The sequence below is a fragment of the Lepidothrix coronata genome, unplaced genomic scaffold (genome assembly GCF_001604755.1).
Source record: "Lepidothrix coronata isolate B3197 unplaced genomic scaffold, Lepidothrix_coronata-1.0 Scaffold26, whole genome shotgun sequence".
Lineage (NCBI taxonomy): Eukaryota > Metazoa > Chordata > Aves > Passeriformes > Pipridae > Lepidothrix > Lepidothrix coronata.
The window spans coordinates 5,560,922-5,690,015 of record NW_016690206.1 but is presented as its reverse complement, the minus strand read 5'-3'; the positions used below and the strand labels follow the sequence as shown (position 1 = coordinate 5,690,015).

The window sequence follows — 129,094 nt, the reverse complement described above, 5'->3', positions numbered from 1 at the left end:
GGGGGCTGGGAATCGAACCCGGGTCGCAGCGGTGAGAGTCCTGCACCCTAACCACTAGACCACCAGGGGCCCCTAATCTGCACTTACTGAACAAATAAAAAAAACCCAAAACATTTCCAACAAAGTAAATATTAAAAATCAATTTCTATATGCAACAATTAACACAGTAGTAGTCAGCAACCTCATAACCTGAAAACAATACTTAAGTCCCACATTCCCTAGACAGTTACAGCTCATATATATTCTATTATAATTTAAGCAGATTTCTTTTTTACTCTGAGATGAAATATATATGGAAGACTCTGTTCTACAGTTGAAAACTGTATTTAGTGAATACTGACAAGAGTGCTACTGTTGACCATTCTTGATACACCACAAGATTTTAATCTTACATATCAAATTAATTGCATTGTTCGTGTTCAGATTGAAGGGACTTCTATGGCGTGTTTCATATCACCTGGGTAGTTTAAGGGAAGCTATGCCTATGTCTCGTCAGTGACACATGGAAGTCGTGGCTCACCTGTATTCATTGAGGAGAAAAGAAGTGGATTGTGCCACTTCCTACAGCAGTTACAGGAAGAAAAGAAAGTATCATCTGACTAAATACGGGTAAAATTCAGAAATTAAAAAGACCAACAAATTTTGTAAAGAAAATAAATTACTTGTGCATAAGCGGGCTGAGAAGGAAGTCAGCAGTATAGGAAAGACAAAGCATTGGGAGGACCTAGACTGGACTAATAGTTATTAGATTATAGTAGAAAAGTAGGTATTACCTTGTATTTGCCCTTCCTCCTATGCATGTATGGAGTTATGCATGCTACCTTGTGAGTACCAGGACCCATATGATGGAATACATCTAAGAAAGACTATAAACTCTATTTCAAGTTTGTGATCCAGTATATGGCAAGGACAAGGTAACTGTTCTGTTAGTGGGATCCGAGTGCCCTTTCAAATCCCTGGATATGTGATAAGATTTGGAGGGCGTGTATTTCATATTTTACATGGAAAGTTATACAGAATACTTCTCACTTTCTGTGTAAATCAGACTCTGGAATTTCCAGAAAGTAACCTAAATATCACTGAAAAGAGGAAATGCAGACTTAAAGTGTTTGTCATCCTGTGAATTATGGGTAAAAAAGTCAGACGGTTCCCCACACAAGAAAACTTTCTTACCTCTTTACTGCCACGACTGACTCAACAGAGCAGGAAATAAGGGGTATCAGGTATTTCAGAGTGTACATGCTCCTTTCTTTCACTTTTCCCTTCATCTTCCCTCCTGCAGTCCTCTCAGATTCTTTTTTTTTTTCTATCATAAGCACAGCTCTGTCAATCTGTTGCAACTAATCCCCGGATCAGTTCAATACAGCTGTATCTAACAAGGTGTTTACCTCTGGAGCATTTGCAGATAATTCCCATTGGCTATGGACTGCTCCAGGGAAGGCAGAAATTGTGTATTTCCTGGCTTTCAGAAATCAGCACCCTGAAAAGTCAGAAAATACACCAGAAAACCGTCCATCTGCTTAACTTTTTGGCTTTTTGTCATTGAATATATAAGATGAATAAACAGGCTTAACATAGAATCAAGTTAAAATACTAACATCAAACACAGAAGAGGTGATCATGTGTCCAGATGGGCAAAAGAAGCACCAGAAGGTTTGTACAGAGCCAATAGTAACTGCACTGTCTAGCAGAGATAGGCAATCAGAACAGCAAAAACAACGCCAGCTCAACTGTTTGGAAATTTTTTTCCTCTCCACAAATAAAATAGGAGCATGACAATATTTTTTCGTGTTTATTACAGGAATACTAAAAGGTTCTGAGTGAAATGAGAACTATACCATGTTTCCTTTTATATCTGTTTAGCCCAATTAGACAAGAAATGGGTAATTATTCTCATTTTACAGATGCAAAACTGAAGTTCAGTGACAAAATCCCTTGATTTTTCTGAAAGTCTGCAGCAAAGATAAGGCAAAGAACTGAGATACCTTGAATCCCAGAAGTTAATGCATTGCTATTTTCCTCTGCTCTCACAGAAAAAGGAGTAGGCGATCCAATTTGGTGTTTCATCCTTCTGTTTCTTCATACAATACAATTGATTCCCATGATGAATTTCTATGTTGATACTCCTACTCAAGGTTTGATACAACTTCAGTTTAATCATTTTTCCTCTATGTGTTTTACTTACTGAAAGTGCTTGTGAAATCTCATCTTATTTTCTTGTGTAAGATGAAATGTGTTCAGGAATCAAAGATCACCCCTTTGTTTTTTCTTCACCTTTGTGTTATCAATAAACTTCAGGATAGCATTTGAACATTGATGCTGTGATTAATTTTCATTGCATGATGAAGAGGTAAGTTTTCTAAAATGTTAAGTGACTCCTTACTGAGGGCCAGATACCATAAATCTTTTACTGTGTTATGAAAACACATCCTCCTTTGACAGAGAGATTTGTTTAATATACATAAAAGCTCATAGAAACCTGAAGATTTGAATTCTTATAGCCATACATGTTATTAAGCAGGCTTTGTGCAATGATAAGTAAAAGTATTTGTAAGATGCAAACTTTTTCAGTAATATGCAGAACAGATACTCTGATGCTTTTCATTACCTTTATGCACTGATGGAAAATCAAAGAATAAAGTTCAATGAGATTAAAGTACATGGATTTTCCTCTTTCTCAAAGGCAGAAGATCTGTAGTCCTGGAGCTATTCATCCCCTGGATCAACTTTCCCTGTACACCCTCCACAGACACCAGGATTAGATCATCTGTCATGAAGATGGTCCACTTATATCCAGGTTGCTTTGTAGAGCATGAAAAGAATTAGCTTATTTAGGGCAAATCTAGAATAATTCCACTGAAACCAATGTGATTTCTCTGATTTTTTTTTCCCAATATGAATGAGAACAGTATATATCTCAGTTAAGAAAATTCTGATATCCCTGCATTTTAAGTCTAAGAGGAGCTGAAATGCAAAATTTAAAGGCGAGACACCTAATGAATCCATGTCTAATGGTCTGTACTACAAATGTGCTGTGAGCGCATGTTCTCATAGTTATTTGTATTCATCTTATGCTTTTTTTCTTTTTAAATTTCTATCACTCATTATGATTTAACTCACTCAAAAGCAGCTGAGCTGAAATCTGAGTGACAACAAAATTATTTGAAGCAGAGCACTCTTTTGCTCCAGAAAGAGAAGTCCACTGTTTTTCCACACTGGAGTATGTTAGTACATCTTAGGGATAGACATGACTCACCAGTTGATATTGCAAAGCAGGGCTAGGAAAGAAATCACAGCAAGATTGAGTTTTGCAACCTTTATGTGGGAGAGCACTTACAGAAGTAATTCCATTTATTTCACTGTGCTGCTGTACATAATATGTCAGCTTCTTAAAATGGGTAGGTTGGGTATTGGCATTAATCAGCTCAGCTGTATTGCTTTGTATCTGGACAGAAAAGCCCAGATCCAAATTTTATGAAGATTGTATAGCATTTATGTCATAAAGTGTGCATATTTCTGACAGGGGCACTTTCCTCTCCAAAATGCAAATGTATATGACTAGGATAGGATCTGACTTGTAGCCTGGTTCATCTGCAGAAAAATAACTGTTTTCTCTAACCCAGAAATAAAGATCATAAATGAGCTACTCTCAGTTCTTCTAGGAATATTACCATAGTACATGATAGATTTTTTTTTTCAATTTTCTCTATAAGCTGTTTTTTTTTCCTATGGTTGAAATTCTGGGATTCTGAAAACAAATGTCTCATGTTCACATGGCAAAGGAGCATCCCACTCCTGCAAACCCTTCATCATTCAAATAATCCACAGATATTAATAGTCACCTTGATTTCGATGGGATGATGAACATCAGCAAGGTAAAAAAACCTCTTCACCTGCACCTGGCTGCAACCAAATTCTTGCTGAGCTATACTTTAACCCATAAATAGTCCCACTGAAGTGAAGAGGAATAATTATTGTGTAAAGAACTCCCAGTATGCATAAGTATCAGAGGTGGTCTTACCCAAATAAGTCCCAGCCCTTTAATGAATTTTGTGCAATTGGTATCCAAGAACCACATACAACCCCATTAGCTTCAACCAGGGACTCATTGCAAGACTAGATCTTAAAGGCAGGCTGCCAAGAATGAACAGCTTAACTTAAGGGATGATGTTAAAATGATTTAGATTGACAGTTAAATTAAGTGAAACTACCTGTGTAGACACACACCAGTTTAGTGTGACCCTGTAATTTGCAGTTTAAAACCCCAGGAGCACCCACACACCACCTCACATGGGCTTAATACCGCAACATAACAGACTTTGTTTGCTAACAACACTCAAGAGAGATGTGCTACCTAGCAATTTCTCCCTGCTTTGTGAATCAAGAAGTCAGCGCATAACCTATGCCTAATGATGAGTTTCTTTTCTTCATCAGGATGCTGCACCCATCTGTCCCGTCCTGTCTGCCCCTGCACTCCCCAATGACCTTGGACAGCTGTGCAAGGAGTAGGCTGTTCGTTTCTGACTATGTTTATTCTTTTCATCATCCCATTTGATCCTTAAGAAATCAGTGAGCCTGTGAATTCTGGTTTTTGAAATCTCATCAGAGGTATTTCTAACAGAATATAGACTTTTTAAATCTTACATAAATTAAAAAAAAGATCCTTTCCTGGCCTCTCAGTCTTGTACTGCATTCAGTGAACTGCCTTGCATCTCTTGATACAGTATAATCTGAAAACTACATGAAGAGACCAGTGCTGACTTCAAGCCCTGTGCCAGTGATTTTACTAAGCTGTGGAATAAGACCCAAAGGCAAATAATTTGTTGTGGATATAACACAATGAAATGTTTTTCAAGTATCCCCGTTCTCTGTATTTCTCTTCTGGATTTGGCAAAAAATTCCTGGCCCTTGATCTTGCAGTCCTTTATCTGTCACAAGTCTGTGCCAGCTACACACAATATCTGTATATCCAGACTATGGTCTGGTAGGTAGCTCTGTAATATCTGTAACTCATAGATAACCTAACCTGGGTTGGTTTTTTTGGTTTTGTTTTGTTGTTTTTTTTTTCTCGATGTAGAAAAGGTTGGGCACTTCTGTGTTATGTTCTTGATTGAATAGGAAAAAATGGCTTGAGCTAGACAAGGGATTTTGTTTGCTTTCTTTTTCTTAACCTCTCCTTACCCCCCCCAAAACCCCCTACAGACATTTTATGACATATTTCATGTTGATTATAATAAATATAGAGAAATATTTCAAAGTGTGAAGATAGGACATAAAAATTCAGTGGCTTATACTGAACTCTCTTCCTCTCCTTCAGTGGTGTGTATCTAAACCATTTAGTTTCATAGTAAGTGTTCAAACTAACTAGAAGTGTCAATGAAAAGGGGTTTTTTTTACAAAAAATTTCAAAACCTCTAAACATAGAGAAATAGAAGGATATGCTTTTCTTTGAATACGGATATATAAGGCCAGGTTGGATGGGGCTTTGGGCAACCTGGTCTAATGGGAGGTGTCCCTACCCATGGCAGGTGGGTTGGAGCTAGATGCTCTTTAAGGTCCCTTTCAACCCAAATCATTCTATAATTCTATGATATGATTCTTTCAATCATTTTAATCTCTTCTCCTTTCTTTTGTTTTCTCTGATCTGCATTTCCACATGTGTATTATCTCCCCTTTTTGCTCTGGCATAGCACAGAAATTCTGAGGCAAACTCTGTTCTATGCAGAATGTTATACAATGTCCATTACCTCCAAATTGCACACATCCTCCCAGGGAAAATTGGATCCTGAAATAAAGGCTGGAACCTGTGGCCAAAGGTAAGTTGAGGCTTTCCTAGAACTAGAGTAAGAAAGTGCAATTTGTTTCAGAATTACAATTGACCCTAACATATGCATAATGGAAGAACATGAGTAAGCTAGATGAAAACTGTGTTAATTAAATTGTATTAATATTCAACAATTTTTCATCCATTTGTTTCTCTTACTTATAGAAACCTATGATCTTCACATTTGCCATAAACACTTTTTAGTTTTGTTCTCTCTAGCTGACCTTAAAAACCTCAACTCAAGAGACTATCTACAGGTCCTCTGAACTATAATAGCAGGCTTAGTTTCTACAATCTGGTATAAAATTAAGCACATATTTAAGAACTTCCCTGAAACAGAGCCAAAAATCCTGAAGCTGGAAACAGTTTTCAAGTCAACAGTAATTTAACACTATGAACTCCATGAAGTTAATGAAAAAATACATGTAACAGAAAAAGAAAAACCATATATAATATGAAGAAGAAACCATACATAGAAGAAAAAAAAAGGTATACACACATGTAAAATCTTCTATTATCCTTATAGGAGAGGAGTCATTTGAGGGTATGAAATTCTGTGCGACCAAGAAAAGAAAGATTATAATCTACATGCTTTATGCAGTTTTCGTATTTATTGAACCAGCCTAAAAAAGCCCAGCAGATAATGCATGGTGTATAATTTATAGTTAGGTATCAAAAATCTTATGTTCTAAGCTTGTTTAATTTCAAACTTTTATTGACAGCAAAGGTACAAAAAGTTTATAGTGCTATATTCTTTCAGGAAAAAAAAAGAATAATCTCTTTAACCCACTCATGTCTCATCTCATCAGTTGTAACCTGCATGAATAATAATAGATTCTCAAAGCTCTCTAGTTCTCTGTGACAGTTCTAATAATGCAGCAACAGATGTTTAAAACTTTTGCAATACCCTGAGGTTGCAATGCAGTGACCTCCGTGATCTCCCATTCAATGAAAGTTGTTGATAAATCTAAACATAGTTACAGTGTAATCCATTTATAGTAGACATGATTGTAATATAGCAAATAAAAGCCCTTACAAAACTAAATATTTTAAATTAAATGTATTGTTTTCTGGTTATGATAGACACTCTCTGGGTGTCTACTATTAATGCCTCTTCAGAAGAGAACAGTGAAGGAGCTTTGAGCATGTTTAAGCAATGGAAGAACACCAAGGAATATAACCTTTGTGCTTTCGTTCCCACAAGCTGTGTAAACCACTGAGTAAAAGCAAAATTTTTTTTTTTTTTTGCTAAGCCTCTGCAACAGCACATTGGGCATGTTCTTACTGTCCAGAGTCCTTGACAGATAACTGGAAGAGCAGCATTTCCCTTATCACATTTCACCAGCAAACTTGCTGTAATAATACTATATTCTCGCTTTCAGAATTAATTTAGCAAGCATGCAGAATTAACATAGAGCCTTTTTTCAAGAACCAAAGTCTGACCCAAACCAAAGGAAAATAATTCCCTTTATTCTTGATGTTAAAAATTCCTGCTAAATAAAAAACATAGAGCATGCATTGGCCTGTGTAAGTGGATGTTAAGTATGCAAGTATGTAAGTATTTTAAGATATGAGAGTTGCACAGCTGGCACCAGTGAAATGATGACATGACAGCTGGCTGTTGCAAACTGTACAAACAGTACAGTTTGTAAGGACCATCAGATTACTGTAGTTAACTGTTCTGTCCATGAAAGTAGTAAACACTACAACTATTGCTGTCACATCGTTGTTATTATTAGGTTATTAAAAGATATTACAGAGTGGAACTGAAGAGACATTCTTTTGGTTCAATACTCATTGCACAGAAAAGCAAATGCCAGTGTATGTTATGATGGTGTTTCGGCCACCTCTACAGCCTGACCACAGAAGAGTGGAGGGGCACCTCAGAGGAGGCGATGCAGTGATGTAAAATTGAGGAAACTGGTAGATTAGTGGTCAGGGTAGGTGTTCCCTAAACTGATTCTTCTTATCCTCCCTTTTCCCTTTATGCTTCATGAAATTTCTACGAAACTACCAGTTGCAGTGCTTTCTCAGAGCAATTCAGCAGATTATTAGCTGTTCCCACCCAGCCTGCCCTCTTCCCTGTGGAACTTAAGGGGTTAATTTGATCTAGTGAAGTTTCTCTTACATTCTAGTGGCAAAGTTCCCATGAGCACACTTCTAAAATGTTGCCCTTTCCTTTTTCAAGGGCCCTTATTGCCTTTCACTGTGGTATTTTCCTTTCAGTCCCAACCAAGGACAGTTTTCAGACCTTTTTCTTCCTCCCTAATTTATATTCCTAATACCATGACTCTGAGGGACTCTGGAGAACACTCTGCCACCTCCACTGTCTACCTTATTGCACAAAGCAATCATTGCTGACCCGGTAACCTCTATCTTTTCGACCATGATGGGCTCTCACTGATCTGCCTTCCCTACTTTGCCATCTTCTCTCATTTACAGCCAAACCAGCCCAAGCGAGGTCTCAGAGCTGCCTTCACACACACATTGGTGTGGCTAAGAGGAGTATTTTGCCTCTTTCTGCTGTTCAGGGGCATCTGAAGTGCCTATCATATTGCACGCAGAAACAGTGACTCATCTTTTCTCACTATGAAGTAATTTGATATCGGGGTACTTCTTGGGGCATCAGTTTGTGCTATTTTCACCAAGAAATCTAGCTTTTGTTGAGCTTCCTCACCACAGAAGGAAATTAAAATTCCATTCTGTAGAAATTTTCCAAACAGTAAAAAGTACTTCATGCTCCTCCACCATTCCCTCTAGGATCAGGGCCTCATTGATCAGGTTTTCCTGTTTCCAGATGTGGCTATAATAATTTTGTCATGGATAGCTGCCCACTTGGGTTCAGGGACAAGTTCACAAATTCATCAAGAAAACCCGATCTCTCATGGAGAGACAGACAAATTTTCAGATACTTGTTGTGCTGATAAGATACTGTGAACATAATATGTGGATCACTCTAAAGCCAAATAACTTTTACTTTGTAGAGTTACAGTCATGCTGTCATAGATATGGGGCTATACAATATGAAATAGAGTGTTGTTTTTACATCACTGAACTATTTTGGAAAGCTAAAGTTTGAGGAAAAAATGTGTTTGGTTTTTTTGTTGTTGTTGCTGTTGTTTTTTTCAAATACATCAATAATCTTCCATTTAATTTATATACCCACAGCTGACAGCTACCTCCAAATCCTCTTAGTGCAATGATATGGAAACATTTTTACTAAAAACTTCTCAGGAATACCTCAGAGAGTTCACATTCATATCTATTTAAGTGAGCAGAAGAATAGAATCTACCTAACCTAATTGGGGTAGAGGAAAAAAATCAATAAGCAAGCTTTCTTCTTATCAACTCGTATCCTATTTCTTGTTGGTTATCGCTTGCTCTGTAGATTATTTGGAGGAAACCTTTGTTTGGAGTTTAATTCATTCTGCTCATTCCATAGTCACATCCCTTGGATATAAGGTTCTCTCTCTATATATATTTAATAACTAAGAAGTAGTATATGGAAATAAAACACTATGAAAGACATTTGTTGATGTAGTACATCCACCTAGCAAACAGCTTCATGAAGTGTTTTGTTATAATGGGAAAAATGTTAATTCTTCTGTTTAGTTAATTAAAGCACATCAGAGGAAATTCAACCTAATGTCATACAATAGTTGTTTGTTTTGGTTCTTTTTTTCAATATTGCCACTAAATATGTTTGTCTTTTTCTTATAAGATCCTGCCTAGCGCATGATATCTACCAATTGACATTCATAAAGTCAATGAAGACCCTCACAAGCAAATGGGATGCATTATTCCTGGAGGCCATATTTTCCATAAGGATACATAAGAGGAGGAATTGTCTTAGCCTTAGTTTTGGAAAAAATTGGTTCTCTGTGTTATAAAGTTTCTCGAATAATTCCACCAGATATGTTACCTAGCCCTGTACTAAAAGACAGGGATTCACTCCTGTGAAGTTGAAGTTTCCATTGGATCTGAAGACTATCAGCTTCTCTGCTATCACCTGGCTTCTCTAGCTCTCTCCTGGCAGTGTTTTTCTGGCTACTGTGCAAATCATGCTGCTGCAGCATCTTCTTTTGAGGCATTTCATTTATGAGTCTTCCTGAATGAAGGTAAAAGTCATATAAATGGCAGTATTGACTCTGTATGAAATATCCTACTTTTGAGTTATCCTACCACAGCTTTGAGTATGCAACAACTAGCTCATCAGCTTCTACTACAGCAAAGGAAAGGAATACACTGCACTTGAAACTGCAGATCAAATTCTAGGATAATGACAGACAAAGTAGAAAAAGCAGTATTCATCATGCCGTGCTTCCCCAAACCAGATCCATGATTCTGGGGGAAAAAAAGGAAGAAAAAAAAGAAACAAATCAGGGGGCTCAAAGAACCTGATATAATCTTTGATTATCACAGTCACAGGTGTTGCAATGTGGAATGCAATATAATGCTGTATAGAGAAATTTCTTCAAGGAAATACCTGTTAGGCTCATGAAGTAGTCCCTTCTGTCTAAGGGATGACAGAAAACGTGTCTTGCTTGTTATTTTGAACTAGACTTCAAGGAGCAGGATGGTATTCCAAGACTGGTGATATGCTTGCTGTTGTAGATACCAACTCCCAAATAAACATGGACTGTCACAGTGGATGAAACACAGCAGATCATTCCCTAAATGCTCCCAGTTCCCTCTCTTGCAGTAGAGTGCATAAGATTTAGTGCACTTTTGTTGCCTGGGAAAATAAAATAAAATAATGTAGAAAAAAAAAATAAAATAATGTAGAAAAAAAAAAAAGGAAATACAAAACATCTCTCCTTGTGCATTGTTGAGGGAGAAAACTTGGCTAAATGACTTTAGATTGTGTTGCCATCAATTTTATGAATGAAGTTGAACAATCCTTTTTCATAAACCTATGTAACACATTTAATTACAAAGATGTTCATTTGTATGTGTTTTTTCTTCTTCAAAAAAGAGAGTATTACATCCATTTAAAGGTTTAAAATAAAATAAAAAAGCCATAAAATTGATATAATGATAATTCTTTGTGTTCCTATTAGGGGAAAGTATGATGAATAATGGTGCCTACTTTATGTCCTGATGTGTTGCCATGATACAACTGTCCTTATCTCCATGTATTTTAACTTTCAATGCATAAGCAATTCTCTGGAATGAGTTACAGTTTAGTTCCTGCAATGATATTTTCCTACTTGGAGAAATTACTCACTCTGCCTGATTTCTATATGATTTTTTTCTATCACTTGTTTCTAGGCAAAATCCCATAGGCACTTTGGAGAACAAATCATAGAATAAAATAACCAGCACTGCAAATCTTACAGACTTCTTCCCTAATATAGAAAATGGGGTATATTACAAACTGTACTGTATTTCTATGCCTATTTTTAAGAAAGCTGCTTGTAAGCTTATCATAATATCTAGCAGAGTGTAGTTAAAAGGACCTAAGGAGATTTGGTAACGTGAGATTTCTGATAGATCTCCATTGTGAATTCACATTACTTAGAAGTTATCTGAAATGATCTATTTTTATAGCAATTTAATTGTTTTTATGCTGGTCTGAATTCTGCATCAAAAACAGGCTTCATGGCACTGTTAGCACTGCTAATTCTTCTAAAGATTTGGCTGTTTAAAGTTACTTGTTCATGCTATCTGTATAATGAATTGTCCTTTTCAAGGTGATAAATTATGTATTAGTCTAATGAACAAATCAATCAGTAGAGCTGGATAACTGGAACACACAGCTTTTGGCAAAGTAAGGTCTGAATGTTTACATTTATCACAGAAAAGCCTTGACTTTGATGCAGACCTTTCAGAGGGGTTTATTAATCATGATCTCATTACAGTTTTGGTAGACTAATAGCTTTTTATTTGTCAGAATTGTTTCTGATGATGTAGTGCTGTTGTCCTAAAAATACAGATCTATTTACACTATTTAACCTTCTGTAAAACTTCAAAGGTAGCTTACTTCTAACACTGTGCTTTATAATAAAACAAATCAAGATTAATACCTTAAGTCAGAGTGATTTCAGAGCTGGTGTCTGTGAAATGTTGTGGCTCTCAGGTACCAAAGTCGAAGCACCTCATGGATTAGCTGCAGAATATGATAGTGATTCACTGCAGAATTGAAAGTATTACTTGGGAACAGGTTCAGTACTTTTAGAATATGGCAGGGAGCCTCTAACTGCAGAAAGATACATATTGGGTACATTAAGCATATTTTAGTGTTTATTAGTGAGAGATTTGGGATTTAGACTAGAATGTGTTCTGTAAGTAGTCTAAATACACATCTTCTGAAGGGTGAAATGACATGTACTGTAACTCATGAAAATAATGAGTGTGAATTTGTTCCTGAACCACAACTCTACAACTTATTCACATCGGATTTGGCAGGAACTTGTTAAAAGGGCGTACAATGAAAGGAGTTAATTCAGATCTATGTAAGAATTGCCACTAAATCAAGTGTCGTCTGATGAAAAACCTTTTAACTGTTTTGGAACTTTGCAACCAATGAGTTCTTTATGTTTCCTTTTGTTTGTTTATTTGGTTTTGAAGAAAAAAATTACTGGAAATGCCATTTTGTATTGCTATGGCAGAAGATGATAAGGAAAATGAAATACTTTGGGAGGGAATCTTCTGAAGTCAACCTTTTAATCTGGCTTATATCAAATAGTCAGTGTAAAGCAGTTGTACCATGACATTAAATTTGCAGACTGGTTAACTATGAGGTCATATATTAGACATGTGAAACTAGTCATGTTAATGGGTACAACTTTTCTGATGTCCGTGTTTAGCAGTAAAATTACTTGCTTTAGCAAAGTTGCCTTAGTAAATAAACTAAGATACACTTAACTGTACATGCAATTAATTGCAAACATACCAAGAGATTAGAAATTGCAGCCCTCAGCATCAATTCATTTTGGTGGCACATATTATTGATGATGAAATGCTGTTGATATATACCTAGCTTTGACTTGTATTTAGGTGAATATATGGAACAATCTCTTTCCTTCAAGACATCTTACTGCTGGAGTTGAAATCAAATTGAAGTTTTAAGCTGGAATCAGGACATCTAATGAGAGTTCATGGGCAAAGCTCTATCAAAATGAGAAATGTGGGCATAAAGCATTGATCAATGAACTGTTCCCTCTTGAAAAACTAAATGCTTTAATCCTGAGGCAGAATATGCACTTTGTGTTGGTCTCATGCATATAAATAGCCACTTTTGAGTCCCAGTTTAATCTGAGAGAAAACGTCTCCACATAACTCTGAATGTGAAAGTTTCCCTCTGCTCCCTTCCCCACTTTAGCGTGATCAATTGGGAATTGACTTGAGTGGAAGAAGGGTCTGACCTAAAAATTCAATTAAGCAAATTCCTGGTTGATTGGTATCGCACGCAAGACACCATTTTTTATGTTGTTTTATTTTAAGCCAGTGGTCTAAGTGAACATGTAAACACATTTCTACAACCTTGAAACACTAAAGTAAAAGAGGACTAAATCTGTACATCCATTTGTAATTTAGGGATAAGGTATAAGCAAACTTTTACCTTTCCTGATACTTCTGGCTAAATGTATATCCTTGTCTGACTTCTAATAAATGCTTCATTTTGGTGCAACTTCCCTTAGAATTTTGAAGTATACAACACTTATTATCACTACTGTGTTATAAGTGCTGGTAAAGCAAATAATGAGTTGTGGTCTTCCTTGACTGATGTGTAAAGGTCTTTTAAAATAAAATCAAGAACTCATTTATAGCACTTGGAATGAATACATAAAATAGTCTTGGATTGGCAGAGCTCACATTCATGTGGACAAATAGTGGAACAGACACAGCAGAGGAAAGTATTTGTGTGTGTGGTTTTTTGTTTGTTTGGTTTGGTTTGGTTTGTTTTTTGGGGGGGTTGTTTTTTTCTTTGTTTCTTTTAACAGGGAATCTGTGTTAAATTGCATGACTCACATAGAGAGTTTGTAGCAGATATTACACAGTAAACACCTTTACTTGACTGTCTGTCCTTTTATTTTTAAATTACATGGTTTTGTGTCATTTGTTTTTTCAGCTACGTGTAGTTTCCACTCACTGTACCTGAAATTAGTTGAAGTGGCAATGTCTTCTGAGAACCCAACACCCCCAAAAATCAGGTTGACACTGTAGAGCTGTAGACTGCAGCATTAGCATTTTATTTTCCAATACTTGTGAACCATAGTCTCACATACTCATTTTAGATAGTGGCAGTCCCTTTGAAATCCTCATACAAGGCACCATGCTGCATTTTAGCCTTTTATTATCTCATGCTGCAGTCACTTTATCCAATTAACATCCCTCTTCTTTGCAGACTACTTGATGATCCCTGTGGGTCCCTTCCAACTCAGGATATTCTATGATTCTATGGGTACAAGAAGAATTAAATAAGAGGATACAGGATAGGAGGGAAAAGAACCAGCCATATTCTCATGCCATCTGAATTCTGGGCTTCACAATTCTTGCTCCCAAATACTATAGATATAACAAATTCTAGTTCTCTTATTAGATAAACATTTGCTGATATTTATTCTGGTTTATTTTTTCCTTTCTACATTTTCATTAAAACACTGTGATTTACATGATGCTCTGGCTCTCAATCTGCTTTTACAGGAGAACTGAATAAAATGGACTTTAAATTATTTGCTTTCCACCTCTCAGCCTTCACCATCTTTGCAGTATCAGCGTGGGTTTTTTCCTGAGTAATGAGTAGTTTCTTTTTCTCTGGTAGTGAAAACTCTCTTAGTAGTTCTCTCTTGATTGTACTCTATGCCTACAGAAACACATCCCTCTGTTATTTTCCTGAAGTGTCTCAGAATATCAAATATTACTTGATCAGAAGTAGTAGAATAGCTACTGAAGTATAACTTATTACTTAGCAAGGATGGACATATTAGTAGCTGACAGGGAAAGGCATGTTATTGTGTTACTGCTTTTCAGAGCTGTAAGGGGAAAGGAAAGGAGAGTGTAGGAAAAAACAGGTCTTTTTTGTGATTCTACTGTATTAGTTGGTTGCAATGTTGCTTAGAAATCCTGATACATAGAGGTAGGTTCATGACACCAATGAAAATGTGTATGAGGTGCCTATAATTAAATCAGACATCTGTTAAGCAATGGTATTGAACTACACATAAGCCAATGTATGCACTGCCATCATTCTGCTTAAGTACTGTCCTGCTGAAAATACTTGGCAATTAAGAAACTACTAACTTCAGACTGAAAAAAAAAAAAGAAGCATGTTTTTTGTAAGGTTATTATTAAAGTGATAAACTGGAAGACTACAAATTATACAAGTGCATAAATATTTGCAGGCTCAAGTTTTAGTACTTAATGATTAAGATATAATACTCTATGTTACAATGGAATATACCAGATGTTTACATCCATGTACATATTATTATAATCAATATTTTGCTAAAATTTCATACTGCTAGGATAATCAGAATGAAGGCCTTTATGTTTCAAATTAACCCTACACAAAAAAAATGTATCAAAGAAATGTAAGATTCTGGCTCACTTGGGTGAGATACCAGTTACTCAAAAACATACATCTGTCTGTAGCCTTTAGTTAGACATACAAACACATGCAAACATACAGGTTGGAAGAACCACTAGAGATTTTCTGGTCCAATCCCCACTATTCAGATAAGGTCCAGTCAGAGGAGTCATGTTTAGTGAAGTTTTATTATCTTCAAATATAGAAATACCACTGCCTCTCTGGGCACCTCTTGCAGTGTCTAACCACTATCGCAGTCTAAAATATTTTTCTTGCACTTATTCAAAATTTACCATGTCTCAGCCTGTGCCTGTTGCCTCTCATCCTTCTATTGTGTACCTCTGAGAAGATTCCATCTTGGTTTCACTACACTCTCCCCTATGTAGTAGAAGCCAGCAATAAGATCCTCTACAGCTTTTTCTACCTCAGATTCTCCTCATGTGTCATGTGCTTCAGCCTGTCTCCTGACTGTCTTTGTGGTCATTGTCTAGTTATGTCCATATCTCTTTTCTACTGGGTAGCCAAGAAATGGACGTAACACTCCAGAAGTGTCTCACCAGAGCCGAGCAGAGTGGAAGGATCTGAAGCAGATCAGAACGCTGTTGGTCTGCTTTGCTGCAACTGTCTATTGATGGCTCATAGACAATGTAGGTTTATGGACATTTTCTACAAAGCTTCTTTTCCAGCTACTTGGTCCATAGTCTCTGCTGGTACACAGGGTTGTTCCTTCCCAAGTGGAGATCTTGGCAATTCCATTTGATATTCCTGAGGTTCCTATCAGGCTATTTTTCCACCTTACTTACATCCTCATTCCAGCTCTGCTCTCTGATGATTAGACAGTTTGGTATTGGCTGGAAATGTGTGGAGTGTAATGTATTCCATCATCCAGTCATTAACTAAAAAAACCATTAAACAGAAGTGCCCTCAGTATCTACCGGAGAGAGTAACAATAAATAACCAGATGTCTGTCAAATTTTCCATGGTTGATCACCACAGTTTGAGCACAGGGATACAGTGAGTTTTCAACCCATCTTATATCTCACAAACTTGACTCTAAGTACATGGTGAAAGGCTATGTTAAAACCATTTCTTAAGCAAGTTATACAGGCAGGGAACCAGCTCCAGCCCCAAATCCAATGAGTAAGATAGAAATGTGAGAAACCGTTGGGCACTGCAAACCCAAAAAAATGGGAAAGGGGTTTGTGTACCACAATTTGAAGCTAAACAAATAAGAATGAATGTGAGAAATTACAATACATTATGAATGGTGAAAAAGAATACCAGCTTTAGATTAAATATTAGGAAGAAATTCCTTACTGTGAAGGCGGCAAGGTACTGACGCAGGTTACCTAGGGAAGTTGTGGATATCCCATCTCTGGAAATGTTAAAGGCCAGGTTGAATGGGGCTTTAAGCTACCCGATCTAGCTGAAGGTACCCCTGTTCATGGCAGCAGGGTTGTAACTAGCTGATCTTTAAAATCCCCAAACATTCTATGACTCTATGACTCCTTCTGGGTGGAAGATGTCAAAAGACAGGGAAGCTCAGGTTTACCGGGGTCAATGTCTAAGACCAAAATTACCATATAAGGTTGAAAAACCTGCAAAACCATTTAAGCAAAGAAAGAGTAAAAAGGACGGGTTGTTTGTTTAGAAAAAGGAAAAAAACCCAGAGAATATTGAAAAGCCCCATTTGCTTGGGCTGTCTTAGAGTGATGTTAAAGAGAAGCAAGGATAGTTCTGTTGCAGATAGGAAGGAGAACTGGGAGTTGAGACAAAGGCAGTCTCACAGAACCTCAACAAGAATAGCAAAGCAGAACTAGGGATGATAACCAGCCAAGTGTCCAGATATGTCCATGGTGACAAGCCAGATCTGAGATCAAGCTGGAAAGTCAGGACTGTGGGTCAGGATCAAGATGAACAGGGTACATGATCAGGCACAGATATATTGACAATACAGCTTGGGCAAGAAACCCTCAATGCTGCTCCAAACAATGGGAGGCAAAAACCTTGCTTCTTTCAAAGTTGTCATCCAGATCTTTCCCAGCAATCTGATCCAAGATTCCACAGCTGCATTAAATCAGAGTTGGCCTTGAGCACTGGCAGCCAAAGCCTTGAGAGGAGAGATGAAGGAAAACATTGCAGATCCCATTGCACTCAAGACCCTGATGAACCATTGAAGAGCCCTGCACCTTATCGGTGTGACCAGCAGTAGGGCAGCAAACCTATACTGACTGTACCCCATGTGCGCAATTTGATTCCCTGGTTGTTGGACCCAGTGCAGTGCCAAAAGGGACAGACTAGGTGCCCTAACACAAGATAAACAGTAGCCACTGCTTTCCTTGTGTACACAGTCAGTCATCTCATATACTGAAAAAGAACTTCTTCAGAAGCAATATGTCTAAAAGCTTCCCCTCATCAAATAATGCTTGTTTTCCCCTTGCATTCTTCCTGCCTTCCAATAGTCTCATACATATCCAAAGACTTCTCCCTCTTTTGCAAGAGGCTTGGTATCTCCAATTATTTGCAGGTGTGTAAAGATACCTGTTATCCAAGGACTTGCTTTCACGTAGTGCTTTTTTGAAGGTTAGGTTTTATATCTTTTTTTTTGTTGTTGTTTTTGAGGGTTTATGTATAAAAAGTATGCTAATTTTATTCTTAACTCACAAGAAGTGTATTATAATTTTAGTATATTGACCTGAGAATGTCAGTGTTGGGAATGTCAATACTACAGATAAGCTGTGAGTCTTTGATAATATTTGCATGATAACCTAATCAGAAAAGATAATGATATTAGAAGAGCACAGAAAGTCTTTTTCTTCACATCAATCCAGTCTACCCAGCAGTTTTAGGTATAAATGCTCTATAAGTGAGCTCTACAACATGTCCTTCACACCTGCTGGTCTACAAAAAAGGGGTGTATGTGTTCTGAGGATGTCATCAACAGACTTCCTGAGGAGACTGCTGAATCTGAACTGTGATTTACTTTTTCTCTTCATTTAATGTGAAAAAAATCATGGTTGCTGAACTTCAGTGTCCATATTCTCCAAAAATACAATTCCTAGCACCAGCTCAAATTCATATAGCCTTCCTAAGTGTACAAGTGACTGGCTCAGATTCACCATTCCCCAACAAAAAAATCAGTTGTTGATGAATCGTACAAAGAACTAAATGCAGTATTTTTTACCTAACTTCTCATTTATGGGATTTTGTGTAGTACAAGCACCTTCCTTGAATTTATACCATCAATATATATGCCAATATCTATGTAGGTTAGTGTATATATAAGTATATATATTTGATACTGTCATTTCTTACAGTTGAATGGTGCATCTGTTATACAGGTCAATACAGAATGATAGTACTTCCAAACTCTGCTATTGCAAACTTTACCCCACCTGTCACCCCTACTCTTACTACAACAAAAATATCTACTAACACCAACCTTTGAGATACAAAGTGTCCACAGCAACTCAGCTGAGGATAGTCTTTCATTGCAGCAGAGGAGGGGGTAAGTATGGGATATGCACTGCCCTATTGACATTGTTTTTCCAGAAAACCCCAGAGAAATCGTAAAGTAGTAGGTCTGTATGTTGGGTGCCTAGTCTCTTTGGCAGTAAGGTTTGTTAGAGCTGCATAGTTACTTCCATACTTCAAGCTATCATTTGAATGGTTATACATAAGATTTTCTGTAAGGTCACAGGCCTGGTCTAGTTTGGACAGGTTGGTTGGTCTCTCTTCACCTAATTTTTGGAGGGATTAAGTACTATATTCCATGCAAATGACAGGATAGTCTCATTTAAGCTTACTGTTGCACAGGTCCTGAGCTGCACAAATCAGAATCACAGAATCAGAATGGTTTTGCTCGGAAGGGACCTTAAAGCTCATCTAGTTCCAACCCCTCCTCTGAGTACAGGGACACCTCTCACTAGACCAGCTTGCTCAAAGCCCCATAAACCTGGCCTTGAACACTCCCACGGATGAGGCATCCACAACTTTTCCAGGTAAGCTGTGCTAGTGTTCTATCACCCTCATAGCTCTGCCTCACACCTAGGCTGTAGAGATGAGTAAACAGTGCTGCAAAGAACACTTCTATGCTGACTGAGACGGAATTTCTTGTGGATAAGGAAGACAAAGAGTGTAGAAGGAAGAAACAGGGAGGTGAATAACAGTGACACAAGCTGGTCTTATAAGCCCTATTTATGTAAGTAGCTCTTAATTGATCACGTAATCTTAATGAAGTAACTGGAAATTCTGGCGTGAATTAAGATCATCTGTATCAGGACTACACACTTGTGTGTATATGACAAATGATGAAAGTAATGATTCAGAGCATCAGGTCTTTAAAATATATGAAGATGGGAAATTAAAAGAGACCTTACCCTGACATAAACTGACTCTTAATTACTTATAATTTTGAAGAATCATATTGACTAATGCCCTGATTTAGACTAAATAGCAAAGTATTTGGGAAATGGTAAAAATAAATTAACTATGCATTTTTATGTACCTTTTAATTCAAATCAAAAGCACCATTCCTAGAAAAATTATGTCCTGCTAACAGCCTGATTCATTTTAACCTGCAATGCACAGAAAGAAAACAACACTACCCTTCATCAAAGAGTTGAACCAGTATTTGAAAAGCAGACAGCTGTTGTCTTGTAAGCCTCTGGATTTTTTCTCATCTCAGTGTGACTAAGTAAACAGAAGAAAACTGTTTGCTTTGTGTAAGAAATAGAAGGATTGTAAAAATGCTTTAGCTTTGCTTGGAATTCATCCAAACTAAGGAAATTAAGTTTCTTTCTGTAGCAAAACTGACATTCCTCCTTCTTTTACTCATTACCCTTTGTCAAGAAATCTTAAAATGTCAGCTTGAACAGCCCACCCTTACTCTTTGGAATTTATTAGGTTAGTTATCAAAACTGCCTTCATTTGTATCTGCTAGATAATTCCTATGAAGGACATATGCAGTCTCCTGAGCTACTGTTCACAAGAGGTGATGTGCATTTTATATAAGAAATGATGTTCCTTGCACTCCCACAACTTGAAATATGGTCCTTTGAAATTTTTTTATTACCAAGGTGTTGTTGCTTCTTTTCAAGCTTTTGTACCCCTTGGGAACACCCTAGTGTTTTTTTTTCTGGTTTTTTTTTGCTACAAGAAGTTAAAGTAGAAGATCAAAGAGAAATAGCATGAATAGAACAGTCATTAATTTGTCTTCTCTATTTTAAAATGCAAAAACCAAACCTAAACCAAACAATAATATTTTCTTATATTTTCAAGAATATATTTTAAAGTAAGTAAATAAAATTAATTAAAAAAATGAAATTTAGCATTCAAAATTTCTTTAATTGTAATTCCACTGTGTTTGAAGGGAGCCTACTATAAACCCAACAATTTTCATATTGTTCTGAAGGGGAACTTGGTTGAATTCCCCTCTAAAATGTATAAGAAAATACCACTGATCTGTATAAACAATGCCACTGTTATTTCCTAATTATCCCTTCATTTGACAAAGCGGATCTTGGAGGAGCCCTGCCATGACAAAGTCACAGAGATGAAATCGGGTCTGTACAAGTATGTGTGCGTTAACATAGTGTCCTTTTTACCATGCAAAAGTGTAGGAGATTGTCAATTGTGTAATAGTTTACCTGTACCACCTGGAACAAATGAGGTAATGAAATGGAAAAGAGAACATTTTCTCCCATACTAGATCTTTATTTGTAGCAAGGTATGTGAGTGTACAAAGAAACCAGAAGGGGGTGATCGATTTATTGATTCAGTCTTAGCCCTTATGAAGCTTAGGGTTTCAAATCAGGCTACTGTGAGCTGTGCCATACTTCTGAGATGGCTTTATGGTCTGTCATCAACAGCATGGGAAGAGTAAGACACTGAACTGTAAAAGAAAAAAAAGAAAAAGTGCAATACTCATTAAAATGCACTTCCATCCTTTCAAGCTGTTGTTTCCTCTGTTTTGGTTTAAAATGTCTTTGAATGCTCTGAGTTTTTCCTGCCTTTATTTGTATCATCACTTGTGCTCTGTGCAGCAAAGGCTCTGTCATTTTTTAACTAGTGCTAATCTTCAAATAGTCAGCCTTGAAAATTCATTTCAGGCAATGGCTTTGCATAAATGATCTTAGCTTAAGAGGTTAAAATGAGTTGCCTAATTGTTGCATCTTCTTTCCCCCCCCAAGAAATTCAATCACACACACTTTACTGATTGAAGGGATTAGGTTTATCATTTTCTCATATTTTACAGCTTTAAAAGGGGAAAATTTAAAAACAGTGTTGAACGTAGGAACTGCAAGTCTTCTCTCCAACTTTTATCTTTAGCTGCTTCTAATTTCTCCAGCAAAATATAAATACTATAATTTGGATTTTTTTTTTTTTAGCCAAATGGCTGTTTAATATACCCTCAATCATTTAGCTGAGTATCTGATAATCACTATATTTGCCCCACAGCACTGGCATCTGTGCTTCTCTAAAATTTTTGAACTGCTTTAAATTCTGCAGTATAGCTTAGCAGATAAATAATTTCTTGCCAGTGAAACGAACAAACCAACCAACAAACAGAAAATCCCCAGACCAGCGCTGTGACTACTTCAGCGCCTCTGCAACTGTTTTGCTTGAGAGGAAGAAGAAGGTGCTTGAAAGAAAGTATTAGTAGATTTGCTCCTCTGGCTGAATGTTGTTACAGAACCAGAATTCTTCCTCACTTAAGACGTAGTATAAATAACAGTGTCAAACGTAATTTTGTCATGATATTCGCTAAGTATGTTAACTTTTTGTCAGCCTGTTAAAGAAGACTGCCTACAAGGGAAAGTTCACTTGAGTTTGGTTTTCACATGCCTTTAAGAAAGAGTTGCTTGCCTAAGTTAAACTGCACACATTAAATCAGTCTCCTGAGTTAATGTTCCAGAAGGAAGTAAGGAAATACTTTTCTTAATATGTTTGTGTCTACAGTGGAAGGTGTTAGTGGATTTATTTCTTTATTCTCAGTTTGTTCCCAACAGAGTATTGATAGGAGGGAAGAAGAGGTGTTGCGGACAATGAGAGGGAAGGCAAATGCCCCTCTGGGATAGGACGTTCTGGCTTCGAGGAGTGTTAAGAAGAAATAATCTCATCTAGGACCTAGGAGCCTGGTTCTTACGGACAAGGACCTTGGCAAGGGGATCACAGCTGCATCTTGGAGGGGATGAAAAAGCTTTTTTCTGGGAGTAGAGAGCACTGAGAAAGTTTGTTGTAATCTGGAAATGTTTGTTATTAAGTCTGAAAGTAAGAACCTGACTTTGAGGAAGGAAAAGAGTGGTTTGTAAGTTTTCCTTTTCAGATTTTTTGCCCTGCCTCAGCTACTCTTTATGAGTTCTCTCAATGTAAGAATTTAAGTATTCTGGGTTATGTTCTAATTAAACCTTGTTTCTTCACAAGCCTCTGCTGTTCTTTAAGGAAGTCCTTCTAGGGAGAAGGTCAGGGAACATAACTTACAAAGTCAATTAAATCTTCTGAAAAAATCTGCATTCATCAGTACCAATTTTAAACTTATCTAGAACATGTCAACATATTTTACCAACCTGGGCATGTATACATTCCAAGTACTTAATTTGCATGCATGGTCTCTGTAAGAACATACACAATTGGACAAGTTCTGTGTGAACAACTCTGCAGGTCTCATTCTGGAAAGAAGGTCTTAAAATTTTATATTAGAAACATTTGTTTTCTGTATTTTCAGTGTTCTCTTCACATTGCATATTTGTTCAATACTCAATGTAACAGGTTCCAAATTTGTACTCTTGTAGGCTATTTATATTCTGAAGTAACAGTAAGTATTTTGTTAAAGTCAAAAAAAAGGGATGATGTTAATAAACATTCATATTATTTTATAATTATTGTAAGTGGTATGGAAGAAAAAACAATTTTCTGCCATATTTGCAAATAAAAGTCATCCTGGGCTTCTCACCAGGATTTTTTCCAAAACAATAAGGTAGGGCATTTGTCGTAGTGATATAAACAGAGAGATGTCTTTCATTACTCCCAACCTTACCATCAGACACAGTCTAGCCAGGTTAAAAATGTTTTCTTCCTTTACCACATAAATTCCTTGAGCAGGGCTAAGGGTATTTCACGACAAAAAGGTATAAAACCATGAATGGAATGATCAAGAACTGCAAGTCCCTGTACTTAAGCTTATGAAGATCTAGTCAAGGTTACACTGGTATTTGCTGGATATGAGCTAGATTGCCCATAAAAGTCACTGTGAAAAGGCTGTGCATGTAAGACAGCTCATCCTTTTTTTTTCAAATAAGCATGAATTAGACATAATAATTTCTTTAAAGTTGCTCTTGTTTGACAACTTTGGTATTATTCATAGAACTGTACAAATGTCTGTAAAAGGTCAGGAAATATGCCAAATTTCACACAACACTACAAAAATATATAGGAAGCCAACCACTTTGTACGAGCAAAATGTTTCAGGCTCATAGCTTCAGTGAAATTATCCTGAGTTTGGTATCAGCTTCAGCTTCAAACTGTCCAAAACATTATTTAGTAAAATTTTCAGTAATCTGAAATATCTAACCAAAACAAGTAGGGAGACAAACAAAGAAAATCTCTTTTTCTTTACCATTTTTTTTTTCTGAAGGCAGCCTGTTGCTATGTGATATAAAATTTAGAGGTTAAAAAATGGCAAAAACTGTCCTCTTTTTAGTTCTCCTCTGTCCTTTCCCATATTCAAGAACAGAAGTAAAAGTTAGATTGGACAAAGGAAAAGAGTGTGGGAATGGAAAAACCACACACTGTAAGTAGAAATAAGCACAGATTAAAAGAAAAAAATGCTAGCTGCAACTATTCTCTGGCTTTGGACAGATTTACACAAAGTTAATTCCTTTATTTATTCAAGGGTATGAGCTGAATCCAAGCAGTTGAATTGTACAGTGTGTAATCCAAACATTTCAACTACTCAGGTCTTCTTTCCTATCCCAAAAGGATTCTAGAAATTCCCTTTCAGCTCTGATGATTTCCAGAAGGAGAGGAACTTTTTACTCCTTGTTTAGCTGGTATCTTACCTTCTCTCTGTTCCTGACCTTTCTGTGTGTGATGATTTATGGAGCAGAGAGAGGGTAAGAAAAGAATGCCAAGCACTACTCAAACACCAGATGCAAACTTCAGCTGACCTTTCCTGTAAATGGGCAATGCGAGGATGGCTCCTATCTTTCAGTTCACATACAAGAATATTTGCAAAATCTAATTATTTAATAATCTGTCCTCTCCACCATGAAAAGCCCAAAGTTTGGACAGCACTTTAAGACAGTGCAAATAGCATGTATCTCTGCAGGTGACAGGATTTCATAACTACAGAAAATGTAGTTTTACTTAGATAATGTAGCGTAATTTCCTTACTTTGTCAAATGCAAAAGGCTGTTAACACTGTCTCAGCCCAGCATATCATCTGAAATGAAAAGCATCATTGCCTATCTTTTCCAGCTATAACAGTCCTATCTGCTGAAGTATTACCTTTGTATGAGGAAGCCAAAGTCGTCATCATCCATTACTATGGTGGCTGATGTTATATTTATCTCCACCAAAACGTTGGATTTTTAAACCAGCGAAGAGACTTCAAAGGATAAGTTATGCCTGGAGTTTGACAGGATCCACCTGTCCTGGTGAGTAAAATGGATCTTTGGGCATAAGCTGTCAGGGCTGATCGAGTGGGCTTTAAGCTAGATACTGAGGATTACAGTAGGTAGGCCAAGGGCTGCCATTGCATTGCCCGGGGGTGTCAATGCCACTGGGAACATTCACACTGCTTCTGGGAGCACAGAGGGCTCAGGACCATATCTGAAATACTTGTACACCAACATATGCACCATGAGAAACATACAGGATGAATTGTAAGCATTGGTGAGCTTCCAGAGCTATAATATCATTGGCATTAGCGAGACTTCATGGAATGAGTCCCACAATTGGAATGCTGAGATGGAGGGCTACGGGCTGTTCAGGAGGGATAGGCAGGGCAGGTGAGGTGGAGGTATCACACCATAGTTAACGGAGAGGTTTGATTACACAGCCTTTACAGTTAGTGATGATGGGGTTGAGATCCTCTGGGTGAGGATTAGGGGGATGGAAAACAAAGGAGGTGTGGTGGGTGTCTACTACTGATCGCCCAGCCAGAAACCAAATTCATTTTCTGTTGAGAGCTAAACAAAGGAAAATGTACCGTTTTTACTTACATACTCACTTTAAAGTGACTTGATCTCCTTTTGAGTGGAGAGGTTGCATTTGCTGCATATGCAAAAGACTAGATGTCCAGTGTAGGTCCTTTTCAACTGAAATAGTCTATTCTATTTTAAATTTTGTGTTGATATTTAAGTGAAAATATTTTGCCTGGGGTAGCTTATTCCTTACCCCTTCCTTCCAATCCAGTATCTGTCTGACTACATTTTCATGAGCTCTTTTAGTGGGGTAGATGACCACACTGCAGAGTAGATTGTAGTTGCCACAAACATATCAGAACATTTCATGCTCATGCCCTTCCTCTCTTTTACCTCCTTAGCAATAAATATGGGCTTCATTACTCCAGTGTATATTGCTACCATTTTTGCTCTCCTAAACACAGAAATTCTAGGAATACAACCTCAGTAAATATGTAATTTCCCATCAAATAACAAAAGAAAAGCAAGGGATAGAGAGGGGAAAATGGAATAAAGACATTGAAAGTTCTCAGAAAAACTTGACTTTAATGATTTGTGTTCATTGCAATAGGCTGGGGAAAAAGCTATGGAAACAAATGGACTGGCTTTACACTGTTACAAAGTAGGAGCAATGTGGGTGATGACAAGTTTGCAGAAGAAAGCTCACAGTGGTTACTGAATTTATCATTATCTACCAAGATGTAATAGATCAACCAGTCTTTTTCATATAAACTCTGATAAGAGTTGTGGCATTTTTTTCATTTTCAGTTCTCAGTTACAATAAGAGACGTGCTTACCACATATATTAGGTCATTATTCTGTTTATTTTATAACTGGTAAACAACAGAAATGGCAGAACAATTTGTTCAGATCCATTTCTCTTGATTTGCATACCTTGACTAATGCATTGGTTTGGATCCACCTTTAATCACCTAGTGTTCTCAAGTTGAATGTTACTATTAGGTCTCCAAACTTTCATAAATTCCACGTTGGAAAGACACAGTTTGCTACTCATTATTTCTTTTCCTTATTCCACTATTAAAGATTTAATTCTGCAATAAAACATCAAAACTCAGCCAAAAATTACTCATTGAAATGAACGGCATGATAGTACACAATGCAACAAATAATAGACTTTATCCTGGAGAGAAAATCTGATGATCTTTTGCAAGCCATTTTTGAAATAAAAGAGAAACAAAATATGAAAACATGATTTTAACCAATAGCCATACTTATATAAATATCAATTTTGTATCTGAATTTGCTGAGAGGTATCAGAGAAGACTTATTTCCTTGCCTCATATAAATTCTGATGAATTTATTCTGATGGAAAATTGCTACCTTAATATCATAAGCAAAGGCTGATTCTTTATTTTCCAGCTGTCATGGAAAGTTTTTCAAAGTGCTTAAAAATTTATAAAGTATACTTAAAAATTCCAGCAGATTTTGGAAAGCATTAGATATTCAAAGAGAACATCTGATTTAGAATTTATAAACGAGACAGACTATAACTGCTTGACATTTCTTAGTCACCCCGACTTCTCTCTGAGGGAGGTGCAAGTTATCATGACTCTGTCATGGGTCTGAGAATCTTTCCTAAAGTTTAAAACCTCACCCTTCCCCAGACATATCAGGATTTAAAGTTGTGAACCTGAACCTTCTTTCTGATATGACACCGTGTAGCATAAAAATATTGTCTCTACTTTCTTTTTTTCGGTATTGTTCATTGTCAGCTTTTAAGGAAGAGTCAATGAATCAGCTCAAAAAACATGACTTTCCTAAAGTTGTCACATTATCTTTTTGGCCACCTGGCCTAAAATTCAGACAGAACAGACAACATTTGAGTTTCTTGTTTTAAGGGTAACACCATTGCTACTTCAAGGTAATGTGAGACTGTTTCTGAATTTTGGGAGGAGATGACAAAGAAGAGTAAATTCATCACAGTTAAAACTCTAAAGACATCATTACTCTGACCTTGACTACACATTTCATTAACCATGAAATATTTTCAGTTCACATGACTTTCAATATTAAAGCTGCCGTTGAATATTGTTCTTCCTCCTTTCTTTTCCCTGGGGGGAAAAAACAAGATACAGTTGTTATTTCTTAGGAACTCTGACTTTAGGGAATCAGGTTTTACATGGACGTAGATTAAAAGTAAACATTTAGTTTCATTATTATCAGCATATAGGGTGAAGGAAAATTATTTAAACCTCTTCAAATTCTTGCTTTGGAAAGTTGTAGCTTTGCCATAAGAAATATGCGACTATGACTGTTTGATTACACGTGTTACATGGTGTTACTCCTGCTTTAGTTTGGCTGAAAATACTGCAGCAGTATTTGTATTGATTTCCCCACCGTACAGCAAGGGAGAATACCTCTATAATTATGTTATTTCTTAGTTGGAATTGGGGTTTGGGGAGGGGGTTAATTTCTTCTAAATTCAAATTAATGCAGAATTATAATTCCTAGATGAGTAAAATGTTATATTTAAATAAGTCACATAAGAGTCCAAACCGACATCTGTTTTGGTGTATAAAACTGAAATTAAAGAATGTAAAAAAAAGTATTTTTATCAATTTTGATGGCTTTTAAATAAGTCTTCATTCAAATGAATTAATCAAAACTACATAGAATGAATAGCAGTCTGTGAACCCTCCTTATTTTCCAAGAAATAGAGTGTCTCATATTTTCTGTCTTTTGTTACGAGGACTAAAAGTGAGTATGCAAGGAACATAATTTTCATGTCGATTCCTTATGAATTACATATATATATATATATATATATATATAACTTAATGCTGACCTAAGAAAATTTGAGTGCTTTTCAACTGAAGTCATACATTAAAAAAAAAAAAATGTAGATTTACAGTTGCTTGTAAAAAGTGTATGGTCATAAAATGATGTATTGATTCAATACTGCTGGCATTGCACACACAACTTACTGGAAAAGAAATATTCAAAACACTGATGAGGTATGTAATGAAAAATGAAGGAAATATTGGAGCATGGTATTTAGCAAAATCAGACAGAATATTCATTAAAATAATTGCCTAAAAACATAGGGTGTCATTAAAATGCTGCAGTATCAGCTTTCCAAATGGGCTTGGGTATAACTATTGACTGTATTAATAATTGGCTTCTTCAATTTTGATGCATGGACATGAACAAGATAAACGTAACTAGCTAATTGTTAAGAGACAGAAAACTGGAGTGGGGCATCTGCTTGTTTGCTTCTTGTATTTTCAAACACTGTTGCTAGTATTTGTGAAAAAGCAGGGCTGAGCTATTACATCTTTTACCAGTCAAATCCACAAGAAAACACATGGGTATGTGAAAGCAACTGGAAATTTTCATTTTGCACCATGAAAATTAAGAAGAAGGAAGTAAAAGGTGTAGGTTTAAGAATACCTCCTTGCCAAGATTCATCAGTGATTCTGTGCTTTACTTTGCTTTGATTTGAGTACACATGACTAGCTTTCATTTTTAGGACACTAGAGGAGGCTCAGGAGTCAGGATTGTTTCTTTTTTTAACAGACTGAACAAATTAATAAAATAACAACTGGATGGTGTGCTGGAAGAATGTACCTATTGTTCCTTGATGCAACTTTAGGGCCTTTAGCTGAACTACATCAAGATTAATTCTGATCTTAGAGGACTATGCTCAAATATGCGAATAAATATTCTGCAATAATTTTCATTTCCATGAAAAATATACTCCTTGGCTTTTTCTCTTTCTGCTGCAAAAGGCCTAGGAAGGTGTTTGACATTGGCTTAGTTTTTTGCTGTGTTATTTTGTTTGTTTGTTTTTGGTTTTGTTTCTGTTTCTGTTTTATTGCAATGTTGCATGTGGTTTTTTTCGTTTTTAGTTTAACACTTTCATCTATGGCTCTGTGTTTTAGATTTTTTTTATCATCCTACTTTCTTGTTATGCCTGCTGCTTGGAAATTTTTTTTTTTAAAACATCATTTAAGACTAGATAGATATATTGTCTCCACAGGGTATTTGAACAAATATATTCTATACAGACACTAGCTTCTAGATGGTCAGCATTCTGGAAGAGTTTAGCAGACCTTAATGTCATAACGGTTTCATGCTATCTAGGTATCTAGGAGTTAAAGAGATGCATTCTGCTCAAGAGAATTGTGATATGTAATAATATATCTTTAATATATCTATATGTAAAATATAGATAAATTTTACAACAGAATTAAAGTAAATCTACACCCTACAGCACAATTACCACCATGACTGTTTTCCTTAGAATATAAAGTTTGTCTTAAGCATTTCTATATGATCACAGGAAAACATAGGTTGGGAGGGACTTCCAAAGACCATTTAACCCAACTTCTTACCCTACCACACTATGATCAGGTTACTCATGATAGTGTCCAGCTGAGTTTAAAATACCTCCAAGAGAAGAAATTCCACAGATTCTTCAGGCATCTGCTCTACCTGAATGACCACCACTTTTATGATGAAAATGTTTCCCTTGTATCTAGTTAGAATTATCCTGTTTGTGTCCATTGCTTATCCTTCTTCCACTGTGCACCTTTGAGAACAGCCTGGGTCTATCTTTCTATATTGTTCCAGTGCTAGGTCAATGTTTTCTATCAAAGAGCCCCAAGCTGAATACAATACTTTGATCACATAAGAGTTGAGTGGGGCACAAAATTTACTGCTTGAACTGTTGGCTGCCCTATTTCTAATCTAGTCAAATATGAGGCTGGCCTTCATGATGCAATGGTGCACTGCTGACTCCTCCAGTTCATCTGGTTTTTTGCCTAGAAACCCGGGTCCTGCATTCTGTGAAGCTGCATTCTAGCCAGATGACACTAAGACTGCAGTCTTGCATGAGCTTAGTCCATCCCAGGTGCAGAAATTTATATTTACCAAAGCTGAACTTCGTTCAGTTCTTTTCATTCCTTTTCTCTGGATTGTGTTGTCCCTTGAACAGCACACCCATCTTCCAGCCTTTCTTCAGACCACTGTTGTCCAGAAATGTATGGGAAGTGTACTCTGCATAAGCATCCAGTTTGTTAGTGAAGACTTCATAGGACATGAGGTGAGGCTGACAGGCCTGTAGTTTTGTGGATCCTCCTTCTTCCTCATCTTCAAGATGGAGTATCATTTTCTCTTTTTCAAATTATCAGCAGCCTCACAACAACAGCAGCTAAGTCCCCCAGCACCCTTGTGTCCCCTTGACCTTGTGTTTGTCTGTATGGCTTAAGTATATCTTCCCTTGATCTTACCTCTATTGTTGGTAATACTGTTCTCCCACAGACTTTGCTAACAGGCCTGAGGACCTAGAAGGCATGTGGGCAAATCTAACCAGTGAAAAAAATGAGGTAAAATAGTATTTGGTACCTTGACTTTTTCCATAACATTTGTCACTATCTTTCCAGCCACACCAAGAAGTTGTCCCACATTTCTTTCACCTTCCTTTTATGCCAGTGTGCATATAGAAGCCTTCCTGGCTGTCCTTCACATCCCTCACAAGTTCCAATTCCAGCTAGCTGAGCTTTGGCTTTCCTAGCTCCATCTCTGCATGCTTAGGCAATGCTTCTGTATTCCTACCAGCTACTGTATCCCTGCTTCCAGCTTTTGTGTTCTTCCTTTATCTAGTTAGGCTCAATCAGAAGTTACTTGCTGATCCATGCTGGCCTTCTGCCATCCTTGCTATGATAGTCCTTGAAATATCAGCTCTCACATTGGACCAGATTCTCTGCAACTCTTTTAAATTTTAGCTCTTCACAGTCCTTTGATTTCCTTTTTTCATCTTTTTTTTTTTTTTAATTTTACTTTCATTTTAATTGTAGCTAATTTAATTTGGCTACTGGGTTAGCTACAGAGAAATCAATAGTTACACAATTATGAAACAGAAGTAAAACTGGAACAAATCAGCTAGCACCACCTATTATGATTGCCTGACATTTCTCATGGTTTGTTGCTTAGCAAAATAAAATTTGCCAAACCTCCAACCTTTCAACCTTTGGTGAAAGTTTTGGGGATACTTTAGCTATTTCTAAAAATAAGGCTAAGGTTAAAAAAAAGTGTAAAAAAGAAAAAGTAAAAAAAAAATCACAACAAAAAACACCCAACCTTTCCTAAAAAGGATATACATGCAAACTTCCCTTTGAATGACTTACCACCACTGTGGTAATATATGTGGTTTATCAGCTGTCAGTTTTACTGCTCCCTCCAAAATCCATTCAGATACTGTGAAGAGTGAAAAAAACAATTGCCAGTAACTGAGTAGTATGTACTGGAATTCATAATTCAGGCTGTCCCTTCCATTGTTAACACCTAACAAAAGCAACATAACTGAGACAAGGAAAAACTCAAGTTAAATGTGTTTCCAAACAGCTGGGTACTAGAATCTATCACATTACTCAGAAGCAAGGTATAGCTTCCCAGGAACACCTTCTACAAAGCAGTGGTGCCATGTGAAAGGTGGGAGTTTAGATTTTGTCTGTTGGCATCCCCAGGAGAGTCAAGACCCTGGTGCCCAACAGTCTCCAAATGAGACCCTTCATCAACTGATTTACAAGTTTGCAGGGTACCTCAACCTTTCTCGTTAAGGGGAGCTCAACAGAGCCAAGACCTCTCAGCGGGTTCTGCACCTGGTGTTATGCGCTGCCAATGATTGCAAGGACTCACTGAGCAGGTTACAGAATAATACTTTTTATTAATACCATTTATGACAGATTAATAAGGTTCGAAGGTTGTCAGTGATAGTGTCCACTGCAAAAATATGTTTTAAAGCATTCTACTGATACATATATTAAGCGAGTACAAGATTCAATACGAAGCAATCTACTAATATGCTATGGGGTAAGCACAAGCAAAAGCTCTAGTTCTAAAAGCAGCATTCAACATGCGGAGAGTATATTTCTCACCCAAGGCATCCCTCTGGGAGGGGAAAAGATGGACTCGACCTGTCAACTGATCCTAGCAGTTCCGGTGGAGGTCTTCTCCCACTTTCCCCCTATTCCCAATTTACTTTTATTCGATTTTCTTTATGTTTGGATGAAGTTTGAGTGGCTCTAGTCATAAATATCTTTTATTTATGATTGGTGCATTTAATGGGGGTTGGTGGTGGTTGTGGTTTGGCACATGAGGAGGGGGTTCAACATGGTTGTTGGCTTCAGCAGGAGAACAACTTGATTCTCTCTTGTCAGACAGGTACTGTATGGTCTCAGGACCACAATATTCTCCCATTCTGCTGGGATTAGAATGGAGGGGGGTACGTAATCTTCACTTCATTCCACAGTCCATTCTGTTTCTCTGAGCAGATGTTTATCATTGTACTGGGGAGTATGTGTACTTCAATCCATCCTGGGAGTTGCAGCTGCTTTTTACTTTAAAATTCTGAATCGTCTCTAGCTTTAACTCTATCCATCATCCCACAAAGGGCCTACAAATGTACATAGTTCCCTGTGGCTAGCTGCCCTGCAGGTGAGATGTGAGCTTCCAACTCTAGAAATGATACATCAGGATCCTGTTTCTCACAGATTCTGCCTGCCAGCTCAACTGGTCACTCTGCAGTGCTGGGTGGAACTCAGGGGAAGCACTTGTTTTCCCCTTTGTGAAGCTGGCAGTCTGGTTAGAACCCCTGTTGGCATTTCAAATATAAACATTTCACGGAAATGGAAAGAGTCTCACCTTTATGTTAAAAAAACAAAACAAAACCCCCTCAAAACATTAAAAAAAAGTGACGTGAGCACCTTCGGTCTCAGCACTGCTGGTACCTTTATAATCTAAAATTATATACATGTCAAAATGTTTATTCTTATAGAGAATTAAAGTCATACCAGTGTTTCACAATACAATATTTCTAGAATGTGGTAAAATTTGTTTGACTTCTCAAAGTCCACAGCCAGGAGGATTGGTAACATCCTGTTTAAAAAAGAAAGACTCATCTAGGTACTGTGCCTTTAAGAGAATGAATATTTGGAAATATCGGTAACATTTAAATACCTGAGAAATTTCATTGTCATATGCTTGAACCATGGTTCAACATAAATGCATGCAGATGTCTAACTGTAACACAACAGAGGTTATTATTGACATCAGTGAGGTATTATTTCTAAACTACTTCACCACACAGGTGGTGGGTGTAATTTTGAAGGCTACTGAACACTGTGAATCTTCCAATGTATCACAATTTTACAGAAACACCTGTGTTAAATAACTCTGCACTGATTCTGTATGAAAATGCATGGTGTTCAATAGTCCTTTGAATTAAATGCCTTGCCAACAAGCCACAGGTGTACACCACAGGAGCACATAATAAAGTAATTGTAAAGGATATGATGACAGCTCTCCATCCATAATACCACCTTCCCAAGATGCACTCATGCATCTATTTAATATTTAGGCATTTTCTAACTAGCTTCAGAGTCATCTAAGCAGTCAGTATCAATCCCAAAAGTAGCACTAAGTAGGAAAAAAAATCAAACCAAAACAAAAAAACTCCCATGTAAATCACATTTAAAACTGATTGAATCCAGTCCAGGAAGCAATAAAATAAAACCATCACCCACTCATCCCCCCCAAAAAACCCCACAAAAATACACGGTAATACTTTAAATAGATAAGATAACTTTGAACTTTAATATTTTAAAATTTAGGGTCTGCAAAATGCTTCCCTTACAGAAAATGTTACTACAGAAAATGTTGACAGGATAAATCCTTCAAATCTGTTGAAATCTATAGACAAATTTTATTAATCCTTTAAGAGCTACAGGTTAGCTTAAAAATTCAATAACTATTGTACATTTCTATTGCACAAATAAATTGGCAGTGGTTTTTAAATGAGTGTATTTGGGTTCTGTAGACATTGACTGATGCTAGTCCTATTCTCTGAAATAGAATTTTTGCAAATACTCCTAGCACCTAAAAATTTTTGGAGTAGTTACATGATGTGAAAATTCCAGAAAAATTTAGACATTTTGATCAGACACTTGCCAATCTGTTTTGTCCTCGCCCCACCTTGGGCAATGAGGATGGGTTTAAGGAACACAGTCACCAACTTTAAAGAATAAGTGTATAAGTTTATTATAGTGCAAACCAGTAAAGAATTACAAAAGAAGCAGTGGCTTATGAAAGGATACACTTAGTAATGCATCTAATCATTACTACAAAGAAAGTCTTATAGTGATTAAGAAAGAGCTACATCATCAGCTACCCTAAGTAATTATCATCATTCATACAGCACTTCAGCTGGGAAGGCCCCTATCACACTGAAGGACTGTAGAACCTCTTCCCGGTAACTGGGAAATCCTGTGTGGTGTGTCCACCCATAGGGGAAGCCTTCATCTTTGCTGAGAGAGGGTCCAGCTTATATAGTGTTAAACCTACCAGCTTACATCACTCAATTGGTGTGGAAAAACAATCTCTCTTTATTCTTCTCCTCGGTTTTCCCCTGAGGCCTGCCCAACGCCCAGAGGGAGACCAAGGGAGTCAGTTTGGACTGACTATTATCAAACGCCCCATGGCCTTGACTAGTATCTAAATACAGAATTATGGCTACATTGATATCTCAAATATGAACCAGCTGCAACCATGTGAGGCCTACTGTTTTCACGGCCTTGGCTGAAAAGTCATATTTATAACACATACAAACCTTACTAATTATTAATAATATGCTGTGCTAACAAACATGGATGTGTATTCTTAAAGCATTACTAAGGATTATGCAGCATCTTGGTTAATAAGCACATATATGGCTAAATGCAATACTAGGCTAAATATAATATTAGGTTGGAGGGTCTACCTATACGTCAACTTTGCTCAGGGCCAGTTCTTCAGGCCTCAGCATTACACTTTGTAAGAAATCTGAAGAAAAAATCTAAGCACAGCAAGTGCTCAGAACCTCCTTCTGAAATATTTCACAATTACAAAAAAAAAGTATATATTATATATGAAGGTTTTTATTAGCAAACAGAAATTTAGGGTCTTAAAATATCCTATAGAATGATAAATCTATTAGTAGCAATTGTCAAAGCATAGAGCCACCCATATTCACAAAAAAGTACTGCCCTTTGTTTTATTGTGTTCAGCAGAGCACATAGCCTAAAGGTTAGTCAGGAAGAATTAATATTCTTATGATCACAATTAAAAGATCCTGCACTGCCAGAGTGGATGACTGGACGAAGCCAGGCTCTACAACTATCTATGACTCAGGAATGGATGTGAGTTTGGCTAGAACTAATAAGAGGAAGAGCATAGTCAGATGGACTAAATTTCATCTTGCTCCTCCTTGCTTTTGGTATGACTTTTGATTTTAATCTTTTCCACAAGCTTAGGCAGTTCGTGGCTATGTGTACTTGCATAGTAGCTAAACTGTACAAAACATGTTTATAAGCTCGTGTGTTTTTGCTTTGTTTTAATTACAAAAATCAAGATTAACATCATCCCAAGTAGCTACAAATTTGGAAAAGTTCAGTCCAAGCTTCTTGTATTACAGTTGAAACTTTGCCTTTAGTCCTGTCCCTTGTGTCTGCCTATTTTCAGTAATGATGACATTCACTCACCTTTTACCCACAGCCTAATTATTAAAATGTTGAATAGAAATTCTGTGGGGATAAGAATGAGCAAATCTGTCAGTCCCCAGTCTGCAAATATGCTAAAAGAGTAAGTCACAGAATCACAGAAGAAACTTTTCCCGTCCATAATGGCCAGTCTGTCAGATTCATGTCATTTAATTACCACAAATGTGAGTCAGTAACTCCTTCCATTAACTTGTATCTAATTGTCCACTGAATTCTAGTGCAGACTCTTTCCTCAAAGTGCTTAATACTGAGTAGAGCTGAGATTTTTTCCTCACACTACTGCTCTGTTAATGTTTCCTCTTCTGCTCTTCTGTCTCTCCTACATAAAGACCAGTTAGAGACTCAGTCCTTTTTAACTTCTCTGTGCATATATACACATACCACACACACGTCTCTCTCTCTCTGTGTCTTCTCAACAAAAGAATTCAGAGCATGTTTTAGAAAGAAGCATCTACTATGTCATAACCTTTAAGGTACTATAGTTTTAGTAGCTATCAACAAGATTGATGATTGATACCAATGCTTAACAGTGGAAGACTTCAAGGGATTACACTATGAGATTAAAGCTGAAAATCCAGGGTCTCTGTTAAAATTACAATAAAAGTCACAATCTCTGATGGGCACAGTGGTGGCAGATAACACAGACTGACTGATGGATTATGCAACTGCTTCCTGACTTCTGTGGATGTTTTTCAGAAAATTCAAACCCTCAAAATATATTTTCCCTTATATTCAGCTCCACACATGGTGGATTCATCTCCTCTTCAATGGATAAAAAAAAAATTATGTCTGTGCCAGGGAGTGGTGGTAAATGGAGTTAAATCCAGCTGATGACTGGTCATAAGTGGGGTTCCCCAGGGCTCATTACTGGGGCCAGTTCTGTTTAATATTTTTACTAATGATCTGGATGAGGGGATCGAGTGCACACTGTCGGTTCACAGACAACACCAAGTTGGGTGAAAGTGTTGATCTATTGGAGAGTGGGAAGGCTACACAGGGGTCTGAGTAAGCTGAATCGATGGGCTGAGGGCAATTGTATGAAATTCAATAAGGTGACATATTGAGTCCTGCACTTGGGTCACAACAATTGCATGCAGCACTACAGGTTGGGGGAAGAGTGGCTGGAAAGCTGAATGGAGGAGAAGGACCTGGGGGTGCTGGTTGACAGCCAGCTGATTATGAGTTGTCATCATGCCCAGGTGGTTATAAAAGCCAGTGGCATCCTGGTTTGTACCAGAAATAGTGGGGTCAGCAGGATTAGGGAAGTTCTAGAGTCCTCCTGTACTCAGCATTGATGAGGCTGCACCTCAAATCCTGTGTTCAATTTTGAGCCCCTTGCTGCAAGAGAAACATTGAGGTGCTGCAGCCTGTCCAGAGAAGGGCAATGGAGCTGGTGAAACATCTGGAGCACAAGTCTGATGAGGAGAGGCTGAGGGAGCTGGGGTTGTTTAGCCTGGAGAAAAGAAGGCTGAGGAGAAACCTTATCGCTCTCTACAACTACCTGAAAGGAGGCTGTAGCGAGGTGAGGATCAGTCTCTTCTCCCAGGTAATAAGTGATAGGAGGAAAAGGCCTCAAGTTGAGCTGTGAGACATTTAGATTTTATGTTAGGAAGCATTCCTTCACTGAAATGATTGTCAAGAACTGGAACAGGCTGCCCAGGGAAGTGGTGGAGTCGCCATCCCTGGAGGTAATTAAAACACATGTAGATGTGGCTCTTGGGGACTTGGCTTAGTGATGGACTTGACAGTGTTGTGTTAATGGTTGGAACTGATGACCTTAAAGGTTTTTTCCAATCTAAATGGTTCTGTGATTCTACAATCCTCTGCTCTGCTTTTGCAGTGTTAATATTTTCATGTAATACACTATATTTCTCAACCCAGCTTCTCTTTCAGCTCAGTCTTGTATTCAAACCCTCATCCTGCTCTTTTGAACATCACAGTCTAAAATAATTCAGTGTTATGCATTCCTTTCCAAGTTACAGAACAGAATAAGACAGGTCATGAAGAAACAAATCTTTGATGACAAGTAAATAGCTTTTATAACCTAATTTCCAAATGTCACAAAAATCAAGAGACACGTGGAAATTGACTTAACTAAATATTAGATCATTTTTTGCATGCTTCTGATCAGTTTTTCATAAGGTTATAGAATAATAGACCAAAGTTTCTGCCCTGGATGAGATTAAAAACCAGGCCCAACTACAAAGACAGAAATTCCCATGCTTAAATGTAGCTGTGTTGTAGTTCCAGATACTTGAAAGTCCATGGTCGTAAAGGAGAAAGCTAAGCACATACCTAAATCCTTTGAGGGCCAGGGAATCTTAAAAAAAATAAAAATCAATGGCACTTTGAAGTGAGTGCACTGGTATCAACTTTATCCATATTATATAGATCATGCCATGAAGATATTCTCAAAGAGTGATAAGATTTTTAGACAAATAATGTACAGCATACTATTAAAATTTCAATGGTTATAACCTATATTGAAAAAAACCCCAACACTGTTTTGGGATGTAGTTAAAATATATTGAGGAATATAACCTATCATCAAGAATATAGCTGTCATGGAATTAAGTGTACACTTAAAACATTTATGAAAACCAGATGCTGGTTAAATTACTGGGGGGGGTTTAGTTTGAGAAGTATAGAAGAAAACAGAAGCTAATGCTTGAGTGGTGATGAGGTAAGCCAGTCTTCAAGCAAATTGACTTACTCAAACAAAGCTGGTTTCTTAGTGTTCAGAATTCTAGGTTGTATCTGGTTATTCATCCATCCATCCATCCATCCATCTGTCCACCCATCCATTCATACACCCACCTGTTGTCCCACTTGCTGTCCCAGAACAAGGGAAACAAAAGTGCTGTTGAAATTTACTGTCATTTCCTTTTTTCTCAAGTAGATGAGTAACAGATAGAAGCTTGGGGACTTTATCACAAAGGTTTTTAAATGTTTTTTGAAAATTATGGTCCACTTTGGGTCACTGTAAAAGATTCATCAATTTAAAGAGTCTTGTGTGCTGTCTCTTTCTTTGAAATCACTTTTGTCTTTATGCTTTCTTCACTTAAATACTGTCTGGTTAGAAAAAGTTTACTAATCACTACACTCATTGATGCCCACAGGACTCTGCATATGAGTAAGTACAGCAGATATGCATGCACTGTGTTTGAGATAATTTCTGGTTTAGGACTGGCAAAAGCCTGAAAATTGGTGCCTCAGTAGATGCGCTTACAGAGAACAAAAGGACAACAGCTGTGCAGCTGGACCTGTATCATGGCAACAGTTAAAAATTAATTCATTCTATCTACCTTATTGAAATTCATTTCCTGTCCAGGGACAACAGTGTTAAATGAGTTTCATAAGATGGTTACATGTACTTTTGAATCATTTTAGGAGACTTATCTTAAAGTAGTGGGATAGTTTTGGTAATTTCTCATGTGTATAGAAAGACAAAAGTAACTCAGACTGTACTCTGTAGTTCATTTGATACCATATCAATTGCTTTGATATTTTCTGAAATATTAGCTGCATAAAATTAAGGTTGCTATTTTCATATTCCCAATAATCTAAGGCTACATGCAACAGTTTCTTGGAGGAAGAAAACATAAGCACTGCAGTGGTGCACAGGCTCTAAATACCTTCATATCAGCAGCATGATCAGTTTCTATCACCAATACCCAAAGCAGGGCTTATCATGATCTTGCTTCTTATCTGCTTTCCAAAGAAGTTTATGAATGCTGATATACAAAAAGAAAGATGCATAAGTACAAGAGTTCACACACACTCTGAAAGATGTTAAACAGAAGACAAACACATTAGCTGTTACATTCTGGATATCTATATTCAGTTTCTGCTAGTGAAAATCAGTTTGATGGTTTCAATTTACTATTAGTTGCAGTAGTCACAAAATGTTGATGCTGTTGGCTGACTCCCTTTAATAAATGACCAAGAGCATCTTTTGAAGATCAAGATGGAGATATGCATGCAGAGCTGTGCAAGAAACTTTTGAACATTGCCATTTCTTTTATTTCATGAACACTAAACCCATGTAAAGATATCTTAAAATCTCAAATAAAGATTCAAATCTCAGAAAAGAAAAAAATTTCTTGCTGCTGCATCTACAGGCAGCTCCACATTCCTATTCTCATGACAAACTGATAAGTTGATAAGCCTGGCATTTCTTCTGTAGGAATTTCTCTGCACTTTAACTTAAAATGATAATGTAACAGAAAACTTAAGTCTTCTCCAGTTGTGAATGTGTCTTAACATTAAACTATTTTCTGTTATTAGAATGTTACAGACAATGACTACTAGTGAAGTAGGAAGGCTAGCTGTGTAATTGAGACCCATCCAATTTCCCACCATACTCAACATACCTTGTGTCATCTGGTTTGAATCCCCAAGAATTATATGTAAATTTGTATCTGAAGTGGGAGCCCATGCATGCAATTCCCCATATCTCTGCCTCTGTATCCCTGTACCTTGGTTTTGAAAGTGGAAAGGAAAGCCTGCCTGTCAAGACTGGAAGGGAACAGCAATGTACTCTGACAGCTTCCCAGTGTTAATCCTGTGGGAACCAAGGTTCTTGCATGGGCCAAGGTACACAGCTGGTACTGAGCGTCAACTTAATTTTTCTGTAGCTAGGCAACCCTCTTCAGATATTAATACTTGCTGAAGACAGAAAAATCAATGACTATGAAGTGTTCCAGCATCACAACAGCACAATATTTGAGCAATCGGACTCTTACTGTTACACACTTCTGTTTGTTAATGGAGCATCCAAAGTTACGTAAACCAGCTCAGCATGCAGTCCAGTTGCCATTTTGTGATGACAAGCAGTGCAGAACATTACAGGCTGTGATACAGAAGGAGATTTACCTCTTCTCCCCTTTTCACTAGTGTACAGGAAAGTCCTTTAAAATGAACATATATATCTGCCTCTGCCTCTGTGTTTGTGTGTGTGCATGTTCATAGAAAATTGTAATATGCACCTTGGTAACCTTTACATGCTGTGAGATTTAACAGAATTTGCATGCTGATCTTGTAATTGTATGCTTTTAAGTCTTGATGTTTTTCTTTGCAAGCAAATGGCCCATGGCTTCAAGAACCCAAAACTAATGGCACTGGGTTATCTCTTGGTCATCCTCCAAGTTAACTGGGGGACAGTTATCTGTGCATACCAAATTAATTCCTAGGACACCACCAATAAATACTGCGGATTCACTTGTTATGCATAGTAACCTCAAGTTATGGGTCTCTAACATTCATTAAAAGTTTTCAGTAGATACTGAAAGACAAAGCAACTCTTGCAGACTGGAAAAAATTCCCTCAGGTTAGGGATACAACTCAAGTTTTCATGGGAAATTAGATTAGACTAAACAGAAGACATAAGAATGTTTTACTGTAAACTAAAGTGTAATAGGAGTAGACAAGCTAATTCACTTTCATAGCTAATATTTACAGTGCTAAATCTGATACATAATCACAGAACCAAAAGCCTATTTATTTTGGTAGAGACAAGAAGGAATTTGTTCTTAATATTTTTAGTTTCTTGAAAGCTCCTTTACATCAGGTTTCTAAAAAAGGGTGCTGCCTGTTACTGTCTGGTAATAGTTTGGGGAAATGATTTAGCGGGGAGTGGAAGTTGCAGGGCTTTTAAGTTACTTACAAAATTATTTGAAAAATTCAGTATTCCAAAGACATTTCACTCCTGAGACCTGATGCGACCACTGACAAAGAAAGGACAGACAATTTAACACAAAACTAGCAGTAGAAGCAGATGGGACAGAGGTCATAGCAAAAAAAAAGCCCAAAAACTCTGTGAAGAGGTGGCGAGGTGGGAGGTGAGTAAACTCTTTTGTGAAGGGTGAAAAAATACTGAATGGCGTGTTTAGGAGCCTGAAAGTTAGCTGAAGAGCCTGGCATGTGACAAAGAAAAGAGGCAGCAAAAAATATTCAATAAGAAACCGCAAGAGGAGAAACTAGGACAAAAATGCAGTTAAGAAAAAGGATTTCTTTGTCATTATTTTCTAATTATTGTTGCTGAAACGTTCCCTGTTTTAAACAAGTTGGAAGGAGATATTTTCTTTTCAGACAAAAGTAGTGCAGTTTTTGTAGCTCACACTGACTTTCCTTTTCTTACTGTCGACGAGAACTAGATAACATTTATCAACTCTCTGAGAGGTTGATCCAGCACCACTTGAGTCAATAGAAGTTCTTCTAGTGACCTCAATAGGCTGAAGATCAAGCAGTGAATGAAATGTCTTCCATGTATGTGCCAATAATAACAAATTCATCCCATACCCTGGGAGCGCGCCTGATCCAATATCCTTCCCCTCCCCAAAACACAAATTGAGGTGAAAGAGATTATAAGCACTCAGTTGCAGCTGTGACATCTTAATGGATCTCATGTCAGAAAGTAATACAAAGCTATTAAAATGTCCCAGCATAAGTCATTTGTTACTAAAGGAAACACAACATCACTGTTTATGCTTTCACAAAATCTTGTAAATAATAATGCTGACTGTGAGAAACATGCCTGTCCATTTTAGGGTATTAGACTTACCATCTTAGGAACAGGAGAAAGTAAACATAATCAATAGGTAAATGTTTACTAAGTGGAAAACAGCAGCCAAGTGCAAAAGGCTCTTCTGAGGTAACTGCTGTCTGACTGTCAAATTTAAAGGAGGCAATTAGAAAGATGCATTAATAATGGCCAGTTCCTTAAACTGGCAACTCTGTTAATTTGTGCAAATCAGCATGGTAATTGATTTTGTTCTTCAGTTTTGCACATGATCATTATATTTCAGATGGAACACAATATTTTGCTCTTTGAATTTTAGAATATGCCTGTAACAGATAAAGAACTGTTCTTATTTTTATTCATACAATTCCAATTCTATCTTACTTTTTCCAGGGCTATAATGTTTTCATTTCACTTCACTTTTATATTTAAGTTTAACACATATATAAAGACTTAGGGCATCCAATCTGATGTTATTTGAGTATAAAAGTCTCAATTCAACCCAAAATATATTCTAATAAAAAGTATCGCATTGTGATAACCTATGTGGGTGTAGATGCGCACTGTGTGTTAAATTCTTCACAAATATAGTCACCTACATAAATTATTTGATTATTGTTCATGATGCTGACAATATTATTAATAGATACTAATGCATTGCAGTGTCTCTTTAGTAACCAAGCATAAGGTTATAAAAGCCTACTACTTATTTCAGAGATGAGAGCTGTGTTTTATCTAAAGAGAAATAAACTGACAGTGTTAAAGGCTTTAGATCATCATTAACTAATAATTAGATTATCCTGATTTGCACAGTAGGATTTAATCTAATATTTTATCTTGGACTCCTTCCTAATCTTAGTTTAAACATGTATAATACAGTTTGAAGTCTATTTGTGAATTTCATACTGACCACCTATCAAATGCTGGGCAGTGCAGCTGAAAAACTGCTGATATATCATGACTTTAACCTGTCTAGATGCTACACTTTTTTACAGTTTTTAGGAAGACTTTCGACTCTGAACTTCCTTAGTTCACGGTTGCAGGCAGAGGCCCAGGGTTGGCTGTGGAGGGGTGAATATCACTCACTGTTTTCTTACCCTTAGTGTACAATAGACTGAAAGCTTATTATCCTTTCTCTATTGTTAACTTTCTACACAGAAGCTTTCATACAGGATTCTGTTTAAACAATGCATCAGCGGACAAAACCATGGAAATTGTATAAAAAGGAGAAAATTCATGAACTAGTCTTGAGTTGCTTTAAAAGTCCATATATATATTTTAAAACTCAGGCCAATGATAATCTGAGAGGGGCAATGGATCAAATAAGGGGATGTGACTCCACAGATAGTGATCCAAAAGGTATGTAAGATGTGAAAAATAAAAGAAAAATAAAAGATATTAAAGATAATATGCACATATTCGTGCCTATGATCATCTACACAGAAACACACATATTTTCAGGCACAACAGACATTGTTTTGCTAGAATACTCCAGACGTTTTACTTCTGCCCTAACCACTTGTGTGTACAGCAGTCAGATCAAAGCATCAAAATGTCATGCACTTCATGCCTGAAGTCTCCAACATGTTTTTCTTTCTGAGGGTAAACAGGCCAAGGAAGATGATATGCTAGTTAGCTTGGGAAAAAAAGAAAAAAAAAAAGCTTGCTTTATTCACAGAACCATTGAACTGACATTGCAGTAATTAAAGAAGACAGGACTACAAAGCATATCCTTGGACTATACCAGTTTAGCTCCTGACTCAGTTTGAGTTCTTGCATGTTAGGAAAGTTTTGTATGAAAGGTCAGAGTTTAACTTGCTTTTTGTTAGTCATTTACTTTAATCTGCTGTTTATGACTATCTGTGCATGATTGATTTAGAAGCTCAAAACATACAGAGACTTTTATGCTCTTTGTTTGGTTGTACTTTTCCCAGTACTTTGATCATAGACAGAGAGAAGTTATTTCTTCTATAACTTCCTACCCAGAAAAGACATCCATATTCAGTTTGCTCTTTATCTTAAAATATTACTGAGGAGGAAAATAATATTAGGAACCATCCACTTTTCAAAAAAAGTTAATGTAGGAAAATGCAGTCCCTGCGCAGTTGCTACAGCAGGAACACAGGAATGCATGGGCTCCAAAAAAAATCATATCAAAGAATCGGTATTTGCTCCCATTTCCACTATGTCTGTGACTGCCATCCAGAGAGACCTTGACAGTCTTGAGATATGGGCCAATGCAAACCTCATGAAGTTCAACAAAGAGAAGTGCAAGGTCCTACACCTGCATCAGGGCAATCTCAGGCACACCTACAGGTTGGGTGGCGAAGTGACTGAGACCAGCCCTGTGGAGAAAGACTTGAGGGTGGTGGTTGACAAAATACTCAACATAAGCCAGCAGTGTGTGCTCGCAGCCCGGAAAGCCAAATGGGATCTGGACTGCATCGAAAGGAATGTGGCCAGCAGGTCAAGAAGGTGATTCTACCCCTCTACTCTGCTCTTGTGAGACCCCACCTGGAGTACTGTGTACAGTTCTGTTGCTCCCAAAATAAGGACATGGAACTGTTGGAGAAAGTCCAGAGGAGGGCCACAAAGCTGATAAGAGGACTGGAACATCTCTCCTACAAAGACAGGCTGAAAAAGTTGGCGCTGTTCAGCCTGCAGCAACCTTCCAGTATCTGAAGGGGGCCTACAGGGAAGCCAGAGAGGAACTCTTTGTCAGAAGCTCTGGGTCAAGGACAAAGATTTATGGATACAAATTGAAAGAGGGAAAATTTACCTTAGATATTAGAAAGAAAGTCTTTATTGTGAGTGTGGTGAGATACTGAAACAGGTTGCCCAGGGAGGTGGTGGATACCCCAACCCTGGCACTGTTAAGGACCAGTTGGATAAGGCCTTGAGCAACCTGGTCTAGCGGGAAGTGTCCCTGCACATGGCAGGTGTGGGGACTAGATGATCTTTAAGGTACCTTCTAACCATTAACATTCTATGATTATATGATTGTATTCTACATGTCTCTAGGGCTGTAAACTAAAAACTTGACTGATTGCTGAGGTCTTCTGCAATAACTAAAATCAACAAGTTGAAAAACTCCACCAAATAATCAGAGTCCTGCTGGAAGAAGTGACTTACAACTCCAGAAGTAAGCAGAGTGCTTGATCTCTGGTCTTTCATGAAAATAAACCTATTTACTTTTATGATAGTAAATCATTTGTAATATAGATGTGAGTCAAACTGCCTTGTTGGATGAAGTTTTAGACTTTCAATAGAAAAATATCCAGTCCAATTTTGAGGTATTAAAGATCCTTAAAGCAATTGAATTTTGCAGTTTTTATCCATGCTCCCTAGTTGATAGAATAGTATATCTCAAAACTTCATACATAATCGACAAAAAATTTTCTGTCAAGCTCAATTCTGCAGACTGAATTATCTCTCTCTCAAAAAGAAAAGACAATCCCTGTAGATCAGGTTTGAATCATGGGTAGGATAGAGATGTTCTCAACCTCCCTGTCATCTCTAGTAAGCCCAAGGATAAATATAAAACTTCAATGTCCAGTGCTTTTATAACACCGAGAATTTTGCTCTATTCTTTAAGAAGGAGTCAATCCACTTTAAAATAATGTTGGAAAATGCGCGGCAAGGCCTTGGGATAATAAAAGGAGTATGCTAGGGAATCAAAAATTTTACATAAGCGATAGAAATACTTTTGATAGTGTAATAACATTACTTAAACTGGAATAAATCATCCTGAATTTGAAAGACACTGCTTTATTCTAGTGCAGGGCAATCTGTATCCCCAGCAAAGGCACAGGGAAAGCTTCTTGCTCCTGCACAGTTTCCTCTCCATCACAACAAGTTTTAATTTACACAGCTGTATATAGTCCTTACCTAATGTAGGTAGTCAGCACACTTTATTTTGTATGTAACATCAAAGAAAAGATTGCATTCCACACGGCAAATATACCCACGTCCATGATTTACTGAAACCATGCAGCATTTCACGACAGAGAGGGAGGCACTGTGCTGGACAAGACAAAGTGCTGGCACAGTCTTCTCTTGGATTGCAGGATGCCTGTGTCTTCATTAGGGCACAGCAGTTAATCAGATTGATATTCCATGGACCCAGGACAGGAAAAACCCTAGGGACATTGCTTACCGTGCCTCACAGGTTTTTCGGTTTGGTTTTGTTTTTATATATATGGGTATACTCAGTATACCTCTTCTATATATACATGCATGGGCACAAATGTTCTTACCTAGTCTCCTAGACCTCTACAAGAAGGTAATAGGAAGATCATTATTAATGAACAAACACATCATCTATTGTCAAACATTATTTTACCATGGTACTAACTTTCTATCTAGCACAGCAGCTTATGATCCTTTGCCCTTAATACATGATAATTTCAAATAATTTAATATTTTTGTCCAAGGCAGTGAAATGACAGAATGCTATTTTTAGAATTCAGTACAATGGCAGGAAAGTTTAGAATTATTGAGAATAGCTATGTGAGATACAGAAAGTAACTGAAAGCAGCTATGTAGCGAGGTCAAACCCCCGAACAAAAAAAACCAAAATGAGTGGTGATCCAAGAAATAGAAGAATGGCTTTTAATGGGAACATGGCAAAGAGAGATCTGAAAAAATTGTTTTAAAAATGTATATGCAAATCTCTCCTAAAATTTTTTAAACTCCTAAAATCTTCAAGTAAGAGGAATTGTAGCATCAGTATAAGCTTTAGGAATGTTGCAGATGAGCATTTTTCCAGATCACTAAAGCCATAAGCATATAGAGGGGGCAGAAAGAGAACAAAGAAAACAGAAAGAACAGCAAAGGTACTAAGCAGAACAAATGTCAGAAGTAAATGTGCAGAAGACAAAATAAAAACCTGAATGATAGTGAAGGTCAACAAGATACTATATTTCTTTGTGAAAAGAAACTTGAGGGAGAAATAAATATTAAGACACAGATGATCGTAAACTTGTCTATTATAGAAATATTGTATTGTATTTTATTAAAAGAATTAACTGTATTAAAATTGTATTAAAAAAAATTCTGTCCCCATTAGACTAACAAGAAGTAAGAAACATGATGTGAAAGAGTCACCTGATTAAAGAATTGGCATAGCCAGAAGGGAAGAAAGTCAATATGTTTATCACCCAGAAACAGATGTGTTTCTATGTTTGGCTCCAAAATAATCTAAAAAATAACATAAAAATGGCACAGCCTTTCAAACTTTTCACTTACATTCTCTATGGGAGTGAAATGTTGTTGCTAGTGATAAAAGCATAACCAGACAATCTAATGCCATGGAAATATGGTGCTTGATTATACAGATTTATTATTTTAAATTACATTAAACAATATTAACATGCCTCAAAATTCATGACTATTAGCAGAAATGAGGTAAACTGAAATACCATTTTAGGTGTTCACTTTTTTGACAGAACAGTTGTTTTTTTCATTGTGGTGCCTCAGCCGAAGATCGCTTACAGTGGTGGTAACAGCATTAATCTTATTGTACCTCTTTTGGCACAACAGAAGTACTGCCTGAGGAAGAGGAATCAAACATGGCTTTCAACTACCTTTCTGTGTGTTCTTTTTTTTCTGGCATGAGTTCAATATATAGATAACTTTGAGTAGGTGGAAAGGCTTGACATTACAGCTGGAAAAGACAGCATAACGTAATACCTCTATGCAGACTCTGTATAACTGGTAGGAGCCACTGGAGGTGAGGAAGCTATCCCTAGTGCTTAATGTTGCAATCATTTAGGAAGAAAATAAACATTGCATTTCTCAGTTTGCATCCACTTAACATCACTCAGGAAAACTGATTTCATGTGCTCTACTAAGGTAGCTACAAATCCTAAGTCTTTTCTCAAATGTGGAAAACTATCACTGTTCCTTAAAGTTAAGTAGTTTAAACCTGTTACACCTTATGAGTTTTGGCCCCTGCAGGTAGTATTTTTTTCAAAGTCTGCATCTGTCTGTTAAAATCCCCAAAACAGTCCAGTATGGGCTAGATTCAGAGTCACAATCTGTCTAAGGGCAGGATATAGCCATCTTGCCTCTGCTGGAGCCTTTAGGGAGGCACAATTTCTTTCAGACTGTTCCAAGAACATGGGAAGCAAAGGAAAAGTAGTGCACAATATTTCCCTCTTCTTGCATATTCCCCTAAGAGGCACAGTCTTAAGAAAAATGCTAAAGAACAAAGAAAGTTTAGAGTGCTCTGATTTCTCCTGCCTTTTCCCCAGTCATCCCCAATGTCCTGCTCTCAGAAAAGGCAGAGTAAGCAAGTTGTCTAGAGACTCCAAAAGCACACAGTATTTGGGGAGAAGCAGCCTGGCTAAGCAAGCTGCATCTTTCTAAAAATGGCTTATGACTTTGGATTTTGAGCTGACACATTCATCTGCATTGGAAAGCCCCAGACTATGTGTATCAGCATGCAGAGGACTGTGCAGATATACCTTTTTTTCTCATTGTTTGGTGCCTTGTAACGATCATCCATGACTGGAATGACTACAATATGTTTGAAACCATACAACACTGGAAAAAAAGCCTTAAAACCCAACAGATTTACTGGTTAGGTACTCCTAAACACGCAAAATTGTTAGCTATTTTTTGACAGCAGAATAAACCTTAACCTCCCCTACACACCCCTGTGACATTAACATTTCCTTTCAGTTTTCTCTCATTCCCTTCTTGATCATTGTTGAAGTTAACTCCATTGAACTTCATTTTGAAGTCAAAATGAATGGGTTTTCCTAAGGGAGTTGAGTTGTTGTAATTATAATATCAGGCTCAGATAGTGTAATTATAGTTTAGTATTAAAGAAAGAAAAGTCCATTTCAGTTGTGGTAGATTTCATGTATGTTGGTTTCAGCACAGGGGTTAAAGTGAGTCATTACACAAAAGTGAAATCAGCGTGATACATGGCATACACTCCTTTCTTCCTTCTATTTCATTTAGAGGACATGTTGCTGACTGGGCTACTGTTGAGAACGACATTAATTTTCCACTGTTTCTTCAATATTATGAAGCAAGGTGCTTCCCACAGGTCAAGCCATTCTCATCCTCAAGTGCTGCTTGTGTGCTTCTGCAGCTTGAGATATTCTTGAAGGAAGAGTTGAACTCCGAAGATTTATCACATTGATGTGATTTTTTTTTGATCATCATCTTGATTAAATATTTTGTAGGAAAAACTCCAAATTAATAATTATGATTTTTTTTATTTGATTAGTGCATGTGTTAAATCCACAGTTTAAATTACTTACAATTTAACTTTTATTCTAATAAAAGTTTATTACATTAATATACAATGCTGTATAAATAAATAAGGTTTAAGCTTGACACAAATGAAAATTCTTCATGCCTTCAGCAAATGTATCTCTGAACTTTTAATAGATTTTTCCAAATCCTATCTTTTCATTCCAGTTCATAATGAAAATGCATTTTGAAACGCTGAAATTGAAGCCACAAAAAGACTGAACAACAACAACAACAGCTAAATGGCTGTACTGCACTGACAGTTACTTTTTGCTATTTCTGGTTTTCTTCTTAAACATTTATCAAATGCCTGACCAGCTCTAATAAGCACTTGCATAAAGATCTCTAAATGCTCAGAATTTCAATGGTGTTTATGTGAGGAGCAAAAGCCACAAATTTTATTTTTTTCTTTTAGGAGATCCAATTTATCCAAAGAAAATATTAAAGGAGTAAACAGAAGTTTTGGTACTGCTTGTTTGTTTCAGTTAGACTATAAATAGGAAAATAGTAGAAATACTAAGATATATGTTTGGATACTGGAATATAAAATGATCATATTTCTATTAACTGCTGGAGGTCAATTTTATCTAAACCAGTGTTCTTTTACTTCTGATCTGAATTTTAGGAAACTCAGGACTTTTAGTAAATTTAGAAGCCTTCTACACAGTGTAATTTTACAAAATTATAAAGAAAAAGAATGGTAAGTAACGCCAACCATTTCCTCAGTCTCAGTTAGTACATATTAAGCACCAAAGCACTAAATTATTAAAAGCCTTAATGATCTCTGATTTGTATTGCATATAGCACTTGAAACTAGAGAAAAGTATTACAAAGTAAATGTACAGTATTTAGGCTTATTGTTTTGCTCTCTTTTGGCTCTGTTTTCAAAAATTCTGAGACAAAGCGTATCTACAGATATTTACTTAGAGAACCAGTTGCTTTGAGCTCCTGAAAATTAAATCCAAAGTGCATCAATGTAAATTATTGCCCAAAAATATGGCACAGTGGGGGATCATGCTCTATGTTTAGCATTTTTGTTATGTGGGGTTTTTTTTCTGTTCTTTACTTTTATTTGCTGTGTGTGTTTTATGCTTTGCTTATATGCTACACTCTTGAGGAAAAAAATACCAGCCACTTCAGGACTTCTTCTGACAGGACAGGACAAGTTTAATAGCTAAAACAAAATACACACATTTGTTCCAGACAGTTACTGGCTCTCCAACTCCTCTACCACAGTACCAACGAGGCATACAGGCATCTCTCTGATGGAATACTTCCTGCCTGCACAAGCTGAGCTCATGTAAAACCACAGGCTTCTACATTGTCCCTTCAGATGGAGTTTAAGAAGCAAAGACAGGGTTATCTCCCAAAAGGCAGAGCTCCCGATAGCACAGGCTTTGCTCAAAGGAACAAACACATACTTTTTCATGTTGCCCTTTCCTTGGGTTGAGATAAAAAGACCTTCCCAATGTTAAAACCGTCCACAGAGCAAGATCAAATAAAAAGCAGTCAAAAGGAAAGGGACTTGTATTTTAATAACAGCCTCCAGTAAAAGAAAGGAAAAAAGACAAAGCCCATATCTCCAAAACCTCAATGAGTTTTGTCATTAAATATAATTTTCTGAAATTTGGAGTTCTTATCCAAAGTACGCTGTCAGACAATTGATTTGCACCTTTTTCTGAGTCTTACTTTATATCGAGCGCAGGTGTCCCGGCGGTGGCGGCAGCACTGGGGGCTGTGCCAGGGTGTCCCTGTGTGGGACGGCCGGGGCTGCCCCACCCGGACACCACCAGTTCCAGTGGCTCCAGTGGCCTCAGCGCAGGGCACGGCTGAGCCCCTCAGCCACAGGCAGGTGGGCGAGAGCCCCGGGGAAAGCCTGGGCAAGGGAGGGCAAAACGCTGCCCGGCAGCCAGGGCTGAGGGAGGGGAACTGGGTGAGAAACAGCCCTGCGAGCTGGGAACTTGGGAAAAGAGGGAGGGGAGAGGTTTCTCACTATTCAAACCATTTGAATTGGCAAAAAATTAAATTAGTTTTCCCCAAGTCAAGAGATGGAGGATCAGTCAGATGGCCTGATTCAGATATCCACATTCTTTCTCTGTTCCGCTGTTTCTTAGCTCTTAGGTTTACTCCTAAGAAGTTTAGACAAAAAGAAACATTAACACTATATATGTAGGCTACTTGAGTACAGAAAAAAAGGTTCATCCCTTCAAAGCACAAAAATGAGAATTGCTTCCATGTTCTGTCACAATTTTATGTGATTTATGCCACATTACAAACTGCTATAGGAATTAAGAATTCCTAAGATGATATTTTACCAGCTCAGGTACAGCTCACACTGCCCTAGTTTTTGCTAATGTCAATCTATTTCCTTTGCTGATGTGCACGAGGTCATTTAGTTCTGGAAAGATTAAGTCCAATGATAATATGAACTAGTCAAATGGCTGGCAGGGTTGTAAGTAGGTTTGTATGGCCTGTCTACAGGGATCTCAGGATCTAGTTAAAATTAGGATAAATTTTAGTTTTAATGAATCAGTAACCAGGCACTGTTCATGATTATTAATTATTGATATTACAGCTCCTTATATAGGTCCTAGATAATAAGTGACTTTCATTGTGCAGTGTAACTACACCTGTCATGAGACACTACTTCTCCTAAGCCTTACAGTTCAAATGGAGATGGAGATAAAGGCTAAGAAAAAAAGAAAGGAAAAAAATCAACACTCAGAGATGAAAGTAGTTACATAAGACCATGCCCCAAGATCAATGACAGAAGAAGGGAGAGAAGCAGCTTTTTTAAGTCTGAGCCACATGGTACTCACCCTGAGCCGAAATGTCTTTGCCATATTTGAACACAAGAGGGAACAGAGATCCCTTCCTGCCTCACCCATTAATTGTATTCTGACTCTGCAAACTCAAACGCTTCCAAATGTCCCCACAGCTTCTTCAGTTTGTGTCAACTTCCTCTCCTAACTCCAAGTCATTATGCTGCTGATGGATGGATTTTCCCAGTAAGAAAGTATTATCCTTTCCATAAGACAAGACAGGCAAAACAACCACATTGCAACATAAAAAGAAAATAATACAAGTGCTTCAGCTGCTCCACCTTCTACCTCCATCTCTCTGCTCTGGAGAGGGGAAAAAAAGCATATGTGTCATGTCTATACTCTCCCTTGGTAGGGACAGCGAGAGTTTTGGCACAGAGGACAAAGGATATGTCTGTGTATGTCACATTCCTCTTCTTTCCTTGCACATCCATCTAGACATATCTAAAACAAGCCCAGAACGCACCATTTCATGCTATTGAGGAAACTATTGTGATATCATACATCAAATGTATTACCTTCTAGAGTCAGAGTTTTGCCGCTGACTTTCGTAGGAACTGGATCTAGTGTGGAGAGGGATGATTTGTCACATAACATTGTGAATAGCTTTTAACCAGATACTTTGCAATTTAATAAAGCGTCTGTGCAATATTTCTAAGTTGACGAGGGCAAATCCTGTAAGGATTGAATTTTTAATTAAAATTGTTACTGCCTCTTTCCCCTTTTGGTGTCAAATAGATCATTTGCATATTAGAAATAATTTCCCTTAATATCTAAATAAATGTTCCACTTAATGAAAGCATTTAAGTAACTTTTTAATGAAAAAATGAAATATAATATATAGGACTGAGACTAATTTTCTTGAATTTTAACACATGTGGAACATGTTATGAACTAAGAGAAATACTTTTAACCTGATGGGCTGTAAATTACAACCCTTTGTGTATATTGAATTTTTAATTAATTTTCTTAGTCATTCTTCATAATCCTAATAGCTGCCTGAAAAAAACTCTATATGCCTAGGGGCGGATGGGGAGGGGGAGCGAGGGGGAATCGTACGTTTTTATTTCTGAGATGTTTAACAAAAGCCTCATAGCCAACAGTAATAAATAAATTAAAAAATATTTAAATTATATATTCAATAAAAAGCCTGTTCATGATGTACTTTGATAGAACGTAAGTGCTCCATGAATACAGTTATTTATTTTTTCTTAACATTTTAAAATAAAACAGTAATGAAATATGCTCTCTTCCATTGTATTTCTTGTTAAAAAAGCTTATGTTTAAGAAATGCAGTTATTAGAGAAAAAATATATTATCTACATAAACAGGCATATTACGCCATAAGAGTGGCTTAGGTATTTAAATGACTTACATACCAAGCCACAATTAGGGATAATTTGGGTCTTTCTTATTCTGCTCAGAAACTCTGTCTCTACTAGAGCCTATTCAAGTTCTAAAGAGGCATAGTTGCCTGATTTCTGAAGAAATATAGTTTTTTGGGGGTTTTGTGTGTTGTTTTTTTTTCTCCCCACTGGCTGATGTCATATATGCGTTGGACTGAATATTTTTAATAACTGTTACTGTCTAATTACATTTTACAAATGCTGTTTCTTCAGAATTTTATTGTAAACTGATGTTATTATTTATGACAAAAATAGCTTGTTAAAGAATACAGAGTATTTTTTTTTCCACCAAAGGACATACGGCATACAGACAGTTCTAAGAAACAACCCTGTAGGTTAGTTCCCTGCATAGTATAACTTAATGTGATATATGCCTTCAAATGATGTTATTTTAATGATTCAGAGCTTGCTAGCTAGAGTTCACAACCTGTACATTTCACCTAGGTTTTCAGGTTCACTTCACACAAATATCATGATTCCAGATGAACTGCAGTGCAAACAAGTTCCACTTCATCTTGATTAGTGCAGTATCATCTAAGGACCAATTAAATTTGCCTCTATGTGATAAGACTAAGGCCAGAGTTTTCTTTTCCTTTGACTGTAACATAAAGATGTGAGTGGTCAAGAATCTAATTGCCATAAAAACGTTCCCTTTGGGCATACATAGGAACTGTATGCATAATAAATGGAGCTATCAAGAACATCCAAGACTCTTAAAGGAACCAAAAATCTTGTTGAATTTTAATATGATTTCATGCTGTGAGATCTGAAAAATGGGGTTTTTTGTCCTAAACATCTTAAGTAAAGGGAACTATTCAGTTACTCACCCTGGGGTCAGGAGTAAAGCAGTTTGCTCAGCCCACCTTCAAGTGCTCACAAGATGCCACAACTGCCTGAGCAAAGTTGTTGGGTTTTTACCTTAAAAGATGATACTAGTAGTTGACCAGCCTGGCTTTTGCACAAAAGTAGCCTTTGCTGCAAATAATCTGCAAGATGGTTTGGGTCCTCATGTTTTTTAACACCCAATTGTGCAAAACTGACTAAGACTATTTTTAGAGAAAAAAAATACACTGTGGATGATATTTTATGTTGTGGGAATGTTTTAGAAAGGTTAGAGAAATGATCTTGGATTTTAAAAACTTCTTTATTGAGTACGCAGAACTACAGAACAAATGTTGAAAGAAAGAATCAGTAAATGACAAGCGGAACAAAAAGCAAACATGGTTTGAGCACATGTAGGTTGTGACATTTGTCTGACATCTTTCTTTGAAAAAAATCAAGGATATTTCTTTGATAAGGATTTGTGAGACTGGGAAAATCTATTTAACTTAGGAAGGGAACAAAATAAATGAAAGACAACAATAGCTGACATTAAAAAGCAGTATATGGGTTCAAAGACAATTACAAACAAACCTTCTGAAGGATTGGTCTTAGGTCTGACTTAAAAATTCTCATTGAGGACCTTGGTACTAAATTCAGCCTGATAATTCTGTTGATTATGTAATGTAAATGTAATGTCAGTGCAGGAAAAGATCAGAATCTTGCTCTGACCAAAAAAAAAAGACCTTGAGGACTGAAACAAGGAAATGGAATGACATTTCATAGCAAAGTGCAAGGTCATGCATTTGAGGATTAATAACAAGAATTTTCTCCTTTACGTGGAAAGTCATTAGTTGGAAATGTCAGAGGAAGAGCAAGATCTAGGTGTATTAGTCAATTATAAGATTACTATGAACCATCTCCGTGAAGTAGCCATGAAAATGTCAAAAGCAATCCTAGGATTTTTCAGGCAAGGTATTTCACAAAGAAATATGGAAGTATTAATGTCATTGGAGCAGGCACTCCTAATATATCACCTGGAATGCTGCATATAATACAGGTCCATCATGTTCGAGGAAGATGTATTGAATGTCAGGTATATTTCTGCTGAATGTTAAACCTGAGCTCACTGCTAGCAAGCCTACTTACCACTGCTGTGAAGTCTTCAGTCAGAGGACACTGATATGAGCTATGAGGTTGAATTAGTTATTCCCACTCTCCTCCTGCTCTTTTCCCTCTGTGGAGATGATCTAACTGAAGTGTTGTTAAATGCAGTCACTGTTTGTAAAACACTGCATAAGCAAAACTTGGAATGGGAGCAGAGAAGACCCACACTGATGATCACTAGAGTAGAGAGCTTCTCTTGTAAGGGGAGCCTAAAAGATCCTGGGTCAATTAACCTAGAAAATCTCATACTGTGATGGGATATATTAATTCAGTTCATTCATTCATTCACTCATTCATTCAAAATAACAAAATTAATATATTTAGGGCAGAAAATAGAATACATTTCAGTAACACAGGAGGATGGAGGGAAGCATGTTTTAAATAGGAAAGTGGTCTTCCTTACGGAATTTGAGATTTCTGTTTTCAAACCCCTCTTTGCACACGTTGCCCCCTCTCCCACGCTGTCATACACACACTATTAGTGTGCAGACAGACACTAGGTTACCTTGTAGTTTTAAATTTTAAATTTTGACATTTATAAAGCTTTCAGTTTTACATTTGACTCGACATAGGGTAAGTGCTGCATTTTCCAACTGGAGTTAGCACTATCACACAGCATAACAGCTGGCATTAAAATGTCACCATTGTTTTCTTTATTCAGTGTCTTCCTCCAGTCTTAAGTCTACACAAAGTACAAAGCAGGTAAACATGACTGTATAGTCTCCACATAAAGTAAGTAAACGTGACTGTAAAATATGAAACTCATTTTAGATTTTACCTTTGCACATATTATTTCAAAGGAATAATAGTTTCCCCATGGAAGGAATTTACAGTGTGAAAGTATAACATTACATTAACTTAAAATGTTTGACTTCTGGAAAAACACCCACCAACCAAAACATATGCCAGCTGGAGAGGTGGATGATATCCGGGATGTTCAGCTAGAAGGCTAATCTTCACCACAACATAGACCTGGCTCAAATAAAATAGCTGGGACTTGTGTCAATGTATTTTAGGGAGAATTTAAGTGAGATTGCATAGTATTTACTAACAGCAGCTGCTAAATTTGAATAATTTGTGGTACCTTAAATGAAGGTTACAAATCTTCAAGTGATATCCTTGTGTATTGTGCTGCTTTAGTATATGTGTTGCACTGATTAACCTCTCAAGACTTTGTTCTTGAATTTGCACAAGGCGTTAAAGAACCTTGGATGAACTGTTTCAGAAGCACTTTTTTATTGTCTCCAAAGTCCTGAGCTAGAATTTGGAAGAAACTTATTCAGGCTTGCAGATAATGCTGATGGAGGTCAATGTAACAACTGACACTCACAGATCCTTATGGCTCAACACCTCAAAGTCTAGAACAACAATTTTTTGAAAGAAGAAAATAACCCTATTCCCAGTATGCTTTACTTCAATGAGAATGGACTGAGAAGACAAGATTTTGCTGAATTGGAAATGAACAGTGTTTTCTATGTGGCTTCTAGACTTCTTGATGAAAATGTCACTCCCTTTTACAGGCCCCAAACAAACTTCTGCTCTTAGGTGTGGTTACTGCTACAGCAAATTACAGCACAAGAGCCTTAAGATGTAGGAATCACAACTGTAATTTGCAACATATTCTCATGTTAGATGGACCAAATATCCAGAGTAACAGAGTTCCATCAAAGTTTATGGAAGAATAGGGTGAAAAAGAAACAAGAGAAACAGGAGGGTTCTGCAAACAGTCTTACCCTGTAGTCCTATGACACTTGGTGTGTATTCTTGCAATTCCTCAAGTTAGACATATGTGTAGGGCATAAGTGCGCACACAAGCAGAGGTTGCCTCACCACTACACTTGGAAATTTAGCTGGGTAGCTGTCAATGACATTACTATTAGTAGGCCTAAGGAAAAAAAATGATTATGCATGTAAGAACTGTTCTAATCGCACAGTTGTGCTCCTCTGTAGGGCAGATACATAATTACCAAAAATCCCTTCTATTAATGACTCACGTCAAAGCATTTAGCAGTAGTATTTTCCATAGTCCATTCCTAGTCACAATTTAATAAAATCTCCTCTGATTTTCTTCAGTAAACCAATCTGTGGACCTTCAAACCTCTTCCAGTATTAATACTCCTTTGTTTTCCAACTGCTGACTTTAGCTTTACTGCTGATATTAAAGAGACAAAGGTAATAAACTGTCTAATAGAAGAGCAAAGTCAGATTATTTAACTTTCTCATTGATTTTTTTTCTTTTCAAATGCAAGAAATATCAATAGCATTAATAAGCAGGTTACATTGTGTAATTAAGTTTAGAATTTGCTATGGAAATATTAGATAAAAGAGGATAGAAATACTTCCAATAGTTTAGCTTGTTCCATTGTAACAGAACAGAAGATTATGCAGAATCTTCACAAATGTACTCCATGCAGGCTAGTGTTTTTTGTACATAATCTCTGCTTTAATCTAATTAGAGAATGATGTCAGTGAGAAGTTCTCATCTATTTGTGTTCTCAGCATTGTCTAAATTTATGCAGCATCTATGTGTCATTAAATGGTAGGCCCTGCCTGAGGTTAAATGATTTCTTTTTATGATAGAGGAAGCTCTGTTTTAAAACACCTAGTGGGATTTTGGCAGGAACAAAATGTGCATGAAAAAATAGAGTTCTGATTCTGTTATCTAATCATATTGAATATAAAACTTATTTCTGTAGACTCTTGTTCTGGTCCACTGTCATTCAGACAACAAAAACAAAGGCTGATAAACCAACTCTTTTTTTAAAAAAATGATCCAATCAGACCAATATGTTTTATTTTATCAAAGGCTTGGAAAGGAAAGCATCAAGAGAATGTTATCAAAACACATACCTACATTAAAGACTAAGATTCCAGCAACACAAAATGAGGATTAAAAAAATATAACTAAACCAAACTTCCAAATAGGTAATTAAAAAATAGCTTCTATTGCACAGTTTGTTTTAGTTACAGTTTGACTGTCTTTGTCAAAATTACTGTTGTAATATCAAATGTGCAAAACAAGGAGGATTTCATTTTGAAGTGTACTCTTAACAGTTAATTTCACTTGAGTTCAGATAAGCTTCATGTAGCCACTTTGGAAGATTTCTATTAAATGTCATGCATAATTACATAAAACTTGTAGAAATTTATAATCATCATACTTTTGGATGCTTTCAAGATTCAGGAGAACCTCTCAAGCAGTACTAGTCTGATACTTAGCTTTCCTGTTAAGCAGCCAGCTGTCTTGAAATTCAATTTACAAAACGTTTTTCATTCATTTTCCGAGTAATCAGTTTAAACTTGAACAAAAATATTGAATTGACTCTTAGGAAATGTGACTGCTACATTCTCTAATAAAATATGGTAATTTAGCATAGCCTTTTATTTGAGGTTGTTGTTCTTTAATAGCGTACTGCAGAATTTTTGTTTGAGAACAGGTTCTTTGGTTTTACTTTCTTTTCGTGGGACTAAGAACACCACCGTATCTGATTATTTAGAAAAAAATATTTTTTCAGAAAAAAAAATTATCAACGTCATCACAATATCATCTCTCAATGGCTGTTTTACAAAGCAGTTATCCTAAATTTCTCATCTGTCCAAACTGACCAACAGCTAGTTCCTCTGGTTTTGGCTGATATGTAATTAATAAACTGCGTGTATGAATCCAATTTACATGGTTGAATAAAGATTGATCGGGCTACATTTCAAAAGAAGTGTAAGGCTCAGTACAACTGTACAAAAGTACAGTACAATGCAGGAAAAAAAATATTAATTTCTCTCAAAATACCTCATCATTTTCCAATAGATTAGTAATATACTACAGAGTTAATATGAGAATGGGTTTTATGAAGTCTTAATGAAATTAAGAATAACAAAGGTGTTTTAACAATTAGGTGAAGTTGTTGTTTTAACCTGAGTAAAAACTCACCTTCTGTTCAGTATAAGTGATTATATGTATGCCTAAAGCAGTAATCCCTTCAATGCCAGAACACTGACATTTGTGATGCATATGTAAAAAATAAATAGCTAATGTTGTAGATATATTAAAAGCCACAGAGGGAATGTCTTTTGGATAGTACATAGAATGATCAGCATCCTATTTTTTAAGAAGGAGTAAGACAAGAGTATTTTTCTTTATTTGTGTATAGGTCTCTGTAGTATTTTCCATATTTTAATATATTTATTTTATAAATAAACTATACTTTTACACCTAATTTTTATATTGTGCTACACTTACTTGCCATAACGAGGTGACACAATACTAATCTGAGAGAACATATTTATAGAAGTCAATCCATATGGGAGTACTTTGTCTTCACCCTTCCTTTTTCTTCATTTTATCTCTTAGTGGTCTGGTATATACTTTATAGGTGCCTTATCTTCATCAACCATTAGAAGGCATGAGAATGTATACATTTCCAATATGCATATTTTCATGCTACCTCACATACTATAAAAAGCTATTTTATAATTTAGATCTGAAAGTGAAAACTATGTAACAGGCACTACCTCCAATTTCCCAGTAGTGGCAGTGGTAAACAGAGCTTTGTTTTTTATGGGTAAGTTTTTTAACTCAAGTTTGTCACAGTTTAGCACTATTCACAAAAAGCCTTGGATTTCATTAATTGGCCACACGTGAAATTGTATTTCTCACCATCTTTTTTTTAAATTGAAATAGCCAGACAACGAAGGTCCTCAGAGTCCAGACTAGACCCAGTCTGGGAGGTTACTGGGGAAAAAGAATGTGTCTATCTCTACAGCACAGGGTTCTATCCTAACTGTAAGCCAGGACTTTCTTCAGTATTCGCCTGCAAAGTCACTGTGTGATGGGGGCTACACCACAGCCTGTTGAGTACCTGAAGACAAGACATGTAACCAAAGCTGAAACTGAACTCGGAAACAGATCAAACATTTCAGTCCCTCATTTCAGTAATCTGGTTGGGCTCTCTGCTGCTGCGACCTAAGATCATCCTGAAGTATGTGTCAAAACGTTTTGTATGTTTTCATTTATCTGGGTCTACATGTGCAATACTGCTTAGCCGATTCCTCCATGTTTGTTTGCCTCAGTCATTGCCCTGTCAAGGTGCTGGGTAGTGGTGCATGCAGCAGGAGCACTCCCCCTGTGCTAAGCACATCAGGGTGGATTCCAGGGGGCTGTCAACTTCCATATCCTTAAAATATCAGATCAAAATTTCTTCCAACTTTTGTTTCAGCAGAATATCTTCCTTGACTGCAGAAACATCATCAAGTACAAAATCGGATCTTCTGTTTGATTATAATGTTTTATATAACACAAAACAGCATAAATGAAAACCATAGTATAAATGTGAGGTCAGGGTGGTCTGAGCTGGGTTACAGAACCTCACAGATTGCTCTATGCTTTTGCAGTTCCAACGACTCATTGCACTGCTCCTTTTACACTTTCAGATATAAAGTACAGCTATTCCATTATTTTGGCTTAAAATTATGACAGTCTGTTGTCCAATTCTGATTATGGAAAGTGCCACAACATGTGAGCAGTTGTTACACAAGGAAAAACAGCATTCCAACTAGGAATGTGCTTTTCAGGAGAAAAGTTAGCTTTAGAAAATGTTTTATTCTGACTAACAAAAGACTTGTGTTAAAAAGAATCTTAAATGCCCTGTTAGCTCTAGCAGAGAAAGAAGGATATCTGACTGCCTCCCTGCTCACTATTTTTTTTTCCCTAGCATATACTAGGCAACCTAATTCTCACACTTTATCATCTTATTTAGAGAAGTATAATATATCAGCAAGCAAATGCAGTGTCTCCCAAAGCCTGATGTTATGCAATGATGGGCATCTTGCAATCACTGTATATCACTTTCTCGTTTGATATTATTATACATAGCTATGAACATACTCCCTGATGTCAAGTACAATGTACAGGGAACTTCATTTCCCTTTGAACATCTGCTGACAGCTGAAATACTGAATGAAAGCACAAAGCACTTAATAGTGCAGGTTGGAGCTAGTCAAACAAATCAAATGCAAATTGAATATATCTTGCAATTATCCCTCCTTTCAATATTCAAATGTAGGGGGGAGGCAAAGAAGGGTTTAATTTAGATTAGAGCTTTTTCTTTTTTTTTTTCTTTTTTTCTTTTTTCTTCAACAAATTATTCTTCTTTCTGAAGTGGTCTCCCAAGTCACTTAAGTGCTGTTCAAATAGAGATGTCCAAAAATTTTGACAATTTCATTTCCAGTAAATATTTCACCCTCTGCCTGAACATTTAACTTTCCTCTTAATTATGGAAAACGTGAGGATTCTTTGTTTAGTTTTGTGTTAGAGGCAGCTCAGCAGCAATGCATAAGGAATAAAACATTCCACAAATCCTGAGTGCTAAAACTGACTCCCAATCCATTCAGAAGAATCCAGAAAAAATTGGTCTAAGTTTTGCACTCTCCTTTCAATATAACGAGACAGTCCTCTGCCATGATTTGACTTTAAACATTTTGTTTATCAAAAGTGTCATTCATACTTGGTGTGTTACTTCAACACAATTTAAGATGTAGAGAGATCAGAAAGGAATGGTGGACAGAAGGCACAGTCAAAAGGATAAAAACTGAGACTCTTAACTTGAAAAACCTAGCACCAAAGATACTTAGATAACCTAGATGACAAGCTACAAATTATAAACATAAAAATTCTTCTGTGTTCTAGTGTTCCAGTGTTGCCGGAAGACCCTATTAAATGGGTTAATTTTAGATGAAAAAACAGCAATGAAAAAAAATCTAACATCTCTCATTTTATATAGCTATTACAACATTTCATTTTCATGTGACTGAAATATTTAATTGTACTTGTATAAATTTGATGGTTTGCATTTGATTATAATTTAAATTAAATGTGATATTTTAGCATATTGGAAAGGTTGTGAAGAAGGATTTTATTGGGACAAAGTGCTGTGACACAAGTAAAAAATACCAACACCAGTATTTTTTTACTATTAGTGTTTTCAAATAATACATGCAGACTTTATTCTAATTGATGCCACTTAGAAGACTGAATACTGCTATTTGCAGATTTAGCATGTAGAAGTAATAATTACCTTGAATCTTGCTTAGAGACATCAGTGTCAACACAGGAGTAAAACCCAAATCTCCACAAAATGGTACATTGAAATTCTAGTGTATGAGAGGATATAATTCAGTTTATATGAAGTGGCACAGGTTTTTAATCTGTTTCCAAAATTTGAGAACTATCAGTGTTACACAATCATAGATACTGTGACTAGACATGTACATTACCTTGTTTCCAAAATTTCAAGATAAAACCAAAAAGAGCCTCTGTAATATTCGGCACTAGAGATTCCTAGAGCTAACTCTTTCAGGCTACTTTCTTCTTTTTCATCTACTTCACCATGACTAGTAACTATTACTAAGACTGCATAAAAAATATTAAAAGTTTTTAATACTCCTATGCATTGAAACATGAAAGAAATAATAATTTTAAAAAAAAACCAAAAACTCAAACACCAACTAAAACAATATTAAAGCTGAAGATTATCTTACAGTTTCAGAATTGCTAGGTTTAGATAATCATGGGGACAGTATTCAAGTATGAGTATATTTAAATATGACCGCTGACCTTTAATGTCCATGAACTCAAGCATGGCCATGTTTCTTAAACCTTTTGTACCATTTAATCTGCCTGAGCTCTTCTACAAAGATTTCCCCCGACAGAGTGGCAACAAAAGAAACAATGGCCTTTCCCTAAATAAAAAAAGATGCAGTTTTGGGCAGTCTGCCTTTACAAGCGCCAACAACATTTCTTTCAAAGGCACCTGCTGTTACGCATCAACCTTAGTCTGCAAAGGACAGCAACAATGACAGCATCCTTTTTTTCCACTATGTGAAACTGGAGTCATGGATTGTATACTGATGGCTTTAATTTATGGCATGCAAACAAGCCTGGGTTTCCTTAACTTTCAAAATCATGAATCACAAACATGACCTCAGAGGGTAACGGGAAACAAACTCACAAAGCATTTGTTTCAGAAACATTCACTGCTTTTCCAGTGTATATAACCAAGCTTGAGCTCAGGTTAGACTCCCACACACAGAAAGCATAGATTAACAGCCATCAGTATCTCTTCAGCTTTACTAATTGTCCAGAACCATTGAGTTTGCTTTTATATAAGGATGAACTGCGACAGTTAGAGGAGAAAAAGTGCCACCACAACACCTGCAGTTTAACAATGCCAATTCCCATGACAGCATGTCTGAAAAGAAACTCTTGGTGAGAACACAAAGATTCATCTCTACTATGCTGGCAGAGTTAGGATTATTACTGGAGCTGTCAGAGATGCTTTCAAGATGTTCTTTCTTTAAAAAGCCTGTCATAAGGGAGTCTTCCCTTCATTTTATTATTTCTTTTTTTTTTTTCTTTTTACAAAAAACCCTTTTTTTTTGCAATAGAAATGTCTAAATAAATCTATATTCAAATGACAAATTAGTAGTGATTTCAAATTTTGATTGGGACTGCGGTTCTCATCAACTTTATCCTGTGTTAGAAATGACCAGAAACTTGTATCCCAGACAGATATATGAGTATCCTCATAACCATGGTCTGCCTAACAGGATTATACCAGGGTGCAGAAGTTTAACAAAAACTAACAAAAAATTGTAAAGTAACTGAGACCAGAAGAGTAAAGTATTCCAAACCCAATAGTCTGACATTTAAAGGTCTTATTTTCTGTTTTCCCAGTTTCAGCCTTCAATGCCTGCATCTTTAGTATAAACTGAAGGACACTGAGGAGTGGCAGTTGTTTAAAGAATGATAGTTTTGATATCTGAGACTGCAGCAAGATGCAGCTGTTGGGAGACTGTAGTTTGGATTTCTGATTTTCTAGATAGATTTTTTTTCTCTTACTTGTTTGTTGATTCTGAGTGCTATATGTATTAACCTGTTTTTCAATGGCCTCCTAATTTCTCATGAGAGGTATTACTTAGGTTCCTGTTTCAACTGGAACATGATTGGTTCAAATTTTTTCACCTCATTAATATTCACATTACGTACAGAGTAAGCATATACATCGGTCTCTTAAGAGTTCAAAGACTTTTTGTCCTTTGTTTTTGAGAAAGATAGGAAAGCTCTATTCTAAAGCAAGAATATCTTTCAGTAGAGACCTTAGAAGGCACTTTACTTGCCATGAAACAACTTCAGTGAAAGAAAAAAAAAAAGAAAACCAGGAGTCATAGATGCCTACACAAAATGTTAAGTGATTCTAGGAGCCAAAAAAGCTACTGGTTTGATTACTGCATTAAGAAGTTTCTTCAAGAGTCACACTTTTCCACAGTCAGAGAGGCAGAGTAGAGAAAGGAGAGCAAAGAAGCCATTATCACACTTTTTCTAATAGTGGTGCTAAGCATCATGGCTGTGGTAACCATTACCAAGACAATTGGGATTTCTAGACTGTAACAAAAAAGTGGGCTACCTAATCAAGTACAGTATTTCTTGTAGTATGTAACACCATAAAGCATAACCTCCACAAAATGCTTTTAAATGTGATGTTTCATGGACAGTAATTTCCTCTTGATCCCAGCTCCCAATTAATTTATTATCTGAAGCAGTAAACTTTACTGTTATGAATTGTGAAGTGCAGCCACAGGTGTAAATCAGCTACTATTCTCTAAATGTTTTCGTTCATCTGCAGTCTTATAGCATACAAAGAGAAGTTGACAGATTCACTGCTTACTCATTTGTATTTTCAATTATATTGATCTATCTTGATATTTTTCGTTTATTCTTTCATTACATTTAACTGAAGTCTTATACACTTCAAAATTATTTCTTTAGCACTTTTGAGCTGTCAAGTTAACAATAGGTGTGATAGTATTAGTAAAACAATACATATCCGAAACCAGCATGCATGAGTAGAAATGGCCATTTTAGAGTGGCTGACGTATCCTACCAAAAGAAATAATGTTTTTGAAAATTCCCTCCTGTCTTCTCAAAAGAAAAAGAATGGACTACTTTCACACTTTTTGTTTCTCTGTTACTAGAAAATAATGTTTCCAAAAATCAATGGATTGCTTGCATGTGTTTCCTTTCATTTTTAGCGTAGTGTGTTTTCTGGAGAAAAACACACAGAAAAAAGCATGGGTTTTGGTTGTTTGACTAAAGCCTTAAAGAAAACTGTTTTGCAGGCTGATGTTTCTGCATGATTATAAATGAGCATAAAAATACACATGCTGAACTACAGGGTAGGTTTTCTTTCTAGAGCTAGTGCTGAAACACGTAAATCTTAATCTCTAAGAACAAGCATCTCAATAAAAATGTTTCATTGATTTGATAATTTTAAAAGCACTGGAACTTAGAGGGATTATTTTTGTTTTATTTGATGAAAAAGATTAAGTAATTACAAGACAGCAAGAATTCAGAGAAGTTCAAATTATGTCATTGAACTTCATGCAGCTATAAACACACTGTTTCACAATAAAACATCAGCAATACATTTTTGGTTTTAATGGTGAAATCCATACTGTGTGCCTGAATACAAAATAAGGCAAATAAGCATTATTGTCTGTCGGGGTTGTGGATGAAGAAAACTACGAGAAATGGAAGAGAAAACAGGAGATATGCCAGGAGATCTGTGGCACCCCTGATAATGAAAGCCCCTTTTGAAGTTACTGAGATGTTCAACCATCCTGCACTTCGGGATTTATTGTTATTTACCTTTGCTGGTACCCCAAAATGGTTTTTATGAAAAATCCCTCAGTTCTGTATCCCTTATAACCCCTGTTCCTGATTGGCTCCTGCTTGCTGCATTGCAGCAATTCCTTTTATGGTTATGATTCCATTTATGGGTAATGCCAACCCATACCTTCCTTTTTTGGTCATTATTTGCATGCTCCTCCCTAGTCCCACCTTCCCCTCTAGCAGTTTCCATCACTACTCTATACAAAGCCAGAGCTCCCTTAATAAGGTGCCATTTTCCACACACATCCTGAGAGTGGCGAACCCCTTTTTCCGTTTGGGATCGCGACAATTGTTTTCCTTGTATGCCATCTTCACGGCTTTGAGTATAACATAAAGCAGCTTTTGCTCAGACATTCTGTATTTTCAAAAGCAGAAAGTATGATTTTTTTCCTAAATTTCATTGTCCTTTGAAAAAAGAAAAAATAATTTTATTCTTTTTGTTTATGAATGATTTGATAGGAAGATCATTCGAGCATTGGATTTTTTTTTCAAATTAACATAAAGACTTTCTAGTAATAAAAGGAAAAATGCTGTATAAACCATATTCAGTATTCAGAATGCTCTGGTATTGTGAAGTGCTAAAATACAAATCTTCAAAGTTCTCAAGGGATGAGTTTCAGTGATGCATCATTTTCCTATATCAAAGAACAATTAACTTGTTTGTTAAAAATTTAGAAACATGTCTAATTGTATTCTTGAACATATCTAACACTAATTAATTGAATTTCTCACTTGAGAAAAAAAACTATTTAAGTATGAGCTGTATTGTTTTCTTACATACTTACATCTCTCTGAAGTCATTCAAATGTAAGCAGGTGCTTTTATAAGCAGAAATATTATCTTGGCTAGTGAAAATTATTCTTCAAAAGACTGACATGTAAATGACTAGCATATTCAGGTTTAAGTATCTCTAAAAATATGAAAGGTTCAACAAGAAAAAAAAGATCTCTGCAATTTATTTTGACTAGACTTGAATATTCATCTGCGTAGTGTGTTCAAGTTGGAATCCAACTCCAGTTCATCTGAGCAAGTCAGAAACTTTAATTTTCCTTGATAATGTAGCCTCACAGCTCAGCATTAGCAAAAGATTGCACTTGCTACCAGAGACATTAAACAGTGGGAAAAAAAACCTATTACATACTGGACATTTTTTAGTTTCTATTTGGTGCCTAATTCTTTACGTCACTTCAGTCAGAGCATCTGTTTATTACTTTGCCTTGAATGTGCCACCACACCTTCGGGGGATCTGCAAAATAAGTTATTCTTTGTTAAGAATAACTCAGGTTATTCTTAATGTTGGTTCATTGCTCCAGTCTGCTGCCTATCCAATAAGCATTCACATAGCAGAGCTGTCAGAAGCTCTTTAACTTACCTTTTCCCTGAGACATTTCTTTCTCTCACGCCTGAAGGATGCATTCACTGTTCAGTCTGTCACCATTTTACTTTAATGTACTTTATAGTATGTATTAGGATAATTTAGGATTTAATGAACAAAAGGGGCATTTTGCTGTAAGTTATGGACCACAATCTGTATCTACCTCTGGTTGTGGGTTGATTGCAGTTGAATTAGGAAAGATACATCCTGCAGCAGAATTTGCTCTGATGTCATAGAGCCCTCCAAGTTCTGACTTGCTACCCTTTCATGTGATAGCTCTGCATCCCTTTACTTTTGGTTTTGTCTAGGGGCTGTAAACATTTGGTCATTTGCACAAAGCCTCAGAGGGACACTGGTCACAGTGCAGCATGAAATTTATCCAACCCAAAACAAAGAATCTTTCCAGGAAGCATAGATTTGGAAAAGAAAAAAAAAAAAAAAGAGGAAAGGAGAAACAAACAAAACAAAATAACTGAAATCTGTCTGGGAAGGACTTCAAAACACAATAAACTAATGACATTGCTGTCATGCTCTGGCAATCTAATTTGACTGAAATAACATTCACAATAAGAATGCTCAAATATATTCAAAGCTTTTCTTTTACTATCTGGATCCCACGTATAAAAGTATTTGACTAAGCCTAGAGGACAAAATAGGAGTGGAAATATGATTAATGACAAAAATCATAAAGCCTACAATCTTTTCTAACATTTGATATTGGCAATATCACTTTGAACCCAAATTTGTAATGCTTAAGAATCATCCAACAGTTTGCATTTACTTGATGAGAACTGAAAAAAAAAAAAGACAGATGAATTCAGTCCTTGACTTTAAAATATGTCACCATTTGATACAGAAAATACTTGCAGCACTTTAAAGTGTTTTGGCAAAATTTCGTAAGAGGCAAAACTCCCAGGCTGCATCTGAGCTGGCAAAGGTACATCATTTATAAAACCCAACAGAGCACTGTAAGTTGCATGACAGGATATCTTAGTAGTAGATAGGAATTCTACTGTATTTATCTCTGCCATTGCAACTTTTTCATTTGGACAACAAATTGCTATGATGGAAATTGTAACTTGTGTATTTTGTTCTTCAGTTACTCAAAAATTAAAGAACAGCCCAGTGTTTTTGATCCAGTACATCCTCTGTCACAAAACCACTCCTTTCCTCTCCGCAAATACTGTGCAGTGGTCAGAAGACCAGGAAGTCACTGTTGCAAAGTCTTTACTTGCATGTAAGGAATCTCTTATTGATATGTTATGAAGAGAAGTCTGTTTATCTAACTTTGGATTTGCTGAATCGATTCAGAATGAGGCTTTTTTTTCCTTGTTTCCTTTTCATATAGAATTAACATTGCTTTTTTTTTTTAATTTTTGACATTTATACATACTTTGGACATGAGGTTTGAAATTTTGGAAACATCAATGTGTACAGTCCATGTGTATAAACTTTTTAAGAACTTTTTGTCGTCTTTTCACTACGCATATACCAAGTTGAGTAGTAACTCCTATGCAGCCCCTTGCTCTTCACCGTCCTGCTGCTAGATGCTACCTCCTGAGAACTTGAACACATGTTTATTAACCCACTCCATTTAAAATGAGTTGAGCTAGTTTAAAATGCTTGAACCGTAGGTCTCTCCATCTTAAACAAGTTAACAAGTGTTCAGAACAGCATCTCAGCTGAAAGGACTGAACTGACAGTCACAAGGAGCAGAATAAGATTAGGTCTGGTTGGATGCAGAAATCAGTTCAGGAGTCACAGGTAGAAAACAACCCTTCATCAAGCCTCTTGTCCAAAATCAATTCTTTATTTTAGCTAGTTCTCTGTCGCTCAAAAAACCAACAGGAGAATCAAGGAAATATAGAGAAATCTGAGGTTGTGCACAAGTTGTTCTATTCATATATACATATATATATATATACAAGTATATATATATATATATAAACCAATAATATGTTAAAGAACAGATTTAAGGGTAATTTGGAATTCCTCATTGTGATAGTGAAAATGAGAAATAAGAAAAATCCTTAAGAAGTGTCTGTTTAATTATGATGATCAGTTATTTATTTGAGACCCATGGAGTAACAGCTCTTTTTAGTTTAACCAGGTCCAAGGCATTGCTTTTATGAAAGAAAAAAGGCTTAAAACCACAGAAAGTACTACAGTAAAATGCAAGGAGACATGACCAGATAAATATACCTCCCTGGAAAGAACACTATTGATTTTTATAGTGTTTGTTCTGCAGGGATTCTTTATCCAGTCCTGGCAGCCATTCAAAATCTGCATTTAAACGAAATTTTTTAAAGTGATGATCCTGATCCATTTTCTCAATGTCAAGAAATAAAAGTGTACTCTTAATGAAAAAGGCACTTTAGATATAAAATATTTAAAAGCTTCACACTACAATACTTGCTGGTTAAAAAAAAATGGAGTGGGGGTGCAGAGGACATTTAATTTCCTTTTTTTTTTTTTTATACCAGCGCCAACAAGCAATTTAGCCAAGGGAAGACTTAAAATCAGCACTCCATCACCATCCATCAGGCCCACATCTTTTATTAAGGATGATGCTTGAAAATTATTGATGACTCAAGGTGCAAAGACCATTTCAAGCTTCCATTTTCCAGCTCCTACGATGAGATTGTCACCACAAAGATGTCTGTTCATTGATTTCCTCCTGCTCCCTCTTGCTTCCCCCTCCTTTCCCAGGAGCTATTTACCTGTTAGCAGGTCTTGCTGTATGTCATGTACTAAGCAAGTGATGATGCCAGGTGGTTATAACTGTCGAACCTTACTGTTAAAAATAATTCTTTCTCTCCTCACCAAATGTTTACACGCTGCAAAGACTTTTCCAAGTTCTTCGATGTTGAGTTTTATGCTAAAGAAGAGAAAGGACAACAATAAAAAAATCCTTCTCCTTCTTCTACCTCTCTTTTTTCTGCATATATTCTGCAAATGTTTGGTGGGAAAGCCACAACAAGGACATTTCCCTCTTGTTTGCTTGTCTGTTTACCAATTTGTCAAGAGTTTTGAAAGTTAGAATCACATTACATTTGTCCATAGGTTTCAAACACTTACTGCCCCAGACCATGCTATAGTTGGGATTGTGATGAGAGAAGAAAACCTTTTCCCAAAGCAGCAGTCACTACCTTTTTACATTTACGAATTCTCACTCATACAACCCCTTCCTCTTTCTTGTCTTCATTGGCATCCACGCCCTCCCTCCATCCCTCCCACACAGAAGCAGCATGGGAGCTTCAGATACCTGAACAAGCTGCAGTCAGGAACAGAAGGGAAAAGAGGACAAGCCTGAGGTACAGCTTTGAATTAACCCTTCAAATTCAGATCAGTGAAGGAATTGCAAGCTCTATTAGGAGGCTAGGAAGCCAAGGGTGAGGGAATAACAACAAAAAAAACGTTTTCTCTTGATTTTTCTCAACTACTCATCCCCTTAACCTACTAGCCTGAAAATCTCCTCTTGCTTCCTTACCACTCTATACCACTGCTATTAAATTGATTTTATACATACTGCTGAATGACTCGAGCTGCCTCTTTAGGGATCTGCCATGGAGAGAGGACTTTAAATCCTGTGTTTAAGGTAGAAAAATTTTTCTGCTGCCACCACATATTGTCAGTGCAAGAAGGATCATATTATTATTTTCCCCATTTCCTGCCCTCCCTAGGCTACGAGCTTGCATTTTGCCTCACTAATCTGAATTCTGGAATGCTGTATAAACATCTCTGTGTATGTGTTAAAAGGAGTATGAATTATGCTATGCTGAAAAAGCAAGAAAACAGCCATAAGTAGTATTTGATCAAAATCAAAACCACTTCCCTGCAAATCTGTTCGTACTATTAAGGAACTGAATGCACCCCAAGTTCTTTGCCTGTTAGGAATCTGTACATGCAGACAGATTTTTCCTCTTTGACCTGAATTCTAACTGAAATTGGGAAGTGGAGAAGTGACACAACATGGAATAAAGAAGAAAATGAATTCCCACAAGACAGCAGTGTCATGTTTCCAATTGCTGCATCAAATCTACCTTGCAATGACACTTACCCCTTGAAAAAACTCTCTCAGGAATCTAAAGACTGAAAAAGTTTCAGCCTGAAATGCACTGTGAGATTCAATCCAAGTACATTAAAAGCCAATCCACACTGTAAAAATGTTATAAACAACATCAGCAGCAACTATAAAAAGAAAACCAAAAATTGTACCTTCCTTAGAGGTGTGTATATTTAAAAATAGTTTGGGATATGTTTCTCATTACATTATGACTTAATAGGATACCAGAAGTCTCACTAATGGCTTGGCTCCTGCTGTATGAATAAAATGAAATGCACATGTTCGTTTTTTTGCAAGATTAGTATCTTTATCATGTCCAAATACAGGTCTATACTCCTTAATTGTACAAGGTTAGAAAACAATATAAATTGCAAATAGCAGTGGATAGGCAGATGTTATGTACAGGAAAGACTTTGTTCTGTATTAAATAATTTTTTTCCTTCACTAGGGACTCAGAGTTTTTCTACACTTACTTAAAAAAAGGGATACATTAACAGATATTCATGCACACAATTTGACAATAGAGTTAAAATTCCTACTTTGCAATAGCAAAATACTGTCAAATTATGCACATCTTTCCCTGGGAGACTTAGAATTGTAAAGAAATGGTGAAGAAGAGAATTATTCATGGCATATTTTACAGAACACATTCTTAAGCCTGACAGCAAGCTATGGTCAGTTTATTTTCCTTGAATGCCTTCCCAGAGTACAGCACAGTAGAAGATAGGACCTAAATTGTTCAGTGTCTCTTTGGCAGACAGTGCTGACAACATGATCTTCCTCAGTGGACAGTGATTTTTATGCTATGTAATCTAATAGCGACAGCAGCCACAGTAACAGCAGGTTTTCTCTCTGGCATAAGACAATAAAAGACAGCTTGTAGTGGGGATGTCTGAACCAGTCCATTAGGTCATTAAAAAGAATGAGTAAAAACATATTTAAAAAAATCCAGACATCAAATTATGGAATAGTCTTTAAACTGGTTAATGAGAATGGAAGCAACAGGTAACATTGTAGACTTGCATCATTAAAGAGATTCCTGAGAGCCATGGACATGAAATCATTGTAAATACCCATGTAAATATAATAAAAAGATTGTTCATTGTTGCAAGCAGTTCTAAGATTGTAGTCTGCATCAATAATAGCACTTTCTGAGAAAGAGCTTTGAGAACATATGTGCTAACCAGAGTGCTTAAATCAAACTTGGAATTAAGGACATAAATTTTGTAAATAATTCTGTAACACCTTGAGTTATCCCCTGAGTTATTCCTTGAAAAAATGGTATGAATATAAAAATCACTCATATCAAGAAATTAAGCCTGACAGTATCAAAAATGTGGGGCATGTAGGATATAAAATAGCAGCAATGCAGTATGAAAAGTACAAGATGAAGCATTATCAAAGGTTGCTAAACCTGGCTTGGATTTTATTTAGTACCTATTTTTTTCCTTGTTAACAGGACCTTTGATGAACGTACTTACTGAGTTATTTCACTGGTGCTCTGGACTACACATCCAGGGTAGGAGATTTTGCCAGACTTACACAGTGGTGCATCAGTGGGGTTGCCTAATTAGTTGAATCACGGGGATGTTCCACCTCAAGGATTAAAGTGCCTCGGTGTCTTTTTAAAAGACAAGAAGCATTCATTTTATTTTAAGTAGTTAATAAAGTCACAAAAGGCTTTTTTAGTCTCCCAGCTGGAAGTTTCTCCTTGAGCTGAAACGTTAGAAGCAAATGAGTCTAGATAAGCTCCAGATATTAAAGACAGTTTGGTTCTATTCATGAGAGGGGGAAACAGAGGGCTGTGGAGCCACTGAAGCAGTCCTGTTTATGCTGCTGCTTTGAAGGTTAAGGTGTGTTAAGGGACTATAGGTGGTGACTTCTATCTGTGTATTCTTTTGGCTAACAAGTGTAAACAGACGAGAAATTCCAAAAGTAGTTTTTAGTTAACACTTATTGCCAGTGTGACCATGGCATTCATAGAACTGTTTAGTACTTATTCAGCACTAGAGAACAAACAGAAATTAAAACCAAAGGTTCAGGTTTTGGCTCACATTTCTATGACAAACAGTCTACACTGGGAAATCACCAATTTCAGAATAGACAGATCATAGATCTTAATCATGCGGGGGAATCATATAAAAATCTATGTCCTTATCAGAGGACTCAAAGCAAACATGTGACAAAATATGAATTCAGATTATTAAGAAATCAGGACTCATTTTAGTCTTTGAGTGGTAATAGTCCAGATTGTCACTGAATAACTGTCCTCCAAATAAGACAAATCTCCTTTTAACCTTACTTTTATATTTAGGTCAGCGAATCTGAAAGCGCTGGAATGATACCATGAAAAAAAAAGCAAAGAACACTACATTTGCACCCCTAAATGTAAGTTAATTATTTTGTTGCTGAGAGTCTAAACAGAAAAAATCATTTTACAGGACATTGTTTGATTGTTAACGGGCAGACAAATGTTACAAACATGACGTCTTCCTTTTGGCAGCATTAAACAGATAGGAAAACGTCCAGGAAATGCACTTTGATACTTGCATTAAAGGACTCACGAAGAGAGCGCTTAATAGGAAATGAATCTTTATGCTTTTTAATCTGTTAGTCTTAAACAAGCCTAATTGAAATCTTCTGTCTGGAATACAAACAGGCCATGTTTTACCTCAGTAAGCAGACATGATTACTGCTGCTTTGTCGAAGTCCTGTTGCTTAACTGTCTTGGGCTTTCAAATCAAATTATGCATCCTCTCCCTCTACTGCACAGAAAGACGATAAAATAAACAAGGCAGTCACAAAACACACTCTCATTTTTTTTCCCCATTGGTCTAGCGGAATCCAAAAGAGGATGAGGTTGAAAAAGAGAGTGGATGAATCCCCTCTGGACCCTCTGTATTAGATAAAGCAAGCTAACAGAGAGAGGAGTGATCACTTTACAGCAGAGATGAACTTCTCACAGGAAGTTTGATAAATTGACATCCTTCCAGGCAATTTGAGGTAATACAATCTTCATGTCTGAACAGTGTAATTACTAGATATGTTTCCAGCATTTGGAAACACACTGTATCAATCACCACAAGGAGTTTTAGCAACCATTTCTTCCAATGGAGGAAAAAAAAAAGGAAGAGGGGAAAAATAGAAAGAGCAAAAGACAGATGAAAAAATGCTGAACAGTAATTTAGGTATTTTTTTAAAGGGTAAAAAAATATTAGAGCTTGAGGAAACATAAGCCACCTCAGTTTGAGGTAATGAAGAGAAGACCTGATGCCAGTGAGATGGTCTCAGAGGGGAGACAACGTATCTGGTACCAGGTAGATGGCTGCGCTCTAGAATAATCTAACCTCATTTCCTCAGTGAACCTGCAGCAATTTTCATGCTGTCAGTATGATCCTAGATTATTTCTCCTATCAATCTCTGTATACCCCAGGCTTGACATGCAGACGTTTTGCCCAGTGACGTATGGTGTAGCAAAAATGTCCCATTTTCCAGGGAGGTGTTGTAGTACAAAAGGGAGCAGAACAACACAGAAGCAGGAGCTGAAATAAACACATTTTGTATATACACCACAATCTGAGTGTGAGAAGGTAATTTCTGGCATCCTTTCCAAAGAGAGAGGTAAGGCTGTTTGTTGGGTGGAACTGAAATAAATGGAAACAGCTTAGGTATTGGACTCTTTCCCATCACTCATACAGGAAATGTTCAACCCACTGACATGCTAGATTAATTCCCAGCAGCATGTTTTCATATAACTTTTCTTTACTCAATTTCATATGGGGCATGAGTTTAATTTTGCAAGCTACATGTAAGGTTGCAATTAGTCATTTTTCATTTATAATGACATTTATCAAAATGGCAAGAACCACCGCTAAGACATGTACTAATTGACTTTCTTATATTTGTAATGTCAGATAAGAGGCAAGCAACAAAAAACAAATGACTCTTTCATATGGGCCATACAGAATGTATATGCAGGAAGATGAATCATTGTAACTGTTCTGAATATTACACTGATAAGTCATGAGGAGGTTGTGAACAGATGTTCAAAAACTTTGTCTGGACTGAGCTCCAGGTGTTTCAAATTCTTAACAAATGGAACAGGGCTAAGGCTCTCGTTCCTTCCCATTGCATATTCACAATGCTCCACTCTGTGCAGTCTGCTTCTTTGTGCATTATAAGATGAGGCTGGAGTTTGGCTTGACCATATCTGTAATTTACCAAAGAAATTACTTTACAAAATTAATCACTTTTCAGATAAAGGTACATGATGGGAGATCCATTCTTTGGTACACTGACAGGTATTTTTCCCTAATGTTACTCTTAGAAGAAAGTTATTTAGCTCATAAACAAATCAGAAATCTATGTCTTGACAAGTGTGTCTTTTACCTCCATTAAAGACAAAATGTAGCTCAGTTCTGAGTTTAGCATTAAATTCCAAGGTTTACGGATAAACAAGTATGGATCATATTCTTCTGAACAGGATATTATAAAACTGAGATCTAATGCTCAATTTAGGATCTTTTTACAAACTATGAAAACCTTAGGTCCCAACAATAAAGTGACTGGTACTACCAGGGCAGACTTCTTTCTATGGGAAAGCAATGTTACTTTCTATTTTATAAAGGACAATCTTTTAGTGCAAACAAATCTAAAGGAACTTTTATTCATTAAAGTCATTGTGCAAGTATTTTTAACTGTTAAATAATGGAATAAAAATTAGACTAATCCTTTATGCCAATCTTAAACTTATTATCCAAATGGAATTTATTTATGCTGGTTACACAAAGACAGAAATGAAGAAGACCAAAGCTATGGGCAAGGTTAAGAGAAGGTGACAGAGCATCCGTTCCAAAGGCAGCAGAATTTTGGCTGAATTTGGAGATTTAAAAGAAAACTTGGATATGAAGCTTTTCTTCATTGAAATATCTAACAAGGAATTAAAAAAAAACCCCCACAACATAGTAGAAGAAAAAAGCAAAAGTAGATAAAGATTCCAGGAAGAGCAAAGTGTCTGTGGCTTCAAATACTCACTGAGCTGCCTGTTTGCACAGGGTTGCTCTCCAGCTCCTCACTCCCCAGTCTGTACTTACATCCGGGTTTGTCCCATCCCTGGTGCAGGATCTGGCACTTGTCTTTGGTAAATGTCATACTTAGTCTTCATAAACTTAATATTTAATTAACCTCATCAGTACCTTTATTTTCTGAAAAGGGTTAATAAACTTCTGGTTATTCTATAAAATAAGCTGCATGTGATTAAACTATGTATTCTCTAGAAATCCTAGAAATATTATCTATTGTATGAATATGTTATTTCCTGTGATACTTAGATTTTTCTTATGAAGGAGCGGCATTTCAAGAAAAAGAAGTTAAGGGAGATAAAACCCCAATGTCTACAGTATTACAATGCATAGAACCACATATATTTTTATTTATTTTAAATATATATAATATATATTTATATTTGTATATATGCGTTTACAGCTACGTGTGTGTAAACATATATCTATAAATATACACATATTTTATATATGCACATAAGTATGTTAATGCTAATTTTTAATATTTCTATAAATAATCATATCTATTTATATTTTGTTTATATACATGTGTCTTGATATACATGCATATACACTTAACTAAAATACTTTTGCCAAAACAGAAAAAAAATTTCAAAAAAGTGACAGAAATAGAGCCTTCAAGTAATGGTAACAAAAATAATTAAACACATAAGGTCATCCCAGCAGAGTGAAGGACTGTAAGATCGTACAAGGAACACAAGTGGAAGGTGACAAAAAAGAGAGTGTACCATAATAAAAGAGAGTAAAAGCTCAACAATGATCAGTTCTTCCCTTTTCTTGTAATTCCAGCACAAGGAACTAAAACCAGAGTCAGATTTACAACTAATGAAAGAAATCTCTTTGATATCACAAATAAACAGTAATAATCCTTGCCATATATGTTACACTTAGACTGAATAACTGGTGAAGTAAATTAAAAATAAGAAAAGACAAGATATTTATATGATCCAAATAATCACAGCTATGGTATATAAGAAGACCATCAGGTCAAGACTCTTGTATGCGTTTATGTAAGGGTTAGATGCACGCAGATAACTCCAGGCACCAGGCTGTGGCCAAAGCTTTACAGAAAATTTATTTTAACAGTCAAGAACACAGCAACACAGCTGTCCAATAAGGCAAAATCAGAAACCTGTACTAGTGCTTTTATAACAACACCTTTTCCTTGTGCAATAAACAACCAAAGGCCGTGTTCTCGCCCTGTACTTTATGGCCTGCCTGGCCCCCTTGTGGGGGCCTCCAGGCATGTTTGTGAGAATTTTATCACTTGTAGCAAAGGAGTTACCTCTGGGCAGCAGATAAAGAGAACATCACAGAACTCGGCATGAGAGATGAATTTCTTCTCATGTTAAAGCTTTTTCTTGGCAACAAAAGTTTCCTTGAGTGGACATGAAGCTTTTCCCTCCTCGGTCTTTCCGCTGAAGGTTTTCTATACCTACAGTTTAGAAAACCGTATTCTACTGGCAAACTTTTCTATAACTCTTCTATAAAATGTGATATTTGCTGATTCTGATTTTCAAAAGTACATAGCAAGCTGTACATTTTTTTTTTCAGAAAAAAACCCTCACATTCAGTAACATGGAGTTCATTTCAATGGTAAGGACACTAACATGTTAATATAGTGAATAATAATAAAATGAACAAGTACAACTATAAGGGTGTTTTGGTTGGAAGGGACCTTAAAGTCTAACTAGTTCCAATGCCCCCCATTGTCAGGGACACCTTCCACTAGACCAAAGTGGTCAAAGCCCTATCCAACATGGCCTTGAACATTGCCAAGAGTGGAGTATCCACAGCTTCTCTGGGCAAGCTGCTCCAGGGTCTCACCACTCTCACAGTAAACAATTTCTTCCTATCTAATCTAAACCTACCCTCTTTCAGTTTACAGCCATTCCCCCTTGTCCTTTCACTACATGCCTTTGTAAAAAGTTCCTGTCCAGTTTTCTTGTAGGCCCCCTTTAGGTACTGGAAGGAGCTTTCTCTTCTCCAGGCTGAACAACCTCATGTCTTTCAGCTTGTCTTCACAAGAGAGATGCTCTAGCTCTCCTCTGATCATCTTCCAGTCAATCCAACTGGTCCATGTTCTTCTTAAGTTTAGGGGCCCCAGGGCTGGATGCAGTACTCCAAGTGAGCTCTCATGAGAACTGAGTATATGAAGAGGAGAATCACCTCCCTTGACCTGTTGGCCATGGCATGGTTCTTTCAATGCAGCCCTTTCAATGCAGTGGGCTTTCTGGGCTGCAAGTGCACATTGCTGGCTGGTCGTGTCAAGCTTCCTGTCCAGGAAGACCCCCAGGTCCTTTTCCTCAGGTCAGCTCTCAATCTATTTTCCACCAGGTTTTATTTGTGCTCAGGATCACCCCAGCCCATGTACAGAACACTGAACTTCATCTTGAGCTTCATGAGTCTCACATGGGCCTACCTCTCAAGTCTGTGAAGATTTATTATTATTGCAAGCTGGGAGATGCAAGCAATTTCCCACTTTTACCTGAGTTTGGAAACAGGCATATGAGCAGAGATCCATCTAAATTTTGAAGCCTGGATATAATCCTCTTATAAAACACCGCAAGAATGCAAATTAACTTCAATACCATTTCTTCTCAGTTGCAGTTTTTCCTAGGGAACTAATGACTAAATGCTGTCAGGGTAGTGGTGTCATTACTCCTTTCCATGTCTTTAAAGTCATGCTTATACTATGACACAGCATAGACCTACTAGTAACACTGTTAGGTTCTGTGATTTGCTTGCAGTTTGTACTGTCCCAACAAGTGAATCTGCATCCTGTGTGATCGAGGAATGACAGAGTCACATACACAATTCATCAAGCTGCAGACACCCTCATGATTTATCCAAATATGAATTACTGTTATATGTACCAAAAGATGAGCATGCTGAAGCCCAATTAAAGCACATAGCAATTAACTAGAAGCCTTTAGAAATAAAACTTCAAAAATAAATCATCTGAAGTTGGAAAGACCACTGAGTGTAGCAGCTGTTAAAATCTACATTATTATTAAACCCTTTAGCACTGAGAGTTTGTCAAGATGGCAATGCGATACATAAGCTATACTACTTAGGTTTAATAAACATTTTAAAGATGCAACCAGTTTAAAATGGGATATTTTCACATCTATCAGCTTGCAGAGGGTTTGAAGGAAATATCCCATTTCATGTAATTCTTTCAAGTTATTTAAAGTAGTATATTTTCATTACTGAAAAATGTAATTTATTTCTGCTTCAGTTTTTTTTCCCCCCATATATTTACGGATGCCCTCCACATGAATGGATTCATTCATTATGCACACATAAATCTTAAAAAAGATGGAGGACAGGGATAGGGTTTTCTAAGTCCCTGATATTATGTGCCTGTGTGCGCATGTGTGTGTGTCTGTGTCTGTGTGTAAGTGGTTGGAGGATATCAGTCAGACTGAGCAGGAACCCATACAGCAATTCACCAGTTCTGGAGATGCTAAGGTTACAGCTATTGATAAGTTACAAGAGAGAAAAGTGAACCCTTCCCTGCCTACATAATCCAGAAGTGAAGTCTCATTCTTTTTGCTCATGCCCACCTTCCTAGAAGATAATAAATATTGCTTACCCCTACAGCAGTAAATAACCCTCTCAGAAAACGACAGACACAACTATTGCCCTCCTCTATTATTCCTAAATATTTTATTTCTGATTTTTTTTTTTAAAAGTAAAGAAAAAATATAAATGAAATAGTTACAAGTATTTTTAATATTCCTACATTAGATACATTAGTATGGTGTAGGGCCCTCCTTTCTTCCTTTTTTTTTGTTAACATGCACCATAATATTCTACCCCAAATATTTAGATACTATCAGAACCACACTTAATATCTACGTTTTATCTCATGCTCCTTTTTGGTGAGGAAGAACAGAATCATCAATAATATAGACCAAATAGTTAAAAAAAATTCTTAAACATGGTCTATTAATGTAAAATATTTTTAAACCTTTCCATGAACATTTGATATTAATTAAAAATATATAAATATAAGTTGTGTTCACACCAAAGTCTGAAGTATTTTTAATTTACACAAATATCCATCTTTGAATACTAAATGAAATAATTTAGTATTTTTTAATTAAATACTCTCTGTAGAATCCTGACAAAGAAAACCAAACAATGACAGTTAACAAAACAAAACAAACCAAACCAAAACAAAAATCTTCCAATGCAGATATTATATCTGCATTCCAAAGCAGATATAATATATTATATTTAAACTCTGCCCAAGTAATTCTGTTCTTCAAAAGGAATCACTGTGTGGTAATTAATTTGACTTTTGGCAGATGCAAAGGGAACATTTCTTCTTGTAACAGTTCTAAACCCAGCAGGTCTACACAACATTGGTGGATCGTGGTTTTTAGTTTGATTAAACTTTTAAGCCCATACTGAGTGGGGCTCACTAATGATAAGGCTTGTAAAATGTCTATGCATGTAAAATGAAAGCAATGTGATTTGTCTGGAGGCAAACCAGCTTTCAAATGTAAAATGACGAAAGAGCTGTTTTACTTCTTTAAAAGTTCATACTTACTTTTTTAAATGTACATATATACCCTTAAATCAATTGCTAAAATGCTCAAACCCATATAATTATGTTGTTCAGAGTGTTAAGCAATTATTGCCAGTTTCAAGGCTTTGCTACTATAACATGCCTAAGGCAAATAGTTTCTGCATTCATGAATATTGGAAAGAGTAAGTCATAAATCTATAATCTGAACATAAACATCTTTCAAGCTGCCTGGAATCTAGGAGTTTTTACTAGTAGTAACATATATTTCATTTGAAGTCTGATGGTTTTATTTGTCTCCCTTCAATTTCATAGTTTGTACAGTATTTTTAACTTTAATCATCCATCCACCCAATACTTTCTAAATTAATAAAGGCTGCCAAGGAATGGGGAAAGATAAGGACAGTGTGTGTCCAGTCTTGTTTACCTTTAGTGATATAACTGTAGTGGAGATTTTGTCTTGTCTTTCAAAGATGCACATGATACAAACAGTTTTTTTGGCTGCATTGAGTAAGAAATTACTAGAAGAAGAATGAAAGTTTCTATATCATTAGAGTAATTTCATTTTGTCAAACAGAGGTAGTATTTATCCATTCAAATGCCATCCCTACCACAAATAACAAATCCTAGAGCCCTGTTTTAGAGGTCTTATATTATCTTCTTCTAGAGGAACTCAGAGGTGACCTTTTCTCAAGTAAATTAGCTCTTATAGATACTCTATCTTAGCTCCAGTATTCAGAACATCCATATAGATCATCCATCTTTCTCACAACTTGGGATTGAAACCAAGCATTTTCTCTTTTGTCTTTTGCTAAGAATCAATATTCGGTATTAAGTTAGTGGAAAAGGAAGAAGGGAAGGAAGGAGGGTACAAGCAAATCAGGCAGCACCAATCACTCAGCCTTTCCTTTCTTTTATCAACAAACATCCTTTTTACCAAAGAAGCCTGGAAAAGAAGCTGACATCAAGGCAGGGGTGGGGGGGAAGGAGGAGGGGATCCTCACTGCTTCCAACTGGGAGCCACTGTCAAGATAGCATGGAGAATGTGCCTTAAATTAGTAAATTATACACTTAGAGAGCAATGGCAATCTTTTTCTTACACTTCTCTCCAAATGGTGATACCAAGAATAGAGAGGTTCTCCTGAAGTTTTCTTGTGTTCCCAAAATTACCCAGTTCATAGGAAACTCAAAAAGCTGTATCAATGTCCTGTTCTCAACCTCAACTTAGAAAAATAAGTGCAGGAATTTTCCATTAATATAGTGATATAATTGTAAACATTCTGGTAAACAGAGTCAATTACAAAGCAAACAGCTCTGTGCTGTCATCTCTATGTTCTTCAGGATACCTAGGAACTTCTTCATACTATAGTTTCTCAATATATTATTCACAAAGTGCTTTCTTCCATCTATCCTGAATTAAATTCTTTAAACATGAAGAATAGCTATGCCCAACAGACTCGACTCTGGTAAGCCAAGGATTACGCACAGTACAAAACACCCAGAGATTCATGGGAAGCTCAAAGATTTATAATAATTCCATAGTTATATTTCCTACTGCACACATGAAAAACATCCCTGAACTTGGACAAGCTCAAGAGTTCAACCCAGTCAATTACCGTGACACACTGGATCTTAGTATTTTTATCAACCACTGTAAAAGAAGCAAACAAACATAGAAATAAACTGAAAAACCCAACCTGGAGTTGTTTAGTATGACACATATATCATATGGTGTCATCCACTCTCCTGAGGATTTTGCAGGTTTCTATAGCCAGTAAGTCAAAGTACAATTGGGAATAAATTTATCTAACTCATTTAGAACAGGAATGGATTCATCACTTTTGCTACTTATGAACATCATGACTTGAGTGAATTAGACTGCATGTCAGATTCAAAGCAAGCATAAACCACAAATAGAAGTGAAAGAACTACACCCAAATCAAAAGCACATTGTAGCTTTCTTTTGTGAGGAGAGCAGTTTTCCTCTGTGTGTTAAAACTGCTCTGCCACACTTATTTTCATCTGCCTCTCTAGGCTGTATGTGAATAAATACCTTGGGTTGCAATATACACTAGCTACATATTTTACCCAGTATGTGAAAAGGAACAGATAACTGGATTGAAGTAATTTTCCAGTTCCACTTCTTCCATTTACTTATTGTTTTTAAGTACTTTCAAACTAGTATAGTTGGACCATCATGATCTTTATGAATTTCTCATGTATCTACCCTTCTCATTATAATGAACAGGAATTAACTATGCCTAGAAGGTAAAGATTTACTTATTGAAAGGTATAATACAAAGGAATTCTCAGGCTTCAAAATTCAGAGGAATTCCAGTTTTGAAAACTTGATTTTGACTATTAGTGGTAATCAGGTTTGAGTATATTAAAAAAGAAACAAACAAACAAAACAAACAAACAAAAACTCAAAAAAAACCCCAAAAAAACCCAAAAAACAAGACAAAACAAAAAAATGCATAGGAGTGTAGGGAAAGATGATTTTTAAAAATCTGGACAATTGAGCTTAAGAGTTTTGTCTTGAGCTCCTCACAACGGAATGTGCTGGTCCTCTGGGATAAACTACACGTAGCCTGCTCCTTTTTGTGAATCTGCAGAATTCCAGAAGGTCCCAGAAAGAATGTGTGCTTACGAGCTACAGCATGATGTGCTAGAAAAAGGGTGAGGGGTTAGTAACAAATTGTGATCAAAGTTGGACAGAAGGTAAGCATGGAAGAAAGCAATTCTTGTGACTTTTGTTAAAAAAGTATATGGCAGCAAAAAGAGAAGCTAAGCACACGTGAGAGATAAAGAACTCAGAAGTCTGTTAGGTGGCATTTTTATGAAACTGAAGGTTTTCAGAAATGAAGAACTATTTAGGATTCACTTTTTACTTATTCTAGTATTAGACAAGGACTAACTTCACTTAATGTTAATAGAGATCCTCAATAGTAAAGATGGTGACTTTGTCAGTTCCCTTGTCAATCTATTCCAATGTTTGACAGTCCTTTGGCAGTGAAGAAATTCTTCCTGATGTCCAATTTTTGATTTCTAGTTTCATTTTTTTAATGAGAAAAATCTTTCCTTGGAATGACAGCCTAATAAGATAATAATGAAGATGCATTCTTTGTATATAGTAAGATCAAAATCTGTGAATCTAGTTGTTGTGTGTTTGGGGTTTTTTTGCTGGATGCATACATTTTTAGCTAATGCTATTCTATCGTGCTTTTTAAACTAAGAAAATCTGTTCTAGTGTATACTTTCAGATTTAAACTTCTGCGCCTGCCTTGTCAGCCTATGGTGTTTTTCTTCCATGAATTGAGTGAGTGGCATATGCTGGTTAGAGAACACTAAGAAGTTACTAAAGCAATTAATCACAGAATTACTGAAAGCAAAAATAAAATAACCACAAATGTTAGCTCTAGTATTCTAAAAAGGATGTAATATTTTTTGAAGCCTGATATCTATTTTGCTCCAACACTCATTCTGTGGTGAATTCTTAAGATTGAAAGTTGTTTTAGGTCAAATCATTAAATGTGCAACATTCTACCTAAACATAATAGAGTATCTTTTAAAACTGTTCTCCCTAAGTTAGCACAAAGAGTTATAGCCTTCTATTTAAAGACAAATGCACATGACCAATGGGTTGAATATGAAGTTGTAATTCCATAGATATAGCTAAAAGTCTGTTTTTCTTCATTAGAATTTTTAATTAGTCAAGCTTATTTCTTGCCCAACACTTCTAGGTCATTGTCCCTACTCATTACTTGTTCAAGAGCTTCCAAGGTACTTTCTGAGTACCTTAATAAATAAATGTTTATGAAATTACAATGCAGTGATCCAAGAGTTACATTTTACACACTGCATATCTCCACAAAAAAACATCTGAAAGTTTAGGCTAACAAGAATATCTATTCATTTGACTTCTGCAGTTATCTACTGTTAACTGTCCTGACAGTCTTCCTTACATTATTTTTAACACCACCATTTATTTATTTATTTTCTCAGCTAACTGGAATCTATATACATAATGTCCCATGCAAAAATGAACCACTGGAGAGGAAAATTAAATATTTCCTCATTCTTCCTGAAACAAAAGCAAAGGCAGGCAGAAAAAACCCCATGAACTTATTTGAGACCACATGTGATAATATTTAAATGCTTATTCTCTCGTGCACAACTATTTCCAGAAGCAGGTGTTGAATGTCATATCCACCATAACTGCCAAATTTACTCCTCAGTAACTGCTTTGAAATTCCTGTTGCAGTATCCTGTTGTATGTCTGTGGGGAAACTTGGAGCACAGGAAACTACATCCAACCTATAGTAAAAGATTTTTGATTTTTTTCGCTCTCCTACTCATCTGCTGCAAGTAGCCATTGAGGGTCAAGAATCAAATATAAGAAAAAGCAGAAGCAAATGCAATGAGAAGTTGAACTGAGAAATAACACAACACATTTGCAAGACAGCCCAGAATGCCAAAGCTTTAATATCAGCATGGAATATGTATCCAAAAAGGTGGGGCATTATGAGAAACTAAATTAATTGGTGTAACATTAAAGAACTGGTTTAGCAAAATTCAAAGAGGAAGCCAGATGATTTCAATAGAATTTGAAAAATAAGTCTTAGGAAGTCAATGAAATGACTGAATCTATTTTATAGATAAGTACAGTTAATTGGTGGATATTTTCAAAGGATTTAGTATTGCTGCATCTTTCAGACATAGAAGGATCGCAAGAGGGAGAAAATAAAGTTCTGAGAACATGCTAGGGTGAAGGTAATGAGGGTGGTACGATTTGTAAGGAGACATATTTAGAAACTTGTGAAAAATGTAAAGTGACATAAAAGGTAATGTAATCTGATTGGAACATTAAGAGAATACAAATCATGTAGGGTAATACCTGCTTCTAAAAAGGAGCCAAATGCCTATTAGAAATACACAAATAAAACCCCCTGCTGAAGAGTTGCATTCTCAGATAAAAGAGTGGGAATGTCTGAGAATGGAATTAAAAGCTGGCAACATCTGTTACTATAATTTTTGCTTATTACCGATATTACAATAGTACCTCAGGCTCCAACTAAAGTCCATTCAGCGTTATGTCAAATACTTATGCATACATGGCAAAAATCAGAATCCAAAGACTATCATAGAAGTAGATAAATGGAGGAAGAATTGTGCTCTCTCTTATATGCTTAAGGATTGAAGGAGCAGAGGTTAACTGCTTACTATATGCTGAAAAGTGTGATTTAGATGCCTAAATTACTGAAGTGCTTAAGAAAAATTTACCTGCGGTTGCAAATGAGGAAACAGCAAAATACAGGGGAAAAATTATTCACTCTGATTTGTTTCCCAAATGTTGAGATTTTATTAATACGGTGGTTGGATTTTTCTATTTTACTTCAGAGAGCAAGATTACTAAGTATTTCCCTGGTGATTGTGAACTGGGTCACCGTAGGAAGAAGGGGTCAGATTTAAAATATCCTTATGTACGGGGAATTAAAATAAGGGTATTACCCTTGTGTGACAAGAACTCTAGGTGAACAAGAGGCAAGTTTGCAACAAGACTTTCATGGAGCCTTCAAAATTTGAGGGAAATTGTAATTTAATAATAGGTAAGTATAGCTATAAAAGAGGCCTTTAAGAAAGCCAACTTGGATAAATTTCAGAAACCGAGAATGAAATTAATCTTCACTTACCCTCTATCACAACAGATCATTATGCAGCATAACAGGTAATGTAGAGGAGCTCCATCAAGTCAGATAGCAAATAGAAATTATCTAGAAATTATCCACAAATACTCCTATTACTTGGAAGCAGTTGTCAAAAGAAAGATTTTTGAGGAAGTATCCTATCAGCTCCTAAAAAGAATTTTAAAACTAGGAAGAAGGAAAAGTTAATTTTGGAGAAAAATAAAATTTATGTTTTCTAAAGCAACTAATTTTAATTTAATTCTGGAAGTGTCTAAGTGTTTTGAAAATGCCAATGCTCTTTTTTAAGCAACAACCGCATTGGTAACTAGAAGCCTAAAATCTCTTTTAAATAAGGAGAGAGTTCCCAATGCATGGACTGCAGAAAGTGATTGGACACTAACTGAGATTTTCAATGTACTATGATTCTTAATTTGATCAGGGACAGTTATAACCTAAACATAAACATATTAAGTCCTCTCTGCAATTCTAACAAGCCAAGGCAAAACTTTCAGATCCTCTAAAGGAAATTATTTTTTTATTCCAGACCTGTGAAGGGAGTTCATGAACCAGACCTGGATGCCACAGTACAATGTAATATGAACAGAGATATGGGTGCCCAGCAGTAGAATTCACAGTAATTAGCTTCCTAAACAGTGAAATGCATAGACAAGCCACAAAAAATTCATGGACAGAGATGATCCACAATGTTGCCTCCCTCTTTTAAGTTCCTAACTACAGCTCAAATTGTGTGCTTATGTGAAAGGGGGATTCAGAACCTGGAATCCCGCCTGCACTTAAACTCCTTTGATTATGGAAAATTGGTTCACTCTTTTCACTTAAATGTGTCTGTCAAAGGAGGAGGAGGAGAAACGAGTGTTAAAATAGACCAGAGATTACAGCAGTTTCTAAGGAAACCAAAGTCAATGCCCTCCTCATTGAAAATGAGCTGAAATTCATACCTCTCACCTCCCACAGGAGTGTCCCCTTCACTATTCACTTAGGGCTAGGCCTAGGGCTAAGACACACATCAAATACAGCAAGTACAAAGCAGATGCTGTATCGTAAATGTCCAGGTACATACCCTCTAATCCCATTATAAAATCCTTTGAGGCTATAATCCTATCACTTTGAGGTAATCATTTGAGAAAAAGCTATGTCTGCTACTGTTGTAACACTCATTTTCAAATTAAAGCAAAGATTAAGGAAAGGCTAACAACACACAGAAATGGATCAAACAGCAGGGAAAAAAAATGGAAATGCTGCACACACCCAATAAAATCACTTCAATAGCATGAGAGCTGTAACTATCATGCTGTTCTTAGAAGATCATGCAGACTAAAAAATGAAAAACAAAAAAGGAAAAAAGTTAAAAAAATAGAACCATAACAAATAAGAATAAGACTTTTTTACCAGAAACAAAAATGCAGAAGTATTTGTGACCCTCTTTTGGAAAAAGAATACATTCTTTTAGAGTTATTTACTGATCAATTAATAACTGAGAAACTGAAGCTGGAACAAGGCTGGAAAACCTTACATTATACTGTAGACTTATTAAACATTCTTATATCAAAACCTAAATTACATAATTAATATGGAAAATCAGTTTTTAAAGAGTCAAAATGAACAGGTCTACTTTTAAAGAAAGGCTTCTGTTGCAACTCCACATAACCTGTGTAGGTTCGATCTAAAAATTAATTTCTAAAGCAGCAGCAGAAGAAATACACATGCCCAAGTTAAATGACACAAAATAGGAACAAATGTTCCAAGATGATGCACATACAAAGAAATATAAAGCTGAGGGGGAGACCATGAGGGTGTGGAAAGTACCAAGTGCTAGAATAGAAATAAAATAAAGCAAGATATGAGACCAGTACAGAATACAGAGAAAAAAAATGTGGAAACAGAATCCTAAAAGTGTGATGGTAACTAACAGGCCTCTGTGATTGATGGTAAATGTCATATCCCTACAAGTACCCTTAGCTATGTATTAATAACTGCTGGTATCAAAAAGTAGGCAAATGCTAAAACATTAACACTAAAAATAAATATAATAAAAATTAATATTTCAGCCTGCAGAATCTTGGGGGAACACATGTGGACTGGAGCCTGAGGAAGGCACTCGGCCCAGAATGATAGTTGCACATCTGTACGTGGCTGCAGTAAATGCTGGTTTTGTTTCCCAAGCATGGAGTGTTTTTGTGTTAAAACTGGAACCCAAAAACTGAAACAGAATTTGCTGCAAGACAGTGTTGCTTAGATATAAGTAGGGTCACTACTTCTGTAGCAGTCACTAAGTGTAGACTAGAACCCACTGAAATTCACTAAACTCACTTTTATCCTTTTTACTGTGCTATATCAGCTGCAGGTCTGTTCTGCTTTTGCCTCAGAAATTTTCTTGCATACCTTCGAAGGCAACCTACTTCCTTAGCAAACCAGCTTATCAGTACATGTCTCTTTAATGACCAGGCTCTTAAATACAAAACTAGCAGGGATTGTAAACAGCATCTGCCAGTCATCGAGTGATAAGGTGCTGCATATAAAGCAAAGGAAAGTTCAATGGGAATATGCTCTGAGAGTCAGGAAATACATTTTTAAGCAAGGGAGAAGCATAATTTTCTATTCTTCTAGTATTTGGCACCAGATCTGCATTCGCTTAGAATGTGTTGAAGTATGACAAACTGCCTTATGGAAACAGCCACACATAAAAGACCTTCAGTAATTATAACACGCAAAATGTGCCTAGAAACTCCTGATTAATAATCACATTAGTGTGCTACATTTTGTTTTCAAAGGTAATTTGCCAGCATTGTTACGGTACTTATTGCACATTGTTGAATGCTGATTGCTGGGTTAATCCATATCATGGTAACCCAACATCTGAAACACCCTGACAACGGCTGCACCGATCCCTGTTAACTGGCTTGCACTTGCAGTTTTCTGAAATAACCAAGAAGATACAATTCAAGGTCACTACTATTACTGTTACTGAAACCACAGAGAAGAAATAAAAAATGTTTCAAAAGCAATGAAGAGTGCGGTGAATAGTATAGTCAAATGTAAAACAAACAAAGGTTTATTTAAATACTACATGAAGGTAGTTAATATTCTTAAATATTGTACTTAGCTTAACAAATGATTAAATCTCTTCCTTATTATTGACTTGGGTGTCTGAGTTATTGAGAATGATTATTTTGGCATCTTTAACCTTAAGGAAGCTTCGAGGTGGTAGCTGTTACTTCTAACAAAGAAGCGAGCAGGTGTACAAGATCTGCAGAGTGTATTTGCCCATACAGACACAGCAAAGGATGAGCGAGCTCCATGTTCAGGCTATGCCAAGCAATATTAGGTACCCTGCCAGTTTGTGTCCTGCCTGCTTGAAATGTTGCTTCAAACAGACACACAACCTTCTTTGCTTCTAGCAGAACAGGCATTCCCTTAGGAACACTGAGAGCCTTCCTCACCCAACCCAAAATGAAAGGTTATTTTCTGGTTTGCTTAGAAATAAAGGATTAGTAACCCAAGTGTTATACAGTGTTGTTTACAGCAAGAAACTACAAAAAGCTACTCATTAAATATGAATGTTCATTAAAACCAGACATATCTCTCTAGATCTTTATCCCATTGTTTCCATCCTCACTTATTTTATATGATCTAAATTTATTTAATAATATCAATAGATAAAAAAGCAGAAGAAAAATCTTATATTTCAATGAGTATATTTATAAACTTCTTGAAGAGATATTAATGCTATAATACTAGCAAGATGGATGCTATTCAGTTTCAGGACATTTTGAAGTTATTCCTCATGTTCACCAGTTTAATTTCATTTACAATTAATGTAATATCTGTGAACTATTTAGATAAGAAAATAATTGTTTTGCCCTTTTTAGATCTTATTATGAAAAAATACTGCTGAAGGATATATAATAGATGAGTCTACTAAAAGATCAAAATAAAGCAGCAAATCAGACATTAAATCTGCAAGTTTAAAGTCATAATTCTGTATAAAAGCTAGTGTTGCTGATGAAGTTTCTAAGGTTACAGCAATGAATATATATTAAGAAACTCCATCTGTTTCAAAATTTTATATATTACTGTGCAGTATAGAGACCTGGTAGTTAAATAACTACCAGGAAAAAAAAGGCAGAATAAAAAAATCAAAAATTCATAAGACAAGACATTAAACAGAAGTCTTTAGTTTCCAAGAAGAAACCCAAAAAATCTGTAATATGTTGCAGTGAGAGCTGGCTAAGATAGTATCATCAAAATTTTCTTTTATAAATTACTAACCATTCTGAGCAAAAAATTTTTCAAGACGATTTAATTTTTAACTGAACATCCATCAAGAAAAGTTTCAAGTTTGCAATGGACATTTTCCACCAATAGTTCAACAGTCAAAACCCCTCAGTTGCCTATCATACTTCTCAAAAGCAATATTTGAGACCTAATGTCTGTGAAACCTAAAGAGTATTTATATCTACCCCTTCCACTGGCAAGTAAGTGTTTTGAAAATACAACAGTTATTTTAGACAAAGCTCTGTTTTATGATAAAATATTTCTAAGGATTTCTCCAAGTAAGGAGGACAAGAAAAAAATAAAATATCAAAGAGTTTTGATTGATGTGCAAATCAATCAAATGTGCAAATTTTATCCAATACTAATTGCAACAATAGACACTTTCATACAGCTTCTTGAATTCTTTTTTCCTGTGGATAGTTAAGTTATATCTGTTCTGTCGAACAGAAATATGTACTTAATTATTTTTTTTATCTCAATTTCCTCAGATGGAATTTAAAAACAATCCCCTACCCCCCTGTTATGTTGCCCAGTTTTCACTTGATGCAGCATTTTCTGGATAAAACATTTTTAACAAAAAGAAGTCACAAAAATGTCTGGAGTGCTGCCTATGAAATGGTAATGCTACCTCCCTCTAGACTATTCCAACTTTTTGTCCTATGAAATGATTTTACTTGCATTGCACATTACTATTGGTCCTATAGAGTAGAACTTCGCTTTGCAAAGAGAAGTATCCAGAGGTGCTGTGTTTTCTTGGGCAGTTTAAAAATCGGAATTCTGAGAGTACACACCAGACCTTATACACTTCTTCCATAGCGCACACGTGCTTTTTTCCTTCCCTAGTATTAAATAGATAAGGGGTCCTGTAAAAATGACGGCTTAGCCTGCTTCTGAAGGCTGTTGCAGTGGTACCCTACAGATTTGTTTCCTGAAAGATCTGCATAGCAACTTTCCACCTTGCTTTGAGAGGATAAAGTGCAGTAAGTTTTTCTGCAGCTTCTCTGACCTTCTCTATCCATTCCTTCTGTGCAAACAATTCATCTCCTTCAGTGCAGTCTGCAGGCAGAACTCTATTGAGACAGCTGACTGGTGTCAGAGATTTCCCTAGCTGTCTACCCCTTTGCTCTTTCCTCTGTGCTGTCACAGCAGAGAAATGACTCCATGGAAAGCTAAAGTTGATATTTTGTGATGAAAGGTACAAATTGTGTAGGAATGAAAAAAAAAATATAGCGTATTTGTGTGTAGGTTTGGGGGGGAGAAATTCTGACCGCAACATATAAAATGTCAACATAAGCTCTCATTTCTGTGTTGTGCAAATTAAATGTTTTGCTATACCCCAAAGTATGCTATAGAATGGATTATTACAATCTTTGAAATAATTCTGTATGTTTGTGGGTCTTGCCAAGTTTTAAAAGGATTATAAAACTGTTTTTTCAACAAAATTAGATTACCTTTTTCGTGCAGTATGGTATTATAGCTTCTAGTGAAATATGCTGAACATTACAAAGACACAAAATCTTTAGAGAAAGTATATTAGTTATATCAGATAAAAAAGGTAGTTGAATCTGGGACCAAATCAACTCTCAGCTTAAAGAGGAATAGACTGAAAGAGTCATGTCACTGCTGTTAGGGCTCAGTATTGTTTTCCACACCTCCTTGCTCTATCTTTTTCTAGTATTAAACATGCTATTGATATGTATATTAATACACATATATCTGCTATCCAATGAGAGCAAATATTATCTAATAATATTAGGCACTCACTTCTAATGAAGCAGACCAGATCAGGACACTGCAGCGACACCGCAGGTGTACGTTGTATGTGTGATTGTGCTGACTCGCTATGCTAGAAGTGTATCACAGTTCATCTGTCCTGTACATTACAAGTGTAGGAGGCAAGAAGTGCAGGATCTGAGGAGGATCAGGATGGCTAAGCCACAGTCAACAACATGGATCCAAAGGACAGTGTCATACAGTACCAGACTGGTAGCAATCAGGTGCAATAACCCATCAGTCATTATCAGACAGGATGAAGCATCACCGTAACAAGGTCCCAGACATGGTACAAGACAGGAAGAACTGACTGTCAGCACTTGCTAAGTTGAGGAACAGTGGATTAATTAAAATGACTAAGGAATGAAGCACTATCCATTAAATCCTCCTAATGATGTTTAAGAATGGAAAAGCAAAACAACAACGAGCACCCATGTTAATTCAGTATCTTAACCATTGACATTCTGCAGATGAATCAAAGCAGATTGCTTCAAATGTAAATAATTTTTCCCACATGTAATTCACATTTATATGGAGATTTATAAGATTTCTATATTATTAAAATGTATATTATTAAAATAATATACATTATTTTAATGATATGTCCAAATTAGACTGAGCCTAGAAAAATGTTTTGTTAAACTGAGCATCATAAAACTGAAAATGCTGGACAGTCAGATGGATAAACATACAGTTAATGTGGTTGCAAACTAAGGGTAAATTCTAGGAGATATATTTTGAAAAATTGTAACATGAGTAGAATTGCANGAGTATGAGAGACAGACATCAGCAAGTCCACACTTCATGCCCAAAACCAGTGGAACAGGTATATATTTTCTTCAGTGGAACTTCCTTAAGCTGTCTTTGCCAACACTCCGTCACTTCTCTCTGCACTCCAGAATGTCACCCACACAGTTTTCCCAACACAGCAGCTTGTAGAGCACTCTTCAAACACTGTCACTGAAATAATTTTGTGCAGCTTGCACAAGCACATACACACACAAACACAAACATACTATCAAAAACATCTTGTGGATTTCCTTTTAACTTGGTTCATTTTAGTGATCTTAGCAGCACAGCCCCACAAACAGCTACAGAGGGGAAAAAACAGAGGGATGGCAAACAGTAAATGTGGAAGGAAAGAGTAGTCCTGAGTCAGTCAAGGTAGGAATTCTCTTTTTCTTTAAAGAATTTTTTTACCCAATTTTATCACCAAAGAAAATACAAGACATAACTATATTTTGTGAATGTATGCTTGTAATCATGCAACAATCAGATATACTAGGGGAAAAATTCACCAACTCTATTAGCCCAGGAAGCACGACATCAGCTGTTCAAAAAGAAGACTAATGGATTCAAATAACTCCTTTTCTTTCCCCATCTCACATTCTGTTTGCCAACTTCTGCAGTATTTTATATAGAAGTGTATTATTATTATCTTTCAAAATATTTTCAACACTGAATCTTAAAACATTTATACATTTGTTTAACATTATGTGCTGTGAAAAAAAGCTCAGTTAATATCTATGTCAGTATGTAAAGGTTAAAATACAATGGAAAGAATAACTCTCCAGTAAAGAATTTGTAAACCTGTGTTCAATCTGAGGGATGAGGCTTCAACCCCAGAACAGTTAACTTTGATCAAAGGACCAGAGCAACATGCAGTTTTCTGCTGTAAGTTAAGGGAGACTCCCTGATAAGGGAATTGTGTATACAGCTGGAAGGGCTTCTCCATAAATCCGTATGTAGCATAGGTACCGTGGGTGGTCCCATGTCATATAACACTAAAAAGGTACGAGGTTGTGTCAATTCACTAGCTCAGCCTAAAAGAATGATATAGCTCAGACTAGCTGTCTGGACCATCCATGTTATACTTCTGCCCCCAAGCTGCAGACCCTATTCACTAATATTAAAAGGAACAAAATTATATTAATTCCTATATATTTGGACCATTTCAGCAGAAAATGACAAATAAAGGCAAGGTGAAAGAGTGAATCTCATTCAAAATAGCATGGTCAACTAGATCTTCAAAAACATTAGTTTACATACCAGACGGATTCTATTACTAGCTGCAGCTGCTTGGCCTTGCCCTGACAATCACAAGATTACAGAAACGTTTCGTCTTATGTCATCCACCAGATAAAACAACGTAACATTGTTAGTGTCCTGGATCTACAGCTGTACAAAGAAGTGTAGCCCAGCTGAAGCGGAAAGTATAAACAGAAACACAAGTTTATAAATGACTAAAACTTAATGATTACAGAAATTTATGGATATGTTAAATAGCAACTGAATCCTCAAAATGTTAACAATTACCGCAGCAATACATCACTGTTTTCTTAAACATAATGTCATGTAACAATTCCTTTTTTTTTCTTTTTGCCAGCTATGTATTACTGTTAGAGTTTAATCTATTAACAAAACAAAAATTCCAGTCTTCAGCACTCTAATGAGGAGAAGCAGAGGGGCAGTTACAGATCTCTTCATTCTTGTGACCAGTGACAGGACTCAAGGAAGCGGCATCAGGTTGTGTCAGGGGAGGTTTATGTTGGATATTAGGAAAAGGTTTTTCATCCAGAGGGTGGTTGAGCACTGGAACAGGCTCCCTAGGGAAGAGATCACAACACCAAGCCTCACAGAGTTCAAGAAGCATTTGGACAACTCTCTAAGGTACATGATGTGAATCAAGGTGTCCTGTGTAGGGCTAGGAGTTGGGCTCGATGATCCTGGTGGGTCCTTTCCAACTCAGCATAGTCTATGATTCTATTCTATAAGTGGACAATCATTATCTTGAAAGTTTGACACCATGAAGTATTTTTAACTGATCAAACATTTTTATCCTTCATATGTACTACTACAAGCCTTTTATATGGTTTACTAAGGCAATCAATCTGGAAGTAAGATATTCAATAAATGATTATAATTACGTCTCTTGCCTTGAAATGTATTTGTTCTCTCTGTGTAAATATTATCATGAGATGTCTGTTACAGCACCATCCTCAATTACAATAGAGGTATTTAGGATGTAAGTTAAGTGAAAGAAAACTAGCTACCAGCTGTGCTTTAGGAAGAATGTGAAAATTAATGTCTCTCTCTGAAAGGGCAAACGGATGATTTATAGATAATTAATTAGAAAATAGCAAGGGAGAGAGTATAAAATAGAGTGAGAAAGAACTAATAAAATGCCCACTATTAACAGGAAACTCTCAACATGGCCAATTTTCCTTTTAAGGTTGACTTACTTTTCTAGGTATTTTCTCAACATGCTGACTTTCAACATTTTTGATCTTTAATCTAAAGATTAGAGCTCAGAGCAAATATTTTTTCTTTAGTAAATAAATAAATAATAAATGAATACACATACTGCATTTCATAATGTGTGCAATTTTAAAGTACATGTTTACTTACATTTAAAACAATAGAAATGAGTTTTGTCTGTAGATTCAGCTGTTTAAAGCTTATCATTAATCATTTTGAAAAATAAACACATTATATTTCCATATTTTTTCCCTTGAAAGATACACGATACATTTGTGGAGTAGCTGGAATGCAAGTACAGCTATCTAATTTTGTCTTATTCTTTGTACAGCTACTTACATTCTAAGTCTAATGAAAAATGGAAAAAACTTACTTATTTTTATTATCTCTATTCACTTTCTGTCCATCTTCCGAACTAGATCTGATGCACCTGTCTGTCATAGTAGAGGATAATAAGAAACTCACTAACAGATTTCTGTTTCTTAAAGACCCTAAAAGACACAGTGCTATCGTATATTCAGTGAAATACTCTCCACTTTTAATGAATCACACCTTCCTGAAGTAAGACTAGATGTTTCAAGAAAAGGAACAAAACGCTGTCCAAATAAGTATGTCATTGCCCCTTGGATTTTTCCTGTCAATTTTTCGTGCTCACTTTTTTCTTTACTGTTTTATTCAACTTACACTGACTTGTCTTCAAAACTATATTAAACTCCAACTGGAGATATCTGACTGAAGTTTCTAACTTGACAGTCAGCATTTCTTTTTAAAATAGGAGCTAGAGGATTGTTCCCATGTAGAATGCGGTTAGTAGGTTAAACATTTTTGTTTTGTTTTAAGAACACAGTCTGGGTGTAACGATGACATTCGATTGCATATTTTCAGTGTAAACTAGACCTCAATCCACCAAGTCCTTAAGCATACAGTCAGGCACCTTCCCTCATCCCACTGCTTGTCAGTCAAGTATGTGATTAAATAACAGTACAGCCAAGGTGGTGGTTGGAAGGTTGCAAGTAACCAAGAGTCACAAATGAAACCAAGAATGTTCAAAGAGATAAAGCCAATTCATTTCTGCTTCTGACTGCTTCACCGAATAACTTAAGTGTCTTTAAAAAATATAGGACACATCAGTTTGGGTTTTACTCACTAAATGAAAATATCAGGAAAAGCCAAATGCCATAAAAGTAAGGATACTATTTTAAGTTAACAATATAATCTTTCAAAATTTTGGTCAGGTTCAATACGACTTCTACTAGACTTCATCTGAAAGTTCAAAAATAATTCAAAAGCTATTTGCAACACTGAGTTTTTTCTGTTAGAATTAGTAAGTCTAACACATCAGAAGAGTCGTATGCAGTTGTATCAGAAATGATACGACTAAACTATTTTTCATCCAAAACTCTAATTCTATCAGTATTAAAATATATTGATAAATTGGTCTCTCTAAGAGTCTTTTGGACATGAAGAAAATTCTGAAAACATAGAATCAATTATATTTTCAGAGCTAGAAGAATTATCTTTTTTATTGTTTTCCTGTAAATTTATATCAAGCTATTTTAAAGTAAGAGTAATGAAAAGATTAAGAAAAACAATAAATTTTGATTGATCTAATATTACATTTTTTCCCACATGACAGGAAATACAGACACATTAATGTTTTTTGTTCTTATTTAAAACAAAGACAAGTTTTGAAACCTCAAAATTTATACTTTATTTAAATTTTGATAAAATTTACTTTTCACAGGTGCCAAATTCAATTTTTCAGGATGCTTCATCATTCTCTTTTCATGTGGATTTTTTTTTGTAAGTTTTTGTAAGTTAAAGATATTTTGATGTAACATAATTCCTTCTTTTTCAAGGCATCTCATTACCTGAAAATTTTCTGATATTCCAAGAAAAGATTTGTCAGGCAACTTCTTTGCAAACATTTTTCAAAGTTTCTGATGTAATGTTTTACAGCTCCTAAAACATGTCATAAGTTATTACAGAGTGTAAGAAATTGTAATACTCTGTTTGAGAAAAAATAATTAAACAGCTCCAATAAAAATGAGAATTACCTGAACTTGACCAGAGTTTCTTTGATGCTGCATAAAGTTAGGGTCATTTTTGCTTTTTCCTTTTGCATAAGATTTAATTTGTATTTTCCTCTATAATTTCCAATCCAAGTGGAATAGAAATATCAAATATAATGATAGAGTGTTACAGTGGTATCTCTGACTTCTGAGAAAAAAGACCCAGAAATTTCATTAACCTCTCTGTTCTTGTGAGATTTAAATTCCACATCAAGAAGTGTAGTTAGTTTGGATAATCATCTTGTTCTCAAAGTGATATTTGAACTGAAATTCCTACCGTTTTGAAGACTACTTTACACTATGTGCAACATGAAAAAAATTCTCATGCTGCAAAATAATCAAAGAGTTAATTTGAGATCTGAGTGACTGAGTATGTAAGCTCTTTGTTGTATGCACATTTTTCTACAGTACTTTATCCTCTGAGAAAGCAATATATTTTTATGGCAATGCAAAAACAGGTTCATGAGCAAACCTATGTTCAAAAGTTAGAAGGAAAATGCTACGGGATAACTGACCAAAACTCTTCTGAAGATGTATGCTGACATACATCTTGTAACATACATCTTGTAACATACATCTTGTAAGATCTCTGCTTATCAATCAGAGTTGGGAGTTTGCAGGAGAAGGGGGAGGGAGACTGCTTCTTATTGTTGTTGTTGTTTTTTCCCAGCAAGATTGTTTTGGTCGTTAGGAGGAAGAAGAGGAAATAAAGGAAAAAAGCCAAGTGATTGTAATGTCCTAGTTCTTCTTGAAAACCCGCAGTTTGCATAACAAAGTTTGCTTTTAAGTTGTCCCCTAAATTATATTTTAACATGCATAATCCTTTTATTTTACAAGTGAAATCAACAGTCTGTCCTTCAGAATATTTTCTGTGTTTAAACCAGTATCTTTCATTTATTTATATATTTACAGAGGAAATGATCTAAATTATAACAATATTATTTTTATGACCTCTATACAATACTTGATTCATAATTCTGCAAGAAGTGCTACATGGATGTAGCTGCAAACTGGATCAGGACCCTTGTATAAAATATTTATCCAAATATACTGCTTTCAAGAACAAGAGGCAGTATAAGCTATATTCTCAAAAAAGCAAGCAATAAAAAATATCATCTTACATTAACATGGCAATAAGCATGTTGCAAAAACAAGGCAGTTTCCTTGGTTTGCTCCTTTTTTTTTTGATACATGCTTTGCAAAAGACACGGTAAATACACACAATGTATTTACCAAAAGCATGGCATAGCCAGTGTTTGATTGTTGAGTTTCTCAAGAAAGTTATTCAGTTTTTTATGTCAGAAACTTAGAGAATAAGGAAGAGAACATTTTTTGTGGGTTCCTGTTAATGGTCTATGTCTGATTCAGTTCACAGCTTCACAAGTCTAACTTGCATTGGATTAGAGCTGTATGAATTTTTAAGTTGTTATGACATTTATTTAAAACTCATTAAGTCTGTATGAGAACCCTATTACATTTTTGTATCTTATTTAATTTTCTTTCTTTCTTTTTTTGAATTATTTTTACTTTTTCCTTCTCTGTTCCTACCCTCTCAAACTTTAGAACACTAGATTTTCACTCCCTTGCTTCAGTGTTCTGAGCCCAATAGACCTTTCAATGTTCACCATAAATCACACGATCTAAATTTCTAATTTGTTTCCCAGGAAATTCAAAAGTCTCATTTCATTACTGAGTCCCAGGAAGAGTAAATTCTCAGTGTTGTACTAGTCCTGCACCAGCAAGAAGAATTTTAACTAGCTTTGGTGAAATCCCATACACTTTAAAGCTCACCTTAAGCAGAATAACCTGTCTCTTCCTTTAACTGGTCAGAACTGATCTGAAACTCTTTCTAGGATATGCCAAAGTCACACTTAATGATACTAGGATGTCTAATAGAAATGGAGGTCTTGTAATTTAGGAATTGTAATTTAGGAATTTATTTTCCAAATATCTGGGTATTGAAGGAAAAAACTACTTTATAACCTAGTGGAAGTGTGATTGCTTTTATAATTATTTCTATCCATTTTTTTAAGATGCAACTGATGTTCCTAATGCATTTAAACTTATTGTTAATTCCTACCATAGAAAAAGTAGAAAGCAAAGCAACTGATACTTCAGTTGCTTCAAAGAGCTAAGATATTGGCAACTATCCAAGTGGAGACTGTCTACCAAATAGAACACTGACTAAAAAGATGTTTTTCGTTCTAGATGAACTCATAGTAAGAAAATAGAATAGCCTATTCCCTCCTCTGTTCCTACAGTGAATCAGATAGTTGATAATTATTGCTAATATTTTTTTGATACTGTGCTAAACCTGAGTTTTAGATCTATTTGCAGCATTCAAATCACTGACCCATGCTTCCTGGCTGCATACATGCTACTGCACTCATTACTCCCCATCCTATAAAACTGAAGGTAAATATGCAACACCAAAGTCACTAGCAGTCAAGCTATGACAGATTTAGTACCATGTTGCTTTTAGCACATATATTAAGTGAGCTTAGATTCAAAGCTATGAAGTAGAGAGAATTGTGAAGGAAATACCAGCAAATGTGAGCTTAGTTCATGTTATTATGTACTCCTTCTGAATTTGGACCAGTCTGCTCAGTCTCATTATGTTAACAAGATACATACTGGGGTTTTCTTGTGTAGTGTATAATATGTCTTTGTTTTGAGCATACAAAGAGTGTGAGGAAAATCTTGTAATTCCAGAGGTTTTTCTCTATATGAGGCTTGACTACTCTATAATTAATCCTCTAGGCAGACATAAAATCAGTGAATAACACTGCTTCACTATAGAGAAAAATCCATAATCTATTTTATTTTTTGAAAACTTGTCAAACAAACAGTATCTTTTGGGGTTGGTGGGGCTTCTCTTTGCCCTTTTGGCTGATTTTTGAGGTAATTGTTAGTATCCAGAGCCTCTTAGAGAAATGTGATAGAACTTTGCAGAGGGATGAGAAAGGTAAATAAACCATGGGGAAAGAACAGAAGAACAAAGATGTTGATTTTTGAAAACTTGTAGTCGAGAATTTTCAGATATCTGGTTTGATGGACCTAAAGGATCAAAACTAGACCTACGAAATAGTTGAAAGACAGAGCTGCCAGAAACAGCTGTAAAACTTGATAGTTGTGGTTTGATAGGATGTCTGATTGAGTGACATCCATGCTGTGTGATAGAGAATAATTATCTCCTGGTGCTGAAACAAAAAATAAACCAAACCAAACTCCAGAGCAGCAGGTAACAAAAAATAAGGTGACATTCATTGTTTGGAATTATTATTTTAATATTCTTGTGCACTAGGGAATTAAACTGTTATCAAAGAAAGTGAAGAGAAGCAATCTTGATCTACCTAAATTTGCAAAAGGTCAGATTTATGACTGACATTTGCAAAAAGATGGCTTTAAAATCTGGAATGTGGTGCTAGAAGTAATTACCTGTAATAATATTTTTTTCCTAAACACAATTGTATTTTTATGCTTGTTTACTTGAAAATGAAATTAAAAACACTGCATCACCAAAATGAAAAGAAACTAAAAACCAGTCTAATTCTTATCTACTTGGAAACAACTGTTCAGAGCAGATGGAAGCCAGCCTTTTAAAAGAGGTGTTCTGAAATGGGGAATGAGGAAAAAAACCTTAAAAGCTTTTCTGTAACAAAATATTCTACCTGGAATTAACCAAATATTTCATGTTAAAAAATATATACAATATTTTTATTAATGATGAATAGATATCTGGCCAAGCCAAAACAACATTTCTAGTTCTCATAAATGTGGCAGTCAGAGGAAACGGATTTGCAGGAAAAGCTTTCTTTAGGAAGCCAAACAGGTCCTCAGGTTTCTATTTTTTTCATGACTTTCTGCCTGAAACATGACAGTTTTTGTGCACACCTCTCTCTCAGGCCATGTCACTTATTCTTTAATTGAGTTGGGCATGAAAGTCTTCACTGTCCCTCATATAAATTTGTGAAGAAGCAGAGCATTCTTATCTTGCATGGTACCTGATGCCATGGATGTCAGCCTGTTTTTGCAATGCTTGAGTCCCTGTGAATAAAAATAATAACAACACATTCCCCTTATCTTAAAACAAAATTAAATACATCTTGGAAAGATTCTTCTCTAGTGTGAGTCCTATGCTCTTGCTGACCTCCCCTACATAATCCTAATTCCTTTCTCACAGTGGTGATAGATGAAAAATGGTGGAAATAGACCACAGAATCATAGAATAGATGATAATTTCTTTCTTCACTATACTTTCCTTGGCATCTTCTCAATGTTTAAGCTATATATCTGATATACCTCTTTGCTGTAGGAATAATCTGTAAATCTGTTTGGAAGCAAAAAAAAAAAAATAATTTCATAGGAAATTTTGTAATTCTAATATTGGAAATACAACATAGTTGTTTTTTTCTCTAGATCAAGTGAAACTTTAAAAGTCAAAGCAATATTGTATACTAAATTATAATGGAGGGAATAAAAAACTCAACAGTCAAAAATCTCTTTGAAATCCTTTAATGAAGGTCCCAAAATTAATATACTAAATAATAAAGAAATAATTTTTTTTCAATTTTTTTTTTTACAGAAAATATCAACAATTTTAGATGTTGCCTCAGAAAAATAATTCATTTTGGCCCATCATTTTTTTTGTAACAAATCAAAAGTTTTTGATTTCCATCTCGCACTTGTAGCAGTCAAAGAAGCAGATGACACAGATATTTACAAACACATTTTAATTGCCGTTTGCTTTTTTTCTTTTTCATTGTCACAAATCTCTTTTCTATAGCACTGAATTTCTAGCTATATCATCTACACCGTATCATCACTCTCTTTGGTCATTACAATTTCCTAGTAATAAAAAAGGTTCAAGTGGAACCTTTGACGTCATGGAGGGTTTAAAATCTGAAAAGAATTATAGGCATGATCATTCCAAAACTTCTTAAGGGAAAGTAAATTACAAACTGTCAAGAAGCATGTTTATGCAATGCAGTTTGATTTATTTATTGGTCAACTCATTTAGAAGCCAGGTTATTCTTGGTTAGTTTGGTAATTAATTAACTTTACCATCAGTATACCTTCTATAAATACCACATAGTCTTATCTGTACTTTTTTTTTTTCTGCTACACAACATCATTACCTTAGACACAGCTTACAACATCCATAAGCTTCTGTTTTGATTCATGTGTAAAACATAATCTCACAGTTGGTTTTGTTTTACACCTGCAGTGCTCTCAAACAGTTTACTTGCAATTTACCAAGTTTTAAAAAGTAACTACTTCATTGCTATGGGATAGATATCAATAGCCAAGCAATAAGTTCAAGCTACTGTACTGTCTACAGCAATAAAAATATACTAAGATTTTGAAACATAGAAATCTATGGCACAATAATGCTTTCATATTATTTCTATTATATACGTATTTATATTAAAAGAGGCAGTTACCAAGCTATCTCTCTATCTCTTTATCTCTGCCTGTTAATGTATTAATCAAGTATTAAGATGCACATGGATACACCCAACAGCACAGTATATGCATGAAATTACTGCTGAAATTGTTCATTGAAAAAAAGGCAATGGACCAGAACGCTTTCTAAAGTGATTGAGTATGTAAATATCTTGTAACTGTTCAAGATTGCTTTCAACTGCTATATAGTCGAGCTTGCACAGTTAAAAATACATAATTATATCATTAAAAACTCCATCCCTCTGCTCCATTGCTCTGCTGAATAAATTATGCAACTGTTAGAGAAGGTGTAAGTTCATGTATTATAGTTCTGTGAAATTAAAAAATTTAAGTGAGGTGTAAAGATCTGGCAGGAAAAATAAGGAAAATATGGGATACCATCACATAGAGCACTAATAACCATTTGTTTTGAATACTATGAGAGTCATGACCTCTATAGGAAAAGGAAGCAAACAGAAGAAGAAAAAGAACTAAAGACAAAAAGTACAGTGAGAAATGTGGAATAAATCCATATAAGGAAAGAGTAAATAAACTTTGAAATTTTTTAGAAAAGGGATTGGAAAAGGAATGACATAGGTCTCCAAAGTCATGAATGAGAGGGAGAATGTACATAAAAGAAGATATTTCCTTTGACCTTCCTTTGATCACTTAATTTGATATAACCTACATGCACTAAAAGAGACAGTAAAACAACTAAACCAACATAATCCTTGCTTACCATCCCAATAACACTTATTTTCATAGTTGTCTACCATATGGTTTCTTTCTAACCCCATGAAAACTCAGACTGGAGTGTCTTAACCTACTTTATCCTAACTGATTAGGAAAATAATAATTATCTTCAAGTATCTCCTTATCTCAGAGCCCTGAATCCTCCATTTTTGAAATGTTTTAGTTTTGGGGGTTTTATTGATTGATTTGATTGGTTGGTTTAGGGGTTTTTTTATTATTTGTTTGATTTTGGGTTGTTTTCTTTCTTGTTCTTTTTTTCCCCTGAGTTTTTTTGGTAGTGGGTTTGTTTAGTTTTTTCTTTTTTTTTTTTTCAGATAGGGAAGAAATCAGAATTACCAAAAATTTTCAAGATATGAACAAATACTACTGTGTTCTGTTTTGTTTTCTGTCTGTACATTAATAATTCCTAAAATGCTCTATTTGTTCACTTTCTTGTACTCTTTATCATCTTCCAGTGAGCGGAGAAGCACTCCATCTAACTGATGGAGAGAGGGTACAGAGCTGGATGAGCCTTTGATCTGGTACAGCATATTACGTACATTCAGACAGGGAAAATATAAATTATTACTAGCTATTTAAAATAGCTGAGATCACTGAGAAACAGTGGCAAAGATAAATCCTATGAAACTATAAGAAATCCTTCACTTCAATTACAGCATTGATAAAGGGGAACTAAGCATGTACATGGAGCAGTTTTACTCCAGAAAAACTGTTTATTGTTCTGAATATGTAAAAATTGGTGCAGGGAAAACTTTCATACTGTTTCGCAGTTTTATGACTGAAAACATGGGTCAACAGTAGACTGGTTGAAACAAGACAAGGGTTTTTTTTACTGTATTTATTAAGTCTATCATCCCAAGAATTCCCCAAGCTAAGACCTTTTAAATTGATTCAAGAAGTAAACAGTGAATAATGGGGCAATTAAAGGAATAAACTATCCTTTGTGCATCTTAATTCTGCTGTGCTAGTAACAGTCTTACCTCTCTTCCTTCTTATAGTTACAGGAAGAAGTTTAACGGAGAAGGTAGGTGAGGTGCAGGATGGTAAGTGAAACCTTAAATATGTAAAATACATTTTTTTTTTAAATTGCCACTAAGAGTAAAGAACAGAAGGTCAGGATACACATAATTCATATGTTCATAGAAATCATGAGCAGATACCCCTTTGGCATAGGATGTGTCATTCTGAGAATCATATTTTATAACAAAAAACATTATTTTCATATCAATAGTTGGGTTGTAATGGGATGGAACCCCACTCCACGATAACCAAACAACATTATCCAGATTTAAGATTTCAGTTACCTGTGAATTGTGTCATTGTTATCATTCAGTTTGTCAAGATGTAAAATTTTAGTTCTGAATAATACTTAATTCTGCACTGGGTATTTTATGCTTTACTGACAAGTTACAAAAAAAACAGACAGTAATGCTGTCCTATTAAGATGCCACATTCATTTAAGAAAACTTTCCATGGCCAGACACCCAAAGACATATCAATCCAAGTTGCTTAAGAACTTCCAACCTTCATCTACAAAATTATTTTCTGGGTTTTTCTTCCCAGATGTAAGTATTCTATATTTGCATTACCATCAATCTTGCAAACAGGCTTGTCGAGTTTATACGCCCTAGAAAGATGAGGTCCTCATTCCATTTCTGTGCTATGAAGTCAAAGAAAGAAATTTCCAGGAAAAATGTACACAAATAAGGTAGCTCTTAGAACCTGGTTTGCCATGTAAAGTGAGCTGACTTACAAAACTCTTAAATAGATACTAGTTCTCAACTTGGTTGTTGTGAGGTTTTTTTTCTTATTTTTTACGTATACCAAATATTTAGACTGTTGGTAGACGTCTGAAATGAGGTGTAAGAAAATCAGCACGTTTCAAGTTCTCTACTGACTAATCATTATTTGTGATTCTAGAAAGTCTGTAAGAAATCCGATTTTAAAGACAAAACCATATGATAATTTATTTATTTATTTATTAACTTTGAAAACACTGATTATTTGTCAAGTATCCTTTTTAGAAGGTGGCCAATAAAACTGAACTTCCTGTGCAGAAATCTACATTGTATTCATAGAATTGTTTGGGTTCAAAAAGAACATCATTGAGTGTAGCACTAAATCTGCATTATATGGGAAAACTGTTGTTTAAACATGTCTTAAAATGGCTTTTTGTGGTCTCTTTGCAAACACATGCTTCTTCTTCCCAACACCCCCCACGACAAGTGTTATCCCATGCAGAAATGTCCTGAGAAGATATCCTGAGGTGTTCTCATTGGCCCCTTTTTAACCCCTTCCTATTGGTTGTTAACCCCTTCCTGCAACCTGTAATTGGTTACTCTGTGAATCGTCCTAAGCCTATAAATGTAACACCCCCAACAATAAACTCTCTCTTGCCTCCTCTCCACGCCGGTGTGCTGTCTCTGTGCCTGCAATGGAACCACGTGGGTGGGGGGAGGAGGAGAGGGCACCTCTCCCCTCCAGGCTCAGGGCCTGAAGAAACCCCTGATGCTGGAGTTCCCTTTCCCTATCCACCTCAAGCCGTCGGAAATGGTTCCTCAGATGGAAATGGAACTAGAACTGGGCCGCCCCACGCCATGGGGGGAAAGGGATCCAGAATTGAGTCCAAACATAAACCCAGCACTGTCAAGTCCAGAACTAAGCTATGTCCCTAAGTGCCACATCTACACATCTTTTAAATACCTCTAGGGATGGTGACTTCACAACTTCCCTGAGCAACCTGTTCCAATGCTTGACAACCCTTTCTGTGAAGAAATTTTTCCTAATATCCAATCTAAACCTCCCCTGGTGTGACTTGTGGCCATTTTGTCTTATCCTGTCTCTTGTTACCTCAGAAAAAAGACTGATCTCCACCTTGCTACAATCTCCTTGAGGCAGTTGTAAAGAGGTATAAGATCCCCTTGAGCCTCCTTTTCTCCAGGCTAAACAACTTCAGCTCCCTCAACCTCTCCTCATCAGACTTATGCTCCAGACCCTTCACTAGCCCTGTTGCCCTTCTCTGGACATGCTCCAGCACCTCAATGTCCTTCTTGCAGTGAAAGGCCTAAAATGACACAGAATTCGAGGTGCAGCTTCACCTCTGCTGAGTACAGGGGGACAATCACTGCCTAAGTCCTGCTGGTTACATTATTTCTGATACAAGCCAGGATGCCATTGGCCTTCTTGGCCACCTGGGCACACTGCTGGCTCATATTCACTCAGAACTAAAATTGCAATAATAATGCCACTGAAGTTGCAATACCATTGATACCTTTTACTTTGTCTTCACATCAAGGATCACATTTACTCATTTCCTAAGTTATCTAGTACCATACAATTAAGGACACCAGAGCCCTTTTAAACCCACCATTTTTCTCTCCTTCATCTCGCTGTCCTTTTCCTAGGCAACAGTAAGGAATTTTCACCAGTTTTCAGTAAACTCTGAATAATAATCTGGAATTTATGAAGATTAAAAGTGAGTAAGGTTTTTAAGCAAGGTTTCTGTGCAGATTTAGAATCCTACCAATTTTTGTCATCTGTAACTTCTACTGGCAATAATTTATTTGTACTTCTAAACTATTAACAAAAATAACATGCTGAAAATGGATTTCTGATTACCCTGCCAGGATGCTCTGGCTGAATGATGATTCCCAACATGTTTCTATTTTCAGATATATTTATTATATTAGAAAATAACTATTAAACATATATATCATTTTATGGTGATTATGTTCATTGTTTTTAATCAGAATACCACACAGTACTTAACTAAATAATTCATAAGCCAAGAAAAGTGCATGTAAACAGAAAAACTGAAGAAAAAAAATTATAATTCAGTGAAGCAAAACACCGAATTTGTTCTCTATGCTTAAAAATGTGACTGCCATTGTGAAATATTATTTTTGAATTCCCTCTGGAATTCAATTTGTATTTCTTTCTTATTGCCTCAATATTATGTATATAGATGGCAATCAAATTAAATTATGCTATTGATTGTTTCCCTAGATTTTGCAGATCATAAGATTCATGTCTCAATCCCTATGTTTGTAAAAAAAATAATCTTTACCTGATTTTCATAACAGTGGAATAGGAACATTTTTTTATTATTATAATAAAAGTCCATTAAAAGGCAGATGAGCTTTTCATGTTTAGAGGAAAGATTTAATATTTACTGGACTGCACAGTTATTATTACTATGTATACATAATTATTTTTACAAGTCTTTTCTGGAGGCTGTGAATATGGAGTAAATTCATCTGATCTGCAGCTCACCAACATTCATATGGAAACACAGATATTTATTATTCAACATGCTTCATGTACATTTCAGCTCTTGCATGCTGTGCTCTGCTAAACCTCTAGAAATCAGCTGTCTACCCTTTCTGTTGAAATCTGTCTTCCAACAGGCTGAACACTCGCTCCTTGACAGAAGCTGTGCGCTAATCAGCTTGTCATTACAAAGGCCGCAGAGGTTACAGCGCAATTCTCTGCCATAGTTAACATGAGGGATCTCTGCTGGCAAAGGCAGTTGTCCCAAGTAGTCACAGTGGAGTGCTAGTTAGGAAGAGGCACAGTAGTTTAAGACAGTGGACAGACAAAGATCACACTGATAAAGACACTTAACATAAAAAGAGAGCTGAATGAAAAATGACTGATTGGATAAACTCCTTTCCAGATGGAAAACAGAGAATGTGTCACATCTCACCAACATCACTGAAAATACTGTCCTTCTGGCAGCTGCTGGCACAGCTACAGAACCTGGAATTATCTATACAATTTCTTATCAACGAGAAGTTAGAGGTGTGTATAGATGTAACAAACTAACTGAACACATAGAATTACATTCAATTTCTTTATAATTTTTTTAGGAATTTGGGATAAAAAGGGAATGAGTAGGGTAAAACATAGTAATGTATTAAAAAGTAGGTTAACTACTACCTCTGGATTGAACTCTATATTTATAACCTTGGCCTTTAAACGCTACTAAATATTTTTATGTATTTTTACTAAGTCTTCATACTTTTGATATTTTAGGATGACTGAAGATATTTAAGACTATGTTTTACTTTAATTACCTAATTTGTAGTCACCAGGAGTCAAGGCTTGCTTTTATTTTGGATTTGAAATCTGTCATAACATCTAAAAATTACTCCATGGTGCAGAGGTTTACCTTCTCCCACAGTGAAACTCAAATGTTCTTCTGCTACTTTTACCTGGTCCTGTTTTGAAAATAAAAGGAAGAAAACCATTAATATGAAATAAGAAGGAAAACAAACAAACAAACAAAGAAAAAAAAAGGCTCCCTTTCTGTAAGGGAGATTTTTTTTGTGTGTGTGGTTGAAACTTTCACAGCTCCATTGGCTGTGGAAGTTAGCATTGGTCAAGGTTCTACTTTTCCATGTAAACCTCCAGAGTAATATATTTTCAAGAAAAGTTATATCTATCAGCACAGAGAATGCTCTAATCTCACTGATAAGACGAGTTGCTGTTTCAAATCACTTCCTGACTTTTGAATGTAAAGATTGATTTTCTGTTTTGTATTAGGTAGTATGTGTTTGCATGTGTTTATATAGTGTATATATATATACATTTACTTGGAGAACCTGTGGACATTGAAAATAAATGGGTGTGTACAGTGAGTGACAACAGAAATGAGTGTAATTTTTTTTTAATATGGATTATTCAAATAATTTGATGATTCCTGTTGGTGAAAGTGAAGACGTATTTCCAATTTCCTCCTTTTACATTAGTAGTTGGGTAATTCTGTGAACTAAAAGTTTGCAGAAGTGATGGGGGAGGGTTTTCCTTTCATCCCATCTCTGAGAGAGAGGACAGAGACAGTCACTGTTTTAATGGTGTTTGTTCGCTTGCTTCATGTATTTTAGAAGCATAAAAACATAATACCTTTTAGATGGTAAGCACTGAATTTGAAATCACAAAAAAAAAATTACTGCTTAGGACTCCACAAAGCCAAGTGAATATATTGCTCCAAGTACAACTATGAGTGAACAATTATGTGTCTGTTACTATTCTTTCCACTTGGCATTTCACGTGCCATCTCTGAGAAATGAGGAATGCAGCACTACTTGGCATATAAACTATAAAAACATACTCTAATATACCACTTCATTTCCTGTGCCAAAGGAAAAAGAAAAATTATTACTGTTTTGTACATTACAACCATTGATAGCAATATAGCTGATAAAACACTCCAGCTTTAGGAGCAGTATGCAAATGCAAACAATGTCATCTCGAGGCTGGAAGTGCTTTAGAAAGACAGGCAAGCATTTATTTCCATTTTGAACACAAGCAAGCAAAGACCAAACGTATTAAGCAGCTCATGTAACATCACATGAATCAGTCACAGAATCTGGGTTTGTGACTTCTAATCATATACTTATTCATTAGCTCATGGATTTCTTGTCAGTGTCTTGAGCTTCTGAAGTATTCATCCTTTCCCTACCACTCTACCACCTCCATTTTTTACGCTGTAATCCTATCAAATTTCATTATCCTACAGTGTGACATGTCAACTTTCAGATTAGAATGTTTTAAATACAGGATTATGAAGTATTTCTTGCTGATTTAGCTCTTTTCTGCTCTTTTTAGACAAGAGTTTTTCCATAAATATATGCTTGCAATAAATCTTTCTTCTTGTAGCTGTGATCGTTCTTTACATTTTGTCCTATTCTGTGCTAGGTTGCTGTTGAGTTACCTTCTTCCAGAGGTGGCTGTTTCTCAAATGCTGACCCCACACTTATATAAAGGTTAGAAATCTTTCAATATGCAACTTTTAATAAGTTACATCTGAGAGGGGTATTATTTCTCACAGGGAGAGTCTTTTCAGCAGAGAATTTTAAAACTCAAGTGTTACTTGATATTTATTCTTTATTTTATTTTTTATTCTAAATGAACATGTTATCTTTCTCATATCTTAAAGTCCAAAGACAAATCTGGAAGACTGCAAAGTTTGGAATTATAATTTTCATCAATTAGATGTGAAAGAGTTGTTACGAATAAAATTTCTGTTTGTGATGCTGTACATGTTTTCAGAAGAGCAAAAAGTGGTAGCAGTTAGCAAAAGAGGTTTTAAACAAAAAGCAGATACAGAACACGGAACGGCAAAGAAAACAAAAAGAAGATTTTTTTTTTAACTAAAAACCCCAGTGAATTACGTTAAATGTAACTAAGTTTATCTTTTTAAATTAAACTTATGATAATTATTTTCATCAAGAGAAAACCATTAGTGTAATGAAATAGCTTTTTCAGTGCATTTTTAGAAAGGAATCCAAATATTATGAATCAGCATATTAATTATGAGTGGAACAGACAAAATGTTTCAAAATAAAGATATTAGCACCTATTATAAGGAGATTCACTATGTTATTATTTTTTGATTATTAGAAAATATATGACATTATCTGCCTATTGGGCTTATAATGAAATATTTAGCTTATCCTTTGATTTCATGGAGACCTAGAAGCAGAAATGTTTATAAGGTGGGGTCAGTTGCATAACCTATCATGCTGACAACTGTTAATCAAGATAACTCCTGCACTTTCAGAACCTTTTAGAAGGACATTGAAATGTAGTCAATAAACCAGTACAGAACTGGAAGATCTAGTGTTCTTTCAGAGAATTACTGAATCATCCACAGCTGCTATAACACTTTTAATGTCAAGCAGTACTTAAACAGGATTCAAACTGAAAATATCTATGGAATACATCCCTTAAGAAGTGATTTTAAATTCCATAGTAATTATCAATAAAGTGTGTCAGTGTTCAGTAACTGATTGTAGTGTCTTTTTATATTTCTACCTTTTTTCTTTGTTACATGGAAAATTTAAGACTTTTTAAAAGCCTTTTATGTATTTACAATGACTAAACTCAAAAAAGAAAGGGTTATACATTGACAGGTAGAAAGCAATGCTGCAAACTAGGCTGTAGATGTGGTCATTATTCTTACTAGTGGAGAAAGGATGCAAAAAAAAAATCTAAAGAAATTCATAACCTAATTGAGAGAAGAGTTGAGATTTTATAATAACTTTACCAGGGGCAGAATTTCACTGCATTGATTCAATTTAGTAAGTTGCTTTTTTTAAGATGCATTCCTTAATGTTTACCATTTATATAATATATGCCTTTTGGAAAGAGTCTTAGCTATGAATCTTCAAAGTATTGAAATGCTTTCTATGATCACATATTCCAAGTACCCTGTAGATATTGGGATTTAACACACTATGCCCCAAAAGAGGACAATAACTGATGTAAATCTTTCAGGGAGAGTCTGGAGAGACAACTAGGTTATTGTGAAAAAGCAGAGCTCAAAATTGAGATTTATGATTAAAGCAAAAGTTTTTGGATAGAAGCAAGTCAATGGTTACTTAATTCAATACTTACTAATACAAAATCACTAATTAGTACAGGAATTATCAGTTCTGATATTACTCACTAATGCACCTTACTGTAATGTATAATGAAGATCTGTTACGGTTAATGATCTCTATAGAGCTCACATATTGGAGTTAAGACCATTTTTTCTTAGAAAATATTACCTATTGACAGCCACAGAGTCACTTTGGATTACTGAAGAACAAAGACAAGCATGTGACCCATTTACATGCCCCTATTGGTCTTTCCTGCTTGACATGTCCCCCAAGGAGGTTTCACCATCCAGTGTTCAAGCTTCTCTTTTCCTGAATGGGCTCTAACTAACCTATGGTTCCTGATAGACTGAGAAGACAGTGAGCCCAATTAGGATTAGTCAGTCTGTTACAGAACACCCTGGGAGAATGCAGGATCAGAAAGCAGAAACTGGCGTCATACGCACTACAGAAAATCTAGTACCATCTCTGCCTCAACATATTGAAGTAAAATGCTCAATTTAGCTTTCACCCTTGTATTGAGAACAAATTTTTCTTTGATCACCAAGCATTCAACTAAGTGGCAAGTTATAGTTCACAATGTCATGCATATATATGCAGGTATCTAGAATGGATTCAAGCAGAAATCTACTATATCTGAGGTTTTTTCAGACTTCTTTACAATATGGGTTGATATAAACATTCAAACAGTTCCTTGAACTATCTAAAAGTTCCAAATTTCACTGTTTTATCTTGTTTTTTCCCCTGAACATTCACAAAATCACCTTTGACTATAAACTGCACACTCAAATAAATGCGTTGAATGGTGAATCTGTATTCCGAATGGACTGTCATGAGGTGCATAGATTTACCTTATTATGCAGAATAAATTATTGCAACCAGTAGATTATAAACTGTTGCAAATTCTAAATGTTTGCAGTACAGAGGTTCAAGTCTTCTCTGACTTAAGATCTGCTGCTGAAAAGCACACTTGATAACTTCATACAGAAGGTAACTTGGAACTTCAAACATAAGAAAGTTTCTGAGTAACAGGGCATGGACTTATGAGAAAATAAAAAAAAAGAGTTAAGGTAGGGTGATTCATTTGCTGCAAGATGAGTCAGTCACTCATTTAAGCTTCATTTTATTTATTAAAATTATTATTTACTGACAAATCTAAATAACAATTTACTATAGATAATGTGAGACAATTTATAAAATATGGATTAAAGAATGTGTACCAAATGTGTCTTTGGGATGTATACTTAAGAGTCCTTTATTTCCAAGACCAGCGACAGAAAAGTTTATTTCTATAAGATAAAGTAGTATCATATATTCTTTTCATTTACAAAGACATGAAAATCTCCCTATTTCCCTTTATAATTTCTCCAAGGAATAAAGCAACAGTCTCAAACTCCTCCTTAGTATATAAGATATTATTCGTAGGTATATCTAATGGGGGGCCCCTGGTGGTCTAGTGGTTAGGGTGCAGCACTTTCACCGCTGCGACCCAGGTTCGATTCCCAGCCCGCTGGGCAGATGGAGCTCGTCAGCCCTGTAAGGCAATCCATCTAAGAGAAGGTCACTCTAAACAAACCTACGTTCTGAGACCCTCACTGCCACTGTCCAAGTTTGCTTGGCCCCGGCAGATGAACCTCAGGATTAAAGGGTGGGCTCAGTTCAGCGCACGCTGTGTCTCACCTAAAAAATCCACTGCGCAGGCTCGAAGGGTTAATGACCTTTCCCAAATCTTCGCTCGCGAAGACTGGCCATTATTATATCTAATGAATTTAGGGGAGCAAATTCTGGAGCCATTCAGCACTTTTGGTGCTGAGTTAGATGTCACTGAAAGTCCAGTCTCTGAGCCTAACTAGGAAATGGACTTAAAGTGGCTATAAGCTCTCACAACCAAACACAAAGAGAACTGGACTAGCAGCAGCAATAGGCTATACATATTGAAGGTTTTAAAATAGTAAGATACAGATGCTTAAATGTCACACATTGAAGACAAACAAAAGCATTCAAAGGTAATGACTTCCTAATTTAAAACGATATGGAGAAATCTTGGATCTAAAGAGTCATCCTGCGTTTAATGTCCTTAAAAGAACGGGACTGAAAATTGCTCTATCTGCAAAGAAAAATAATTACATTAGGACAACAGTAAAGACTCCTTTATCTCTTTTGATGCCCTATCTAGATTTGTGACTTCTAAAAAAACCCCACAAAGCAAAACAAAACAAAAATCCCACCATCAATAACAACAACAACAAAAAAGAAATTAAATAGAAATTGTGTCTGTTCTTGTCTTAATATCTTACCTACAAAAATAAGTAATTTTTTTTCCAGTCTTAAATAACAAAAACGCTCAGTCACTACACTAAATATAAATTTAGTGTTTCCCAAAGGTAGATCCAGAGGAGGGAAAAGGAAAGTCACCACTTGTAACCTCCAGTCATCCATCTCCTACAGCAAATAAAAACAGAACTTCCAAATAAAAAAGCAAATATACATCAAACACCATCACTCTAATTCTGCAGAGATTCAAGACTACATCCTTAACATCATTATGTTGAAGGGATGTTCCTAATTTTTTTAATAATTGCAGGCTTGAAATGTACTTTACAATACAACAGAAGAATGAGGCTGAAGTAATGCTAGAGCAATGTGTTTTTCTCAATCTAGTTGATAATGCAGATTCTAGTATCTTAAAAAACAAAGTCAACACATGCATCAATGTGGGAGACAAGGAGATAGTTTTTTGCTGCTACTGGCAACTAGTCACAAAGAGCAAAACCAGAAAGGTCTTACAGTAAATTTGTCTATGGGAGATTCTCCCTCCTGTTACACAACTCAATGAGGGCATATCGTGAGAAAAGAAAGACAACATATCTCTCACTTTTGTTTGGTATATTTATTCAGCCTGGAAAGACATTGAAATGTTCAATCCACTCTCCACATGTTGTTGCCAGGGTCATGTGCCATTGTCACTCTCATGTGTCCCCTGCTTAACTTCTACACTAAAATCAAAGTGTTCTAGTGGCCAAAATGCTTTGTTACATCAGATAACTTACATATATATGTCACATTTACATTAGGGTTGACTAAGGTTCTTTTCTGTGAATTTAAGGCTCTGCTCTGTGACAGTATCTGAACCACTCACATTATCCTTTAGGAACTGTCTTGTGTTGCTCAAAACCAGAAAACTCAAGTAGCTACTGCTGATAGAAATTGTGGTTTCATGTTTTGCATTAAAGAGGTATGCAATTACTTGGTGAACTATAGATACCATTTCTCTCACTCTTCCCTCTAAATCAGTAAATTATTCATACTTTGTCAAGCAGTTCCAATGAGAAATCTTAGCCTTTACACAGACTGGTTAAGAAACCAGGTTCCAGCCTGAGATAAGGATTTAACATTCTTTCAAACTGTGACAGTTCCATTTCTCAGGCAAGGAGCAACCACTTGACTACATGCAATTAGCAGTTCTAGTCTACTTTGCTTCCTGCTTATAGCTAGATCACCAATAAGTCAGTTTAATCATCTAAATTAATCCAGGTTTGAAATGGAGAGAATAGAAGTGGAATATAAGGGGTTTTTTACTCAGAATCAATTTTCAGGGATACCTAATTGTCCTAAATCTGACTTTTAATTTAAAACTGAGAATCTAATGTTTACCAGTGGCTCTACTCTGGAAACAACTTGCTGCCCTACCTCAACACTGAAATGCCCAAACCCTGTGATAGAAGCATTACAATAAACAAAGAGTAACAAGTGGTTTTGTTCTGTTTGCATAAAAAATGTAGTTCATCAGAAATCTCTTTTAATTGGGGATAGGGCTATTAAATGTCCCACTAAAACACAGACTGTTGTGGTAACTCAAAAAATATTGAATAGGAAAAATTGTTCTCTATTGTTCTCATCACAGACTCCTTCATTTTACAGCTTCCTCCAAGGTGGTTAAGAGTAACCTGTGTGGTAACAGTTCTACTGTTCTTCAAAGGACTTAACAAATTGACTCCGCTGACTCATTTGGATGCAGCTAAGTTGCGTGTTTTCAGACACAATTACCAATCCTTTTAGTGAATTGCCATGTATTTCACCAGTATACAAGCTTTTTTTTTTTTTTGTATAATCTAATATATAAAGTTATGGAAATGACAAATTTTTCACATGACTTTCTGTATAGATACTAATAGATCTAGAGAATGTCTTTGGCAGAGGAGACTGGACTTTTGTTTTCCATGCTGCAGTGCCTGGGATGAAATCTGTAATTACACAATAACCTTAACCCAATTCCTCTCCCACTCAGATGAGTATCTTAAATTTGAAATTATTTCATCTTCCTGCAGCAATCAAAAAGTCATGCCTGTTGTACCCATCCCTTTTTAGGATGTGCAAATAAATCACCCACTATTATGCAATACATAAATTCAAGTACACAAAGTGTAAATAAGTGGCTATGGTACATAGCAGAAGTTCAGCCCTTGCAGGCTACCCACAAATCAATTTGTCTTTAAGGATAAAGATAAAAAAGCAAGTGCTGCTACCTAAAATACTGTATTCAAGACAAAGAAATATTAATAGTAATACAACTACTACCAATAAAAAATATACTGCTTGAATCATCTGCTATTCAGGAGACTAAGGAAGAAAAGCCAATAACAGTAAAGCAATCTGTAAATTGTCTTGTGATGACTGAATTTCTTATAATGACCTTTTTCTCTTTCCTGAGAGAAATACCTGCCCTTTAAGTAAAAGCATCTTAGAAACTTTTGTAGAAACTTATCTGCCTTGTTTAGCTATGTCTACGTCAAAAAACCCAGTCATCTAGGTCTAAATTAGCACTTTTAAAAATTAGATACAACATTCATACATATCATATACACAGGTGAATGGGTGGATGGGATAAATATGTTAGCTATCTTTTTAAAGCTTTGACATCCCATGGATCCAATTCTAGAGCAGAACCTTTTTATCCTGTGTAATGCGCAAACAAAATCCACCAGTACTCACAATTTCTGCCAGAGACAAGCAGCCTAATTTGTTCTTTGGTTAAACAACACCACTTTTGAATAAAGAAGGCCATCAGGAATTTTAAATGTTTCATATAAACTTGACCTGAGGAGAACCTAAAAATCCACTGGAATAAAATATTTGATAGTCTTAGACATACAAGCAGTTATTACCATGAACTGTAAGTGACATAGCTGGAGCTTTTCAAATAGATTTCCTACTAAAACCTTCGTGTGCCTTTCAATAGCCTTTCTCCTGTTTTCTATGTGCATTTTAATGTAGGAAGAGAAAAGGTCAAGGGAGATGATCCTGCGCCTCTACTCAGCCCTAGTGGGGCCATATCAGGAGTACTATGTCCTGTTATGGGCTCCCCAGCACAAGAAAGACATGGAGCTCCTGGAGCTAGTCCAGTAAAGCTTTATGAATGTGATTACGGGACTGGAGCACCTCACGTTTGAGGAAAGGCTGAGAGAGCCTGTTCATTCTCAAGAAGAAATAATTGAGAACGGACCTCATCAATGCATTAGTATCTGAAGGGAGGGTTCTTCTTGGTGGTGGCATGTAATAGGACAAGAGGCAACAGGCAAAAACTGGAACACAGGAAGTTTAACCTGAATATGAGGAAGAACTTCTTTGTGGATGACTGAGCACTGGAACACGCTGCCCAGAGAGGTTGTGGAGTGAATATCTCCTTTCCTGGAGAGATTCAAAAACTGTCTGGACACAATCCTGAGTAACATGCAGTGGGGTACCCTGCCTGAGCAGGACAATTGGACTCGAGGACCTCCAGTGGTGCCTTTCACACAATTTTGATCAATCAAGACCTACCAGACTAATGGCTTTGAAAATTTTTATCACTGCTCCCTTCAGTTCCACAGTGATAATTCTATAATACAGTAATTGCAAACAAAATTGAGAGAATTTCAGAGTCAGTATTGTATCATAAAATCGTTAAATATATATATGTAATAACACACCTATATAAATATACATTTATACATACACAAACGTACATAAAAGTGTTAAGAAAATCTCTCCTTTACATTTGACAAAGTGCAGACATTTCTATTTTGCTAGGTCTCTCTGTCTCTCTCTAAAAATTTACTTCTTAAATAAGCCGTAGCACTGCTAGAAAGGTGGATGGGAGGAAAGGTTGTTTTGAAAAAAGCATTACAACCAGGTCCCTTGAACAAGTGCTAGACAGTAAAGGGATAATTCAGGACTTTGGAAACTCATGACAGTACTTAATCTTTGAAATAAAAATATTGAATTTTACTATATTTGGGGCTACAGAGGGTTTGAAAATATTTCATGGCTCATTTGCCCTGAAAGTTATTCAAATCTCAGTGAAGTATCAATGAGGAACTCTACATAATGATTTTACGGCAAATTGCCAGAATAATTTTATTTAACTACTTTACATCTGGTTATTTGTCCTTTTTTGGTTGATCACTTTCATAATGACTGGCCAACCAGCTCTGAAGCTCTAGGTGTTTCACAGTCAACATACTGTGATTAAAACAATTTTCCTGCTTTGCTGGTAAGAAAAGAAAATGGAAAAGAGAAACAAACAAACAAAACAAAATCCAAACCAAACCACAAGAACCCCAAACAAAACCTCCTGAACAACACCCCAAAAATAAACAAACAAGCAGAAACAAAAAGCAAAAAAACCCTAAACACACAAGAAACTGACCACCATGACCTAAAAAAAAAAAAAAGAGAATACAGTGACAATAATAAAACTTCTCAAAATGACTTTTCAGATGTGCCAAATTCACAATCCTATGTCAGATGCTTGCCTCAGAAAAATTAACCCAGCTGTGATAATCAAGTTTGTTCAAATTAAGTATTCAAATGGAAAAATATATACATTAGATTCCTCATAAAAGCTGACTTCCTAAACTATTATGTCCTATTGCTGATTGTTGAAGAGGCAAGAAATGCAAAGAAAAGTTGCACTTTAGAAAGTTCAACTTTGATGTAAGTCCTTAAAACCAGTCTTAGAGATTAAATTTAATCTTTTAAATTAGGGTAGGGAGACAATAATATCTACTACATTAGTTGTGCAAATTGTAATCCAGAGGAATACTTAAGTTCATCACATACTGGGCAACATTTTCAGAAATACCTATGGGGTAAAATCACAAGCGTTTTTTGCTGGTTTTTTTTTTTACATCAATGGTTGTATCTATCCTTATTTCCTTCTTTGCTGAGAAAAAATGAACCAGGACCTATATATATATATATATATATAAAAAAGGAAATTAATACAGACTTAACATAATTAAGCACATAATTTTTTAGAGGGTAATTTTTGAAAGGTTGCCAGCAATAATGTAATTCATGCTATCCTTGCACAATTAACACACTTTGTGTGTTTATAGAACCTTCCACTTTTTAAAAGCAGACAACGTACTAATTCTAGTGATTTGAAATCTAGAGGCTGCCCTGTTTAAACTATGTAAATTACTAACCTAAAGCAATTACTCCATCTTATTGTCATCACATCACTAATTCTCTACAGGTTAAACAAATTTGGATTCATATTTGCAACTTCAACATTTCATCAGCAGCTCTTCCAGCATATTCTTTTAAGATAAATTAATTAAGACAAACCGGTATTATAATTTGAATAAAATATGCATTTTTGAGCAGAAAAAAAGTTGCTGATATTGCTACTGAGTTATAATATACTGCCCAAGAGGCTAAGATGCATCTCAAATATTTCATTTTTAAATCATTACATTCAAACTGATAACATCTATATGAATAATACAAATGGCAAAACATCCAAAGCAATATTATTGCACCAGGAATGTCTCCCAGACTTACATGCTCCTGGATTTTACATATTAATTTAGAATTTTCTGTCCATGTATCACTTAATATATAAAATATGGACAACCACCATGTCTGTTAAAATTCAATCTGCTTGTTTGAAATGCTGACGATTTGTATCACAAGAAAAATACACACAGGTAGAAATGAGATCTAAAATGTTGAAAGAAGAGAATGGACTCTGGATTATAGGATTCTGGTGAGAATTGGATACTGAGCTAAGAATTGTTTGTGTATCTTCTTTTGGCTAAAGATTTGACAGAATGTTTGTCCTCTAGGTGATGCTTAGCAGCTGCGTGTCACATTATTTGTCTATATTCTCTTCACCTCCTCAGATCTACCTTCCAAACAGTCTGAACGCTGTCTAGCTTCTTAAAAAAAAAAAAAAAAAAAAAAAAAGAGGTAAGAAAATAGATTGCACAGTCTGTGCTAGTTCAGTTAGACTAAATGGGATTAGAGAAAGTTGTAAATTTTGACAGTGGAAGAGTGAAATGCTGTGCAGGGGGGCTGAAGTCCACAACTTTTTCAGCTGATAATATGGTTGCCTGAAGAAGACATTAAACCAAAATTTAAGAACACATAAACTTCAGAGCAGAAGAGGAAAACACCACAGCCTTGCCTTACTCTCTAATACTGCAGTGCAGCCCACAGATGAGCACCATTCAAGTACATCACACTGGAAGGGTGACATACTGGAGGATGTCACCTCCTAAGCTACTCATGCTCTTCATAAAATGTGAATAAACTAGTTGTACAGCAGGGTTACTTGGATAACTTGTACCACACTGTGTTATCGATCTCTATTCTTCTCATCCTCTGTCTTGAAATACAAAGCATAAATTTTTATTTGTAAACTATCATTGAGAAAAATGATAAAAGACTGCTTTCAATTTTTGTGGCTTTTTATTTCTCATACATTTCATCATCACCAATTCTAACTACAACAGTACTTCTAAGATTTCCTTTAAAATCTGATTTTATACTAATATTTTCATACACAAAAGAGCTTTCTAAATTTCTAATAGTGAGTAAGGTGTGCTTTGCTAATCTGAGTTCATGAGAATATAATTTCTCAATATAATGAGAAGACTCCTTTATTAATATTCAACTTTAGAGCAAATACATCACTTTTTAAAAGACAGATCTTTTACAGAATATATTTGTACTAAAGGCACCTCTTTTGAGTACTGTAGGCACAGCCGCTCTGGTTTAGGAACTACCATTTTCTCTAATAGAAGTTTTTGATCCTTTTGTCAAGCAAAACAACAATTCCAAAGACAGAAATCAGTTCATTCCCTACATCTTTCTGCCTACATATGACATTTTTCACTTGCTAAATGGAAGTAGAAAATATATCTTTTATGATAGAGTGTAAAAATAAAAACTAAAATAGATGTTGGGAATCCTCAGAAGTCCACTGAATTCCTAGATGGATGTAAAAAAGTGACATGTTGAGTTATATGCTGCTTCTGAGGTGAGAAAATGAAGGAATCTTGTAGTTATCTGAGGAAATCACCAAAACAAAACCTAACAGATATTCCTAGCACTAGTCTGAAATGCCATTGAATGCTCACTTCATCTTAGTAATGCAATATTTTATATTAATTTTTATCCTCTGTCAAAGACAATTTATAACATTTCACATTGTAAAAAGTAATTTAAAGGTTCAGCAGCCATTTGACACACAAAAAAATCCACTTCCTTAAACTCTGGGTCACTTTACATAGTTTAGCCTTCATTACAGAAATATTGCCTTTGGCCATCATAGATAACGAGGTTCATCCAGACACATTGATCCACTGAATAACTAATGGCAAAGTACAACAACCAAAAGCCTTTATGGCTTTTTAGTCTCATAATATTAGTTTGTCCCCTCCCTATCCCCCCCAAAAAAACCCATTTAAATATACAAATATAATTAAAACAGAAGATGACATTGTCCCCTCACTTTCTTTCCTTTTTAATCCAACTTTTGATATTATGTAAGTTGCAAGTCTGGAATCAGAAAGACAAGTAATTTGGCGTGTTTTCTTCTTCTTAAAATGAGGAGCATTATAAAATTTTATTCAGCTATTCAAGGTGACAATGCACTAGATGCAGAAAAATATGAATATCAATTTAAAATCTTCAGATGATATAAGACAAATAATTGGTCACTTTACAACATCAGCCCTTTTAAAACTACTTAAATCACATGTCCCAATATGATGCATGTAAGGAGTTCTGAGGTTTACGTGTCATGTAATCCTTCAAATATTCACACAGATGATCCAACAAAGATTCATTTCAGGATGAAATTTTAATTTGAACCTCCTATAAGAATTCTTTTCATCCTAGATCTTTGAAAAATCCTAGAATTGTGTCTGATCTTAGCACAGAGCAAATTTAGTAGCACCAGTAACATAATTAAAAGAATATTTGTTACCAAGCTGTAAAACAGCGTATTTTAATTGTTGTGATAAAGTCAAGAACTTTAATTTAATTAACTTCTAAATAAAGTTTTGATCAGGATAAATCATTTGGAATTTAAATTTGGCCATTTACATCCCTGCAAAAAGATAACAGTATTTGCTAGATCAGCATTCCTTTTTAGTAACTCCCTGTATTTAATTTCAAGTTCTTACAGGACTGTAAAATGGAAACATTTTTTATTCATATTTTCAGTTCAAAAATAGAACTTATCCCAGGGCCATATTTTTACAAGTTCTTTGGATAAAGTTAACATTCCAATGCACATACAAAGTAAATGTATAAATGATTTTTAGAAAGCTACTGAAAAGCTACAATGTTTGTCTACAGTGTACCCATTTTATTATATGACAGATATCAGGTACACCCAAATTAAAAGCAAAAGTATTTTGCAAAGTTTCTGATCATTTGAGATTTTTTTGGCTCACAGGACAGTGCATGCAACGACATGGATTTTTAAACAAAACTTTAACTGGATTAGGTATGGATTTCAGATAATAAGTTAGTAGCAAAATGTCTTTCTAGCAATCTCTTTAGATAGATTTTCAGATATATGACAGACATAACAGGCTTATGACACTGTAAATACATTATCATTCACCATCTAGCTCTAAATTCTGTGCAAAAATTTACCCTAACATTGAAGAAAAAAACCTACTTATTTCTCCTTCTACCGTTATTTAATTATCACAATTGGAAGAAATGTACATATCTTATTTGAGGAACTAATGTCAAAAGTGCAATCAAATTAAAAAGTAGAACACAGGTGGAACAGAAAAACTCTCTTCAACCACCTACTGATCAAATAATTACTAGGCAAGTGTTGTTATTATCGTTGTTGGGTGAGGGGTTTTTAATAAAATAGGAAGCCTAAAACTTCAGGTGATTATTAAATTTGTACCTCAACAGGTCTCGTAACAGAGAAGAGACAGATGATGTATTTCAGATCTATCTTTTGTTACTCTTTACATTACAAATTTCTCCTAGTCTCTACGACTTTATAAATTGTGGAAGAGTGAGGTCTAAGATGTTTAATATTTTTCCTGGGGAAGGGCATTGTTTCAAAGAAAAGAATATATTGTGATTTAAATGGAAGAATACTTTTTAAAGAGTGTTTCAAAACATTCAGATGAAAGAATTAATTAAGAAAACACAGTATATATCAAAACAGGTTGTCCTCCCATTCACCTAATTTCATAGCAGTAGAATCCCATAATCATTCATAGAATATCTCCCAATTTACCATTGTCATAAGAAATATGGTGAATATCAATAAAGTATTACAGCTCAGGCAGCATTATAATACCAAAAGAATGGGATGCCGAATGAAACTGAAAGTATTCACAAAAGTATCCCCAGTGCAGTGAAACACTCTTCTTACCATGTTCTCTGGAAATTCTCACTATCAAAAACCATATCTGTTAGGAGATAAGTACTTTAAAAAAAAATTGCAACATCACTAGCTAAAAAATTCCAAATATAATATTAACCCAAACCCAAATTTTTGTTTCTTTTTATGTAGTCGTTTTAATGTCAATAAGCTGAAGAAATATAATCGATTGTAATTCTCCTACTAACTTCTTATTTCCACAGGTATGGTACAGTCAATAATAAATGTATTATGTGGTCTATTCTATTCCACGTATAGAAACAACAGTCTTTAATAACAACAGAACATGTTCTAACACTACTTTAGTTGACCTGAAATTGATGGACTGAGTATAAAGAGAAATAGTCCAAGTAGTTCACCAAAATCATGACTATGAGGAAGAAGTTGATTCTACTTCCTCAGGTACAAGCTGTACCTGAGAAGCATTACATAGCATTACGTGAAACAAACTATGAACAGACAGAGAAGTTCCTAGTTGTTAACTAGTTAACAAAGGCTGTCTGTGTTCTTGGAATAGAAATTGGTTTAGAGTAGATGGCTTTAGTCATTTAACCCCAGTCAGCCTCCGAGCACCACACAGCCACTCGCCCAGTCCCCCACCAGCGGGATCAGGGAAAGAATCAGAAGGGTAAAAGCCAGAAAACTCGTGGGTTGAAATAAAGATGGCAGAAGCTGTGCATGCAAGTAAAGCAAAACAAGGAAATTATTCACTACTTCCCATGGACAAGCAGGTGTTCTCAGCCATCTCCAGGAGAGTAGGGCCCCATCATGTGCAGTGGTGACTTGGGAACACAAATGCTGTCACTCCAAATGTCCTCCAAATTCTCTTTCTTCCCCCCAGTTTTATACAATGAGTATGATGTCACATGGTCTGGGATATCCCTTTGGTCAGTTAACCACTGCGAAGAAAACTAGCCCTACTTCAGCCAAAACCAGCACAAAGACAACGAGAAAATCAAAGGCAGTTAACATATGCCTTTCCAGCATATGTAAATTGTCAGAACTAAGTTATTAATGGATTTTGCCACATTGCTGCATATCACGATGTCCAGAGTTTAAACAAATGCATTAAAATACAACAGAACCCGACACTTGGGTATGTTATATCTTCTGTATCAAATTCCTAGAACTAACCCTATAGAGAGAATATTTTTCAATACATATAGTTACTGTAAAAGTGCAAATAGGAAAATAATATAAAAAGCTGTGAATACTACAGTTATTTTATGTCCTTATTTATGTTTTTACTTTAAAAGCTACACAGGACAGGAAGCTTCATGGGTTTATTTGTGCGTACTTCAGAGCTGGTTACAAATATAAGATGTACCACTCCGACCTGAGTCCAAGTTATGGTGAGGGTTATCATGAAGGTCATAGTGTACTTTGTCAAAGAATGTCTTGCAGATCACAAGATCCCTACTCAGAACATATCGCCAAAAAAAACTACTTAAAAAACACTAAGGAAAGCTTCCATAAATTAAAGGTAAAGAATTGTTCCTCTCTTTTCACGTAAAATCCCACGGTGAGATGTCTCATTTATTCTGGCTTGTCTGTCTTACTTTCCTTACATGAAAGACAGAGACAACATTAGCCTCCCCAGGTGCAAGAGGAGAGAATATGGTGATAGATAGACAGTTACTTAACATTCTTGAAACACTATCTATGTGTTAAAATATTCTAAGATAAATGGAAATAAATAGAATAGACTGCCAATTGTCATATTAGAGAAATGTCATAGCTTTTAACTCACAGTTGAAACTATTTGTTTACACTCTGTGCTGTAGGATATACAGTAATTTTGCAAAATTTGATAATAACATCAGTCTTCTAAATTAGTGAAGTCCAGAGGAACCAAACAATATTGTTCAATTTTTCAGCACTATGCGGATTAAAATAGTGCAAGTCACACTATGAAAATTTACATGAGTCACATTACATTGCTGAGTTTTAAATTAATTGTCTGCTCAGGCTAAAGTCTTGATGTCACTGCAAGTTAGCACACTGAGAACATTAATAGTACTGCAATAGCTAAAATAGAAATAGCATCAAAATGGTAACGTAGGTGAAGAGATGGACAGAAAATAATGGAAAATATTTTGCTGGAGGACTATTAATTACATTCCTCTCAGATACTATTATGTTCCATTCTGTATACTCCATCTCAAAGTGAAATATTGCAGAAGTTTGGAGGGCTGCAGATGGATTTGGAAACACCTCCAGAGGTAGGTAAAGAATAATTTATAAATTAAAGAAATTCGAATGGGCATTATAGCCCTACTCTGTGCAGAGCCATATGAAAAGATTAAAGGCATTTAATGAGTGTCAAAGAAAACAGAGCCAGGCCAACTCAACCATCTTTATTTAGCTCAGTAATCCAGCTCAGTAAAGACTGAATAGAAAGAAATGTGACAGTTATTAATGTCATGACCATCATGGCTAGGCTTTGCAAACTAAGATTTGGGAAGGATTCTACCCACATTTGTTACAAGCACGCTGGTGGCTAAAGAGGCCAATGCGAGACAAGTCCGACTGCTAAACGCACAGCAGAAATACTCCTTGGATGGTATCGGCAAGACACGATTCTTTCTATGTTGTCTTTTCTCCTCGAGGGTGATCCTGCGTGCGTTTTCAAAAGAAGCAGCAGCGTTATAGATGGTGTGTCTCCAGGCCTCCCAACTGGAGGCCAGACTAGACAAGTGATGAAGATCAATATGGACAAGGCTGAGATTTTGTTTCAGGGAGTCCTTGTATCTCCTCTTCGGGGTTCCTCTCTTGCGGTAGCCAGTGACAAGTTCACCATAAAACTTATTAATGTAAATATTTTACAAAATGCTCTTATGAGAGCTAGAGTTCAGAGACTCAGTAGAATTCAGAAAAAAATAAAGATTTAGATAAAAGGATCCACCACAGATATGGTAAATTTTGTATTACAGTAATGGCTACAGTTCCCTTCTCCATTCAGCTTTAAATGTTAGTCAATTTCTAATCATTAACAGTAAAAATTAATTGCATATTAGTGCTTTTTAATGTGTAATTGTTCATTATGAACTTAAAGAAGCTTTGAAAATACCTTCTCAGCTTCACAACTGCATTGACTTGTTATGTTTCCTAATATTTTCATTTTTCAAATTAATTTCTGTAAAATATAAAGTAATATGTCCATGTGAATCTAGATGTTCATTCGAATAAAAAATTAATCACTTTAGAGTACCTCTTTTCCATGTGGTAGTAGAAAATCACAGGAGGGTAAAGAAAAGGGCAGGTAGAAAAAAAGACAGTAACAAAGCAGTCCCTGTTATCAGTAAATCAAGTCTTCTCTCAATGGTGAGGAGACAGCGACTGTGTACATCTGCTTTGTAAGAGCCAGTGAAGACAACTGCTTCATCATTTGCTTGAGGAAAACTTGTGCCAGAGCTTGAAGAACCAATCCCACCAGACTGAGTGGGATGCCTCAATCTGCTCCATGAGTTTTCGGCTACAATGAACCACACTTGAAATGTTTCTATACCAATGCACGTTTCTATACCAATGCATGCAGCATTAGGAACAATAAAGAGAAGCTCTAAGCTTTGGCCAAGTCCCAGAGACATGACATCGTTGGCATAAGTGAAACCTGGTGAGATGAGTCCTTTGACTGGAGTCCTGTGTTAGATGGTTACAGGCTCTTCAGGAGGGATAGGCAGGACAAGTGATGTGGGGAGGTTGATGTTGTCTGTAACTGAGGGGCTGGAATGAATGGAGCTTAAGTTGAAAATGGCAAGGTTGAAAGCCTCTGGGTAAGGTTTAAAGGACAAATAAATAACGCAGATGTCATCACGAAAGTCTACCACAGCTCACCTCACATGGTGGGTAATGA

The 129,094-nt window shown here is 35.9% G+C and overlaps 1 long non-coding RNA gene across 1 annotated transcript; it reads right to left on the bottom strand.

Moving 5' to 3' along the window:
• Positions 1–30,791: 30,791 nt before the first annotated feature.
• On the bottom strand, positions 30,792–56,230 carry LOC108494618. The gene is made up of 3 exons (XR_001873914.1): positions 56,079–56,230; positions 31,690–31,759; positions 30,792–30,867 (listed from the first exon to the last, which is right to left on the bottom strand). It is a non-coding gene; the product is annotated as an uncharacterized LOC108494618 (long non-coding RNA).
• Between the last annotated feature and the right edge of the window lie 72,864 nt (positions 56,231–129,094).